The sequence below is a fragment of the Eublepharis macularius genome, chromosome 5 (genome assembly GCF_028583425.1).
Source record: "Eublepharis macularius isolate TG4126 chromosome 5, MPM_Emac_v1.0, whole genome shotgun sequence".
Lineage (NCBI taxonomy): Eukaryota > Metazoa > Chordata > Lepidosauria > Squamata > Eublepharidae > Eublepharis > Eublepharis macularius.
The window spans coordinates 125,484,761-125,602,745 of NC_072794.1; the positions used below are offsets into that span (position 1 = coordinate 125,484,761).

Here is a 117,985-nt window from a genome sequence, read left to right on the forward strand (position 1 = left end):
GTACCCTGAGTAAGATGGTCACCCAAGGGGAGGGCAGTGTCTCCAAACGGAAGCGCCCGATAGGGCACCAGGCCATAGGGGGTCATGGTGAAAGTAGAGCCCACTGGGGGGGCATAGTTGGGCCAAGCAGTGGATGTACCAGGCAGGGACTGGCCCTCAAGACCCTGCCACCCTGGCATGAACTGCCTTTCAAAACCCTGCCTGCCCGCAGGCTGCCCATATTGACTTCCAAAAACCTGATTACCCCACGTCGGTACAGCCCCAAACTCAACCTGACCAAGTGCTGGGCCGTGCCGCATGCCCTGATATGCCATCGGACTTGAGGACATGTGGGCAGGGTCCAGTATCCGGGGACCCCAGGGCCACCCCTCACCATGTTGTGTAGGTGCAAACTTACCATCCCACACTGGGTCAACCGCAACAGCTACGGGTTCAGAGTCAGCCATCCAGCCGGGCTCCACACTCGAGGGTTCAATGCCTAATGCTCCCTCCTTGTGTTGGGTCTCAACAGCATCTGCAGAAACAGAAGGCCCCTCAAGGGCAGAAAGTCGTCTGAGTACCTCAGATTGAAAGGCAGCCGCTGACAACCGCCTGACTGGCCTAGTAGGCTTTGCTGAGCCTCCTGCCCCCGGACCCCCAGATTGCTCCAGTGCTGCATTCATGGCATGAGCCCCTGCAGCCCGTGATTGCTCTAGGGCAGCAATCCGGCTAAGAATGGCCTGGCGATTAGCACTCTCCTCCTCGTCAGAAGACGACACAGCAGGGGGAGGCCTTTTGGGTGGGGGCTTTTTAGCTGGCTGCTTCCCTTTTGAAGGTCCAGACCCCTTTTTTGGTGGCATAGTTATATATGTAATCTGCAAAATTAATAATATCAAGCGTTAAAGTCAGTATACAGCTGGGGCTAAGAGGCCACCCACTGAGTTTATGGCAGCAGTGAGATTTGAACCAGAGAAGTGCTGATTTGCAGCCCAACCACTTAACCACTAGGCTACAGCAGCTACAAGAGCTTGAGCTGCAGTACTGTCAAGCGTTGCCGAGAGCTTGGGCTGCAGTACTGTCAATGTTGCCAATCTCTGCCCAGCAACCGAGCCACTGAAAGTAAAATGGCTGACAATCTCTGCTTGGCAACAGAGCCACAGAAATTAAAATGACTGGCAATCTCTGCCCAGTGACAGAGCCAATGAACTGAACCACCCGCCCCCTATGGGCAAACCAAAACCAGTGCAAGAAGCCACTGACAAACCTGATTGGCTCCTATAGGGCAAAACTTCCCCTACAACAGGGGGGAAATGGCACCACAGCCAAATAGATGAAAGAAAAAAGGGGGGGCGGTGAAGGGTGTGTGTGTGTGTGGTGATAAAACCCCACTAGGCAAAGAGAGGCACCCACCAACCTGACACCAGGCTAGACAAGAAGCACCCACCAGTGCTATGAAAGCCCCACCGCCCTTGAGATGGCCGCTCAACCGCCTAAACGGCGCACCACCCCCACTCCGAAATTGTGGCCGTTAACACACAGCAAGGAGCCTGGCGCTCCCTGCTCCGTTTCCCCGCTGCTACCGCCACCCGCAACCCAACCGCAGGCAGCCCGTTGGGCCGAAGGTTGCCTGACTCGGCGCTGCTTGATGCAGCCCAGTGCGGCCGTGCGCTGCTCAGCGCGACTTGGCCGCCCTTCGCAGCCTGGTGTGGCCGTGCGCTGCTCAGCGCGACTCCGCCGCCCTCTGCCGCCCAGAGCTGTCCTCTGAGCCGCGGCTGCACGGAGGCAGGAGCAGCACCGCTCGACTACCGGCCCGTTTGGAGAGCCGCGGCTGGCCTCGGCACCGCTATGCTCCGCTCCGCTCCGCTCCGCTCATCCCTTCTGCTCCGCTCGTCCACGGCCCGTCGGAGGAGGGAAAAAACCCTCCACTGCAGCCGAGCACGAGGAGGCGAGTGCTAAGCAGAGGGCGAGGCTGCGCGAAGCTATGCGCCAAGCCCCGCCCCCTCCCAAGAGGCCCTACGAGGCCGGGGAAACTGCCGCTTATTCTGCCGCGGCGGCAAATGCGGCCCCCGGCCTCAAGCCTTTGGCTGCCGGCCGGGAGGGGCCGAATTCCCAGTAAATATGTGTGCTGTTGCTGTTACTACTACAGATTAATAGGGCCTATAGGCTCAACTTGCCAAAGATGCTAGCAGTTCTATGAGATGGTTATCATCTGTGAGTTCTCAGAGATCATTATCATCTGATTAGAGGTGAATTTCTGAGTGACCGCTGCCGTGCCGTGCTACAGCAAGTTCCAAAAAGTTATCATTTATACATAAACACTTCCTGTACAGGCTAGCGTGCAGTCAGCAAGCAGGATGAAGGTCTACTCTGCTATTTGGATTTCTTTATATATAGGTAAGGAAATAGTTAAATAGATCTTCTCTATAATGTATTTTATCAGCTGTGACTTCTAAGTTACACATTCAATCTAGTGAACCAAATGATTAAAAGATGTTAACTGAAAATAAGCTGCTGCCACCAGAATCATAAGAGGTGCAATCCAGAATTGTCAGGGGACTGATGTGTTCATGATGTTGTCCAGAAAATACAACTTGTACGAACATTGTGATGTATAACAGGATTTGAGTCCAGTGGCACCTTAGAGACCAATAAGATTTTCAGGGTGTAAGCTTTCGGGAGTCAGAGCTCCTTTCTTCATACAACTTCAGTTGTATAAAACTTTTAATGTATAAAACTCAATCCTATGTTATCTTCCTGAAGAAATCAAGGATATGTATTCTTGTAGAAAGTTGCATATTTTCATATTAAATGGTAACACAGATTAGAATAGATGCTCCTTTGCATTTATGGAATAAGTAGAAATAACATATTGTTTGACAATGTTGTATATATATTTTTTTAACTGTCATAAAAGGATAACTCTTTTCAAGGGCTGTGATTTTCAAATTTTCACTATTGTGGAAATACGATAATGGAAAATACAGATTATATTTAAGGTACATTTAGAGCATAACTGTTCTTGTGATACTATGAAATAAATTCTTTTTGAATAACCGTATCTTAAAGTAATTGACTGTAATTTTTTTTGCCAGAATCAAATCTTTAAAAAGGAATGCTTCCTAGCTTCAGTGGCTTATTTCAAGTCCAGTAGCACCTTAAAGACCAATAAGAGTATAGGCTTTCAGGAGTCAAAGCTCCCTTCGTCAAAGAGCTGTGACTCTCAAAAGCTTATATCCTGGCATCACACACGGAGAGGAGCTTATCAACGCCAGCAAGCAGTACAGTGTCTTAATGGCTGCTTTCACATGGAAGATTTTCCGTTTCATCCACCCCCAGGTATTTGGTTTAATGCTTTTCTTCCTAGTTTGGGGCAAATTGGGCTCCCCCAAACTGCTGTGCATCACTCCACATTATGAATTTCTTCCTTCATGGACCAACATTATTCCTCACAGAAATGTTATGGAACGGGATGGATGCCATTGTTTATTGCCAATTAATTCCATACCATAAAAGAAAAAGAAATACAACTTCAGAACAACACCATTGCAAAACTTCTTTCACAGGGCAAATGGTTGTCTCTTGCTAGAAGTCTGGCTGATAGAAGAGCAAAGTAGTGGTTTGGTGTTGGAATCTTTACCTGTCCCATGCAACAGTTTAGGAGAGAGAGGGAGGGACAGAGGTCCAGCGACAAAACAACAACAAGTAGCCTGGTCGGGGGAATAGGCATTTTGGCCAGCAAAAGATGAAAAGAAAGTGGAATAATGCTATTCCTATACTAGTGCTGTGCATGCACCCCCTGATTTGTTTAAAAGAGTGGGTGCACAATAATGATCACAGCAGTGGGGGGTGTCAACACATGTTAGGTGTGAAAGGGAGAAAATGGATTGCTCTGAGCTGTTTGGAATCTGCATTGCAAGGGCAATTTCATCTACAATCACATCTGCAATACATCCAAACAGGGAAAATCCTCCCCCCTCCCCCCTGCCCTGCCCGTCTAATTCCCAGGCAGTACTGCCATTCAGAGAAAATGTAACTTCAAGACCAGCATCAGACATCATAAATACATTATGTTTTGGGGAAAAATGACGTAACATTTATATGCCCATCTTTTTCCTGAGCTTTGCAGGACCCAAGGTGGGAATTGAGAACAAATGATATTGACATAGGATGCAGTGAGAATGGGGCTGCTGGATAAATTCTGGCTGCCCAGCCTTTTTGTTCAAAAGATTCTGGTATCTAACCTCAAAAATCTTTGCATTGTAGATAATGGCCATGAGTTCTATTCTCAGCAGCATCAAAAATGGGGGGAGAGGAGAAAATCTTCAGCATTGTGTTACGGATGTTATATTTTGTTCAGATGCTGTCTTTTGGTGATTTCCAGCTTTTCACCATGGGAATTGTTGAGTGGGATTGTTCTAAATGTTTTATTAGCACAGGCTTACATATAGCTTTCCAGCAACTGTATTTCCAGCAAAATATTTTAACATTTGTCTTGTTCTTAGGGAGAAAGTAGAATGCACACACTACTTTAGCAGTTTTCATTCCCCTACAGGAAATGGTCAAAACACAAGCTATAACTAGAATTTGGTTTGTAGAGTAGCTATAGTTATTTTTAGGCCATGGTAAAAAGCCACTTTAGGAGGTGGAAACAGCACATAAAGTTATCTGTGGGTAATACTATGTTTAAAAGTTATTAAGCATTTTTACTGCATTTTTCAGTATACAAAGGGTTAGATTCAGTCTAGAGTTTCTGCAGGTGCAAGGATTTCTTTCCATGGAGCACATTTTCCTCCTCCCCCAGTTCCACGGCAGCCTGAAACACCTGCCAAAAACCTCTTCCTGGGGATCTCCTGTCCTCTAGGACCATAATTTTGGGGTTGCATTTTGGGCTGCCACGGGATGGGGAGGAAGTCATGTTTTGCAGGTGGAAATCCTTGCACATAGAGAAATGCTAGTCTAGATTCAACAACCACGAGGGAGGGCAAAGCCCAGGGAAACCCAAACACACTACCAGGTGTATACTATAATTCAATTATATTGTTAACGTGCAAGTGCTCCGTCGTGCCTATAACACAATTCCATACAAGTTATAATATATCCTTGAAGTTTCTACCAGGTAGATATTTTACTGCAAGGTAAGTCCAACAATTAGTCCACAATATTAAGTTCTAATTCCTTTGAGTGAATATGAGGTGGATGTCAATGGAGATCAGTGGGCGTATTCCATGCAGTGGTATGAAGCTCCGGTGATCCGAAGACTCCAGTCAGTAGGCAACGAGCCTGCCAGCTTGTAATTCTGCTCGTTTTAAATGTCTCTTTGTCCTGTCCAATATTTTATGGTATTCTTCCCTAATTAGGTACATCACCTTCACAATAGCCGCTATCCATCCATCTTGCATGTATGGCCCCGTTTGGCTGAATACTATATATAATCCGGATTCAAACCAAAATGTTTTATAAGTCTTATTCATAGAAGATTTCTCTGCTTATGGAGTTTTTAATAAATTTGTGAGGATTCTGATTAAGCACCAAAGTTGCATAGGAGAGTTTGGACAAGACTCAAACTGAGTCAATATGTATCTTGCGTCTTAACCCCCAAAGCGAATTATAAAATTGGTCTGAGAAATTTTTTTTCTCCAGCAGTCTCTTCCAGGTGCAACCTCCTAAACTAGAGGTGGGCACGAACAGGGGGGGGGGAAACCCGAACAGATGTTCGTTGTTCATTGCCATCCACAAACAGGGAATCACAAATATTGACGGACATGACATCTTCACAAACATGTTCGTAGTTGGAGGTTCGTGGGAGCCAGAACGGCCCCCTTGGGACTTCGCTGAACTTGAGCCAGGAAAGGCATGATCCATGTGTCTCCCTTGTTCATGTCATTTTCTCTTCACAGTGACAAAAACTGGACTGTCTGCTGGAAGCTACTTTGAGGGGTTACAAACTGACCTTCTCAATGTCCAATACCCACCAAATTTGCAGGGGACATAGTCCTCACTTTGCTCTGAAGATCCCCCAAGTTTAAGAGATATTGCATCCCGGGAAAGGCAAGATCCATGGGTCTCCCCTTTAATGTCACTTTCTCTTCACAGTGGCAAAAATTGGACTGTCTGCTGGAAGCTATTTGGAGGGGTTACAAAATGACCTTCCCAATGACCAATTCCCACCAAAGTTACAGTGGACATAGTCCTCACTGTCCTCTGAAGACCCCCCAAGTTTTAGTGTGATTGCACCCCAGGAAAGGCATGATCCATGGGTCTCCCCCTTTAATGTCATTTTCTCTTCACAGTGGCAAAAATTGGACTGCCTGCTGGAAGCTACTTTGCGGGGTTACAAGCCAGAAGGAAAGCCAGAAGGAGTTCAGACAGAGTTCAGACAGTCCATGCCTACGTTGCCAGGGGAATTGATTGAAAGGTGCTAGACTGTCTGGTTTTACGAAGGGCTGACGAACGCTATGAAGAGGGCTTGGAACGAACACATGTTCGCCGGGAACGGGACCTCACGAACAGCTTGTTTGTGAACAGCTGATTGGGCTGTTTGTGGCTTTTTTTTGTTCATATTGCTATTCATGCCCCCCTCTATCCTCAACCCTTCCTGCCAAATTCTGGTCTTTACATTTTTTGCTGTAAATATCATTTTTCTACTTCCATTTCAAAGATATTAGGCATGTTAATACATAAAAATATGCATTCATGTGCTCTCTAGATATCATTATCCCACTATATACTGTGTTGGTCAGGCCTCATCTGGTGTATTGTGAGCAGCCCTAGAGGCCTCACTTCAAAAAGGATGTGGACAAATTGGAACAGGAGCAGAGGAGAGCAACCAGGATAATCATTGGCTGGAGGCCAAGCTCTATGAAGAAAGACTGAGGGACCTAGGAATGTTCAGTTTGGAGACAAGAATGTTGATGGGAGACATTATTCTCTTTTAAGTATTTAAAAGGCTGTCATTTGGAGGAGGGAAAGGAGCTGTTCCTGTTGGCAGCAGAGGATAGGACTGGAAACAATGAATTTAAACTACAGGTGGGAAGGTACTGGGCGGAAAAACTTCTTCAAGTTAAGAGTAGTTCAGCAGTGGAATCAGCTGCCTAGGAATGTGGTGGATTCACCTTCATTGGCAGTCTCCAAGGAGTGGCTTGACAAGTACTTGTTGGGGATGCTTTAGGCTATGCCTGCATTGGGCAGGGGGCTGGACTAGATGATCTGTAAGACTCTTCCAACTTTATGATTCATCTGATAGTAATCCTCCACATGTTAGACTTTCCCAATGGAAGAAATTAAGGCTACGTTCAATTATTGGACTGAAATCTGACATATGCTAATACTGTCTTTATATATAAATTGATGTTGAAAGGGACATTTAATTTGTAAGAGCTAACTTGCAAACAGAACAGAAAGTGCTGGCTGATATTTAACATTTAAAATTATTCAAATAGCCACCACATTAGATTGTGTAGGTTTCTGATGTGCACTGGTTCTTTTTACAGATCATTGTACATCATTTCTCCAGGCAGATGAAGAGAAGATAACTACAGAAGGAAGAAGCGCTACAATAACCTGTTTGTATGAGAGAAAATACATGTATTACACAAAATACTGTTGCTGGGGAAGTTCACGAACATCTTGTGATATTTTAGGAGACACAGAGAATGTAAAATTGAATTATAAAGGAAGATTGTTACTCAGCGATAACAGAAGAGGAGTATTTAAGGTGACCATGCGACAGCTAGCAGGAGATGATTCAGGAACTTATTGGTGTGGAATAGACAAACCTTATGCTGATATAATGATTAAAGTGAAATTGATGGTCAATAAAGGTAAGGTACCTTATGGAATTTGTCTGTCGGTCAGTCTTTATTACTGCCCACAAGCCATACAGAAACAGAACAAACAGAAATTAATTAATTAACCTAAAATCATAGCTTAACATACATTGTGACTCATTGTCTTTATCATCATGTAAATAAAAAAGTTTCTTCCTATGGCCATCTCTGGTTACATACAATCTGCATTGTGATTATGAGTCTGAATATAGCTACCTTAATATACAAGTCTGAATATACTAGTTTAATATAGTGATAGTATCAATTTGAGATTACCACAGGCTCAATAAAGTGGAAATTTCCAAAAGCTTCTTAGCAAAGGTATTTCCTACTTTAAAGTGGGTATATTAAGCATACATTCAGGAATACTTGCAAAATAATACTCAGGGCATTTCCTCACAGGTTATATGCCCCAGGTTAAATGCTTTGGGGAAGTTGTTGTTTTTTCCTGCTGTGGTGTATTTGTATACCTCTGGGGTTTTCCCCAGATTTTCTCCAATCTTTCTCAAACCTACTTTGCTGTAAAGTTTTGGAGAAGATTGCAGTAAAGCTGGGTGGCTATTGTGTGGGTGGGAAAATCGGAATTTCAGATTTTCCTACCCACATGGCAGCAATTTCTCTTAATATGGGCCGATTCCAGACGGCCCCCTGCCTCGCGAAACGTCGCGCGTCGTCGCGCGTCGTTGCGCAGAAAACGCGAAATATCGCGTTTTCTCGCGCGAGTTTTGCGCGACGTCGCGCAAAACTCGCGCGAGAAAACGCGATATTTCGCGTTTTCTGCGCGACGACGCGCGACGTTTCGCAAGGCAGGGGGCCGTCTGGAATCGGCCTCTGTCTCTGCAGCAGCCATTTTCTCCCCCTGCCTTCAGAGGGCAGTAGTTTAAATAAAATCAGTACTAGAATATTGTTATACTGATATAATGCTTATATGGTATATAAGTTTTTCTAAATTCCAAGCATTCACTTTTTAAAAAATAAGCCTCTAGCCTCTGAAGTTAAAGGCGAATTGCATATTTCTGCAATGGCAGAGGCTAGAGATTTACTTTTTAAAATAAGAAAGCTTGGAGTTCAAATATTATTCAAGATCTAATATATTATCCAGTATTCAAATACCAGTGTTATGTTGCTATAAAGGTATTCTAATGCTGATATTTTTAAAAAATGGAAAAGTCCTGATAGCCCATGGGAGGGGGATGGCTTAGGCTTGCCACCCCCACCTCCACCTGGTGCCTCCTGGCTCAGCTCACCCCTCCAACAGGGGGAGGCACAGGGGGAGAAGAGTGTACACGTGCTACCATGCTCCCTCATTGCATCAGAAAATGACATTTTCTAGCATGACAGGGAGCTGCATGGTGTGCTGAAGCCCAGTTCAGTAAAGATCACCTCCAAACAGGCAATTTTTAATGAACTGGGCTTCAGCGTGACTCACAGCTCCCGTTGTGCAAGAAAATGACATCATTTTCGACATAATAGGGCAACACGGGAACCGGCACGCTCCTCCCCCTTGCCATACTTCACCCGCCTTCTTCCACTCTGCCCTCATGAAGGCAGAGCAGGCAGTCCCACTGCTGCTGGGTTCTGCACCTACCATGTTTGTGGGGCAGCAACAGCAACTTGCCCACCTGCGTTACAGTGGCTCTGTGCACTCCAGGCTATGACAGGGAGGGCCACCCAGCTGGCAGCTGGCCTATGGCAAAAGCCCTTGGGCTAACCCTACAGCCACAGCAGCAACAGGGAACCCACAAAAGCCTGCCCCTGTATGGAAACAACATCTCTCTCATAGTTTCCTCTTTTGCTGGCTAAACATACATAGGCTCTTCAATCTTTCCTTATTTGACCATCTTTACTCCACTTCTCTGAAGACCCATTCCAATTTGTTTACATCTTTTTAAAAGTGCAGCACACAGAACTGAATAGGAAGTCTGACTAGCATGGAGTAGAGTGGAACCACTATTTCTCATGGTTTGGATACTATTTTTCCATTTATGCAGCTTAAAATTGCATTAGTCTTTTTTGCAGCCACTCAACCTACTGTCTCATCTTTAGTTTTCCAGTCTAACAAAGTCATTTTGAATTTTATTCTTTTCTAATCTTGTCTATCAACCACAATGATCACTTGGAACTTCCATTTCCAGAGACAATAACCCTCTGAATAACAATGCAGGGGAAAACTTATAGGCCTCTTGGGGGCATTCAGCTGGCCCCATATGGACTATCAATCTGATCATTAATTGCTGCTCTTATGTTCTTAATGCAAGCACTGATAAGTTTAATTTCTGTAGCTGTTATCAGTGTAAAATGTGCTAAAACTAGTCATAGCACTAATATTTTGATTGCTCAAGTCTGCAAAGGTAGCAAGTTATATTTAATTGTTGTACGCAGATCCTGAAATACATGGCAGTGTAAGAACCACTCCTTACTCCACCCCCTCCTCTACTTTATTAACTACTACATCCTCTACGCTTGAGATGGCTACAGCTTTTCCAGGCATTTTCAAATCTCATTTAAATGTATCACTCTCTTCCAACTCTTCTGGTCATCCTGGTGTCACAAAAGAGTAAGTATAATTCAAAGGTAAACACACCAACTGCATCATCTGTGGAGAACATCATATAAGTGTAATCCAAATTATTTTGCTTTTAAATTTGCATTTTATTCATACTTTATAATCTTGGGTATGCAATCACAAACAATACTAGAATGAGACAGAGGTATTGTTATCTTTTCATCTAATATTCTTTTATCTCACCCTTCCTCCAAGGAGCTCAGAGCAGCATGCCTGGTTCTCTCCTCCTCTATTTTAGCCTCACAATAATCCTTGATATATCCTCAGGGTAAAAGGGTGGGGGAATTACAGTAAACAATATTTTAAGTACTACTTAGATGAAAATATACTAAATTGGTTTGAATATGTAGCACAGTAAATTCATTTTATATCTATTAACCAGGATTTTAAAGTTACATGTACATCAAATCTACCTCACTTTGGCTCTGTAGAAGCCCAAGATAACTGATTAATTTAAGAATTAATTTGTTTATATAACAGATATATCAGCATATTGGTAGAGGCAAAAACTTAAATTAATACTATTTGTTCTGCAGAGTTAAGAAATAAAAGCCATGTGCCAAACTGTCTGCACTTTGGGATTCATCAGCTGTATATCCATGGAGGGATTGCTTTGGTTGTCTTTACAATAGCTCCAGCAGAATAGCTGTGTTAGTCTTAAAGGTGGACAAATTTATTTCAGTATGAGTCAGAGCTCACTTCCTCATACGAACAGAAGCATACAACTGTATGCTTGGTTAAATCTCCTGTTGGGTATTTCATCTGGAATGTGGTTTTGGAGGAGAGTTTTATGGATACCATGGACAGCCAAGAAGACAAATCAAACATGAAATCTCCCTAAAAGCTAAGATGACTAAACTGAGGCTTTGGTCACATCATGAGAAAACAAGAGTCACTGGAAAAAAGCAATAACATCAGGAAAAGCTGAAGGCAGTAGGAAAAAAGGAAGACCAAACATGAGATGGATTCATTGAATAAAGGAACCCACAGCCTTCAGTTTTCCAGACCTGAATCAATGACAGAATGCTTTGGAGGTTAATTCATATGGTCACCATAAGACTTGATGGCACATAAAACACACACACAAGGATATAAACTTCTATGCATATGAGAAAGTGAGTACTAATTCCTGAAAATTCAGGCTGAAATAGATATTGTGAGTCTTTAATGTGCTAGCCAACTCCTATGTAGTTCCCCCAAAAGCTTACCCTTTAAATTGGCCTTCTCCCATTTTATTTTGCTGGATATGGGAGATCAGTAATTTGTCTCTGCAACTGTCAGGTGCTCAGGATCATCTGTCATATTCAATACCCCCTGCAGCTGGAGTCAGGCAGCCGAAGCTGATACTGGTGGGGTGATTCTGTTATTTGAACTCAGAGTGGGAAACTGAGAACAGGAGATGTTTGTTCCTGTTATAATTAGACATGGGCACGAACAGAAAAAAACCCGAACATGGTGTTCGTTGTTCATTGCCATCCATGAACAATGAACATTGACGAACATGACCTGTTCATGAACGTTTGTTGTTCGTTGGGGCCAGCAGGCTCTCCTCCATCAAGATCCCTACCGCACCACTCCTGGAAACCTTACCTGAGCAGGCAGCAGGAAAGGTACTAGTAATAAATAATAGCTTGGCCCAGAGCCTGGCAGCAGCCCTGGAACTTGAAGAGGTAGATCTCTATCCCACCACACACAAAGAAAATTCAAGCTCCAATGCACCTTCCCTGTCTTTCTCTCAAAATGCCAACAGCAACTGTCTTTCCCTCACTGTCTGCAAAAACCAGAGCTGGGAGCCCCCTCCCCCCTGTTCTTTGCTTCCTTGTAACAAATTTGGAGCTCCACACTTAAAAGGAAGACCTGCCTATCAAGCTAAATTGGCCTTAGATTGGTGTTTCCAGGGCAACAGCAGGAGTTCAGACAGAGTTCAGGCAGTCCCTGCCTCCGGTTGCCAAGGGAATTGATTGCAGGTGCCAGATTGTCTGGCTTGATGAACAGCAACTAGCAGCAACGAACAAGGCTTGCAACGACCACCTGTTCGTTGAATTCGTAGAATTCTGATCAGTGACCTAGAAAGAAACCCCAGTTTGGTCAAGCATACCTACATTTGTACATCATAATACATTGTGATTAGACTGAAGACTTCCTTAACCAGAAAACCAGCTCTGTGCACAAGGGACCACATGAGACTGACATCTGAACACAACCAAGGGTTACACAGGCTTCAAACTAGCTTGCCCTTCTAAGAAAAAGAGCTCTGCAGGCCACTGAGGGCCAAACTACAAGTGACGAATGATACAGGTTGGACACTTGTCAGCTTCCCTCAAGTTTTGATGGGAAATGTAGGCAGCTTGGCAGAATGTTGGACAAGTGACAGTTGAAAAGTCCATCAGACAGCAGTCGGAGAGCCAAGCTGAAAGACCAGGATGCCTGCATTTTCCATCAAAAAGTGTCCAACCTGTGTCATTTGTCACTTGTAGCTTGGCTCTCAGAAGAGAAAGATTTGACACTTGACTTCTTAAACTAGTGGTACTCTCTCCACTGCTTATGAAGAGCCACATTCACAATTACCAATAACCAAAAGAGCCATATGTCTACAGTATGGGGGCTCTGCAGGGGAAAGATGGGTGAAGTGCCTGTCTTCTCTTCAGAGCCTGCTTACTCAAATCTGGCCAGTAGCGGCAGACAGCAAGAAGGCAGAGATGGAAGTAAAAAAACACTTGGGCTTCCAATCTCAGGAACCTGCTCAGGTCAGGCCATGAACATTCTAAAGGGAACTTGCAAGCCAGAGTGTAAAACCACTCCCTCCCCCACCAATGTTGGCAACTTTCCTGGGAGGCTGCTATGGTGGTGGTGGTTTTACTGTCTCTTCTCTGTGGCCAAATCAAAAAGAGTCCAGTTGCACCTTTAAGACTAACCAATTTTATTATAGCATAAGCTTTTGAGAATCAAGTTCTCTTCATCAGATGCCTGATCAGGCATCTGATGAAGAGAACTTGGTTCTCGAAAGCTTATGCTATAATAAAATTGGTTAGTCTTAAAGGTGCAACTGGACTCTTTTTGATTTTGCTACTACAGACTAACATGGCTAACTCCTCTGGATCTATTCTCTGTGGCCAGTTTGCTTTCCTCCTGATAGCTGTCTGGGTGCTGGGAGGAAAGCTCAGAGGCTGGGAAGAAGAGTAAGGGTCGACAGACAGGATGGGCTCTTCTATCCCTGGCATGAGGCTCTGTTTCAAGGTGGCAACCACCTGCCAACCACAAACCTCACTGGGCAATGACCTTGGCTATTTTCCTGAAACATGGTAGGTACCACATTGGGGAACACTGTTCAGAAAAATCACAGATGGCATGTCAAAGAGATACATGTGGCTCTCGAGCTAATGAGTATTGCCGTCTTAAACCAAGGGATCAAAATCCACAGCTTCCCTATGTCCCAGCTGCACAATCTTCTCCCATTCCTGTAAGCTCCCAGCAAAGACAGCGAGAAGCCATTAAGTGAAACTGTACTGCCAGTCTTCAAGCCAGGAGGCTGACCTTCTAAATTCCTGCTCTCACCTCAGGGGCTTGGGCTCATAATTGGCCTATTTCACTGTTCTCAGGTGAACTTAAATCTTTACCAAAGAAATATCTTTTCCCCTGCAACTTTGTTCTTGGAACGACTCAAGCTTCTGTTCCATCTGATCCAACTTAAGCTATTTGCTGCTGGAGCTGACTGACAGCTGTAGGTCTCCAAGCTTTGGTTCAGCACTCTGTTTACAGCCTATCTGTAACATGACACACATGGTTTACTCTTTTGCAATAATGGGTTTCCCCCCAAATTTGAAAGACAGGCCAAAAGAAGCCTTCTTGACCCACACATGTATCTTCAGTAGAGATGGGCACGATCCGCATTACGATCAGAAAAAAACCACGATAATCGCGATTGCACGATCGTGACCCGGCAGATCGTTATCGTCCATGGCCAACGATCCAGCGATCAGGAGGGGCCTGGATCGGGGCGATTGGGCTCGGATCGGGGATCCAGACACTCAGGCGCCAGCAATCTATTCCCCTGGCAACAGAGCCAGCGGAATGCCTGAGCTCTATTTGCCCTCCTTCTGTCGCCCTGGAAACCCGAATGGAAGCCCAGCTTTCCTTGATCAGCAGGGCTTCTTTCCAACCACAGAGCAGCAAAGCACTCACCAGTTGGGAGAAGACAGCCAGGGGAGGGAGGGGGAAGGGGGTGTTCCGTAGCCATGGGCACTCCAATCTCATCCCTGCAAACCCTGATAGGCAGCTCTGACGGCCAAACACAGATGGCCAAACACAAACACAGATGCCGCCGGCATCACCCACCGTTTCTGTATCGCTGGGAACAGCGGGGCGCCCCTCCGCTTTTGCCTCCACGATCTACGGATCGGGAACGGGAGATGCTCAGTGCGGGTCGTTAAATCGGGATCGTCGCCGGCGCCGATCCACGATCAGCTTGATCGTTAATTTTTTTTGGATCGTGCCCATCTCTAATCTTCAGCATTGACAGTGCCAATTAGTAGTCCTGTATTTGATATCAAGTAATTGTTAAAACTGACAGTGTCCAGGGCCAGCCCGCCCATTGAGGCCAGCCCGGCAGCTGCCTCCGGGTGCTAAGGCGCCAGAGGGGCGCCAGCCCGGGGGCAGGGGCACGTGCCACAGAAAGGCCGCCACTGCCACCGGCCATGAGCGCGTCCTGGTGGTGGCAGCATGGGGCAGCTGAGCAGGCAGCCTCCTGTTCAGTTGCTCTGCGGGCCAGGTGCAGCCAGCGGCCAGGATGGCCAGCTGCTCCTGGCCCACAGAGCAACTGAACGGGAGGGCTGGAAGGCCCCCTGCGCACGTACCAGCCCTGTGTGATGATGTCACATGCAGTGACGTCATCACACAGCCCGGCGCGCATGCACACAGAGGCAGCCATTAAGCTGCCTCAGGTCCCGGCGACACTGGAGCCAGCCCTGACAGTGTCAGTTATCTAGCAACAAGTGTTTAAATGGAGATCCTTGTGTACAAGTCACTGTACACATCCCACTACTGCATAGGAGGATGGTCACCTTGGAACGTCCCAACAACCTGGACTGCCCTCCCTGGCAGCCACTTTCTAGTGGTACCCACTACACTTGCTCAATATTCCAGAAGTGCCTACAGCCTCAACAGATCTGGGACGCCTGCTCCGATAGTTGAAGTGACACATGAATACATCATCTAAAAACAAAGTATTCTTTAGAATATTTGGGTTTTTCATATGTGTAACTTATTCAGAATTGAATAGATTAATCAATTAAACCTTGCATGAATTATTAAGAGTCAAATGATGATCCTTGTTTCTAACTTTATTTTTCTACAAAACTATTTGTATGCATTTTATTCTTCCTTTGGTTTTAGAAACTGGAACTGTAATCCATGGAGCAGTCTGCGCTGGGTGGTCCCGATTATTCTCTTGGCTTCTTTGATTGTTATTTGCTGGAATACAGTGCATGATAACTGGTAAGTTTTTTGAGCAGTAAGATGTGTTTCCTTAAATCCTAATACTTAGGCCTTTACAATGTTATATCTTACGAGAAAGCTGACTATATTTCAGTTTTTACAGATGAGAGAATTTAAATCTATTGACATAGTCAATCTACCTGTTGAACAAAGCTGGTATTTGTGGGCCTGTCCTCCAGATCTTCAATTTCAGGGACATCACATTTCCCCAGACATTCAATATATGTCTGTCAGGTTGGACCCAAACCCTGTGTTTTGCCAGCAGGAGGATTCTGCTTTGAAACCAATCCATAGCAACTAGGAAAACGCAATGATAGTAATTCTCCAGTAAGCCAGGCCATTGCAATTGGAGTATCATGTAGAATGTGGTCAAATGAATCACCTGTTGGGTTGTGACCTGCTGTGAATGATGGCTAAATCCTAACTTTTCTCCTCACCCACCCCCTATAGCCTCCAATCGTTGCCTTTTGTTTAGTTCTCGGTTTAATTGAACAAATCACTTCTGTGCAACTCGACTGCACTGTTTTCACTGCTGAAATGGCAAAGTGTAGCAAAGCTTCTTTTATTGGAAGTAAGGAACTGGGGACTCTTTTATCCTCTTCAGTTTTCAACATTCTCCTAAAATTAAAAAAAAGTCATTAGGAACATGTGGAATAAGAAACAAATTTCTTACTCCACAGACAACTTGTGAGGCACCAACTGCAATGAGACAGAACACATAATGCCCTGAAATTATCAAGACACACCAACCAGAGCACTAGGGCAGGATGTAGGTACCAGCAAGAGCTGGCGTTTACCCATCCTCATTTGCATACTGCATTAGACGTTCTAATCAACGGTTAACTTCAAACACTGTCAACGCAAATGTAAAGCAACAGTGAACATTAACTCACCCAGCCACCATGCTCCTCAATATAGACTCTCACTTGGGCATTTCCGTTGATTAGCCCTGTGAGTAGAGCTGATTGAGCCACAGAAGAAACTTTACGTACAAGGTACTTAAATAACCTCACAGAGACAGCCAGGAAAGCTCTTTCATACTCCAGACCAGGATTATAGCTACACCATTCTTTGCTGAGTGATTCCACCATTTCTCCAAATTTCTCCAGCTGTAAACACAGAATGGAGTTCTAAAATGCAGTTTACTAGATGGAGGCATATAGACAACAGACAGTCATAGATAAGATACATAAGCATGTGAAGCTATATTCTAGTGAAGTCAGACCATTGATTTATCAAGGTCATTATTGTCTAATTTCTCTGGCAGCAGCTGTCCGTGGTCCCAGGCGGAGGTCTTTCACAATACCTAAGACCTGACCATTCTAACTAGAGATTCTAGGAATTGAACCAGGGAACCTGGGACTGTCTGCTTGCAAAGCAGATACTCAGTCACAGTAACAGTCCAACCCTCTGTGGCAAACAGCTGAGGATCACATAGATTTCTTATTAACATGTTCTAGAGAAATAGTTTATGGACCAGCTCTTCTTTTGGCATGAAGTTTGGATGAGCAGCCTTGAAATATGGCCTAGGAAGGAGCAAGCCTCTCTCATTCATTTGCCACACCCTCTTTCAGATGCCTGCTCTGGGAAGGGGGATCCAGGATGTCTGAAGTCTTTTAGCTAGAGACTTGCTTATATTTTCACCTTCTGTGTTCTGCAGCTGCTCCTCTCATATTCCCCCATTAAATTATTTGTGTGCATGGCATAAAATCTTTTCTACAATTTTTCATTTGATACTGAGACTCTACCACTAGAGGGAGAAAGGGGTGGGGTGGGAGCCTTTTCTGTATCTTGCACTGGCATGCAAACTGGCTGGCCTAAAACAGTTTCTATAATTAAATCTCTAGGTGGTGGCAGAATCTACAGCAGGGTGTCTGGATCCAAAAGTCAGGATTGCCCACATAACACACACATGCAGTGGATCCAGAAAAATGAAAATTCTAACAGTAGATGTGGAGGTATTAATGGTCCCTCATCTCATTTCATTTATTAGATTTATAGCCCATCCTCCCCCCAAGCAGACTCAGGGTGGGTCACAACAATATTACAATTATACAAATATAATTTACATTAAAACAATAAACCATGTCAATATTAACAGTTTCAAATACAAAGAGGTGTCTGCTATCCATTTCAAGTAGAAGCTGAATAAAATCTCTGTATGAGACTGAGATGGACTGCATAGACTTGGAGTACAGCACTTACGGGGTTTCAGTAGTTAGCATAGTTTAACATTTTATTGAGGAAATTTAATGCTGTCTAATTGTATTCCTCACTCTCATTCATTGTTGGTTATATGTTTTCTACTGTTCTTACTGTGTTTTTTTTTAATTGTGCAATCTGTCTTGAGTCTCAGGGGAAAAGGCTGACTATAAATGAAGTAAATAAACTTTTTATTTTGGGGGGCATGACTGTAATTTTCCACAGTCAAGATTTCTAAGATACTACAGCATAGTCCAGGGCTTACCCTAGGTCAAATTAAACTTGTGCCTCTGACTAGAGCTGATCACCAGAGGGCAGCAGGGCAATTGCAGTATCTAGACTTGTCTGCTCAGACTGTTGTGTCAGAAATAGTTTTCAAGTGAATATGAGAAAGGTTTTGCTTCCCAAAAGTCATTTGAGAGTTTTTGTTCTCACAGTACACACTTCTTTTGTCAAACAGAACTTAACAGGTTATAAAGGAATACAAAAGCCTTCAAAAGTAGAAGTTTTAGTCTAAACATATGCCACTTCCACTTAGATTGTTTGCCCTGGCTTGCACTCTAGTAAGAAGTCAGTTTTCTTCTCACTTCCCCACAGCATTAGGAATCTTCTATGAACCCCCTGGGTTTTTCCTGTCTTTCCTGTGATCATTCCCAAATATGCTTTGCTGTGATATTTTGGGTAAGATCACAGCAAAGTTGGGGTGGGGGGGCTATGTGGACAAGAAAATCTGGATCTTCTAGGTCCCGCCTGCATCAGTGCCATTTTCCCTGCCACAATCTCCTGCAGCGACCACCCCTTCTACTCTTCCACCAAAGGGATTTTTCTTTTAAAAAAATCAGCAGTTACAATGTTAGAATGCTATGATGATATTCAATCAGGTTGTCTAAATTCCCAGCTTTCATTTTAAAGTAGTAAGACTGTAGCTCCTTTCATTGTCTAGATATGCCTTTCCCTTTATATCTCTGCAAAAAAATGGCTAGATACTTAATTTTTTTAAAAGCTGGGAATTCAATGTCTGATCTTAAAAATATCCTGAAAATCCCCCCTCCTATGGTGGGGTGGGAATGGCTGCTGCTGGGGGGCAGGGGCTGGGGCAGAGAAAATGTGGGGAAATCTCCCACATAGAAGCTAAATGTTAATTTGAGAAATGTGCTTTGTAGCTTTTGTTCCACCCAAGAAGGTACTAGTCTCTGAACATCAGCAGAGAAAAAAAATAAATCTTTCTTTTCCAGATCAGTATATTTTTATCTATGGGGTGTTTTGCTTGAGCTGAATTGTCCTTATTTCGGTTATACTATGGGAACATAGGATGGGATGATTTTTATAAGCTGAGGAAAACATTTTATTTTGAAGGATAATGAACTCTTTATCTAGGAGAAATCATTACCTTTCCCTCCACCATCTCTGCAGCGAGCATATGAACATGCTGAGTCAGGTCCTTGTTATATTGATCTCCTATCTCTTGCAGTCGGCTGGCAATAATAACTGGGTCAAAAATGCTTGAAGTATCCCCTGCAGCTTAAAAGAAAGCAAATATACACAGCTATTATCTCCAGCATAGCCCAGACAGCATTAAACCAGGGGTCCCCAACCTTGTGGAGCCTGCAGGCACTTCTGGAGTTTTGAAAAAGATAATGAGCATAACCGCAAAATGACTGCTGAGGAGCTTAGGGCCAATCACACAATGATAGGATGCTTCAAGCCACAGTGGAGACCGTTGATTCCAAATGGGTGCTCCATTCAGACGCAAAGGTAGTATATTCTAGGCTCTTCTGAAGCACCTCCAAGGTTGTAGAAGGAAGATTATTTTCTTTGCAAAATGCATGCTGTTTACAAAATGCATGCTGTTTGGTTTCAGTATCCAAAGAGAGAAGAGGGCTTGCTCCCTGTACAGCCACAGGGAAAGGTTGACAAGCCTAGAGGAATAAGGAAGTCTATGGTCAAGTAGAAGATGTGTGGCAGTGATGAATCTGCATGAGAACAGCATAGTTAGGACGTGACGCAGAACTCCTTTTCCCCTGTTTCATACAAGATCCTTTACATTTTATTCCCAACATGCAAAGCAAGCAAACATCAGCAAACATATCAGCAAGCATTTATGGGTGCTTTTTGACAGATCCCTGCATATTTCGAAATAATTCCAAAGTGGTAACCATGTTAATCTATTGCAGCACAAATAAAAGAGAAATCCAGTGGCACCATAAAGACTAACAAAATTTATATCAAAATAAGATTTCATTGGTCAGACTCCCATCATCAGGTGCATTGAGTATACAGCCATGGAGGATTTTAATACTTAAAATATACAAACAGCAGAAAGATAGGAATGGGGATACATTATAAAGAGAGGCCAGTTAGAAACAACAATCTACCAAAGATAATCAAATCCATTCGTAGTGAATGAAGGCTACTCCCAACTGGTCACTCCCCACTGGAACTGAGCACAGAAGGAAATGACAGATACAGGGGAAAATAAGCACAAAGGTAGGTGAGGTAAAGAGAGGCTACTTTTTAAAAACAAAAAGAAGGGTAAAAAGCATTGTCCTCAGCCAATTAGCCACAGGTCCAAAATGACTGACCCTAATCTGGATAGCCCAGGTGAGTGTGATCTTGTCAGATCTCAGAAGCTAAGCAAGCAGGGTCAGCCTTGGTTAGTAATTGGATGGGAGACCTCCAGCGAAGACCAGGGTTGCAGAGACAGGCAATGGCAAACCACCTCTGTTAGTCTCTTGCCATGAAAACCCTACTAGGGGTCTCCATAAGTCAACTATGACTTGAGGGCACTCTCCGTTACCACCACCACAGTGACTGGCATCCGTCCCTGCAATTCTTCTAAATCATTGAGTTAAATCATTGCTCGTCTATCATCAACTAGATCTCGGCTTGGTTCTGGGCCAAGGATACAAGTGGACAGGAACATTGTTCATACACAGCACAACTCTCTTTTCTGAGTTGGACGAAATATCAAATTTCTGTGGCAAAAAAACAACCTTTCATTGATGGGAACAATTCCAACAGCAAACTACTTGCATCTATTATGGCTGCAAGCTTTTATTTGTCAACTAAAATTTTAGTTGTTAATCAGTAGGGCTAAAGTCACAATTGTTTAATTTTTCTAAGTTGTTTTGCTTCTGATGTTATAGGAAATGGAGGGAAAATGAACTTAATCATAGCAACAATTCTCCAAACCCAGACCTTGAAGCTACCTAGTATTTGTGCACAAGGACCGTCATAGGGAGATCCCCCAAACAACTGCTTCTAGAGCAATTCATTACTGTGAAGTCTTTAATCAATGTCTATCATCAGTATACTGTGATTTATAAGGAAGTTCATAATTCACTTTAAGTCTCTAACAAGGAAACTTTAAACATACCAGTATTTGTTGAAGCAGCTGTTCCAGATGCTGTTTATCAAGAAATCCCAACACATTTCTCAGCTAATAAATTATCTTACCTGCTTCAGTCACATTTGCAGGCTGACTGTCTAGACCGCGACACTCTATTTGTAGCTTTTCCTCTAAGAAATCAGAAAGCAAGACTTCCACAATTTTCTCCGTCTGCTCCTCAAAGGTCATTGAGTTCTTCATGCTAATGTGTCTCTAGTAACTGTCAGTTTTTCAGTAGTTCTGCTGGCAAGATGGGTTGTATATAAGGAATCTCCTGCAGCTTCTCCCTTTCTTGGTCAGAATGGGATTCGATCAACCAGTAGATTTTGAAGGCCAGGCTATATACCTTGCAAGAGGAAGTTGCTTCTTGTTTATGGTCCAGTTACACCCTCAGTACTAGCATTTGCACGTCAGCAATAATAAAATAATTCTTACCAGGAAGTTTTTGTGCGTGCATTTTTTTCCTCTATGAAGAAAATGTTGCTAGGATGAGTCCTTAATAATGCTGGGAACAAAACCAGCTCTAGCACCTTGCTACAAATATTGTTTTGTGCCATGCAGGCAGGATATGTCCCATAAGGTGACTACATACCTATTTTTGCAGTCCTGTTATCACAACTGTATCACCCTTATGTCTGTTTCATAATATGTACATGCTCAATGGTACACATTCATACACATTTTGGAAGGGTTCCGTAAGAACCCTCACCTCCATATTTTGCACCAGCTGAAGTTTCTAAAACATCTTCAAGGGCAGGTCTATGTAGAGCATGTTTCAATAGTGCAATCCAAATCTTACCAAGGCATGTATGACTAAGGAAGGATTAACTTTCTGCAGAAAGGGCTACAACTGGCAAATTAGCCTAAGGTAGGGGAAGAGGTATCATTCTAAACAGCACAGTATTCAGGAGCACCCCTAGACTGCATATCTGCTCCTTCAAGGGAACTGTAACCCTATTCACAACTACAAGTCAGGAAACAGTGAATCTACAAGCCCCCCAAAAGGCATACCAGGAATCATGGCATGCCTGTAGACAAAGAGCCACAGTAGGCTGCAATGAGGAATGACTTTGGTGAAATCACCCCTCCTTGCTCTTGCACTAATGGATAGCTTGGTGTGGAAGCACAAAACATAGGTGGGACAAACTTTGCTCAACACCCTCTTTTCAAAGCAGTCACCCTTGCTGAGCAGCTGTTTGTATACAGTGGTGCTACAACAATCCAGTATTTTAATAGCAAGGGGCTGAAGTTTCTTGACAGAACATATTTTACTGCTGCTTGGAATGTAATGTAATGTTTTGCTGCAGGCTGGTTTCTGACAGACACACAAAAGGGTGTAATAAAGGAAATTACTTGTTCTGCCTTTATGGAATCTTCAATTAGCAAACAAACAAAATATCCCTATTACAAGAACAGTCAAAACATAACAAATGCCCAGCCCTACACAGTACTGTATGGCATTATGCAATGTTAATTTTTCTTAAATGCTAAAGTCAAATGAGATATGAATGTTGGGCAAAGGGAAATGACTATTACAGAGAGCAGAAACTCTCCGAAACACAAAATAACAAAACTGGCAAAAGGCAGGGGAAAAAAAACTGACCAAGAGATATGAAAAGTTGCTTTACTACCAGTATCTTTACAAAGAATAATGAAAGAACTAGAGCCATATGTATGATCCAGCTGAGCCATAAAGGTACTGCCAGACTCTATGTGTAGACTTAGTCTCTCTCTCTCAACAGAGTATGTAAAAGATATATGAACCTGACAGTCTTCCATACTCCCATAGAACTCTTTACAGCATACAACTAAATATGCGAAAAGCATCTTGGGTAAAAGCAGGTATCTTTTCCCCTAGGTCATGCTACAAACAACAGGGGCCACATACATGGTACAACATATGCTCGTCCCTGTCAGTCATACAAGCCAGTATGGGCTGAAGCATCCTGTCCATTGCTGCTGCCCTGGAAAAATACATGTAAGCTTCCTAAATTAGTCACCTGAATAGGCCTTTAGTAATTGTTTCTTGCCTTGAAATAACCTTTTTCATGTAGGAAAGACAGGTTTTAACAGACCCCTGTTGTAGCATAGCAGTGAGAAAAAATGCTACCATATGCTGCTACCATATATTGTAACGGCAACAGTGTAATTGCTGAGAGCTCGCACTGTCTTGGCTTTCTGCAAACTATGCAAAACTGAATTATTCAGAGGGGTTTTTTCACTTGGGTAATAGCGCTGTGCTGTAAAGAAATGGCTCAAAGAGATGCTTTGATAAAGGGACAAAGTCCAAATACTATACTGTTTGCTGGGTACTGTCTGTTGCTGTAGATATGCTCCCACCGGGTAGTTTCCTCGTTCTTTGGTATGTTGTGTCAAATAACTTGTTTTGTTTCAGCAATGTTTCCACTCTGCATTTGAAATTATGATTGTTTTCAAATTTCTGCAATCCCTACCCTTTTGTATTGTTTACTGAATGCCCCAGCTGTTGATTGTATTGACTTACATTGTGTAATCCATCTTGGGTCTCAGTAAGAAAAGCAGACTATAAATAACAAACAAAATAAAAACAAATAAAAGCCACTAAAGAGTGGTAAAATTCACTTTGTTATTTTTGTCACATACCTGCAAATCAGGGGTCATTTTGTAGAAAAACAGCTGCAGGAACTCATTAGCATAAATCATTAGGATATGCCACACCCCTTGATCAGGCCAAAATGGCCGGGATTTGGCTGCTGCCAGACAGGACACTGGCAGTGGCCCGATCAGGGCCGTTTTGGCCCCAATCCAGGCCGAAACAGGCCCCAAATGGCCATTTTGGACACGTGGCCTGGATCTGGTCAATGTTGGGAAGGGGAGGGGTCCCCCGCCAGGCACCGACCCACTCCTGGTTGTTTTGGCCCTGACTCCACCCGAAACGGGCCACAAATAGCCAAAAATAGCCATTTGGGGCCTGTTTGGTCCCAGATCAGGGCCAAAACAGCCTGGACTGAAAATGGGCATTTTGGGCCCGTTTTGGCCTGGATCGGTGCTGGGCGAGGGAGGGGTCCCCTGCCTGGCACCAACCCGATCCAGGCCGTTTCAGTCCTGATCCGGGCCGTTTCAGCCCCAATGGAGGCCTAAATGGCCCCAAATGTCCAAAAGTCAGGTGGGCGGGGCCACCTGACTGTTGGGGGAACTGCCAGAATAGTGTTCCGGCGTGTTCCCCCTGGAAATGAGCCCTGCTGCAAATGCTCATTCTTTACCATGAAGTCATGCCTCAGTGATTTATAGCATACTTCAACTCCCTAAGGATCGTGTCCTGGAAAATGTGCCAATCCTGGTGGCAGCCCTTGAAGTTTATCTAAGTTAAACCTTATACTATAAAAAAATCAATTACCCTAGGCTGATTTCTGGTAAATGGCACTCCCTCTAAATCAAGTTTCATTTCCTTTCCACCAACACTACAGTTGCTACTTCCTTAAGTTCAAAATAGCAAGATAAAAGCAGTTTCCACACAGGGAAGGGCTTGTGTGGTTTCCCTGTTGTTGGTACAGCTGCTGACAGCAACAGTGGAAGTTCTATTCGGTGGGTTTCTCCATAGTTTCCTTGCCCCAGTCCCTGAGCAGCAGCAGTTACTCCCCCTTCTCTTGGGTCTTTTCCCCCTAAAAACCAGCACAAGAATATTATTATACCAATATGGGCACCTGGCTTTCTGAATTCCTAGCTTTCATTTAAAAAGTTTCTTGCCCCTTCTGTTGCTGAGGTATGCCTTTCCCCTTATATCTCTGCAATACAAGGGGCTAGAGACATTTCGTAAATGAAAGCTGAGAATTCAGAAAACCTGAATAAATACAATTTAAATGTATTTATATGTTTTATCTTTGTATGACTATACTGCTATAACCCGCCCTGAGCCCGCTTGCAGGGAAGGCAGGCTAAAAATCAAATAAATAAATAATAATAATAATGGTTCACTTATTGGTATAATGTTACATCTATATAACAATATTCCAGTGCCAATTTAAAAAAAATCAAAAACCCTCCAGGAGGCATGAAAAGGAAAGGGCAGCTGTTGGGAAAGAGGTAGGCTATGTAGGAGGAAAAATCTGAATTTTCTCACTCACACACCAGCCATTCAGGTTTCACGGTGATCTTTCCCAAAACTCTGGAGCAAATCAGATTTGAGAAAGTTCAGAGTAAAGCCAGGGAACCCCCAGGAAGAACACAAATGCATCACAATGCTGCAGGGAAGCAGGGAAAAAACTTGTTCCCCACAAGCATCGAACTCAGGTCAGATAACACTTGTGGAGGTAGCAGAAGATTCCCACAGGAAGCAACCTCCAAAGCTACATTCACTACCGGAAGATATATATATAAAGAATGCAAAAGAACTGCAGGCTCAAGTTTATGCTTGTCCCCATTGCCTGGACAAGGCAAATTTTTGATCACTCCAGTTAATAGCTTATTTTCCATCAAAGTAACAGTAGGCTTTCCAAGTACCCCAATACCATGTTCCTTGGATCTCATCTCCTTCCAATAGATCATTGATTTTTTGCATACACTGTATATTCCCATAGTCATAAATTTGTTCTGTATTATATTAATGGCTGTACACAGTCACGATCAAATCAAAGACTGGAAAGAATTAGGATGTGAGTCCCACCACTGTCCCTAGTACAGTTCTTAGAATTGAGATGAAAGCCTGCAGTGCTTCAGGTTTGTCTTCACTCTGCTTCACTAACATCTGCATCTCTGCATTGTCTGTATCAAGCAGCAGCTCAGTCAGGAAGAGGCAGCCTGCATCATCCTGGGCACCAAGGTAGGCTTTCCAGACTTGGGAACTAGCCTTACTCATAGCAATAGTCTGGATATGGACAACCTGCAGTGCCGCCTGCATGGTATCAGGTTGCACATTTTCTTGCCAAGGAACAGTTTGCTGGCAACCCACTGCCAAATTCAACCACATTCTCTCAAACTGTTCTGCAGTCAAACATCTGCTGGAGATTAAAGTAAGGCCACTGGAGCTGGTGGCAATATAAGGAACTTCTTTCTTTTCTGAAATCAGTGGCTCTGAAAAGAGGAAAGAGAAACCATATTAAGCAATATACATCACTGTCTGTTTAGCACAAACTGTAGTTGTATCTCAGAGCCCAGAAAGCAGTAGGATGAATGCAGCAGACTCATCCATCTAAAGCAGTATTTTTATGCAAAGTTCTAATTTTCATTAATAAAAATTGTACAAAGACAATAGGCAAGTGAATTGTTACCTTCTTCTACCACTGTCGGGGCCTCACAGAGCGAGTCTGCATAGTGAAGCTCAACAACCTGGTTGGCAGTCATGGCTGCCCACTGCTCTTTGCCATATATGACAGCCAAAGAGTTAAAATCAGAGGCCCATGCATTCACAGAGCCTTCAGCCTGATCTTCTAAAAGCCGCAAAGAGTGATCAGATGCAGGGCTACACAAAACCCTTTTTGTCTCTTCTGTACCAGCTTGCAAAAGACGATAGTAGAACAAAGCACGGTCCCGTACCATCATGTCTGTCTCTTCCTCTGGAAGACAGATGTATTTGCTCACAACAAAGAACACAACAGTACTTATTTATCTCTGATCTTAGTGATCCTATGCAAAACAACTGTGTATGCCATAGCACTCTTAAGAGATGTGGCACCTAGTAGCAGAAGCAAATTGTAAAACTGTTCAAGATATTTCATTCTGACGTGGAACGGATGTTTAAAGCTATATCAATGATCAATCCAACTGAAACTTGCAAGATCCCTCAGAGGAGATATATAAAACCATTTAAAACAGTCATCTTAAAAGAAATGCACCTACCAATGCAGTAATGCAGCAATCGACCCAGCATATCCTGACACTCAGCTGGACGTGCCAAGAAGAGCCGCACCAAAGCAGTCAGTAATTCAACCTTCACGACCGAGAATGCCACTGATTTCACATTCTCCACAAAATCTTCTAAGATGTATGGAGCATTGGGAACTCTCTCCCCATGTACCCCCAGTAGCCAGATTAGAGCTTGCTTGCCCTGAAGGATTAAAGCAGATCACAGCACATTCAGGGCCAACTTACTCCATTCACAGCACAACTAAACTACCATGCAGAGAATGGAGGCTGAACAGATGGGTGTGGATTACAACACATACTGTGGCAGATACAGACACTGGTGGCTTCCACACCAATATGGGATTTTGTGGTTTCCCTGTAGCTGATGGGGCAGCAGATAATCGACAGCAGCAATGGGATTTCCACATAATACATTTTCCCACAGTTCCCCTGCACCAACCTCCCGAAGTGGCTAACCCCTCACCCTCCTCTGGGCTACCAGGGCTTTTGCAATTTTTTTTAAAAAAGATCAGCGCTAGAAAAATAATTATATTGACATACATTTGTAACTTGAGTGTAGCAGGTTCTCTGAATTAATCTTTCTTTTTTAAAAGTAAGTTTCTAGCCACTTGCACAGATATGCCTTTTTCCCTTACATCTTTGAAAGGGAAGGAGCTAGAGACTATTTTTTTTAAAAGAATGTGGATAATTCAAAGAACCTGTTACACTGACTGTCACAATGGTATATTGATATGACAGGGATGATTTTTAAAAAAATAAAAGCCCCCCCCCAGTAGCAGAAGGATGAAATGGCTGCACTGGGGACAGGGTCAGGGAAAATGGCTGCCATTACCTGGAAAATCTAAGTTTTCTCACCCATACAACAGACATCCAAGCTTTACTGAAATCTCTTCCAAAACTTTGGAGCAAAGCAAGTTTGAAAAAGATCAGAAAAAAGCCACAGAAACCCCTGTAAGTGCATGAATGTACCACAATGCTGTGGGGAAGCAGGAACAAAACTCACGCTTTCCAAAAGCACTGAACTCAAAAGCAGATAACCATTGCAGAAGCAACCACTGCCTCAACACAGGTCTACTTCACAATTCAATTCCCACTTAATGCAACTCTTCCACAGTGATTTCCTCAAACTTCAACAAGACAAGACAGAGGCACTGTTGACTAGGAAACAGCTGCTCTGGGAGCAGATGTTCAGCCCATTTGGGATGGAGTTGCACTCTCCTTAAAAGACCTGCAGCTTGGCTACGCCTCTGGGCTCAGCACTGTTTTCCCATGTCCAATTTGACAGTGATGGCCAAGAATGCTTTTTACCATCTGAGTCTGGCCTGCCAGCTGCATCCGTTCCTTAATATGAAGGACTTGGCCAGCCATCTTAGTGACTTCTAGATTCATCTATACGGAGCTGTCTTTGAAAAGTGTTCAGAAACTACAGTTAGTCAACAACATTGCTGCCAGCTTGTGCTCAATGGTGGCCATCTGGAACATATTACTCCAGTTTTAAAACAATTCTACTGGTTGCCACTTTACCAGGCCCCTTCAAGATATAAATTTTGACTTTTAAAGCCCTAAATACTCTGAGACCAAGCTCCCTAAAAGAACTTCCTTCTCTCACATGTATTTGGAAAGGTTCAGTCTGGGACCCAATTTGTGTGTTCATGGACGGTTTGGGATATTGGCAACATGAGACAGCACCTTCTCAGTGGAAGCTCAAAGGCCATGGAACGTCCTCTTGAGGGAAACTGCTGATGCCATTTAGGAAATAAGTAAAAATTCTTTCAGTGGTACTTGAACTTTGATTTTTGGTTAGGCAATTATGGATTTGTTTATTTAATTGTTTTATGGTTAGATTTTACCTGCTATGATTCCTTATTATGATTTTATGCGAGACTTGTGGAGGGAATTCTACACCCCCCCCCGTCCCTCTTTCATACCTGTTCATACCTGCTGGATCTGCTATCCCCTACCCCCAATCTTCATGTGTGCTTACTCTTTTACTGCCCAACCATCTTGGTTTCACAGTGGAGTAAATGACCAGTGAAATCTTGCAAGATTGCCCCACAAGGTCTTGGCTGTGGTTGTCTGTGGTTACTTAGACTTAAGAGGCAGTCTTATAAAATCTTGGCACAAACTATTTTATGTTTATCCTCCCCCACCCTTCTCCTGTTTAAGTTGAATTTAACATTATCCTGCCAACCTAGGAGTCCTCCCTGCCTACTGCTACAGGTTTGCAGACTCTTTGATCAGTATCTAGCCCCAACATACAGATTTTTTGATTCACAAACCGGGAACCAGGATTAGAATTAGTTCCCTTACTAAGTCTGAAAAGAGTGGCACAGATTTTTATTTTAAAATGTACTGTTTTAAGCCATATGATTATTACTTCACAGTATTCGATTTAGTTCATAAGGGATCATCCAAGCAGCAGTCATGCCTGCTCTCAGCAACAGAACTATTTAGTCTCTTTTTAACTCCACAGCATGTAACATTTCTATAGATTCCTTTTCTTACCCATCCTCTCTGCTTTCTCTCTTGAGAAATCAACTTGTTGCTTTCAGAGAGCTATGTATGAGAAAGATCTGAATAGACTGAGGAAAACTGCAGCCGGAAAAACAGATTATTCACTGCTGGTGTAAGTCTGTGGATAGAAGCAATCCTGAAAAAAGCTACAACCTACACCAAGCTTTTATCTCAACAGTACTATCCTGCTGAAATATCTCTGACTGTTCCAAATGGATCATTTACAGGGTGGATAAAAACCCGCAATTATTTTAAAAAAATTAAAGTATTTTTTAATTTAAATCTGATTTTGTTTGATAAAATGCTTTTTGAAGAAAAAAACCTCTCTACAGTTTTGTATTTAAGATACACTATAGCCCAAAGGTTTTTCATAATGAAATAAGGAATAAATTTTAATTATGTAGTACGAGACTGTATATTCATGCAATGTTTTAAAATTTTGTGAATGAATTCCATTAATTCATTAAGGTTCAATGTCATGCTCTCCCAGAGGTTTTGGTAAGATTATTTTGGGTAATTTTTATATCTAGAAGACACCATCCCAGATGCTTGGTTTTTCAGTTCTCAAAACTGAATTGGTGTCTGCAGAAATAACATGCCTCTTCTTTACAGTAAAAATGTTGTAAAATAAACAGAGTTGGAAAGAGACCTCAATCCTATTGTTCCTCTGCAAATCTATGTACATAACCCCTTACCTCTTAAGTGCTAAGTTTCAAGAAGTTCAATGAATAAATGATTGTTTGTGGTTGAATAGATCTGAATAAGGAGCAGATGTTAAACGCTAAGTGAGAGGAGGGGCAAGCAATACAAATGAAAGTGAAACTTTTTGTACAGAATACTCCAGTAGTCTTGAATCTTTGTGAGTACAGCCTGGGATTTTTCGTATTATTCTCTCCCTTGAAGAGAAAACCTATAATGGCTGCAGGCCATAAAAGAGACCAAGTTTGGGAATATTTTTGTTTAACCACGATGGTTAACAAACATGGGTTTTTAAGCTAATACAAGAATACATATGCTATGTAATGTTATTGTTTTAGTGGAATAGAACAATTTAAATGGTTATTACTGTTAATGATTATTTTTCTCCTTCCAATAAAGTACAGCAGAAAAGGTGTCCAAATATGAATGATTAACCTATTAAATGGGAGATAGTTCACCTCACAATGATTTTATAATTATCTTTTTCAAATGGTAATTAACCAAACAATTATTAGTTTTCTGCTATAACCATAAAACTAACCTGAGAAGTTACTGCAACCTTCATCTTGGTTGCAATTATTAAGGTTATAACAACCAGCAAGAATGAGCCTTTATATAGACGACCATGATTTAAATAGAGTCTTACTGACTAGTGATTTAAATTGTGATCAAATCAATTTGATTTAAATGAAATCCACCCTGATCACCTATATGCAATGAGAGGGCATAACAAAAAAAATGTACTGTAGTGCTCTCCCACTTTGCTTCCAGAGTCCCAACAGTTTACATAGAAGTGAACTCAAGCCCTAAGGATAGGATAAATTTAAAATTCTTTGCTCAGAAAATTTTGGTTTTATGGCAGCATAATAAGAGGGATCTCTCATACAGAACTCTAGATTCCCTTTTGTACTGCTGGTGCCTGATTAATGAATTAATTGAGCAATCTCATCAATCCCAGCCTCCCCCCCCTCCCCATTACTCCTCCAACCCAACATTTCCTTACCTCACTGTCCTGGATAGCCTCTTCACAACCAGGCAATGCCCGAGCCACACTCCCTGTACACTGTGGACACAACCACACCAGGTCCCGGAACACCTGCACCACTGCTACAATGGAACACAGCACTCAGCATTGCAAACACTTTCAAAGTCACTATCGGAGAGGCTTCACAGATGCTGAGCTAGCCAGGATAACATATGCCTCATTCACATAATTTGTTTAAAGCAAAGGAGTGAGGATTGCTCAATCCAAATGCTGTAGGAATTGCTTCTAATATAAACACATGCAAGTGGGTGTTGAAATCTAATTAATTTGGCATCTGTAGGCACATGAAATTTTAAGATGAAGAATTATTACATGAAAAATGCATAAACTAAAGAATGACTGAAACCACAGCAGTTTTAGCACAGTTGCTTTTAAGAGCCCATTAAATGTGACACTTTGGCTCACCCTTTAAATAAGAAATAGAATCGTTACCTGAAGTTATATGCTCCTGTTTCAGCTCCAAGAGCTCTGTTAGTATTCTGACACATTGCTCTGTGTATGTCCTAGCAATGTTGCCTGGAGAAACCACAAAATGACTCAAATTTTAGTATGACACACAAACTATATACTTAAGTATCAGCACAATCACATTCTACCTAATAATGGAGGTATTTAATAAGCTATGTGAGAATTTGTTCCATCTCTTTTGTATTTAAGTGACTTTCATCTTGCCCTCCTGCAAGGAGCTCAGGGTACTGCCCTCCCCATTTTCATATGTACACTTTTCCACACACCCTCCCCAATTTTATCCTCAAAACAACGAGGTAGGTTAGATTGAGAGATGATGACTGAGCAAGGCAATGGGGATTTATTGCAACATCTAACCACCATAACCACACTGGCTCTCACATAGAATCCTTTTCACTCATCCTACAAACATTTTTTCTTGGGGGAGTTACAAACAAGACCCCTAAATACTTGACTGACTTGATCATAACTTTAAAATGTGACTTTTCCTGTAGCTATGATCAATGTCATCTTTTCTACTTTTTATCTATGTATTAGGACATTTCTATGGCACCTCTTCAGAGTCCTGCTTGAGAAACTAATCCCAAGCATGTGCAGAAATATCTAATGTGACAGTGCCCAGGCTTAATTTTAATCAGTGTTTTAAAAACTGTATGTGATGGCTCCAACAAAAACATTATGAACAGTAGAAAGGCTTAATAAACCATTTTGGACAGTTCAATTTTGAGATACGATCAATCTTTGTGCTTCAAGACTAAAGCCAATTGGTACTGTGGAGCCGATTCACACACCCATACCAGCTAGGAGGGAGTCTTATTCTTTTTCTGTTTCTAAAGATAAAGAATCAGTCCTCAGAATCCTTTGAGGGGAAGCCACTGCTGTCACCCAGTCTAGAAAAAACAATACATTTTCCACATAGACCACATCTTTGACATACCTCTATTTGCACAGAGAAGGCTCTTTCACAGCAATACTGTCAATTCACTTACCAATGGCAAAAATTGCCCCTTGTGCAAGCTCTACTGATACATCAGTGCAGTAGCCTCTCAGCTCCTCTAATATTTGTTGCACATTCTCATCATTCACCAATTTGCATAGCACCTCCATCTTCTGGCACTTGATGTAATGTGGTTCCGAGTATGAGCAGAAGAATTTCTTGTAATGGCTGCTGAAATGGCTGGGAAGGCTGTCTAAGATCTGACGCACATGGCACAGGGCAGTGAAACAAAGTTCCCTACTCTCAGAGGTGCAAGCAGCCAGGAGTGGGCCCTTAACTCTCACCAGCACATCAATCTGCACATGTGGAAAATCTCTGGCCAGGACTAAGAAGAGTTTTGTAGCAGCCATCACCACACTGGGGCTGCTGTTCTTGAGATAGCCATCCAGTAAATTCAAGATGTCAAAGAGTTCTTCTTCACAGCGGGGCTTGTAGCGCAACAGAAAAGTCAACACTTCACTCTGGCCCCACTGATCTAGATCCGGCATCCTGTCAATGAGAGGAAACCAAAATCAATGCAGTGGCTATAACTGCCACATCTTTTATTTAAAATAAACTTGCAAGGCCTCTGTGCTGCTTCTCCAAGTTGCACGTCAATTATTTCACAGGCTCATACATTCGTCAGACCCAAAGACATAAAACAACAAGAAGGCCTGTAAGACAGAAATTGAGACACCTGCAGTGCAATCCAAAAGCATTAACTCAATGGGCTTAGAAGGGTGTAACTCAGCTTAGGACTGCTTTGCTGGTCAATCAACTAGTGTCGGAAAGATGGCTAATTCTTCATAGCACTAGTATTAGCCCTGCTGCCACAGCAGGCAAGATGTTTCATGGGTCCTGAAATCTTTAGATCTGTTTCTGAACTAGACATATACTAATTCTAACAAGGTCTTCTTAGGCATAAGAAAGACACAGGAAAATTCTCTTGTCTTTTAAAATTTTGATTTAAAAAGTGATCTTGGGCTTCTAGGAATCACAAAAACCTTCGCCTGAGTTGGGATAGGAAGAGTAAGCTACATTTTGCCAGACTATTTTAAATAATTTTAAGCAATTTTAATTGTCACAGGATACCTTAATAGTATCTTGAACAATATCAACAATAAGTTTACCTATAATTAATCAAACACTGCCTTATATTACTGCAGAAAGATTACCCAGACTAGGACTTTGATTAATGTCTTGGAAGGGACGAAACTTTATAACTGAAAAAGGAAAATGTTTATCTACATCCCTGGTGAAACAGAAGAGGCTAAACCCTTCAGCTCCAAATCTTTGTTTGCATTACTCCATAGATTTGCATTATATATTTAAGAGTAGGAGACCCTTAGAGGAAGTGCCCAGACAAAACAATCACTGGTTGTTGTGGATTTTCCGGGCTGTACAGCCGTGGTCTTGGCATTGTAGTTCCTGACGTTTCACCAGCAGCTGTGGCTGGCACCTTCAGATGTGTAGCACCAAAATAAAGAGATCTCTCAGTCACCTGCCAACACCTTCTCCACTATGTGACACTGAGAGATCTCTGTCTTTTGGTGCTACACCTCTGAAGATGCCAGCCACAGCTGCTGGTGAAACGTCAGGAACTACAATGCCAAGACCACGGCTATACAGCCCGGAAAATCCACAACAACCATCGTTCTCCGTCCATGAAAGCCTTCAACAATATATAAAACAATCACTGACTGCTACTCTTTGAACTATCTTACCAAAAATAAGTAGAACTACTCCAAAACTCCCCACAATTACATTATCAGCATCAGATGGCTAATTGCAAGGCTTAGTAGATTCAGAACCATACATTTTTATCCGCTGATCTCCAAACATGCATTTTTATCACATTCAAAACAATCTGGACTAGAACTTGCCCATAGTTATCCACAGGCAGTTGAGTCTGCATGCTGTATTTTATTTATTTACTTAATTTATGCCTTTCTCCTCAGTGGGGGCCCAAAGTGGCTTACATCATTTTCCTCTCCTCCATTTTATCCTCACAACAACCCTGTAAGGCCGGTTAGGCTGAGTGTGTGTGACTGGCCCAAGATCACCCAGCAAGCTTCCATGGCATCTTATTTATATTAAATCCATATTTGCTGCCTTTTGATCAGAATGATCCCCAGAGTGGCTTAAAGTAATGATTTGTTCTTCTCTGTTAACATCAGCACAAAACCACAGCAATGGTACAGAACTTCCAAAAAAAGACATGTTCCCAAACAGAATAGTTGATTGGTGCTGCGATATGAATTCACTGAGCAGCTGGTTTCTGCAAACCCACAAACTGAACACAAAGGATGATGATTCCATTTTATGATTGTCTTAGGGAGAAAATACCTGTTAAGAAGATGGTGTGCTATGGGCTTGTTGATGACAACTCCTCCTTCATATGCCAAGATCTCCTCAAGTGCCCTCAGACAATTCACTACCACAATAGGATCTTGATCACGAAGTAAACTATACAGCTCATTAACGAGCATACCATCTATAAAAAGTATGGGAGTTAATGGCTACCTGAACTTCAACTCAATAAACATCTCCCTAGGAGAGGTACTCATGCAGGTAACAGTTATGTTATTTGTATGTGTGAGTATGTGCATGTAACATTATCATCAGAATTCAATCCTCACAATAACATGTGGAATAACATGTAGACTGCCCGAAAAGTATAATTATAAAATGACTGGGAGGAGAGGGAGAGGAGAAGACATTTTACTCAGTAGAATAGTGATAAGGAATTTCCATAACAAATAGATCCATTAAATCTAGTTCTGTTTCAAGGGGATTCAATGGAACATTTATCTCTGTAAAACTATGCAACAGCATCTAAATGAAATGTAAATAACTTTTTTAATACTTATTCTAAAAGGAGTAACAGTGTGTTAGGAAAATTTCTAGACTGGTCAGAAAAAATGCCTATTTACCCACTTCACCATCTCCTTGGAGTTTCTGCATCTTTGCACATCCGAGAACAGCGACTCGCCTTACATAGGAGGCTTTGTCTCGCAGACCATTCAGGATTGGCTGTTGGATATACTCTTGTATGCCAGGCATCCTAGGAATATTATACGCTGTCATAGTTGGAGTCTTTCTAAATTCCCCTTCATGTGTTCTCTGCCGCCCCTCAATCTGGCCATGTAGCACACTGACAACAAAGGCCTCCTTATTGCCATTGCTTTGAAAGTAACTTCTGGCAGATAAACAGGGCACTACCTTCCATTTTATGCAAACTATCTTCAAGCCATTTTTAAAAGGGTTATCTCAAACATTTCTGTAGTCTTCAAACCCTGCCTTCCCCATGCTGTTTTTACACTAGTTTAAACATTTGTACCTGTGGTAGCCACTGACACATTATAAGGTGGTGCTAAATTATTGGCAGCACAATTCCATATGTTGGGGGGTTTAGCAGCAACAGCAGCTTGCACTGTTATAGTTTAAGTAGCACCCAAACCAGAGAATGCTGGGCATCTGGTACTTGAAATAAATCACCCACTCCAACTCAAAATCACTGCTTCACAGAGAACAGTGCAAAGCATACATATGCTTTACTTTGATTTTATGCTGGGTCTAGGTCCCAGAACCAGTGTGAAACCACAGCTTCCACTCTTGCACCACTGATGACACTTCAGTCCAGTCCTATGAATTGTCACACCAGTGCAGTAACTCATGGATCAAGTCATCAGGTGTTAACCAACAAAATCTATACTGGGCTAATGAAACAAGGCCTTTGCTCTTAAGCATCTGAAACAAAGACCAGGGTAAGCAGAACCACTCTACTTCCATATCAAATCATAGCCTTACCTGAGACTGCACATGTTACGCAGGGCCAGGCCTCTAACCATGGGATTGGGGTCTGAACAGTCTTTGCACAGAGTGTTGACAGCTAAAAGAGCTAGATCTGGCTTCAGCGGTGCATACGTACACATGTACAAGTACACTAACTTCTTCTGAACAATATCAACTGTAGCACTAGCTTTAACCATTTCCATAAAGACGCTGGACACATCTACTCCTTGGGTCATATGCCTGTAAAAAAGAAGTAACGTATTTAAAAGATGAATTTCTACTTACGTTTATTTTAAAATGTACCTTAAAATCATAAGAAAGTTAAACAGGTATCATTGCCTTTCTGCTTGCAACATTCTAGAAGAGAAGGTTTACCTGCATTCCACCTTAGTACAACAGTCTAATTACAATCCATGCTATGGTCTCTGCATTAATCCCTTCCACAACAAGGGATAAATTAGATACCTTGCTCCTTCCCTTATTCTTTTAAATTACACAAACCAAAAAATATGTGAAAATCTAATCTACACAGATCTCACAGCTCGACTAATACTGGAAGAGAATTGAGAAAGGATTTGTACAGAGTTTTCTTTCTTTAATCATGGGCTATAACCTTTTCTGTGTGATTAAGGAAATGAAAACATGGAACCAAAGACCATGAGAAGACAGAGGAAGCTGCACAGTACACTCTATTTTTCGTTCTCAGAATTAAGATTTCCCTAGAGGTCCCAGGTAATCACAGACAGCACTTCTGCATTTTATATTTTTAGAAGTCGTCTTTTATGAGAACTAAGAATCTGCTTTCTATAAGGGCCTCTTTGCCTAGCCCGATACTGTACAGCAGCTTCATGGAACATAGATGAGCAAAACCCCTAAGCACTGTGTATCTTGAAATACTATAGCGCACTTTCTTCACATGAAAATGGATAGCTCAATGAAAATGTCAACTGAGGGAGGCAGCAGTGAAAAAGGCAAACTCCATGCTAAGTATTATTATTATTATTATTAGGAAAGGGATTGAAAATAAAACAGCCAATACTGTAATGCTCTTATACAAAGATATGGAGTGCTTTCACTTGTAATACTGTGTATAGTTTTCGTTGTTTTTTAAAATATATATATATATATATATATAAAAGTACAAAAGAGGACAACCAAGATGATTAAGGGTTGAAGCACCTGTCCTATGAGGAAAAGCTGAAGTGTCTAGGACTTTTTGTGTTTATATAAAAAAAGATAATTGAGGGCAGACATGATAAAGTTTTATAAAATAATACATGGGGCAGAGAAAGTTGATAAAGAAAACTTTTTCTCCCTCCCCACCGCAAATACTAGAACTTGAAGGCACTTAATGAAGTTGATGGGCAACACATTCAGGGCAGACAAAAGGAAGTTTTTTATTCAACAAGTGAATAAAATGTGGAAATCACTGTCAGAGTATGAAGTGATGGCCACAAGCACAGATGGCCTTAGAAGAGGACTAGATAAATATATGGAGGATAGGTCTATCAGTGGTTACTAGCCATGGCGACTAAAGAGAAACTTCATGATCAAAGGTAGTAAACCTCTAAATACCAGTGCTAGGAGGCAACATTGAGGGAAAGTCTTGGACTCTATGCTGTTGTTGGCTCTCCAGAATAACTGGCTACCCATTATGTGAGGCAGAGTGCTGGACTAGATGGACCACTGGTTTGATCCAGCAGGGCTCTTCCTATGTACTTTCATCAGAGCTACAAAGAAGTTGATGTGACATACATAATTAATGTGGATCAGATTAACATTTCAGTCTTCTGTTAGGTAACTGTTACGACCCTTTCTTTCTCTTGGGTAGATTTGGTCTTTAAGCCTTTTATTCTTGCCCCCTTTTGGTAGATTGCTGCCACCAGGAATCAAATTCCAGAATAACTTAAATTTCTCCTTTTAGCAATGTACCCAAGGGTCAGGCTTTTTCATGGTACTATGTGGCCTTGAGGAAAGGAATGGGATATAGGAATGACAGATACTCTGGGATATAAAAAAAACCCAAAGTGAACTTTTATTTTTATAAGAAGCATATCGGTTTTATTTTATTTCTAAAACTTGATGGTTTCAAAAGAGTAGTTCTTAATTCTTAACGTTACTTTACTTAAACCCAGTCACACAGATCTTCTCTCAGGTTTCACAAACAGATTGCCTGCTTTTGGAATTAATTTCGCTCTCAATTCCAAGTAAGAACTTTTCTCAGGTGCACACACAGTTTGCCTGCTTTTCCCTGACCGAATGTTCTTTCACAAAAAGTTCAGTTTTCCACATAGGTTATATTTCTCTCAGAACTGCTTAAAAATACTCAAGACTGCACACAGCTTGCCTCTCTTGCCCTGACTGAATCTTTTTTCTCCACTCTCAGTCTAAAACTGATTCACTCCGCCCACACTCAGTCATTAACCAATCATAACACTCACTCATCTCTTTCACCCCCACTCTTCATCTATACCACACCAAGCATTTAAAGACAGACACACATTTACTTAAAATCATTACAGTAACCATTACAGATTGGTTGTCGTGTTAGTCTGTAGCAGCAGTTACTAAATTGCCATAACAAGGTAGATCATTTTTATTCTACCCTTTCTTCAAGAAGCTCCACCATCTTACCCTCACAACAAACTGATGATATAGGGTGTATGTTACTGGCCCAACATCAACCAAAAGCCTTCATTGTTAACTAAGGATTTGAATCCAAGTATCTCTAACCGCTACAGATACTGCTTCTCCACAAGAGAATCAGACATATGCCACTCATTGAGCATGAACCTCTAGCACTTCAAAAACTCAACAACCACCCTCCAATAATGGTGAGATTGTATTATAGCACAAGTAGTCCAGGCCACACACCTGATCACTCGCTGAATAACATTCCTGTAGCGAAGATGGTCATTTTGGACATGAGGGTTAGACAATGCTCTCTTCAGTTCCTTCAAAGTATCCTCTGAACCTAGGTATGGCATCCTGCAAACACTGTAGGTAGCAAACATGGAAGAATTCATGGGCGGGCGTCAATGCATGCATTCCCCCCAGTTCTAGTGCTGGATTTCTTCAGAACAGAGACTCAAAGAAAACAGCCCACATAAACTGAAGAAAAAATATGCAACTGGGAAACTCCCTGCACCCCAATCTCTCCACCATCCAGAATACTGCAAGATCTTACAGAGTGTTAAGCAAGTTTGTTCCATGCCCCGCCCCCTTTATCTGACACTCAACAGGAGTGCCTCCTGGAGGATAATAAGAATGCTCTCTTATCAAGCCTTTGGGGCTTGACATGTATCTTTTAAAATATACAATCATATTTTTCTGTGTAACCGGGGAATTCTAGGAGCGTACAAGAATCCCTATCTTATCCATTGCAAGCCTACTGATAGGCACTCAACTATAAAGCTCAACATCACAGAAATGAATCTAGCAGCCTGTAAGGAACAGCGAGGGGAGGGAATTTGCAAATTTCCCCCAAGCAGAACCGTCCCTCCAGGTTCAAGATGATCTTATGGTAATTGAGCCGACTAGCCTCCCCTGCCCCATTGCTCTCAACATTCGTACCTCATGCAGCTTCAGTCCTCAAGAGGCCACTTTCAGGGGTTCCTGTTGGCTAATTTTCCCTGCATACTTTAGGTATTCCCCCATGCATGCGGGAACCCCTAGTTTTACTGCTTTCCGTAACTGGCACAAGCCACCTGAGTATCATAAAATAAAATAATGATGAATGCCTGAAAAATGTTTACCATTCTCCTAAAACTTAGGACCATGACAGCAGCTTCGCCTATAACTGGGCCTCGCTATAGCCTGCCCAATCCCCAAAAAGTGACTGTAATATAAGGTCTCTGTAGAAGGGCGCTCTGATTCTCGAAAGCTTATACCCTGGAAATCTTGCTGGTTTGTAAGGTGTCTCTGGACTCAAATCCTGCAATACAAAGAGCCCCTGCCCGGGAGCGCCCGAATCCAGGAACGGCAAGAGGACGTTGAGAGAAAAGGCTTCAGAACCCTTAAAAGGCTTCAGGACAAGGAAAGACGACGATTTCGCCACAGACACCCACAACGTGGACTCTTATCTACAGAACCCCGCGAGGCTCCACAAAAGAGGGACGAAGCCGTTGCCATGCAACCCCCTAGGCGGGAGGCTAAAGGTGGAGAGGCGCCCTCAATGCCTTGTTCGTCTTCCACTCGCGACCAGCGACGACCTCCTCCGCCCACTTGTCTCAAGCCAACCGGAAGGTCTTCCTAGGGCTCTAGTTCAACTTCCGGCTCCCTGCCCTTTGTAGAATCCTCCATGTGAGGGGTAAGAGTGGGAAAGGTATCGGAACGCACGTAGAAACTCAAACGTAAGCTGCGGAAGCTACGATTTGAAACAACAAAGTCCCCTAACCACCACCAACAACAACGGTGCCACTTTTTCCCCCTCGTGCACTTTGCAAATTCATTAGGTGCTTGCAACCTACGATGTCTTTTAATAAGGCAGAGAGCCAAGGAGTGTTTAAAACGGAAACCTCAGCTAATGCACAATGCTGCAGTTCGTTCGTTTATTCTCTGGAGTCAGCTGCCACCGATGCGTTAAAGTTATTGTTACACCTGAAACCATCGTTAAAGCATCGGCAAACTTTGTTTCTGAATCGAATTGAGGGGTGCTGGTTGTGACCTACAAAACTTTACAATGCTCGGGACTGGTTTCTTCAGCACTGTATCTACCTCTTTTCCGACTCCTTAATCATATTACTTAATGAGGAATGAGACGCTGCTTTAATTTTTGGCAGTATTACTTGAAAAGGGGAAGGGGCGCGTCTATAAAAAACGGGACAGGGTAAAAGCCGGAACAGGCCGGAACGGGCACTAAAGAAATGCCAGTGCCACAAAAAAGAGGGGGATGTGTTAGAGACACTCCAGAACAATATTTTAGAAATGAAAATTCTGGACTGCCCCGCTTTTATTAACCCGTTCCATGCCAAAAAGCTCCCGGAACCGCACAAAACAGCCCGGAACGGGCACTAAAGAAAGGCCAGTGCCACAAAAAACAGTGGGATGTGTTAGAAACACTCCAGAACAATATTTTAGAAATGAAAACTCTGGACTGGCACCCTTCAATTAACCCTTTCTATGCCAATATGCTCACGGAACAGCACAAAACAGACTGCAGTTTTCTGCAGACTCGGGACTGAAAGCACACCCAGACCATGTTTTTCGCTTCCCTCCACCCCAACAATTATCTGTTGGTAGCCTGGGACTTAGCCTCAGGCGAAGAGGAGTTACCTGGCTGGATGCTCCAAGTAACAATAAAAAAATATGTCCTATTTTTTCAGTTATTTATTTGTTTATTTATTTGGAAAAAAAATTAAGAGATGTCCGATTAATATATATAATAAACCAAAAAAAGGAATCTACTTTAAGGATTGCTTCCCATAGACCAATTCAGTTAGAGGGTCAAAATGAAGGTGAGTGCAAAAATGATGCGAAGGGTGTGGTTGTACAGTGAACAGTGGATTAATGTGAACAAAATCAGTGATGCAAAAATTTGTGACAGCTTGGTTGGAAAGCTGCATGAAGTATTGGTATCTGAAGAGGGTTTTGACTAAAGTGTCAGCAGGTGCCTGGAGAGAAGGTTCAAGCATACAGGAGGGAACAGCAGAGCTGATTTGAAGAGAAGGAGACTGGGTAAGGTTGCAACCTCCGTCCAGATAGAGCCTGGAGTTCTCCTGGAATTACAGCTGATCTCCAGATAAGAGAGATCAACTCCCCTGGAATAGCTGCTTTGGTGGGAGGACTCTATGACATTATATGCCACCGAGGTTCCTTTCCTTCCTAAACCACACCATCCTCTGATATCACCCCTAAATCTGCTGGCACAAACCGCTCTCCCCGGGGGGGCCCCGGCCCGCCGGAGGCGGGGCGGGGGGCGTCGGGGGGAGCGGCACAGCCGCTCCCCCCGGGGGCCCGGCTGTCTTTGTCTTTGTCTTTGAACGGGTTAATAAAAGTGTGCCAGTCCAGAGTTTTCATTTCTAAAATATTGTTCTGGAGTGTCTCTAACACATCCCACTGTTTTTTGTGGCACTGGCATTTCTTTAGTGCCCGTTCTGGGCTGTTTCGTGCTGTTCCGGGAGCTTTTTGGTATGGAACGGGTTAATAAAAGCGGGGCAGTCCAAAGTTTTCATTTCTAAAATATTGTTCTGGAGTGTCTCTAACACATGCCACTGTTTTTTGTGTCGCTGGCGTTTCTTTAGTGCCCGTTCCGGGCTGTTTTGTGCTGTTCCGGGAGCTTTTTGGCATGGAACGGGTCAATAAACGCGGGGCAGTCCAGAGTTTTCATTTCTAAAATATTGTTCTGGAGTGTCTCTAACACATCCCACTGTTTTTTGTGGCACTGGCCTTTCTTTAGTGCCCGTTCCGGGCTGTTTTGTGCTGTTCCGGGAGCTTTTTGGCATGGAACGGGTTAATAAACGCGGGACAGTCCAGAGTTTTCATTTCTAAAATATTGTTCTGGAGTGTCTCTAACACATCCCACTGTTTTTTGTAGCACTGGCCTTTCTTTAGTGCCCATTCCGGGCTGTTTTGTGCTGTTCCGGGAGCTTTTTGGCATGGAACGGGTTAATAAATGTGGGGCAGTCCAGAGTTTTCATTTCTAAAATATTGTTCTCGAGTGTCTCTAACACATCCCACTGTTTTTTGTGGCACTGGCGTTTCTTTAGTGCCCATTCCGGGCTGTTTTGTGCTGTTCCGGGAGCTTTTTGGCATGGAACGGGTTAATAAAAGCGGGGCAGTCCAGAGTTTTCATTTCTAAAATATTGTTCTGGAGTGTCTCTAACACATCCCACTGTTTTTTGTGGCACTGGCCTTTCTTTAGTGCCCGTTCCGGGCTGTTTTGTGCTGTTCCGGGAGCTTTTTGGCATGGAACGGGTTAATAAAAGCGGGGCAGTCCAGAGTTTTCATTTCTAAAATATTGTTCTGGAGTGTCTCTAACACATCCCCCTCTTTTTTGTGGCACTGGCATTTCTTTATTGCCCGTTCCGGCGTGTTCCGGCCCGTTCCGGCTTTTACCCTGTCCTTATAAAAACTCTCTGCTTAGGTAAAAAAACAAGTTAAGGAAGCTGCAAAAAATGCTTTCTACCACCTTTCCCTAGCCTGGAAAATGGCTTCTTGCATTGACATGGCTGACCTGGCCACCTGGATCCATGCTACGATAACATCAAGGCTTGACTATTGTAATGCACTATACATTGGCCTCCCAACTAACTAGAAAACTCCAATTGGTGCAAAATGCTGCAGCTAGACTGTTATCAGGAGCATGAACATCATTCCCATCCTGCAGTCACTCCATTGGCTGCACTTTAGTTACTGTGCTCAGTTCAAAGTATTGATTATCACTGATAAAGCTCTTCGTGGCCTATGGGACTGCTTTCCTCCCTATGCTCCTCTACGGCAGCTTCGCTTTTCGGAATAGGGTCTCCTGCAGGTGCCACCCTGCGCATTTGGCGAAATCGACAGAAGCCCCTATGCGTGCTTTCTCTGTGGTGGCCCCTACCTTGTGGAACAGCCTGGCTGAGGAGGTCAGGAGAGCCCCCACTCTCCTGGTTTTCCGCAAACATGCAAAACCGATTTATTCAAAAAAGCTTTTTACTGATAGGAGTGTATTGGAGGGAGTGGATCTCAGATGATTCGCTAATGAGTCAGGAACCAGAGACCTCACCACTATGTTGCATCAGACTATTAATGTCAACTATTTACCCTATGGCATTGTTTATGGAAATGTTCCTGATATTGACAGTACTAATCTCACAGTGAGTCTCAGTGATAAAGGCGGACTATACATGACACAAAGGAAAATAAATAAATAGGAACTTAAATCTAGTTTTTAACTTCTTTCTTCTCTCCCACGCTCACCAAGGACCTTAAAAAAAATGAGCAACAGCTCAAATAGTTTCGGAAGAGGGGAATAAAAGGCACTATTATGCCAAACCACGGCAACAACAACAAAAAAAACCTCCCGCGTCCCGTGACCGCTCTCGCTGCACACATCGAGGATTCTTATGGGAACCGGAACTGAGAATCGGCTGTCGTTGAGAGAACTGCGCATGCGGACCTAGGGGTTGAACTACTTTGTTCTTTGGCGGGAAGCGCTCTAAAGAATAAACTGAAGAGTCGCTAAGATCTCGCGAGGCTCGAACGGGGACAGGAACAGGCGCCTGTATCAGAAGTTGCCTCGTTTCTTCGTCTTTAGAAGCGAGCGCTAGCGCCAAAAGCCCTCCTTAGCAGCGTCTTTTCTCTGAGGGCCCGTTCCATCCCTTGGCTGCCACAGACCTGCTACCAGCCACAGTAAGCCATTTTGTTCGTTGCGTCCCGGTTGGGGCAGGGGAGAGGGAATCGAAACGGCAAGAGACCAGAAGCAGCCGTCGGCTTGTAAAGCGGGTCTGCTCCGCTTGCCTTCCCTCTTCCAGAATTGAGCCACCCAAGACTCTGCACGTTTACGCAGAAGGATGTGAGTGGGCTGGTCTGTAGGTCCTGGTGTAGTTGATTCAGTTTTACTTCCGAGCAGACATGCAGAAAACCGCGCTGCCCAGCTGCCGTGCTCGGAGAAGAACTTGTAGTAGAGTTGCAACTGACTCAAGGCAAGCCCGTTCACAGGGCGTTCCAGGCAAGAGAGGAGCAGAGGGGTTTGCCGTTGCCTTCCTCCGCGGAGCAGCCCCTTCCTCCCTTGGTGGCCTCTCATCTAAGTACCGATGGGAGCAACCAAGCCCTGGCTCGGGACCAAACGAGGGTATTTGGGCTGCAGTGTTAAGCAAAGGGAGCCAAATCTAATTTTGCATAAGATCCCTGCAGGCTCTTCCGAAGCTGCTCCGCAAGTGCTGCTCTTGCTTTTGCTGCTGCCTGCTCGCCTGCCCAGTCACTTCAGTTCACTCTTATTAATAATAAAAATAATACGATTTAGTAATAATAATTAACAACTACGCTTATATACTGGGGAGCTGGGGTTGAGAGGAATGACTTACCTAGAGCCTCCTGCTGAGCTCATGGGAGTAATAGGATTCCACCCAGCAGAGTGGTGATTTGCAACCCAACCACTTAACCCTGTGCTGCAGCATCTCTCTTGCATCAGATGGGACCTTCTCAGAACTGACCTGACTTTACTCCACAGATCTACTGATGATTCTCAGTCCAAATTGTTTGAAAGTAGTGTGATTTAGTTGAAAGAAGTCCTGGGAAGCAGAGCTCTTACTTTTTAACATTCAAGTGTGGTCTGTGAATCCTAGTGCCAACCTTCTGCCCCTGTTTATCTTGCTCCTGAGGGTGTGATTTTCCCCCCAGCAGTCCTTTAGTTTGGCTGCAAGTGTGTACTCTGACTGCAACTTCGTGTTTTTTTCCACAGGGGGACAAGCATACCTAGTTTTGTCCTTGCTGCTGTGGCTGTCCTGCAACAAGGCTTCCACATGCTAGGTTTCCCCATCATTCCCTGCCCTGACCACCCCACCCCTCCCCTCCCTTCACCTTCAGGGTTTTTCTTTTCTGAAATAAGTAACTAAATATGGTTATATCAATGTTCTAACAGCATGTGTGAAATAGAAAGTTTTTAAAAAATGAAAGCTGGGAATTCAAAGCTGATAATTTAGAGCAGTGTTTTCCAATCTTTTTTCCATGGAGGAACCCCGAAATTAATTTTTCAAATTCCAAGGAATCCCTACCTATAAAAACAATTACAAGCCAATAAAAGTTGATGGTAGGGAACACAATTCAATGGCTACTAAATTATTGTCAAGAAAATTTGTAAAGAGCTGCATGTGTGTGCTCTCTCAATTTCAGCTTACATTATAAGCAAAAAATAAAGATTTTCCTGTCATTTTTGTATTATCTAATCTTTTAAGTATCAAGCTATCAAATCAAAACAAAGTTTTCTTAAATATCAAAATAAAGTTTACATTTGTAATCAATATAAAATTTACTTTCAGTGTGATATTGGGGCTTTATTTTTGCACAAATGTTGAATTCTTGGCCAGTTTCTCTCAGAACCCCTGACAATCTCTTGTGGAACCCCAGTTGAGAATCACTGATTTAGGGTATGGATGTAATATTATTTGGTTGATGATTTTTTTAAAGCTCCGTGCTGGTGGGGGGGGGGAGGCAAAGGCCACTGTAGAGAAAATTGCTGTTGTTTGGGTGGGACCAGAAAAATTACTGCCTGCACAGCAGCCATTCACATTTGGCTGTGATCTTTTCCAAAATGTCAGAGCAAAGCAGGATTTAGGAGAAAAACCAGGGAAACCCTTGGAAGTGCATCAGTGCAAAAGAACCTGCTTCCCAACAGCATCAAACCCATGCAAATATCCTGTGTGGAAATGGCTATTGTCTGTTTAACATTGCAGTTATTTTTATGTAAATAAAACCCACCACATGGAAATTTGGTGCACAGTATCATGCGCCCTGATCTGGATAGCCCAGGCAAGCCCAATTTCATCCGGTCTCAGAAGCTGAGCTGGGTTGACCCTGATTAGTAATTGGATGGGATACCTCCAGCAAAGACTACAGTTACAGAGGCAGGCAATGTTAGTCTCTTGCCATAAAAACCACGTCAGGAGTCACCATAAGTCAGCAATGACTTGATGGTACTCTTCACCATCACCACAGTATCATGCCAACCATGAAATCTAGTCAGCCGCTGTTCATTGAAGTTGTTAGATGCTTCCTAAGTTCCCATGTTGTCCAAGCACTAATCTTTCCCATTAATCGGGTATGGATAGCTGGAGTTTAAGTACAGGAAAGATCTCTGGTAAATCATATTGTAGCAGCTCTCCTCTGTGACTCATAAGCCACATTCTTCTTGCCCTGTTTGGTTAGAAAATGTATATGCTGACTTTCGAGACACATGCTTGAGGCAGCTCACAAAGTAAAAATAATACAATTAAATCATAAAAACAACAGCAAAAGAATTACCAATATTAAACTAGCCATCAAAACAGCATTAGACAACACTCAGCTGCCTAAAATTAAACATTCAGCAGGAAGTCTTTCAGTGTTCCATCTTATCTCCTATTGCTTTTAACATCTATATGAAGTCACTAGGTGAGGTCATCTGGAGATTTGGGCTGGGTTGTCATCAGTATACAGATGGCACTCAGCTCTATCTTGCACTTCCATCTGACCCCAGGGAGCCTGTAGTAACTGTGCACCTGCTCCAGGAAGCAGTTTTGTAATGAAATGACTGCTAATAAACCAAAGCCTAATCGTGACAAGATGGAAGTGCTACTGGTAGGTAGATTTGAGGTATCTCCTTCACTGGATGAGGTTGTGCCTTTGTTGACGGAGCAGAGCCATAGCTTGGTGGTACTGTTGGACCTGAGCCTATTGATGTATAAGCAGGTGGCAAAGGTATCCATGGGTGCCTTTTACCAGTTTTGAGTGGCCAGTCAGCTGTGGCCTTTCCTGGGCAGAAAAGGTCTAGGCACTAGGTGGATGCCCTAGAAACGTTTAGATTACAGTACAGCAATGCATTCTATGTGGGGCTGCCCTTTGGAGTGTTTGGAAACTTTAACTGGTACAGAATGCTGCAGCTAGGATGATGACTGGAGTGAGTTCATCTTCGTTCTTCTGTGCCTCCACACATGGGGACTGTGCAGGCGCAGGCCAGCCGCCGGAGAATTTTCTAGAGCTTCCATGGCTCCGAAGGGGCCGTTTGTCGCGCGCCTCAGCGACCGTTTTCCCGCCTAAACGGTCACGTGATCCTCCAGCGACCAACGGCCCCTTCCCTCAGTTCTCTTCTTGCCGCCGCTTGGAGAGAACGTGAGCTTTGTGCTCTGTGCTTTGTGCTTTGTGCTTGCTTCTACTGATTGATCTTTGGCTTTTTGACTTCGGACTTTGGACCTCGACCATTCTTCGGATCTTGATTTGGACTTGACGTGGACTCGGTATTTACGACTCGGACTGTTTTTGACCCTTCTCTCGCGTGCCCCTGAAGATGGCCTCTACGGCTCTCTTTAAGCATTGCCTGCAATGCCACACTAAGATGGCCAAATCCGATGGCCATGATCTGTGCCTCTTTTGTTTGGGGGAGACCCACAATGTGTCGGCCTGTAGGATCTGCCAGGGTTTCACCAACAAGGCCCGGCAGGATCGCAAGGCCCGACTAAATTCCTCACTGTGGCAGAAGGTCATGTCTGAGGGCGCCCCGTTACCTCCGCCCAAGGCCGGCCCTAGCCCCTCTGCCGGACGGCAATCAAGAGCTGGCTCAGTGGCCTCCGCGAGGTCGGGGTCGAAACTGCATCCCCCGAGTGCCTCGGCGTCGAGAGCGGCCTCTCCGGCGCAGGGTTCGGCACGGCCACCCCGGAGCGCGTCATCTACCAGGTCGGATCTGAGACCGGCTTCGGAACCGAGGATCCTGGTGCCGAGTCCCCGGTCGGAACCGACAGCCGGTTCGATCCCGATCAAGGTGAAGTGGTCGAAGCCGAGGTCCCCTTCGAAATCGAGGAGCGCATCGCTTCCGAGGTCTTCTTCGGAACCAGCCAAAAAGAAGAAGAAGACCAAGCATCGCCGGTCGCCGCGTCCCGCTCCGCAGGAGGAGGTCATTGTGCTCCCGCACACGCCTTCCCCTCATCTGGGTTCCCCCGAGCCAGAGGGGGTCTCCGAACCGGTGCCGGATCCGATGGCGTTCGAGACTGTCCAGGCGGAGTTTTCCTCGGGACCGGAGCCGAGCCCGCGGCCACATCTGAGTCGGCCGTCACCCGCCCGTCGTTCACCGGAACCGGGACCGAGCCCGGTTCCTCATCGGAGTCGACGATCTCCTACCCCTGCTGTCGGTCGCGAGAGGCGTCGGTCCGGGGACAGTGTCCAATCCGTCCGGTCCACTGCGTCCCGACATCGCCAGGCCTCCTACCTTCCCCCGTCGTACCACTGCCAGTGGGAAGGGGCGCCTACGGGTTTCTCCGCATCGGAACCGAGGCCTTCAACATCACGGCAAGCATGGTTTCCACCTCCGGTCCACGGTGAGGGATCCCAGCTCGGTTCCGACGATGGGGAAGTCGAAAGCCTGGGGGACTACCAGTCGGAGTCCTGGTCTGAGCCATCGCCCGCTGATGATGTGGTCCCTGCTACGGGTTCGCCGTATGAAGACCTACGGATTTACTCTGACCAAATGGCACGAATGGCTCAGGCCTTAGAGATGGACATCTCCTCGGCGGCCCCCCAAACCAAGGACAAGCTCCTCAAGAGGATTTACGGGGACAACCCGGCGTACCTCGGTTTCCCCATGCTCGAGGGTATTGAGGAAATCGTGGATAGGGTGTGGAAGGTGCCCTGTGACCAGCCTCCGACATCCAAACGGATCGAGCAGTTGTATAAAATCAAACAGGGCACCTGGCAGGCGTTGGTGAAGCACCCTCCACCTTCCTCTCTTGTCACTGAGGAATTCAACCCAAGGCGGTCGGGCCACACATCTGTGCCGGCCGATAAAGAGAGTCGGAAGCTTGATGCACTTGGCAAGCGCCGGTACACGGTGGCTTCGTTGGGCCTGAGGATCGCCAACTACCAGACCATCATGGCTGGTTACCAGCTCTACCTCTGGGAGAAGTTGGCATCCTATACTCGAGACCTCCCACCTGAGCAGAAGGCTGTGGTCTCCCTGTTGCAGACGGAGGCTGTCAGGCTGTCTAAGCAGCAGATGAATGCTGGGAGCCACGCTGTTCTCGAAATCGACCGACGAGACCCTGAAGAAGAAAAAGGAAGACCGGCAGACGGCGCGATCCTTGGGGCTGGCTCCTGCGGACAAGCCCACCTCCAGGCCACGGTATGCTCCCCGGTCCGGCCCTTACCACTACCAGGGCAGATACCAGCAGCGGCGACCAGGCTACCACCAGTATCCTGCTTACCAACAGCGGTCATACCCTCCTGCACAGCAGCAGAGGAGGCGAAGGCCCTTTAAACCTCGTCCGTCGCAGCCACCGGCCCAGCAGAGAGATCAGCAGGGCCCCGGGAGGCAGTACTGACGGGTCGCGCCAGCCGTATCCCCGAATTTCTTGGACAGACTGGGTCCACTCCTCTCTGAGTGGGAGTCAATAACATCTGACTCATGGGTCTTAACAATTGTTGAAATGGGATACGGGCTGGAGTTCGTTGAGCTGCCTAGGTGCAGTTCACCCCTGACGGCTGTCAATAATACTATGGCCGAGCTGGATGCGGAGATCGTGTCGCTCTTGGCCAAGGGTGCTGTGGAAGAATTGCCCTATGAGGACTCTGTAAGGGGGTTCTTCTCTAGGTTCTTCCTGGTCCCCAAGAAGGATGGAGGCTTACGTCCCATCTTAGATCTGAGGGGCCTTAATGCCTTCCTCAAGGTGACCAAGTTCAAGATGGTTACGTTGGCGGCTGTGATCGCCTTGCTGAAGCAGGGGGATTGGTTTGCGGTCCTTGACTTGAAGGACGCATATTTTCATGTGGGAATACGGGAGGAGCACAGGAAATACCTGAGCTTCGTTTACCGGCAGAGGGTTTTCCGGTATAAGGTGCTCCCCTTCGGACTGTCCACTGCCCCGCGAGTGTTCACGAAATGTGTGGCCCCTGTGGTCTCCTTCCTTCGGGAGGAGGGCTGTACCATCTTTCCGTACCTCGATGACTGGCTCATCGTGGCTGACTCAGAGTCTAGGCTCGTGCAGGACATTGGCTTGGTACTTAGCACTTGTCAACGCCTGGGGCTCTTGGTAAACTTTGAAAAATCCAAACTAGTGCCCTGTTGCAAGGTTTCCTACATTGGTGCACTGTTAGACTCTGTGGAGGGTAAGGCTCTGCTTCCCTTGGAGAGAGCTAGGTCCCTAAGGGGTCTTGTGTCCATGTTTAAAAGGAACCGTTTCCAGTCAGTGCGCACTATCCAGTGCTTATTAGGGCATATGGCAGCGGCCACCTCCGTGGTGCCCTTCGCTAGGCTGCGTATACGCCCTCTCCAGAACTGGTTTGTGCGGAGGTACGATGCTCAGCAGCACCCTCTGTCCCTCAAATTCTCTATCTCGAGGGTCATCCTATCCTCCTTGGACTGGTGGCTGTCTGATGACCATTTGTTTAAAGGGACCCCTTTTGGCTATCAGCATCCTGACGTCACGGTTACCACAGATGCCTCTCTGCTGGGCTGGGGGGCTTATTGTGGTGATGTATGTGTGCAAGATGTCTGGTCTGAGAGGGAAAAGACCCTCCATATCAATGTGCTTGAACTAAGAGCCATACGTTTCGCACTTGTGTCCCTTACAGCACTCTTGAAAAATCGCCAGGTGTTGGTGCAGACGGACAACACGACTGCCATGTACTACGTAAATCAGCAGGGGGGCACAGTGTCCATGGCTCTGTGCCGGGAAGCCATGCTCACTTGGCAGTGGGCAATCAGGAATGGCGTGACAATTCGTGCTATACACGTGGCAGGGTCGGACAATGCCCGCGCGGATGCCCTCAACAGGGTCCTTCTGCTGGACCACGAGTGGGAGCTGAACGTAGAGTGCATTGGGCCGATCTTTCGGATGTGGGGACATCCGGTGATAGACGTGTTCGCCACTGCGGCAACCACCAAGGCCCGCACGTTCTGTTCCAGGGCAGGGAGCGACCCCCTCTCTATTGGGGATGCCTTCCAGTTTACGTGGACGCAGGGCTTGCACTACATGTTTCCTCCGTTCCCATTGATCCCCAGGGTCCTGTGCAAAATAGAGGAGGACAGGACGGACTGCATCCTGGTAGCCCCCTTCTGGCCACGGCAGGTTTGGTTCCCGAAGCTCCTGCTGATGTCCCAACGGACATATGTCAGTTTGCCCCCTCGGCAAGACCTTCTCCTAAACGGGAGCCTAGTCCACCACGATCCCAGGAAGCTGCACCTGACGGCTTGGCGGATCGTTCCTGCCCTGTAGTTTTTACTGACGAGGTACAGAGGGTCCTCCTGAACGCTCGTCGACCATCCGCTAGGCGCGCTTATGCGGCTAAGTGGCGCAGGTTTGAACTTTGGGCACTTGCTAAAGGAGTGGTGCCTGCCAGCAGCCCCCTAGGGGTTGTATTTGGGTACTTGTGCCACCTGCGGGACCTGGGCTTGAAGGTTTCCTCTCTCAAGGTCCACTTGGCAGCTATATCGGCTGCTCACACCCCAGTTGAGGGTGTTACAGTGTTTTCTCACCCACTATCCCGCCAGTTCCTTAAGGGCATGTTCAACCTTTACCCACCTGTGTCGGCGCCAGTGCCTCAGTGGTCACTGTCCCTGGTGCTTTCGCGTCTGATGTTGCCCCCATTTGAACCTATGGCTACGTGCCCCTTGGATGTATTATCTTACAAGGTGGCATTCTTGGTGGCTGCGACATCGGCCAGAAGGGTCAGTGAGCTGTCTGCGCTGCGGTCTGACCCTCCCTTTCTTGTGTTTCATCCCAACATGGTGGTCCTGCGTCCCTGCCTGGGTTTCCTGCCCAAGGTGGTGTCCGCTTTCCACCTCTCACAGGATATTTCCTTGCCTGCATTTTTTCCTCACCCTTCCTCTAAAGGGGAAAAGGCCCTCCATTCCCTAGACTTGAAGAGGGCCATAGCCTATTATCTGGATAGGACAAAGGGATTCCGGTCGAGCCCTCACCTGTTTGTGTGCTTTGGGGCCAAGGACAAGGGTAACAGGGCTTCTTCACAGACCCTGTCGAGGTGGATTGTGACGGCCATTAGCAAGGCCTATTCCCTGGCAGGGTTAGCTTGCCCGCTTCATGTCAGGGCCCATTCTACGCGGTCCCAGGCATCCTCCTCGGCGCTACTCAGGGGTGTGCCCCTGGCTAACATTTGCAAAGCGGCCACATGGTCCTCTGCAGACACCTTTGTCAGGCATTATGCCATAGATGTAAATGCCGAGCAGGATGTGTCGGTGGCCAAGGCTGTCCTACACTCCCTTTTTTCCTGAGGGAGTATTGGAAAGGTTTTCTTGGCGTACCTGCTAGGTACCCTTGAGTGAAAGAGTGTATATATGTATATTTGGGTGTATATATGTGTAAATATTGAGTACTTATGTACCACTACACAGTTTACATAGATGTATATATGCATATCTATTTGTTGTTGTTCTTGTTTGTTCAATAAAATTGTGTTGTACTTCACCCCGCCTTCCTTATTGCGTGAAGCTTGGTACACTCCCATGTGTGGAGGCACAGAAGAACGAAGATGAAAACAGGGTTAACATACCTGTAACTTATGTTCATCAAGTTCTTCTGTGCTGACACACAACCCTCCCTCCTACCCCGCTGTGAATTCCAATGCACGACAATGTGATGGCTGTAACGGAAATTGGTGTTTTTAAGGTGTTATGGCTGAAGTGTATTGGTCAAGCGGCGGCAAAGGAGAACTGAGGGAAGGGGCCGTTGGTCGCTGGAGGATCATGTGACCGTTTAGGCGGGAAAACGGTCGCTGAGGCGCGCGACAAACGGCCCCTTCGGAGCCATGGAAGCTCTAGAAAATTCTCCGGCGGCTGGCCTGCGCCTGCGCAGTCCCCATGTGTGTCAGCACAGAAGAACTCGATGAACATAAGTTACAGGTATGTTAACCCTGTTTTGTAGGGACCACATTGCTCCAGTCTTGGTCCATCTAGACTGGCTCTCAGTTTTTTTCTGGGGGCCATTCAGGGTGCTTGTATTGACTCTTAAAGCTGAATACAGTTTGGGTCCAGCATATTTAAAGTGTACCACCTCCTCCCATACAAACCTAACCAACTGCTGCAGTCATCCTTTAAGGTTCTGCTTTGGGTGCCATAGATTTCTGAAGCTAGCTGGGTGGCAACCTGAGAGAAGGCTGTTGTGCCAAAATTATGGAACTCTCTCCTCAAGGATATTCATGTATCCCCTTCTATCATTATCTTCCACTAGCAGATGAAGATTTTTTTAATTGGTTTTATTATGTATTTTAATTGTTTGTATTGATGTATTTTAAGTGTTTTGGTTGGTTTAATGATGAATTTTATTATGCTTTTTTATTTGTTAGCTGCCTTGATAGCCTTCATTGGGCAGTAAGGTGGGATATAAATGTTGAGAATGAAAAATAAAATGATATTCTCAGGCTATAAGCAGACAATAAAACAACTTTTAAAAAGATGGACTGTCTCACATAGTTAAAATCCTGTGTAAAAGAGAAGTTTTGACCTGGTGCCTAAATGAAAGCTTGGATTCCAAAGGAGAAGTGCCACCACTGAAAAAGCCCTGACTCTGCCACACACCTCACCTGTTTAGGTGGGGCATTGAGGGGAAAAGATACTGTCAACTGTTGGTTTGCTCTTGGGGCTGCTAAAGTGATATCTGTAGAGACAGTTGGTCTCCATCCTGTTATTTCCATACTTAGAATCTGTTCTGACATGAAGCTCAGTGATTCTGCCCCTCATATTTGGAAGACTAATGTCAAAAGTGAGAAACAAGAATCTAGTGGCAATGTAAAGATTAATAGTTTTATTCCAACATAAGCTTTTGTCAGCTATGTGAGGGAATGGAAGTTACCATTATTTTGTACTTTGTTCTTATATTTAATTGTAAAACCTTTGAGCTGCACATATTGATCTGTCAAAATCTGTGACAGATCAAACCTATACAAGTAAGACCATCTGCCTAGTGAGTAGAAATAGCAGAAAGGACAAGTCAGAGAATCAGAAAGAACTGAGAAGAAATCTTTGCTGGAGAAATTAGCTGCAAAAGAAAGTAATGAGATAACCTGTGAAAGAAACCAGGTTGAACTAAAATAAATTACTTTGCTCTAGATCCTACCAGAAGAGGGAACAGTCTAGTCGTGTTTGGGTGGATGCACTCTCTCTTGTTTTTGTCTTGCGTCAAATACTCTTATGGTCTAATGTGTAAACTGCTTAATTTTTTTTTTTGTATTCAGAGACATCTACAGAATCTGGTCCCTATTTTATTAGCTATCTTAGTAAAGAATCAGTCGGTCTGTAACACGTCACTCCACAACATGTTTACTCAAGTCTTAGTTTTATGGGACTTGTTTCCTGGTAAATTGAGTTGGATTGCGTTGACATTGAATTCAATTGGATTTATATCCTTGAAAATATTTGCAATCAGGCTGTAAGAGTATCATAATGTGCTATTACCACAACTTCAGTCTCTTTAATTAGGAATAATTAGTACATTATTATTGATCCTGTAGAGCCCCATGGTGCAGAGTGGTAAGCTGCAGTACTGCAGCCCAAGCTCTGCTAACGATCCTGGTGGCAGCCAGGTTCAGGTAGCTGGCTCAAGGTTGACTCAGCCTTCCAGCCTTCTGAAGTTGGTAAAATGAGTACCCAGTTTCCTTGGGGTAAAGTGTAAATGACTAGGGAAGGCAATGGCAAACCACCCCATAACAAAAAGTCTGCCAAGAAAATGTCATGATGCGACGTCCCTCCGTGGGTCAGTAATGACTCGGTGCTTGCACCTTTACCTTTTTTATTGATCCCGTATGGTTGTCAAAGTGCTATATTATTTTGATCTGCTCCATATCCTTGTTGGCAGCCCATCCCATTCTGAACCACAAGTATCCCAGTCTTTATTTCATGTTAATTTTTTTCTCCAACCTTGTTGTTGTTGGTATTCATATCTTTCTGTTCTTTTTCCAGGAGTCTCAAAGAGCTGGATTAATGAATGGGGCTCTGATTGCAGGCACACCCATTGCAGTGGATTTCTGGAATATAAGAAATGCTGGTCAAGCTCGCTTATTCTTCCTTTCTCACATGCACAGTGACCATACAGTGGGGCTTTCTAGCACCTGGAACCAACCCATCTATTGTTCTCCTATTACTGGTCAACTCTTGCATTTGAAATTGAAGGTAGCTCTAGATTTGTTAAGTTTCCTATCATTTTTCTTATGGGAGCATTTCTCAAACTGAAGTCCTTTGTTGATTTTGCCCATTTGCTGGGTGGCACCTGCAGAAGGCCCTGTTTAGATGAGTGAAGCTGCCATGGCAGAGCATAGGGAAAGAAGCACTCCTGTAGAAACAAGGGACCAAGGCCATAAAGGGTTTTGTATGTGATAGTCAAACCTTGAATTGAGCCCAGTAACGGATGGGCAGCTAATGGAATGACTGCAGAGTGGGAGTAATATTCATGCTCCACCTGGTTCCTGATAACAATTGGGGAGTGACGTTCTGCACTAACTGGAGTCTCCAAGTTCACTTTGAGGGGAGACGTATGTAGGGTGCATTACAGTAGTCAGGTCTTGATGTTACCATGCTGTGGATCCAAGTGGCCAGATCAGCTGTATCAAGGTAGGGAGCCACCTTATGGGCTAGACTGAGTTTGTGGAAAGTATTTTTTACAGCTGCATTAACTTGCTTCCCTAGCAGTAGCACTGGGTTCAGTATAAGCCCTAGGCTCTTAACCAAGTCTGCAAAGATCTACTAAACTCCATCACAAGTGAGGAGCACAGTGTCCTTCAATATCTCTGCCTTCACAACCAGCATCACTTCTGTCGTGTCTGGGTTCAGTTTCAAGTTTTGTTTTTAGCCAGCTTATCACAGCTGTCAGGCAGTGATTTAAAACCTGTACTGCATCACCAGGGGATTTGGATAGAGATATGAAGCTGGGTGTCATCTGCATATTGATTGCATCTAATTGCATAGCTACAAATGATTCTCCTAAAGGCTTTACATAAAAGTTGAATAACCTAAGTGATAAGATTGCGCCCTGTGGAACCCTGTAAGAAAACTCCCACCTTGAAGGTAGCTCAACCTTTTGAAACTGTTTTGTTAGGAATTATTGAAGCCAATTCCAAGACACATCCCTTGATACCCACTTCTGCCTTTAACCATCTCAACAGGATGGGAAGAGGCCTCCATGGGGCACATACAGCTTGCTACACAATTTCAAAGGGGGTAGGTACCAGTGAGGGAGAAAGGGAGGCCTTGCTGATCCTAAAAATATCATGTTGAAATGGGGGTTCCTGAAGTTAGAGAACTGTCTTAGGGGAAGCTGCAGTTGACTATAACACGCATTCATCTTGATTCCAGGTAGCTAAGTGCTGGATCTGTCCCCTTGAAGTGGGAGAGAGCCACGTCCTGCCCATAGATGGGATTGGCAAAGAAACCATGACTGTGACCTTGATAGATGCCAACCATTGTCCTGGATCTGTCATGTTCCTTTTTGAAGGCTACTTTGGGGTCATCCTCTACACAGGTATGAATTCTTTGTTTATGAGAGATGAGCATATCATATTTTAAACTCTTCCTAGTATTTTCCTCAATTTCCCAACTTTACAACAGTAAATCCCCCCCCCCCCATCGCTAAGAAATTAATGACAGGTACATTTTAATTGACTAATTCTAGTCCCTCTGTGATGGCGAACTTTAAAGGTGTAGCTTCTTATAGTGTGATGTAATGGTTACAGCAGGAGGGGGTCCCCAGCATGGTGCCCGTGGGTGCCATGATGCCCACTAACACTTTTCCTGGCACCTGCAAAGTTTTACAAAGTGGACAGGGCCTGGTGGAGGAATTGCCCAGCAAGGTTTCTGCTTGGCTCTTGGAGATCTGATTGACTGCAGTTTTAAAAAAAATTGCTTTGGCTGCCACTACAGTACAAGGATCTTCACTGTGTTACTGAAGGTAAATTGTTTAAAAACATTTTCTTGCATAGAAATAATGTGTTCATTTTAAAATGCATCCTATTAAACAGAGATTCTGTCTGAAATGTTGAAGTTGCTGTAAGAGTTACACATAACCTCACTCCCTGACATTTTATGATTGGCTCTGCCACTTGTAGAAACCATGTTGTGGTTATGAAGACTACCTTGTGTCAGAATTCCAAAGGTGCCTTCAGGTTCAAAAATGTTGAGGACCTCTGCGTCAAAGTGTCAGATTAGGATCTGGGAGACTCGGGTTCGAATCCTCACTTTTCCATGCTAGTTTGCTAAGTGACCTTGAGCCAGTCACACACACCTAACCTACCTTACACAGCTGTTTTGAGGATAAAATGGAGGAGATGAGAATCATGTAAGTTTTTTGGTCTTCAAGGCATGGTAAATAAATAGCTTCCCATTTCAGAAGTACTACATAGTGCTCACTATGGCAGGTTATTGGTATATTATTGTATATTGGCTACAGTTTTGTCTTAGGTGTGGGAGCACAAATTTAAATTCCCTTCATCACCAACACTTGATCATGGGGAAATAACAGTCTTTTAGATAGGCTGACTGCCCAAATGTGTTGCAAGGATAAATGGATTTTGACTGAAATCTTAAGCTTGTACTTCTGTCACCTTCTAAGTGGCAGTTTCCCCTGCCAGTGGGGTAGCTGTGTTAATCTGACAGCCTGTGATATCTTTCTCAACAGGTGATTTTCGTTACAATCCCAACATGCAGCAGGAGCCAGCTTTGAAGAACTCAAAGCTGATCAACATCCTCTACCTGGACACTACCAACTGCCATCCTGAGCTTATCCTACCATCCCGGCCAACTGCCACTGAGCAAATCAAAGAGCTGATCAGGGCGCACCCTTGTCACCTGGTAAAGATTGGTGAGCACTTTAAAAGATTGGCAGAATTTCCAAATGGTAATTGAGGCAGCCTGCTGAGTTTGGAACAGAGTGGGTAGCAGAGCAGTTTCCTGTAACATTCCAAATGAGTAGAGCACAAAAGTGTGAAAATAATCTCATCCAATTTATAAATCTGTGGAATAAGGAGAATCTGCAAAATCTGGCTATGTTTTCAGAATGACGTTTACAGCTACTTTAAAGTATGTGGTTAACTGTCTCTCCAAAAGAAGATGTGGTGTTTCAATTCCTTGAAGCCTTGGTTTCAGAAGTAAAAATTTAGCAACTAAGCTACTGCCATATCCAAGGGCCTGAGACTGATGTATTGATTTATTATTACTTTTCTTTAGAATGATCTATGCAGGCTGAATGAACAGCATCATTCCTTAGCATTTGAAGCACTAAAAGGGTTACTTGTCTTTTCCAGGTACCTACACTTTGGGAAAGGAGTCCCTCTTGGTACAGCTAGCCCAAGAATTCGGCACTTGGGTTGTAGTGAGCCCTAGAAAGCTGGAATTCATAAAGTTACTGGGCCTGGAGAATGTGTTCAGTACTGAGGAAGAGGCTGGTTGGATTCATGTTGTGGATTTTTCAGAAATCTGCCAAGCAAACATGATCAGCTGGAACCAGAGGCATCCAACTATAGCTATCCTCCCCACCAGTCGGCCAGTGAAGATCAATCACCCTGATGCCCACATTGTTCCTTATTCAGACCACTCATCTTTCCAAGAGTTGCTTGAGTTTGTGGCTTGGCTGAAGCCCTGCTCTATAATCCCGGTAGTGAAGACTGCAGAATGTCAGATATATTTCAAGCAGTATTTGAGATCTGAAAATCAGTCACTCGAGTCCAAAGTGCCTGAATCGGTGAAAAGATTCATGCAGCTACCAATCAAGAAGCAGGAAAGGCCTTTGAAAATATTAAAACTAGCTCCCTCTTGCCATTTTCCAAGGGGGGTTTTGTTTGAAGATAGTGAGGATCCAGAGGTTTCCCAGCAAAGCTACCCAGAGCCCCAGAAGAAATCTAAGCTTTATTCTCAAGGAAGGTCTTCTGAGTACTCACTGTGCAGAAGGAAGCGGAAAATAGTGATGGTGAAACCTCAAAACCTCAAGGGCCAGAGTGGGCTTTCTCCAGTGAAGTCTGATGTGCCATCTCCCAAATATCAGTTAAAGGGCAGTATTGCTCATGAGTTCCAAAAACGTCAGACAAGTGTGACATCAAAACACACGCTGCTCTATTTTGAGGGGGTTGTCAGGACTCCTTGTTCCAGTTCAGGTGGTCATGTTCATCTTTCTCATATGGGCTTGAAAGACTGTGTCCCCTCAGCAACATTGCAAACTGTTCAGAATGACATCAGTTACACATGTGGCTCCCCAAAGGATGTGGCTTTCCATCCTACCAGTGCTCCAAAGGGCCTTCCTCAGAACTATGACTTCTCTCCATTGAGCAACTCTAAGCGTTGGTCCCTCCAAACCTTTGACCAGGAAGTGGAAAACTACTTAAAAAGAGGGCGGGCCAAAATGCACAAAGGACGGCAAACTTGCACTCAGGCTAAGGACTCATAGTAGAAGCACAAGAGCTAGCAAAGAGCTTTTGTGGTATGATCTGGGGGTTTTGTGCCCAGTTTCTCTGCCAGAGAGGCCTAGATAAGTAACTTTAGATGCTGTTTTTCATTTACTGAGAGAGGAACCTATTCTCATAATTGGGAATATGGTTTCTCATTATGAAACACAATAAACTTTATTGTCGGTAATATCAAGGCTGCAATTTCGTCATTCTTATAGGTGTATTACTGACCTAGGAAGTTTGAGCAGTCTGGTTCCTCTTCCTATCCCCTCCAGCCCTTCCCACTGCCCCGTGGGGCTGCGTGGCGGAGGAGGAGGCAGAGAAGGCCCTTCCTGCCTCTCAGATGGCCGCCGCCACAGCCATTTGAGGGGCAGGAAGGCCCGGAGGAGACTGCTCCGGCCTTCGTCGCTGCCCTGCAAGCTGCTGCGGGCCCAGAGGAGGCAGCGCAGCAGCGGCAGCTCCAGCCCTCTCTGCCACCCTGTGGGGCTGTGCAGCAGCGGAGGAGGTGGAGAAGGCCCTCCGTGCCCCTCAAATGGCTGCCGTGGTGGCCATTTGATGGGCAGGAATGGCCAGAGGAGGCGGCTCTGGCCCTCCCTGCCGACATGCAAGCTGCTGTGGGCCCGGAGGAGGTGGTGTGGTGGCGGCTGCGGCCCTCCCCACCGACCTGCAGGGCCATGCAGGCCGAGGAGGCAGTTTTGGCTCTGGCCATCTCCACCCAGCCAGGTAAGTGGGGTGGAGGCAGCGGGGGGCTAAGTGGGGGTAGGGGTGCTGGGAGAAAGCTTTACGGAGCATACCAATGTGATTCAGAAACCCAAATCTGAAGCGGCTTGCTGTTTCGGGTTTTGGGTATTCCTGTATTTTTTAAACTCGAAGCGGGAAATCTGAATATTTTCAGGGTGCACACCCCGCTCAGCCGTTCTTAGTATTCCTTTCCTTCTGGATCGTCTTTAGTCCTCATCAGACTGTTTTTGTATGGATTTTTCCCCTTGTTTAATTTGCAGATTTATATTTTTGAATACCTAGGGTATGTCCTGTATTGACAAGAGATTACTAATTTGTCTGTAGGTGCCTGGTTTTGCTGCTTTTCATCATCTGCATATTGGCCAGGCACTTTATTAATAGATGCAGTGATTGATTTAATCTGAGATCTGATGTATCTTAAAGTGTTCATTGAATTTTATTATTTTTTAAAAATTGGGAATCACTTAGACTATCCCATTGAGACGAAAAGGTGACTAACAATACAAACTTCAGCACATGTACTCAGAAGTAGATTCTGTTGATTTCGGTGAGATTTACTCCCTCGTAAGTGTGGTTGGGTTTGCAACCTTGACATCCTAAAACAGAACATTTGGGAAACAATTTGGGGAAGTTGGGTGTTACCTTGTTTAAGGGACTCTACTGCTCTTAGCAGACATAAAATCAACATTGAACGCATCTGCTTTGGATTCTTGGGGGTTTTCCGAACAGTGATTTTAAAAAAAATCTGGGACTTTTCCTTCTAGAGATGTTTTTATTTTAGTATCACAATACTCTGTGTGTGTGTGTGTGTGTGTGTGTGTATAAATCTATATATACATATATGGGGAAGAAGCACAGTACTGGGGGTCCCCAACATGGTGTCCGCAGGCACCACTGCACGTGCCAGTACCTTTCCTGGTGTCTGCCAAGTGTTTTTAGAAAGGGTATGTGACTAGCTCAGCCTTCTTCCAAGCATTCCTTCTGGTTGGCTATTGGATATTTAATTGGCTGTGCAGATTTTTAAAAATACTGCTTTGGCAGAAGCTGCTTCCACAGCACAAGGATCTTCACTGTATGACTGAAGGTAAGCCATAGCAGCTTTTGTGGCTTGCTCTCCCTCCTGCAGCAACCATTTTGTGGCAGCCATTTTGTTGCTGTACCCACCACACTGTGTCAGAGCTCTAAATGGGCCTGCAGGCTCAAAAAGGTTGGGGACCCCTGCTGGACATACATATGGGTAAGGGGGCTGCATTGCTTTTACCAACAAAAAAGTAGATATTAGAGGGAGCAGAAGAGAGGCCTTCCAGGGCTGAAGAGGAGACAGCATGCCCTTGTATCATTAAACATTTTTTTAAAAGGAAATTATGGTGCATTACTAGGATTTGTTACTTTTATTTTTTCAGTGAGCTACATGAGCTCTTCCATAAGATACAGCAGAAAGAACTCAGCTTCTAAAGAAGTTAAAAAAAAAAACTCAACCAAAATGAAACAGTGCAGCCCATGGGTTTGAATTGTGCTGCCTGACACTAGTGATGTCACAGGCATTGTCCAGTAGATACGACACTTGAGCAGTTGGATTTTGGTAGTAACTGCAAGAGCAACAGTTCACTGGTTGGAATAAAAACTGCATTTTTCCCCAGAGCATGTATCAGGAAACTGATATTCCTGCAACAGAAGTGCTACCTTGAGAGGTGTCTGATTTCATTCCCCAAGTGAATAACAATTGTGTATGTATTGAGTTTTAAAAATGATTTAGATCTTTAGCAATAATAAGGTAGCTGCATTTTATGGTAGGCATAATTCCTACTCTTGCTATAAAAGAACTGATTGACATTTTCATCTGTTAAGAATAATGTACATGGATTCACTGTCCAATAGAAACTGCTGTTTCGCACACCTTCAACAGAAGTGCTGTTAACTGTGAAAATGAAAATAGGACAAAGTGTGTGGGGGGGTTTGGTGTCATGCTGTACTTATAATTTTGAAATTGATTGGTAATACCACTGTTCAGCTGATGATCAGAAGATGTTGCATTAGCCTGCACAGAAGAAAGCCCACTCAAGTTCTCAAGGCTTTGAGGTTTTGTCATCATTATTTTCTGCTTCTTCTTGCACAATGTGTACTCATCACACCTTCCCTTAGAGCAAGACAGAGATTACTTCAGAATGGTCTCTGCATCTTGGCAATCTTCAACTAAGACCGCTTGTATAGAAAATCTTTCAGGAGATTTGTGCTATAAGGCTATGACCCTGTCAATACTTAATAGGAATAGGTCTCTTTAGACTCCAAGTAAACATATGTAGGACCTAGTTGGAAAGCAACCCCCCCCCCTCAAACATGACAAATTTTCTCCTGGCATAGGCTGTCTTCAATGTCCTAACAGCATGGAAGCTCAGTAAGTGTAACAACCATGGCTTGGTTCCTGTGCACTCTTCTTTATCCATTGCAAAGATGTACCTCTGCTATGGAACATGTTTTTTTCACACCAGATACTTTTCAGCTCCTCAAAAGGCATTGCATGGGAGGAAGTACCAGAGGAAGTGTGCTGCAATGGAAGGCCATCTCTGCAATGGACAAAGGACAAGTGCAAGTGGAAAGAAGGCATAGAATCCAAACCCTTGTCTTTTGTCTGGTCTCAGGAACAAGGGAGTGGGTATAGGATGCTGCTGCTGAAGAACAATAAATCCTAGCCTTTGGACTGAGTCATGCTATGATAACAAGCCAGTTTTGAGTCCCAGAACTGAACTCTACTGTCACAATGCTCAGCCATAATGTTACTGTTAATGAGGTTTAGTCAAATGGAGTGCAGCCAGGCTTGTTCATTAGCAAATGCAAGGGCTTTCCAAGAGATAGTCAGAGAGAGGTCCACTGGAGGGATTAATTACCTTATTTCCAAGACTACCCAAGGTTTGCTAGCTATCATAGTCCTGATGAGATCATTCCCTAGTTAGTCACCACAAAAGCTGTACAAGTTTCCACCCCATATCCCAGAACAGCAACTACCCTCTTCCTCATTTGCAAAATCATGTATGTGCTTTGTAATGAGAATAAGGTCAGCAAATGCTGGAAGACAGCAACTTGCCTGGCAGTACTTGTGACTGCTTGTTACCCAGCACATGTGCTTCTTTCCCATTACACCACACCCAAGTACGTGTTATCTGTTATGTAATCAGCAATGGCATTAAAGTAATCATTGCTTTTCGAGTGATGGCAGCTTAAATGAAAACCTTGAATGAAATGAAAGCCAGTCTGGTGTGAACCTGTCTAGTTATACTAGGTCACATTTGTAAAATCCTTGGGGGGGGGGCTATTATGTAGGAAAGTTTTCACTCAGTGCTACTGTGGTTCCTTGTCAAGTTCCAGTGGGGCTGTTCCTCCACCCTACGAACAGCTCATTGTGGCCTTGGTACAGTGGGTAGCTGTTGCAAAAACTTGCCTTTTCTATTTAGCCAATTTCAGAGTAAAGCAAATGAAATTTTCTGTGCTGAATACAAAACCACAAACAGGAAAGCTGGGGAGGGGGAGGGGACGAAATACTGCACAGGGTAGGAGGTACTGTAAGCAGTTCTTATGAATCTTACTGCTTGGACTGTTTTGTTTTTGAGTAGGAGACACCTTTGGGGTACCAAATTACTATCCATTTGATTCTTTTGCACCCTGAAGAAAACAGGGTTGACATACCTGTAACTTACGTTCATCGAGTTCTTCTGTGCTGACACACATGGGGACTGCGCAGGCGCAGGCCAGCCGCCGGAGAATTTTCCATAGCTTCTATAGCTCTGAAGGGGCCGTTTGTCGCGCGCCTCAGCGACCGTTTTCCCGCCCAAACGGTCACGTGCTCCTCCAGCGACCAACGGCCCCTTCCCTCAGTTCTCCTTGCCGCCGCTTAACCAATACACATAGCCACCACCTGCATAGACACCAATATTTGTTACAGCCCACACAGCATTGTGCATTGGAGTTCACAGCGGGGTAGGAGGGAGGGTTGTGTGTCAGCACAGAAGAACTCGATGAACATAAGTTACAGGTATGTCAACCCTGTTTTCATCTTCGTTCTTCTGTGCCTCCACACATGGGAGTGTACCAAGCTTCACACAATAAGGAAGGTGGGGTGAAGTCCAACACAATTTTATTGTATCACACAAGAACCATCAACAAGTGTAAACAACATATAACTATACACAAATATACACATATATACAATATACTCCCATATATACACCACTTGTATAAGGATATATTCAATAAATATATATATAAGCATATATACATATAAAACATACAACTACAAAAATTGTAGCATCATAGCGTAGCATCTCAGAACCCCTTAGGAAAAAAGGGAATGCAATACAGCCCTGGCCACAGCCACATCTCGCCCTGTATCCACATCCACAGCATAATGCTTGACAAAGGTGTCAGCCGTGGACCAGGTGGCTGCCCTACAGATGCTAGCCAACGGAACCCCCCGGAGGAGAGCCGAAGAGGCAGCCTGGGACCGTGTGGAATGGGCCCTAACCTGCAGCGGGCAACTCGCCCCAGCCAGGGAATAGGCCTTACTAATTGCCGTTACAATCCACCTGGACAGAGTCTGCGAGGAAGCCCTATTGCCCTTGTCCTTGGCCCCAAAACACACGAACAGGTGAGGACACTTTCGGAAGCCCTTTGTCCTGTCCAGATAGAAAGCCAGCGCCCTCTTCAAATCCAGAGTGTGCAGCGCCTTTTCCCCCTTGGATGAGGGGTGAGGAAAGAATGCAGGAAGCGATATTTCCTGCGACAGATGAAAAGTGGACACTACCTTAGGCAGGAAGCCCAGGCAGGGACGCAATACCACCCTATTGGGATGGAATAAAAGGAAGGGGGGATCAGACCTTAGCGCAGAGAGCTCACTGACCCTCCTGGCAGAGGTTATAGCCACTAGGAATGCCACCTTGTACGATAGCAGGTCCAAGGGGCAGGTCGCCAAAGGCTCGAAGGGAGGCAACATTAGCCGTGCCAGCACCAAAGACAGTGACCATTGTGGTACAGGAGGCGACACTGGTGGGTAGAGGTTGAACATTCCCTTAAGGAACTGGCGGGACTTTGGGTGGGAAAAAACCGTGCTACCATCAACACGAGAGTGGGTAGCAGAGATAGCTGCCAGGTGAACCTTGAGGGAGGTAACCCTTAATCCCTGGTCCCTCAGGAGGCACAAATAGTAAAAAACCAGCCCTAGGGAGCTATCCGTAGGCACCACCCCTTTCTCACGTGCCCAGGTCTCAAACCTCCGCCACTTGGCCTCGTAAGAGCGCCGGGTAGATGGCTTGTGGGCATTCAGGAGGACCTGTTCCACCTGCGTAGAAAAATTCAACGAGGAGGGACGATCCGCCAAGCTGCCAGGTGCAGCTTCCCGGGGTCGTGGTGAAGAATGTCCCCGTTCTTCAAAAGGTCCTGCCAAGGGGGCAGCTTCACATAGGTCCGCTGAGATAGCTGCAGGAGCCGTGGGAACCAGACTTGCCTCGGCCAAAATGGGGCCACTAAGATGCAGTCTGTCCTGTCCTCCTCTATTTTGCACAGGACCTTGGCTATCAAGGGGAAGGGCGGAAACATGTAATGCAACCCCCGGCTCCACGTAAACAGGAAGGCATCCCCAATAGAGAGCGGGTCGCTCCCTGCTCGGGAACAGAATGTCTGGGCTTTGGCGTTCTCCGCCGTAGCGAACACATCTATAATCGGGTGTCCCCACATCTGGAAGATCAGCCCACTGCACCCGTCGTTGAGCTCCCATTCGTGGTCTATCAACCGAACCCTGCTCAGGGCGTCCGCCCGAGCGTTGTCTGACCCAGCCACATGTATGGCTCGCAGAGTGACGCCATTCTTGACTGCCCACTGCCAGGTGAGCGTGGCTTCCCGACAGAGAGTCATGGACGCTGTGCCCCCTTGCTGGTTCACGTAGTACATGGCAGTGGTGTTGTCTGTCTGTACCAACACGTGACGATTTCGCAGCAGAGCTGTAAGGGACACAAGCGCAAAACGAATGGCTCTTAGTTCCAAAACATTGATATGGAGCGCTTTTTCACCTTCAGTCCAGACGTCCTGGACACAGACATCCCCACAGTAAGCCCCCCATCCCAGCAGAGAGGCATCAGTGGTCACCGTGATGTCAGGATGTTGATAACCGAAAGGGAAACCTCCAAACAAATTGCACTCAGACAACCACCAATCCAGCGAGGACAGTACGCTCCTAGGAACGGAGAGCTTGAGGGACGGAGGGTGCTGAAAAGCATCATACCTTCGTACAAACCAGTTCTGGAGAGGCCGCAAATGCAGCCTGGCGAGGGGGATTACAGAAGTGGTAGCAGCCATATGGCCCAGTAAGCACTGGATAGTGCGTACTGGTTGAAAACGGTTCCTCTTAAACATGGACACAAGACCCTTTAGGGACCTAGCCCTCTCCTGAGGGAGCAGAGCCTTACCCTTCACAGAGTCCAGAAGTGCACCAATGTAGGAGACCGTGCGACTGGGGACCAATTTAGATTTTTCCAGATTAACCACGAGGCCCAATCGGTCGCATGTGGTAAGCACCAGATCAATGTCCTGGACTAATCTGGGCTCAGACTCAGCCACGATGAGCCAGTCATCAAGGTACGGGAAGATTGAACAACCCTGCTCCCGAAGGAAGGAGACCACAGGAGCAACACATTTAGTGAACACCCGTGGGGCAGTGGACAGGCCAAAGGGGAGCACCTTGTACTGGAAGACCCTTTGCCGGTAGACGAAGCTCAGGTATTTTCTGTGTTCTTCACGTATCCCCACATGAAAATATGCGTCCTTCAGATCCAGGACCGCAAACCAATCCCCCTTCCTGAGCAGGGCAATCACAGTTGCCAACGTTACCATTTTAAACTTAGTCACCCTCAAATAGGCATTAAGGCCTCGTAAGTCCAGAATGGGACGCAACCCCCCGTCCTTTTTGGGGACTAGGAAGAACCTGGAGAAGAACCCCTTCACAGAGCCTTCATAGGGCACTTCCTCTATAGCCCCCTTGGCCAAGAGCGATGTTATTTCAGTGTCCAGCTCGGCCATAGTGTTATTGACAGCGGTCAGCGGTGAACCGCATCTCGGCAGTTCAATGAATTCCAGCCCGTACCCCTTCTCAACAATAGTTAAGACCCATGAGTCAGATGTTATTGACTCCCACTCCGAGAGGAATGGCCTCAGTCTGTCTGAGAAGTTCGGTGGTACGGCTGGGTTGACCCGTCAGTACTGCCTCCCAGGGCCCTGCTGCTCCTTCTGTTGGGCTGGAGGCTGCGAGGAACGAGGTTTGAACGGCCTACGCCTCCTGGGCTGCTGCTGAGGAGGGTAGTGTCGCTGCTGATAAGCCGGGAACGGTTGGTAACTCGGCCGCTGCTGCTGGTACCTGCCCTGGTAGTGGTAAGGGCCGTACCTGGGAGTGTACCGTGGCTTGTAGGCGGGTTTGTCCGTGGGAGCTAGGCCCAAGGACCGTGCCATCTGCCTGTCCTCTTTCTTTTTCTTTAAGGCCTCATCAGTGGACGCGGAGAACAGTGATTCCCCTTCGAAAGGAAGGCCTTCCACCCGGGACCTCACTTCCTGGGAAAGGGCTGTAGACCGCAGCCATGAGTGGCGTCGGAGGACGATGGCGGAAGTCATCCCACAAGCTGCCGTGTCGGCCGCATGGCTCCCTGCATTTAGCTGCTGTTTCGACAGGCGGACAGCTTCTGTCTGCAGGAGCGACACCACTGCCTTCTGTTCAGGGGGGAGGTTGCCAACATAGGATGCCAACTTTTCCCAGAGATAGAGCTGGTACCCAGCCATAATCGTCTGGTAGTTGGCAATCCTTAGCCCTAGGGATGCGATGGAATACTTCCGTCTACCCAGGGCATCTAGCTTCCTCCCCTCCTTGTCAGGTGGTGCTGAGGGTGCTCCAGAGCGGCGAGACTGGAACTCCTCCGTGACGAGCGATGAAGGCGGAGGGTGTTTCAACAACGACGGCCAGGTGCCCTGTTTAATCTTGTAAAGCTGCTCAATCCTCCTCGAGGTGGCAGGTTGGTCACAGGGCACCTTCCACACCTTCTCGACAATTTCCTCTATCCCCTCAAGCATAGGGAAGCCGATGGTTGCAGGATTGTCCGCATAGACCCTCCTGAGCAGCTTGTCCTTGGTTTGGGGGATGGCTGAGGAGATGTCCATTTCTAAAGCTTGAGCCATCCGAGCCATCTGATCTGCGTAGATTCTCAAATCTTCATATGGAGAACTACTGCTCGGCGCCACGTTGTCGTCCGGTGAAGGCTCGGAACAGGACTTGGAACCGTAATCTCCAACGCTGCCGATGTCCTCCCCTTCGGAACTGTGCGATTCCTCTCCCCGGGCCGGCGGAGGGAACCATGCCTGCCTAGAGGTTGAGGGCCTCGGCTCCGAGTATGCGAAACCAGGAGCCCCTTCCCATTGGCAATGGAAAGCGGGAGGCAGATCCGATGCTTGACGATGACGGGAGGCCAACGAGCGCACGGAACCGACACTCCCCTCCTCGGACCGGCGGCGCTCACGACTGGAAGCAGCTGCTGGTGAGCGGTGACCAGAAGACGACCGATCCCGGCGACTCGGAGGCGGGCCTGGATCAGCTACCGGGGAAGGTGCCGCTGGTACGACCTCGAACGCGCCCGGGTCCGGCACATCCTCCGGAACTGGAGAGCCCAGGTGAGGAGACGGTGTGCGCGGAATCAGTATGACCTCCTCCGTCGGAACCGAGCGTGGAGAGCGATGACGGTGTTTGGTCTTCTTCTTCTTAGCCGGTGGCTCTGAAGAAGATCTCGGTACCGACGCGGCTCTGGAGGACGACGAGCGCGGCTTAGCCACCGGAATCAACCCAGCCGTCGGTTCCGACCGAGGGCTCGGAACCACGATCTTCGGTCCCGAGGCGGCAGCTCTCGGATCCGATGCGGTGGAAGAAGCGCTTCGGGGCGGCCGCGCCGAACCCTGTGCTGGAGAGGTTGTCTTCGACGCCGCGGCACTTGCGGGGCATGCAGACCGAGCAGAGGACACCGAACCCGCCCTCGAGCGCCCTCCGACAGAGGGGCTTGGGCCAGCCTTGGGGGAGGGCAGCGGTGTTGCCGTCGACATGACCGCTTTCCAGAGCGAGGAGTTCAGCCGGGCCTGCCTATCTTGACGGGCTTTATTTGTGAACCCCTGGCAGATCTTACAGGCGGTCACATTATGGGTCTCCCCCAGACAAAAAAGGCACAGGTCGTGGCCATCGGTCTGCGCCATTTTAGTATGGCACTTCAGGCAACGCTTGAAGAGCGCCTTTGAGGCCATCTTCAGGGGCGCGCAAATAAGAGAGGTCAACCAGTCCGAGTCAGAAACCGTTCTTTAATTACCGTCCAAATCAGTATCCAAAAAGCGAAGTCCGAAGTCCAAACCGATGTCCAAAAAACCAGAAGATCAATCACAAGCAATAAGCGCAGAGCAACGAAGCTAACGTTCTCTCCAAGCGGCGGCAAGAAGAGAACTGAGGGAAGGGGCCGTTGGTCGCTGGAGGAGCACGTGACCGTTTGGGCGGGAAAACGGTCGCTGAGGCGCGCGACAAACGGCCCCTTCGGAGCTATAGAAGCTATGGAAAATTCTCCGGCAGCTGGCCTGCGCCTGCGCAGTCCCCATGTGTGGAGGCACAGAAGAACGAAGATGAACCATATAATTATCTATGTATTAGCATGTTCAACAGGCATCAGATATTATGGAAATACACTACTGGGAATAAAGGAATAGTGAGGAAGACGGGGATATTACAGAATTCTTTAGCTCAGTTTGCACTGTAGGACATGCTAGAGAGAAAGCCCCATCAGAACAATTATTGCTTACTTTGAACCTAGAGAACTGTGTCCAAGAGAAGGCTTGTGGCACTTTAATAACTTTTACTTTAATGATACTGCTTATGCAGCCTATTCGGCTCTGAGCAGTGCCACACCAGAATTAGAATTAAAAGGAAAAGTTTTAAATACATAATGTGTATAGTATTAAAAAATAAGTTTTTTCCTTAACCAATTGGGAGAAAAACTTGGCTACTGCTAAAGTAGTACTAAAATCCACCCCTGCTAAGAAGCCTTAAATTATCCTCTATACTTCCTGGTCCTGGATATAAGGCTTGATCCATCTGTCTCTTGCCACGTTTAGAATATTGCATTCAAATAGACAATGTTGAAGAGTGTCTATTTGGCCTGAGCCGCCTTGGCAGAGTCGCTCAGAGTAGGGAACCTTATTTAAGCATCCCAGCAACTCTTCTGATGGAACGGCATTCAGTCTGGCTAACATAAATAATCATCGATAATGGGGAACTGTCAGGAAATCAAAATAAGCTGGAAGAGACTGCAGCAATGTTAGACCCAAGTATGTCGGTGAGCATACTCTACGTGCTCTTATAATAGTACTTCTGTAGTCCAGATTACTCAGACAACCTAAGATCAAAGAAAGCGCTGCTGAAGGCCCTAATTCTTTCAGATTATGAGGGGTAATACCCAAGGCCTGGACACGGTTTTCGATCAGCTTACTCCAAGGGGTTTGGTAAGAATCGGTTTGTAGCAGATGCAAATAGCCATTTGATTCCATAGAGAACAGGGTTTTCATCCAAAACCTAAAAGTTGCAGCTCATACCCATGCTTCAAAGGACCTGAGTCCTAGTTCTGCCCTCAATGATACTCCAGCTACGCAGTTAGGAGCACCAGTGATTTTCCAAAGAAAATGATGGAGGAGGGAGTCAATCGATTCTCCGCAGGCTTTGGCCCACACAAATGCTCCGTATAAAAATTGCGAGCCTACTTTACTGTTAAAAACAGTGATGGCAGCTGGGATGTATTGTCTGCCTTTAGAGTAGAAAAACCAGATTATTGCCTTCATGGTTATAAGTGCTATGGTTTGAGCATTTCTAATGTGGGCTGTCTAAAATGTATTTAAGCAAAAGTAAATCCCAAGATATTTGAATATAGTAATTAATAACAGTTATTTATAATAGTATAAGGTTTTGTGGGCTAGAGCCCACTTATTCAGCTGCCACGTAAGGTTCCTCACTCTACAGGACCTTTTATGATCTAAAAAGACCAATGATGTTGCTGATTTTTTGCTGCTACTCAGGAATGTGAAATAGAAGGAAAGAGACATTAGAACTTACAAACAAATCAAACAGTAACAAGTCATTAGACCAAAGTTTCCCCAACAAGTCAAACAGCAGCTCCCTTGGGCCATTTTAGAGTGGGGGAAAATGGCATGGGGGGCACACAATCCCTTGCACTGCCTGATGCTTAAGTCTGAAAAAACATGCTGGAAACTACAGAAATACTTGTGTCAGCTACCTAAAAAAGCAAATAGCGAACTGTTAAACTTATCATTGAAATATGTCTCATTACCTGAAGTTTTAGAGAGTCATTTAATGCCTTTTTTTTAAAAAAAGACGAGTCATTGCATACTTGAATTTTCAAAAGACCTTTAACAAACCCCTGAAGAGCAAAACACACAAAGAGAAAAGCTCAAGAACATTCCTCTTCTCCTTTAGGCTGGAAACTGTCTTCCTGTGCACCAGGGCAAAGTGCCCCTCTCGATTTCTTTAGAAAGAGCTTGAGAAATACTTTCTGAAGTGGCAGGCCTGGGCATGTGCAGTCCCTGCACAGAAGACCAAAGATGGACCTTCACTTTTGCAGACTGGACAGGTCATCTTATGGACTGAAAATGGATAATACACAGGAAATGGATGGCAGCAGTGTGCCAACAAAGCAGGGAAGTAAAAAGACCTGCATAATGACTGGGGCTGTTTAAGTTAATAAGTTATCTGGAGTCAGGGTAGACACCAAAGTGATCAAGTGGCCTAGAAAGACAGTGTGATAAAGTGGTTAGACTAGGACTGGGGAGAACTGGGTTTAAATCCTCAGGCATGAGCTCAATAATTGACTTCAGGCTCTCTCTCCTTGTAAGGAAAAATTGGAGGAGGACTATTATGCCACACATTCCTGGGCAGGGTAAAATGTGATGCATAGAGGTTAGCTGATAACACTAAATTTTAGATAGCAAGATTCAATGCAAACAAAATCTCTAAAAGGATATCCTCAGATAAGAATAGGCAACAAAATAATAGATGATGGTTCAGTGTAAATTAAGTACAATGGGATGCTTGCTGAGGGAGAAAAAACTCCCAACAAACCTAGTATCAATCTGCCACAAAACACGAACTGGACTTTAGTCAAGCTTCAGTGCAATCTTTAGCAGAGTTGCACTCTTCTAAATCCTTTGAAGTCAATAGGCTAAGAAGGGTATAGTTCTGTTTAGGGTTGTACTACCATTCTCTCAGACTAAGCCCCCATCAAGCGATACTAATACTGTTGTAAGGATTAAAACAATAATGTGTGTGGAGTGCTTTGAACACTGAAAATAAATGTGAAGTAGGTATATTGTGAATGCTACATAAAGAGGCAAATTCACTTGGAGAGGCAAATTTGGAAAAACTAGGAAAGGATTGTAAATAAATAAAGTATAATTCTCTCCTATAAACCCATGAGTTGTTCATATTTTGCTTAATGTGTGCAGTTCATCTCAAGATGGGAAGTAAGCTGTCAAGTATTTGTTTCAGGAGTAGGGATGGGCACGGTCCACATAACGGACCTAATTTCGTCATGAACTTATCCAGTTTGTCCTTCACGAACACGTGGCCCGTGGGCGCGTGTTTTTCTCACGAAACCGCCGAACATTGGGGCTTTCTGTCCATGTGTCCGTTGGCCCGTCATGCCAGGATTCCTGCTCAAACAATTTCCTCGGCAGCGGTGTGGAGCCACCTTCCCCGTTTGGAACACACCAATCTTAGCCCAGGAAACCTTGATTGGCAGCTCTGTCAGCCAAACAGAGATCACCAACCCTTCTGCTTAAAAGACAAAGCGCGCGAAACTCTGCTCCATTTTGCTGGCGCAGGAACATGAGTTAGCTTAGCAATTGCTTGCTGTGGGGAAGGTTTTTTTTTTTGTCAGAGCGCGGCTTGTGCCTTGGGGCTTCAGTTGCAAGAGAGCTTTCTCTTTTCTCCATTCCTGTTTAATTTTTTTCTCCTCGTTTCTATTCTAGAGCACTTTTAAAAAAATCCTTTTACTGCACTATTGGGTTACTCTTATTTCTTTCTGCGTTTTGAGTCCTTGGGTTCTTCTCGGACTTAATCCCGCCCCCCCCCAAATCTCTTCCTTTTTTCTGGGTTACCGGTGGGTTCTATCTGACGCCACCCCACGCACAGACCCACAGTGGGTGCAAGGCAGCTTTGGGCGTTGTCTGCTTGAGTTCTTGCCTTCATTCCCCCACGTTTTTTTTTTGGCTGCTGATGAGATGCAAGGGGAGGAAGACTGCTATTAGGCTCTGTGAAACACCTACTCTCTGATGACCGGCAGCACGTTTTGGGGGGCTCTCTCTGCTTCACTTCTTTCAAAGCCTTTTTAGTGGGTGACTTGGGAGGACATTTCCAGCCTGGCTTTTGAGGTGCAGGGGGAGACTGCTACTGGCCTCTGTGAAACACCTACTCTCTGGTGACTGGCATCTCGCTTGGGGGGGGGGCTCTGCTTCACTTCTTTCAAAGCCTTTCACTCCCTAAATAGTGGGTGACTTGGGGGGATATTTCCAGCCTGGCTTTTGAGGTGCAGGGGGAGACTGCTACTGGCCTCTGTGAAACACCCACCCTAGGACCACTGGCAGCAGGTTTTGGGGGGCTCTGTCCACTTCACTTTTTTCTAAGCCTTTTTCACTCCCTAAATAGTGGATTACTTGGGGGGATATTTTCAGCCTGGCTTTTGAGGTGCAGGGGGAATGCTGCTACTGGCCTCTGTGAAACACCCACTTTAGGACCACTGGCAGCAGGTTTTGGGGGGCTCTGTCTGCTTCACTTCTTTCTAAGCCTTTTTCACTCCCTAAATAGTGGGTGACTTGGGGGGCATTTCCAGCCTGGCTTTTGAGGTGCAGGGGGAAGACTGCTACTGGCCTCGAACCACTGGCAGCAGGTTTTGGGGAGCTCTGTCTGCTTCACTTCTTTCTAAGCCTTTTTCACTCCCTAAATAGTGGATTTGTATTTGTATATTGACAAAACAGTGTAAGGCACATGATGACTGAGCTTTACAAACATATATTATCCTCCTCCCGACGACAAGTCCTGTCCCTGGCACCTTCTAAGTACCTCCTCTTTTTCTTGATATGATTTGTATGCTGACAAAACAGTCTAAGGCACATGATGAGCTTCCTTGATGGACTGCATCATGTTCGGTGAAGTGGGTTTTGTCGGCGACCGTCCTGCTCTTGCGAGCGCAAGGGCCCCTCTGAGGGTCAATCCCCAAAGTCCAGTGAAAAGTAGGACAGTGGCCCAGGTCAGCTTGCTTGATAGCAAGCAAGCTGACACACCACGTCACTAAGGTGGGACTCATTGTCCACTGCCCAAAGAGGCTCCCTCTGAACAGGGTAGCATAAGTTTCCTTCCCTCAAGGTGTGGAAGACATCCTTTCCATCCCTCCCGTGCCTTCCATTCCAGCAAGGGGCCTTTGAATTGCTACATGATCCTGTTGCGGAGTTGGCTTTCACTTAAGTATATCCATTCATTTCCCATCATAGAGAGTTGGTCTCCCTGCCCCCGGGGAGGGCATCTCTTGTTGATGCAGCCCCATGTAGGTGGGTTTTGTGGGCAGCCACCTCTCCTGGACAGGAGCACAAGTCTCTCTCCTTCCCCCAAGGGTGGGTAAGGGTCATTCAGAATAGGCGAGGGGAAGTTGTTGTTTGTCTCTTTGGAAAAATGATAATCGAGGAGCATTACATGAGAACCTTTGGTGGGGAAAGTCGACTGAAGTGAAAAACTGTGGGAAAACCAAGGCCTTTTCTGACTCAAACCGGTTCTCGAACCGGGCCTGGTCCATTAAAAGTTCATGGACCGTGGTCCGTGGAAGCCCACGAACCCCGAACTGGCGGTCCGTAGGCAAATGCAGGTCCGTGCCCATCTCTATTCAGGAGGGGGGGGAAAGGCCTTGTGAACTGGATAATTTATATATTTATCCCTGCCCTGTCCCTTGCCATAGGGAGTCAAAGGAGTTTGCAACATTCCCACCCCTTCATTTTATCCTCCAAACAGCAATTTTGTGAGGTAAGAGGCTGAGAGAAAGTGACTGGCTTAAGGTCACCAAAGTATTTCCATAGTCTCCCAGATCTAGTCTCACATTAACCACTAAACCCAACTGACTCTCAACTAGATGACTTTTAGCAACTTTCTTTCTTTATACAAGGCCTTATAGAAAAAGGGGTGCAAATACGGGCGTGGAAGTCAATTCTAAGATTAAATCACATGGTCAGATGATATTTTTATTTGGTGATTCTGACTGCTTTTTTGTTTTGGCAGCTTGTAATACAGTTTTCTGTTTTATTATTAGATGGTAATATGGTGGTATGTGATTAAGACTATTCTGTAATCAATTGTATTTGGTTTTTAATGTGTGAATTGCCACATGTACTGTCAGTGGGGCTGCTGAAGGAATTTTAACACTCCAAGGGGTGCAGATGTGAGAGGTGACCAGTGCAATCCACACCTATCACTCTCATCCTGACTCCACTGCCAGCTTGGGATCAAGACACCCTTTGGACCTGGATGGTGACAGTGTAGGTCTAGGAGGCAAGGACAGGCACAAGCTGTACCAATCACCTCCTGCACCGTTGCTGGCTAGCAACAAGACAAACCCTAGTAGTGTGTCAGCAGCCTGGGAAATGAACCAGCCCATGGCTTTCAGGCAGGCACATCTCATAATAAATGTTTTAGGACACACACTTCTCCACTACAGGAACTTAACAGTGTCTTCTTACTTCTATTGGTACACATTCCAGAGGAGTAGCCATGTTAGTCTTTTCCAGAAAAAATCAGTCTTGTGGCATTTTAGATCTTATGAGACCTGCAGAGTAAGGATCAACACGTTGTACTTTAAGAAGCGGGCTCTAGCCCACAAAGCCTTATGTTATTATAAATTCATGAAAAATGCATTCATAAGATACAATGTCTCAGAGTGGGCCAAGGACTTGGTATATGAAATCCTTCAGTTCAAAGGTAATAAATAGTAGGCAAAATACAAAACAAAAGCTTCTTGAAGCTTCTTGTTTAAACTCTTTCACAAACCGCCACAGAACACAATGTTTGCAGGTTGTAAAGTTGGAATGGGCTCTCCAAAGTACCCCAGACAATGGTGTTGAGCTAAAAAGACATTATCCTAGACACCTGTGTTGTGGTTGCTTTAGTTCCTAAGAAAACAGTATTGAGGCACCCACATCTCTTCCTCTGTTCTTGAAAGACAAAAGAGCACCATCACCTTTCTCTGAAGAGCACAAAATGTTTCAGTACTGCAACCAAGCCTGGTAAATTATAAAGCCTTTCAGATCCACCTACTTTAGGGAGTAATTATGAGAAGAGCTGTTGGGAATCTACCTGGCTCCTCACTATATTCCCTACTTGTCTGTATTTCCCACTGGTCCACATTTAGCAGCATTATGTAATTGGTATGGCTTTCTACAAATGGGGTTTATTTCAGGGTTGGAGACATGAAATACTGTGGCTGAGTGCTGTAAGCCTCAGTTGGTATTAATCGGCATCCTTGGAGCCCAGGAACGAGGTCAGCCCCACCCGCCAAGCTGTCTATACTGCACTCTTCACATACTTTCTATATGGGAATCTTACCACTTACCACAGCTTGGTCCTTGTACAAGTCAGAACAAATGATACTTCTCCCCAAAATGGTGTTGTATAACTTAGGCATTGTTCAATAATAGTTGTTTACCCTGGCAGGGCTGTGCCATTAGCAGCTGTGGGACCCGTGGATTTCACATTTTTTCTCATCCACACTGGTGCAAGCCATACTGTTTTCATTTCCGTCTGTGAGACAGAAGCCCTGCTGTTATCAGTTACTGATGTTCATCTCCATCCCATGAAAAGTTTCGACTGCTTCCCTCCCTCATCCCCGCCCCCGCCCCCCCAGTACGCTGCTGCTAAAAGCACAGGAACATGCCAGGTCATTTTTTTTTCCTCCCTGTCATTTGACAACCCTGTAAGTACTGGGGTCAGAAATTTAAAAATCTGGCTAGCTTAAATGTTGGTAGTTCATTATTATTATACAAGAACACCAAAGCGCTCAAATAATGTTGTCTGCTTACCTTTACCGACTAATAAAGAGAATCTCTGAGATCATAGCTGAAAGTTTTGTTTTCATTGTATCCCTTATTTGGTGATAGTAAATTGGGGATAGGCAGAGGATTAACAACCTCCCCCTGGGGCTGTTCTCAGGAGCTGGAATATCTCAGAAGTATGTTTCTCAGCAATCTTTGCATCCATCCTGCTTTTCTTAATTTGCATTGGAAGCAAATTTTGAGTAGTTTTACTAGCAGGATGCTAGTAGTTAGGTAACACACAACCCACCCACCCCCTTTTAAAGTGTTTAGCTTTGTTCACAGTTATTATTCCAGTGATCTTTGCATATGGCCCTACAACAGCAAGTGGAGCATTGTTTGTGGCTGCTTCATTGCTGGCTGTTGCTGTCAAACAGCTTCATGTTTTCCTGCTGCTGACAAAAACATTGTGCAACAGGAAGACCTATGCTCCCCCACCTAACAGCAAAGGAAACTGATTTTACAAGATTTCCTATGCATTTTATTCTGAGTTTGGGCTCACATTTAGCTAAGGGTTTTGAAAGCTTTGGGGGAACCACATCTAAACAATAACTCCCATTTTCACTGAACAAATCTTCACTTTAGTGAAAAGTCACTATTGTATATAATGTTGAGAGTAATCTCCTATTGCGTAGAATTGTTTGATTCAACAACTATTTTTCTTTTTAAAAGTGTACAAGTTTTCTTTAATACTTCAGTCCCAGGCAGTAATGTTCCTTAGGCAGCCAACTCTGCATATGTTCCAAAACTTGAAATCTAAAAAGATGTCATACATCTGCAAATAATTACACATTTCTATTTATTACAAAGGTTCTTCACTATATTTTAAGGATACTTAAAAGTGTCATTGATTTCAGAGGAACATGCTTCTAAATAAACATGTTTATTTAAATTTATTATTGCATGCAGCATACATAACTAAAGACACTTTCCCATCAGTTCTTGGTGCTTGTGATCTCCGTATCATCCTCAATCAAAAAGAAGCAGTAAGAAATGTCTATTTAGAGAAAAGTGAAACATTTTATGACAATACCTTCCCAGTGATTTAAGTCTGATTCTTTACTTCTAATTAGATCAGATACCAATTTCAGGTTAGTCTACAATGAAGTCTGTGTAGTCAGTTGTAACTAGTGAAATTATGTTTACCTGATTCATGCAAGCATATCTAATAAAGGAGGGCCATATATGGGCTCTGCCCAGAAAATCCATGGCTATGTGAACATCTGACAAAGGAGATAAGAAGTGTATTTTTCCTTTCATGTGCAGACTCTGTTAATAACAAGGTCACATGCATGAAAGCTTGTAGTTTTCCAGTTGTTTGTGTTGGCAAGCAATGGGGGCAGGGGTTAACTGGAGAAAAAAGAAGAGTGCTTTTTATCATATCTATATGTTACAGAAATGAGGTTGGTGCAGAATGTTCTTTGTCAGGAGAATTAGGAGTGTCACACTAACAGAGTAACGAACAGCAGGAAAAGCAGGTTCCTTCTGACAAATTTTCCTAAAAGAAAAGCAGAAGCCTGTATCAGAGATGTTTTTTTAAAAAAAATAATATCTCCTTGAAATTAATGGAAAAACAGATATCCAATTAACAGGCTTTAGACCGGGCTCTAAACAAGACCTGCCTTTCTTATAACTTCCCTCTTTCACAAGTTTAGAATAGAATAGACAAGTTTTGTTCAGGAAATATGTTTATATTTTAGAATGATTTTGTCAGGATCATTTACAAAGTGTTGGTCCAATCCTATCGTAGCCCTGGCAGGAAAAGGTGGCAATTCTATACATCAAATTATATTACACAACAGGTGATGTGCAACTGATTGAGAGAACCACATCAGATTTCCAAGGTCTTTAATGCAAAGTGTGACCAAATAACATTAATCAGACTTCGTGGGAAGCCTATCAACTTTCATTGAAGTTTACAACCCAACTACAGATAATGAAGAAGAAGAAATTGAAAACTTTTAAGCAAGTATCTAGAAAGAAATTGATCATACACGTAAATAAGGTGCACTGTTAATCATATTTGATTGGAATACAAAGCAGAATCGAATATTGTCAAAAATGTGGACTAGGATTGTGAAGCCACCAATATGTTCAATGCAAGCATACGCTTCAGGCAAATGAACAGACAACTGTATACATGGATGTCACTGGTCAGCCATGACAGAAGTTAAATAGAGTTGGAAGCAGAAAATAGAGAAGCTCTATTATTTCTGCTAAAACAAACATGGTCTGTGGTTCAGACCATGAATTGTTAGTATCAAAAATTAGAATAAAGCTGAAGAAAAACACTAAAACAATTACAATGCCAAAATATAATCAAAGTAACATTCCTGAAGATTTTAAAGACCATGTAGAGAATAGATTTGCATAACTAAGCTAACTGAATATGAACCAGAAAAACTAGGTTGAAACCAGAGATATTATATTATTAACCATTATATTAACTAGAGAGATATTAACCCAGAGAGAGCTGGTATGGTTTAGTGGTTAAAGTGTTGGACTAGGATCTGGAAAAAGCAGGTTTGAATTCCCATTTTGTCATGGAACCTCGGTAGCAGTGCAATCCTAAGAAGAGTTACTCCAGTCTATGTCGATTGATTTCAATGGGCTTAGACTGAGGTGATTCTTCTTAGGATTGCAGTGTAGGTGACCATGGGGCAGTCACACTCTCATCCTAACCTACCTCATAGGATTGTTGTGAGAATAAAATAATAAGCCACCTTGAGTGCCATTTGGGAGAAAGGTGAGATATAAATGAAGTAAATAAATAAAATTATCAAAGAGGAATGTGCTAAGACTATTCCTGTAGCCAAAAGAAATGAAAAGACTTGATGGATGACTGGCGGAACCAGAAACAAAAATAAAAGATGACAGAAATAGAATCAGAATTCTAAATGCAGCTTTTTAGCAACTTGCATGTAGGGACAAAGATAACTATTTATAATAGTGCAAAGAAATAGAAGAGAACAACAAAAAAGGAAGAACAAGAGATCTGTTCCACAACATCCAAGAAATCCCAGGGAAATTCAAACCATGGAGTATTGAAAGATCAACACAAAAATACATTAGCTGATCAGAACAAAATAAAGAAAAGATGGAAACAACACAATGAACTAACTATACAGAAGAGATGAAAGGATGAGAGATTCCTTCAGAGATGAATGTTTTGATAAAGAACCTGGATTTTAGAAAGTGAAGTGAAAGCTGCACTAAAAGCAATTGGGAGAAACAGATAATCAGGAGTAGATGAGTTATCAATAGAGCTATTTCAAGCTACAGAAACTTGAGTCCACCCAAAACCTTAACAAGAATATTCCAAAAAATATGGGAAACAAAACAATAATCCACAGACTGAAAACGTTCAATCTACATTCCAATTTTTAAAAAAAGAGACATCAAAGATTGCAGCAATTATCAGACAATCACATTGATTTCCCATTTTTATTATTTATTTACTTCATTTATATCCATCCTCTCTCCCCAATGGGGACCCAAACAGCTTACATTATTCTCCTCTCCTCCATTTTATTATTTTATTGTTGACAATGAAGAAATTAAAATTGTTAAAGATTTTCTATTCCTTGACTCAAACCTGCAACAAAGAAATCAGGAGAATGAGAACTGGAAGGCCAACCATCCTTAAATGTAAGGAAGAGGAATCCCCTATTATTATGTGTGGATGTGGAACCATCTCGAAATACTTTGCAATTCATATGGAAAAACTGCAGCTTTCTGACATAACACCTACAGAACTGCAAAAGACAATGCAACTTGGAACAGCGTACATATTACACCGATATCTGGTTGAAACTTAGGTCTCTGGTGGAAACTTGTATCAGCTTAGTAAGGTCAATCAATAACATGTGACCTCTGCTTATTGTTGTGTTTTGGATAATTCGAATAATGGTAACAATAAAAACAACTGTGCTTATATACCACTCTTTTAGACAGATTAGCGTTTCATCCAGAGTGGTGAACAAGTTAGTGTTATTATTATCCCCACAATACGGCTGGGGAGCTGGGGCTGAGACGAGTGGCTTACCCAAGGCCACCTACTGAGCTCATGGCAGTAGTGGGATTGGAACCAGTAGAGTGCCGATTCGCAGCCGAACCATCAAACCTGAATTCTCCCTAGAAGCTAAAATCACTAAACCGAGGCTGTTGAACTGAGACTCAGCATGAGACAGATTGACTCAATAAAGGAACCCATGGCCTTCTATTTGCAAAACCTCAGCAAGACTGTTAATGGCAGGACATTTTGGATGTCATTCATAAGCTGGAAATGACTTGACAGCACATAACACACAAGTAATGAATATGGGTTCTATGTTATTGGCTCCTACTTACTGCTATGTTAACAACTTTGCTTAAAAGATTAACAGAATTTCCAGCATTAGACCACTGAATATTCAGCTTGAAAGAGTCAACTGCCTAAGTTCTTAAAACGTGTTGTGCAAGAGTAGAAAGCCAGAAAACTGCTGAACTACAAATTAGCATCTCTGCAACATATCCATGAAGGGTTTTTTTTATCAAAGGAACCCTGAAGAGGAAAAATATGCTGGGGAAATTCTCAGAGACACAGGAATGTTTTGTTGCTCTGGCTGATTGACACTGGAATGTCCAACCCCCCTCCCCTCTGAATTTTTTCCAAGCTAATGGCTTCAATTACTCAGGAAGGCAACATACTCTCAAGTGCCATCGCTCTGTTTAAATCAAAGCTAGCAAATTCTTTAGCATGATGACATAAAGTCAAACAATACAAAGTCAAACAATACTATTGACAGTACCAGGCTAATGCAGTTATGGTAACACAGACTGTAGTTCTGTGTTCTGTGATATAGCTTAGAGGGGTTTGACTGTTACTGCAACACTGTTCAGCTGTTTGTAATGAATTCAAATAATCTGTTCAGAAATATGCCATAATTGTAGCCTCTGAAAAAATAATAAGGGCCAGAGAATCAAATTAAACAAGTATTAGGCAAACATGACAATCAGGGACACTTCAGCTAGATAGGAGTAGAGTCAGTGACAAAACCAGTTCTTCATGCCTGTTACCTGACACATCAAAACTCCTACATGGTCCTCTACTCAAAGTTGAGCCTCTATTCATTTTACTTCACTAGTTGATCAGCAATTGGGAATGGCCCACACCCACTCTCATGGATGATGTATTCCTTTAACTGGACCTTGTTTTCATTTGTGCTCTACAATGCAATATAACACACCTATCTGCCTTGGAATGCTGGGTCTTCTGACCAGCCTTTGTAATAATCCCTCCTCTCACCCTTTAATCATATTATTATGTGTGACAGAATGATCCTGGCTCATCCAGAATGTCTCATGATGATTAAATATCAGGTAGCATTGTATGTTGTGCTTTAAATCTATGGCTAATATAACCCCTTAATCAAAGTCATAATTTTTGAGGGGTTATGATGTTCATAACTGAATATCCTTTATCAACCTATTGCAAGGGTCTTGCACCTTCTTCTGACATCTCCCATGCTAATTGGGACATATGGTTAGACAAGATGGGGCTGATGTAATTTTTAAGTTCTATCTCACTTTCCTAGCCAGTAGGACTTTATAGGTAAAATCTTGGGCCATAGTTCTACCACTGTTCTTTAGTCACTGAAACAGAGTTGCTTTTAAAGTTTATAGAAATATATAACAATTCAGCATTTTGCTGAAATTCACTTCTTTATGACACATGGCAGAGAGAAAGAAACTGGTGCAAGATTCCCTAGCAGCTCCCCCTCCCTTGCAATCCCCACATTCCAGCTGGAGGAGTGGTGCTTGTTAAGGGTTTATCTTTCAGCCATTCTCCCCTGCACAATGTAGTTATCATTGCAGCCTTGGTTACAGTACAAATGCTGAAATAACCCATTCTTTTTCATACAGAGATCTACCACAGAGCTGTTTTTAAGAATCACTTTCTTTGTGCATATACATATAAACATATACAACCCTGAATGTAAGATGACTGCCTCTAAAAGTGTTATACAGAAAATGTTTTTTTTTAATTATTGAACTTAGCTGTAGGTTGTATGCAAATTTAAGATGATGCCTTCCCTTTTTTATGACATACCTGGAAATATATATATATATACTGGGCTTTTTTTCTGGGAAAAGAGGTGGTGGAACTCAGTGGGTTGCCCTTGGAGAAAATGGTCACATGGCTGGTGGCCCCGTCTCTTGATCTCCAGACAGAGGGGAGTTGAGATTGCCCTCCGCACTGCTCAGTGGCGCGGAGGGCAATCTAAACTCCCCTCTGTCTGGAGATCAGGGGGCAGGGCCACCAGCCATGAGACCATTTTCAAGAGGTTCCGGAACTCCGTTCCCCCGTGTTCCCCCTGAAAAAAAGCTCTGTATATATATAATTGAATAAGGCTGCCATTTTTAATTCCTGGAAAGGACTCAGTTTTTACTAGCTGCAAGGCATGAAGACATTCAATATGTGAAAGTATATATTCTAAAATATAAGACACAAAAGAAAACAACAAAATAAGAACAACAAGACAGCTGTTCCACAAAATCCAGGAAATCAAAGAGAAATTCAAACCATGGCTAGGGATGTTGAAAGATCAACATGGAAATACAAGGTCTGATCAGGACAAAATAAAGAAAAGTTTGAAACAATACACTGAAGAACTATACAGAAGAGATGGAAAGATGACAGATTCCTTCAAGGAAGAATCTTTTGACAAAGAACCAGCAATCTTAAAGTCTTTCTACACAAAACATGACACGTGAAGAACACGTATCAGGAGATGCAATGGTAGCTGGGAACGGTAGTTTAAAAAGACAGAACCAGCGGCAGGGCAAAGGCTTTGCAATACACTGGAGCTGTGCGAAGGGACTGTGCAATGCTGGAAGGGAAACTTCAGAGCATTATAATTGTCCAGATCCAAGCCTGGCTCTGGAAGGCAGCTCCAGCCTATTTCCATTCCTAGCTGCACTCTGGTTGTGATCCCACAGTTTTAGACTGAAGAGCCTTATGGGAGGTAAAGATGAAATGAGGGCTCATTTCCAGGGGGAACAAGCCAGAATGGTCTGGCAGTCCCCCCAACAGTCAGGTGGCCCCGCCCACCTGACTTGGATATTTTGGGCTGTTTAGGCCTTGATTGGGGCAGAAACAGCCTGGATCAGGGCCCAAACGGCCCAGAGCCGGGTGGAGGAACCCTCTCCTGCCTGGCACCGACCCAATCCCAGATATTTCGGCCCTGATCCGGGCCAAAAGGGGCCCAAAATGGCTGGGATCAAGTCGGTGCTGGGCAGGGGAGGGTTCCCCTGCTTGGCACTGACCTGGTACCAGCCATATTGGCCCCGATCCGGGCCCAAAATGGCTATTTTCAGCCATTTTGGGCCCATTTCCGCTGGGATCAGGCCTGAAATGGCCAGGATCAAGTCAGTGCCAGCCCCAATCCAGGCCCAACTGGGCCCAGCCTGGATTGGGGCTGTAACAGCCCAGATTGGGTCAGTGCCGGGCGGGGTAACCCTCCCCTAGCCCAGCAGTGACCCGGTTCTGGCCATTTCGACCCTGATCCAGGCCCAAATGGGCCCAAAATGGCAACTTTTGGCCATTTGGGGCCCATTTCCACCGGGATCGGTGCCAAAACAGCCGGGATCAGGTTGGTGCCGGGATCGGGTTGATGATATACAAAATATATGGTGGAGATATCCCAGTTACTCCCTCTCACTGCATCTCTTTGAATGCTAATTCCCTCAACTCACAAGGAGACCCCCCCATTTAGTAACAGAGCGAAAGAAGAAAGACCCTAAATGAAATGGCTTGATGCAATAAACAAAGGCACTGTCTCCAGTTTACAAGATATGCGCAAGGCAATGATTCCATAAACTAGAATGATAGGGCATTTATTTATTTATTTATTGCATTTCTAGACTGCCCTCCCCGTCAGACAGGCTCAGGGTGGTGTAACAGCATAACAATTTTTAACATATAGTTTAAAAACAATAAAAACATTATAAACATTATAAATATAAAGATTTAGTCCAGATTTTGAAGGACATGAAGATAAGATATAGATGGGAAATACCAGAAGGACTGTCCTTCGAATTTGGAGGAGCTAAAAAGCGCATCAGATCTGAATTGGAGATGGAAAAGTTCATTAGGGACAATGTAAAGGACTTACCAACAACAAGATTATGATTATGGAGTGCAAAATAATATCTTGGAATGTAAATGGACTTAACTCGCCTAATAAGAGGAAAAATATCTTCCACTGGCTATTAAAACAAAAATGTGACATTGTATGTTTGCAAGAAACCCATATTAAAAAGCAAGATATAAAGTATTTAAAGTTTGCAAAATTGGGAAGTGAATTTGTGGCTGCTTCAAAAAAAAAGAAAAAAGGTGTGGTGTTGTACATAAAAGAAGAATTACAGCCAAAATTAGTAGTGAGCGATGTGGAAGCCAGATATTTAGCAGTGGAAATTATGTGGAATTTTAAAAAGGTGTTGGTGATTGGAATATATGCACATAATGGAGCAAAAGAAATTTTTTTTGAGGACTTGGGAAAACAACTGGATGAACTATCTTATGATCAGATAATTTTAGCTGGAGACTTCAATGGAGTTACCAATTTGGATGAAGATAAGATATCAGGAACTGCACAAAAGAAAAGAGGATTACTAACAAAGTCTTTTTTTGCAATAAAGGAACAAGAGACTTTAGAAGACGTGTGGAGGAGACAGAACCCCAAAACTAGACAATATACATTTTATTCTGCAAGACATTTTACTTTATCATGAATTGACATGATCTGGGCCTCCAAAGACTTAGCATTATGGACTAAAGATGTGGAAATAATGCCTATGGTAGGCTCAGATCACAACCCAATTATGTGGAGATTTGGGAAAAGAAATAAAAGAAAAGGATGGAGAATAAATGAAGATCTTTTGCATGAAGAAGAAAACATTGAGTTGTTACGAAGAGACGGTGATTCTTTATACAACAGAATATGAATAAGGAAGTTTCGACTAATAAGGTATGGGACACTTATAAAGCAGTGACCAGAGGCATACCAATGGATTTAAATGCAAGAGCTAGAAGGAAAAAAGAGGAGAAGAGGTTAGAGATTATGGAGAAAATAAAAGCCAAAGAGATTCAACTTAAGAAGAGACCCGGAAAAAAGAAGATATACCAGGATATTAAAATCCTACAAGAACATTTGACGGCAATGAATAACAAGGAATTGGAATGGAATCTTAAGAGAATGAACCAGAAGTCGTTTGAGGGTGCAAACAAGCCTGGGAAATATTTGGCGTGGCAACTGAAGAAAAGAAAAGAGTAGAGAATCATAAATAAAATTTGCGAGGAGAATAAGACATATTTGGAGCAGGCAGCCATTAGTAGAGCTTTTTAAAAATTTTATGCAAAACTGTACCAAAAAAAGGAAGTGAATAAAGACTCTATAACGAGGTATTTGGAAAAGATGAAGCTCCCTGCAATTTCTGAAAGCTGGAGAGACAAATTGAATAGGGAAGTGACGGAGGAGGAAATAAAAGAGGCAATTCAGTCAACAAAATTAGGAAAGGCACCAGGTCCGGATGGACTAACAGCTAAATTGTATAAAGTAATGGCTAATGAACTGGCGCCTTTCCTGAAAGAAGTGATTAATGGAGTCATGAGAGATCAGAGGATCCCCGATACTTGGGGAGAAGCTAATATATCATTGATTCCTAAGGAGGGACAGGATTTGACCAATGTTAAAAATTGTAGACCAATTTCGTTGCTGAACAATGATTACAAAATCTTTGCGAAGATTTTGGCTGAGAGAATAAAAGGATGGATGTCTGAATTTATTGCAGAGGAGCAAGCTGGATTTTTGCCAAATAGACAAATCAAAGACAACTTAAGGACAGTTATAAATGCTATTGAATACTATGACAAGCGTTGTGATAGAGAAGTTGGTTTCTTCTTCGCCGACGCTGAAAAAGCATTTGACAACTTGAACTGGGACTTTATGTTTGCCACTATGGAGAAGCTGCAAATGGGAGAAAAGTTCATACGAGCAGTGAAAGAAATTTATAGGGACCAGAGTGCAGCAATTGTGGTGAATGATGATGTGACTAAAAAATTAACAATAGGTAAAGGTACAAGACAGGGTTGCCCTTTGTCACCATTGTTGTTTATTTTGGTTTTGGAAATATTGATGATTCAGATACGGGAAGATGATGCAATCCGAGGAATAAAAATAAAAGAGTTTTCCTACAAGGTCAGAGCATTTGCGGATGATATAATGTTAATTGTGGACGACCCAATTGAGAACATGCCAAAGGTAATGGAGAAAATAAAGGAATTTGGAGATTTGGCAGGATTTTATGTAAATAAAAGGAAGTTAAAGATACTATGTAAGAATATGACTAAACAGAAACAACAGGAACTAATGGAAATAACGGACTGTGAAGTAACAAATAAGGTGAAATATCTTGGTATTGAACTAACTGTGAAAAACATAGACTTATTTAAGAATAACTATGAGAAATTGTGGATACAAATAGAGCGAGACTTGATAAAATGGAATAAGTTGAATTTGTCATGGTTGGGAAGAATTGCAGCAGTTAAGATGAATGTATTGCCAAGAGTGATGTTCTTGTTACAAACAATTCCAATTATCCGAGACTCCAAACAATTTGAAAAATGGCAAAGGAAAATATCGGACTTTGTGTGGGCAGGCAAGAAACCTCGTGTGAAAATGAAAGTACTGCAAGACGCTAAAGAGAGAGGTGGAATGCAGCTGCCCAATCTAAGACTATATCACGAAGCAATATGTTTGGCATGGATAAAAGAATGGATGACGTTGAAAAACCGCAAGTTATTGGCTTTGGAGGGATACAAAAAAACATTTGGATGGCATGCATATTTGTGGTACGATAAAGTAAAAGCAGACTGTATGTTTATACACCACTATATCCGGAGAAGCCTCTTCACAATTTGGAAGAAGTATAAAAATTACCTAGAAGATGGAATTCCTTCTTGGGTGGTTCCGTATGAAGTAATAGATCCGAGAGCTGTTGATAATGAGCAGCAATGTTTAACCTACAAGGAGATAACTCGAGTAGAATTTTCAAAATTGAGAATAAAAACAGAAGAAGAGCTGTCTCCATGTTATGGATGGTTTCAATATAGACAGATCAGAGTTCTTTACAATTCGGACTGTTTGAAAGGAGGAATAAGAATGGAGAATTCAGAATTAGAAGATGTAATTTTTCAAGAAGGTAAAAAGGAAATTTCAAGGATTTATAAAGTACTTTTAAAATGGTTTACAGAAGATGAGACAGTAAAAGTCCAGATGGTGAAGTGGGCTATAAATTTTCACAAAGAAATAACAATGGAGGCGTGGGAATACCTGTGGAAAACGACTTTGAAGATTACAACATGTACAAGTATTAAAGAGAATGTCTACAAAATGATTTATCGTTGGTACTTGACACCAAAGAAAATTGCGTTAGGAAATATTAATATGTCGAATAAATGCTGGAAATGTAAAAAACACGAAGGATCATTATACCACATATGGTGGACTTGTGGGGTAGCGAAGCAATACTGGGGAGATATAATTGAAGTAATTAATGAGGTTTTGCAAACCCAAATAAATAAGAACCCAGAATTGCTGCTACTGAACTTGGGAATGGAAGATGTTCCAATGTAGTATAAAACATTGTTATTTTACATGATTACAGCAGCAAGACTTTTATATGCGCAGAAATGGAAAGTACAAGAAATACCAACTACAGAAGATTGGATCTATAAATTGCTGTACATGGCTGAGATGGACAAAATGACAAGAAAACTTAAATATCTTGATCCAGGACAATTTAATGCAGATTGGGAGAAATTGAAACAATATCTAGAAAAAAAATGGGACGTGAAAGGGGAACTGTGGCAGTTCGAGAATTATTGAAATGTAATAGAAGAAGAAGAGAGAAGTGACTTTACCGGGAAAGGGGGAATATAATTATAGAAATCTAAGCTACCATTGGGGTTATGTAAAAAAAAAAGTAAAAATTATAGAGTATTAAATAATAGATGTTTTACTATGGATATATAAGATATATAAGATTAAGCTAGCTAGATATTATGTACAATATATAGTTTAAGTAAAGAGTATATAATAGATATTTGAGTATAACAGTTACCTTATAGACTTAAAATAAGCTCAGAACAAGAAAAAGTAAAAGATGGGTGTGTAATAGAATATTAGAGTTTAAGTTAATATTAGAATCAGGAGGATTGTGGAAAGTAAAGAGTTTAGATAATCGGAAAGTAAAATGGATGTAATGTTATATTTTTAATATCTTGATTGCTAATATATATGATTATGCTAGCATTATTTTAGGTAGAATATATGGTTTACCTGAGGTATTTAAAGGGAAACTTGTACCACAGAGATATAGAGATATTTTTAGTAGAGATTTAATAAGCTTAGAGAAAAGAGTATTAAGTGTGTGTTTAACAGGGTATATGAGATATTAAGTAATTAAGTAATAAAATAGACTAAGGGTTGGAAAACTGTTGGAAGTCAACTAAAAAGGGGGGAGGAAAGGGAGGGGGTTAGAAATAGACTTACAAGGGGGTAATGAATGTGCTGAATGATATTATAATCTAATCCAATTAAAAAAAAATTAAAAAAACATTATAAACAAACATTAAAACACTATTCCATATACAATAAAAATTTCTCAATTGGCGGATATAAATATTAAAATACAGCATTTTAGGCGCAGGGCTTGGCTCTTACATAATGCCCTGCGTCACACATTCTGAAGATCTTTCATTTATAGGGTTGCCATAGGTCTGAAGTGAATTGATGGCACATAACACACACACATTCAGATTCTGAGTTTAATAATTCATACATCTGATAGAATTTCAAATTAATGGTCACTGTCTACACCAAGGAAAGTAATATGAATTATTTATTTATTACATTTATAGTCCACCCTCCCTGTGAACGGGCTCAGGGCAGATTACAACATACAAATAAATATAAATACAAATAAGTTGCAATAAAAAGGCAATAAAATCATAAAGTTCGCAATCTAAATTCAGCGGCATGAAACAATCTCTACGATCTAACTTCTAATGCTTCAGGATGGGATTCCATTCATCCTTTCCCACAACCCATAAAAGGAGGCAAGGGAGTAAAGATGTGAGATTGATGTTCCAAATCACTACTCATACATGGGAGACAATTGGTCGTATGCCCTCCCCCCCGATAGGAAACTGGCAGGGAGGCTAATTCAGTAGATCTAAGTGCTGGCCTCAACCATACACCAGGGGAAACATCTCTGACTTGCAGGCCTGCTGAAAAGATGCAAGGTCTTGATGGGCCTGAGTCTCCTCTGACAGAGAGTTTCACCAGGTTGGGGCCAGGACCGAAAATGCCCTGGCCCTGGTCGAGGACAGTCAAGCCTCCCTGGAGGAGGGGACCACCAGTAGATGTTTTTCTGCTGATTTAAGCGCTCTCCAGGGTACATACGGGGAGAGGCAGTCCCTCAGGTATGTTGGTCCCAGTCCATTAAAACCAGAATCTTGAACCTGATTCAGAACTCCACAGGGAGGCAGTGTAGCTGCTGTAGAATTGGAGTCATATGTGCCCTGTATGGGATACCAGTCAGGAAACAAGTACCTGCGTTCTGGACCCGCTGCAATTTCCAGGTCAGACCCAAGGGAAGCCCTGCGTAGAGCGAGTTACAGTAGTCCAATCTCAAGGTGATTGCTGCATGGATCACTGTCGCTAGGTCGTGAGCTGAAAGATAGGGGGCAAGCTGCCTCGCCTGCCAAAGATGAAAAAAGGCAGACTGGGCAACTGCCGTGAACTGCACCTCCATTGATAAGGACGAGTCCAGCATCACAAGAAGACTCCTGACTGATGGGACAGGCACAAGTGGTGCCCCCATCAAAAGCCGGGAGTTGGATCCCTGTATCTGCCACCCCACAGCCCAAGTGCAGGACCGCCATATTCGTAGCGTTCAGCTTCAGTCTGCTCTGCCGTACCCGCCTGGACACGGCCTCTAAAGCTCTACGTAGGGCATCGGGAGCAGAGCCAGGCTGGCCGTCCATCAACAGATACAACTGGGTGTCATCCGCCTACTGGTGACAACCCAGTCTGAAACTTTGTACCAACTGGGCGAGGAAGTACATATAAAGATTGAATAATGGGGGAAAGTATCACCTCTTGCGGGACACCGCACACCAATGTTTGTCGAGCTGATAACTTCCCCCCAAGTGCCACCCTCTGTCCCCGACCATAGAGAAAAGAGACAAGCCACTGCAAGGCAGTCCCTCGAATCCCCACATTGGCAAGGTGGTGGGTCAACAGTTCATAGTCGACCATGTTGAACGCTGCTGAGAGATCTAGCAACACCAGCAGCGCCAACCCACCCTGATCCAGCTGCCTACGAAGATCGTCTGTGAGAGCTGTGACCTGAATAGAAGCCGGACTGGAATGGATCCAGGACCAATGCATCTTCCAGGAAAGCCTGCAGCTGCTCCACCACCGCCCGTTCAATCACCTTACCCAGAAGTTCGAGACTTGGCGGTAACTGGCCCGGTCGGTCGGGTCTAAAATTTTTTTTTTAGAAGAAGTTTCACTATGGCTTCCTTTAATGCCCTGGGAAAAACCTCAGAGCTCAATGATAAGTTAATAATTGCCTCCAATTACTCAGCCCTTCTGCGCTGGCCTTAACCAGCCACAAAGGACGGGTCCAAGGAGCAAGTAGTGGGCCTCACTAGCTGCAGGATCCTGTCAACACCCTCCTGGGAGACCAGGCCGAAGTGGTCTAAAGTCAGACCAGAAGACAGCCATGGGGTCTCCAGTTCCCTTACTGTATCAACTGTGGCCGGCAGGTCACGGCGGAGAGACAAGATTTTATCTGCAAAAAAGCTCCCACAAGCCTCACAGCTTATGGTCGAATTCTTAATTTGGCAGTCTCCCTGTAAAAGGGAGACCAAAGACCGAACTACCTGAAACAATTTCACCAACAGTGATGGAGGGAGGTAATCCATCCTCCTAGCCAGCATGCCTTGAGATGGAATGCCTTGGGATGGGATGCAGGTTGGAAGGGCACTGAGCCCTACCATGTCTCCTTGGCCTTCCATTCCACACCCGTATCCCACTGTCATACTTCCCTTGACCCTGGAGCACTGGGATCCCATCTTTATTTTCTCAAAAAGTTTAAAGGCTGTTGTTATAGACAGATTTTCCATATCTCTTACCTACTCCTGAGAGTTCTAGTTATGTGGAAACTTTAGGATAAAACATAGCTTTCTTGCCTATAATGGACCCCCCCCATACTCTCCCCATTGAGGCAGATTTTCCCGCCAAATTTCAGTACATTGTCATGTCTTCTGTGTAGTTCCCATGTATGCCTGCACAGAAGAATACTTGATGAATGGAAGATTTGTATTCACTTACTGTGAAGCTTCCTTTCTTGGTGGTCCAGGAGTGGGGCAGTCCTTACTTTTGGGATATAGCTCCTCCTCTCCAAAGGCAGGGTCAGTCAGCTGATTTTGATCCTGGAAGGGAGGGGCTTGTCCCTGAAATCACCAGTCTGTTCCTGAGCCCTGACTCCTCATCACGATACCAGAAGGGAAAATAATAACTCCCCTCAATTTTTTAAATAGAAAGATCCCTCCCTTGAATCCACTGGGAGGAAGACTATCGTCCTAACTCTTCATCCAATCCTAGAAGCTGCCCTGCAAGAAACTCGGGTGGGCAGGACTGCCCCACTGCTGGACCACCGAGAAACAAAGCTTCACGGTAAGTGAATACAAATCTTCCATTCTCCAGTGGTCCTAGGAGTGGGGCAGTCCTTACTTTTAGGACATACAAGACCAGTGGGTGGGTGGTCTGGCTTCCAGGCCTAGAGGGCGTGTAGTAGGGATGTGCATTTCGGCTTTCCGAATGCCGAAAGAAAGCCGAAAGAAACTTCTTTCGGCTTCTTTCGGGTTATCCGAAACATTTTGGGGAAAGCCGAAACGTTTCGGGTTAGCCGAAACAAAACAAGCCGAAACGTTTCGGCTTGTTTTGGCTTTCTTTCGGCATTCGAGAATCGCCATTTTGTTTTTGCTAGGCGTTTGCCTTAGCAAGTGTCTAGCAAAATCCTGCTGGAAGCTAAGGCTTCCTGCAGGCTCTTCGAAGAGGGGAGGGGGGGAGAAGGAGTGAATCACTCACTCCTTCTATCACCCCCCACCCCTCTTGCAAAGGAGGATAGGGAATCCTGTGCTTTGCCTTGCAAATGCAAGGTGCATTGCATTTGCTAGCATTGCACTTTGCATTTGCAAAGCAGTGGAAGCAGAGATTCCCGCCAAAATTAACAGGTAGGGGAGGGGGAGCAGGAGGAGGGTGACTCTTGGAGTGTGGGTGGGGAAAGGCAGGGGAGGGGGGACTTTAGGAGTCACCAATCCCACTGCTGCATTCTTATGACAGCCAATAGATTTAATTCTTTGGCTGAGGCTGCAGCAGGGGATTTAAATTTGGAGCAAGACTGGTCTGGAACACTTCTGTTGCTGCTGCTGACCGAGAGAGGAGAAGAGAGACTGCACCTGGAGGACATCTGCCTGGAGGATCAACTGTGCTGGACATCCTGAGAGGACACCTGGTAGGCCTTTTTAAAATTTTTGTAAGTTTTTTGATGCTGCACTGTGCTGCTGTGGCCTGCCTCTGCAAAAAGGTGTTTCAGTTAAGTCTTGGCATGGCCTGGGGGACAGGTTGGGCAGACAATGTTTGGGGGTGGGGGTGGGGTTCAGCATTGGTTGTTGTGCTTGCCTTCTTTAATGTTTAATTTCTCATGCTTGAGTGTGGGGTGGGCTTGATCTACTGTTTCACAGGAATTTAAAAGGAGTGTGCCAGCTTTGGGCCTACACAGGCCAGAAGCTCTGCTGGGTGTCTTTGGTGCCTGCCTTCTGGCTGGCTCTCACAGTTATGCTCCACAAATTGGGTTGGTGTGGGGTTGCTTAGCTGTGTCTGGTCCCCTTCTTCCAAGGCTTCCCACCAGGCTCTCAAACAAGTGTGCCAGCCTCTGGCCTACACACAGGCCTGCTGCTATGGCTTTGGGGCCTCTCTCTGCTAGCTGGCCTGGCTCTCACAGTTATGCTCCACAAATTGGGTTGGTGTGGGGTTGCTTAGCTGTGTCTGGTCCCCTTCTTCCAAGGCTTCCCACCAGGCTCTCAAACAAGTGTGCCAGCCTCTGGCCTACGCACAGGCCTGCCGCTCTGGCTTTGGGGCCTCTCTCTGCTAGCTGGCCTGGCTCTCACAGTTATGCTCCACAAACAGGTTGCTGACCGTTCGTGGACCTCTTCTGGACTGGACTGCACTTGGAGGACATCTGCCTGGAGACCTCTGCGTGTGGAGGATCAACTTTGCTGCTGGGCATCTGGAGAGGAGGACTGGTAGGGTTGTTAAAAAAATTGTTTTTTGAACTTATTGCTGCTGCTGTGGCAATCTGCTAGCATATGCTTTAGTTTGGTCTTTATGGCTTGGGCTAGGGGGGGCATTTTATAGTTGGGCAAGAGGACATTGTTTGGGGGTTGGGGGGGTTCAGTATTGATTGCTGTGCTTGCTTTCTTTGATGTTTCCTTTGTTATGCGTGAGTGTGGGGTGGGCTTGATCTACTGTTTCACAGGAATTTAAAAGGAGTGTGCCAGCTTTGGGCCTGCACACAGGCCCGCTCTGCAGGGTGGATGTGTTGTGTTTTACCACAGGTTGGCCCTAGCCTTTCGGGGGGGGGTGCCTTGACTTGACTTGTAGATCGGGGCCTTGACTTTTGGGGGTTGCGTGTGCGGCGTGTGTTATTGACTCTGTTAACATTCCAACTTTCTTGACAGCATCGCGGAGGAGAGGAGGACCAGCTGCAAGACTGCCTGAACATCGCTGGACTGCAGGACTGGTGGTGGTGTGTGAGTCCAGGTTTATATTTGGGTGGGCTTAGGGGTGGGTTCTTGCTAGCTTGGGAGGGGGGAGGCTCATCTTCAGACCACCACATTCACACCCCACACCGACACACCACAGAAACATTGTTCCCGCTAAATAGTGTCTTAGGTAGGTAGGCCAGTTGGTAGGTATTCAGTGGCTAATTGCCCTCAACTTAATCATTAGGGAAACCAAGCCTAGTTTTTTAAAAAAAACTAAATAGGGACTCAGCAGGAAAAGCATTAGTGAGTGAGCGTTAGGTTTGAATTCTATATATATATATAAATTTGGAATAGCTGTCAATAGGCTTCCCATTAGTGCCCCCATAACTAGGGTTCCACTGCCCATCTCTGGCACCTGTGGTGGTGCCAGGCCGGCCCGGGCATACTAGTGTGTGAGTGTCTAAGGCTGTCTGTCACCTGTTATTGGGGTTTAGGGCCAGCTCAATTCCGGAGGAATTCAGCTGTTTGGCAGGCTCAGGTTCCCCGACATAAATAGGGTCGCTTAAAAGGGCACTTGATTGTTCATCTCCAAGTCACAGAGCCACTAGAAGCACAGATTTAGAGCAGGTAAGTTAGGTCTCAAAAACAAAGTTGACCTTTGTTTTCCCAAGGTTTTCTGATTAGTTAGGGTAGATTTCGGGAGGGGAAAGCATGTCAGACAGGAAAGAAGAGAGGGGCCCTGGGGGAAAGGCTAGGGAGAAATTTAGACGGGAGGAGGGGAGGGAGAGGGGGACTGCTGCGGCAGCCCCCCCATCTGAGCAGAGGAGGCCCTCCCCTGCGCTGCTGCCGTTCACCAGCCCGGCTTCTGGTGACAGGAAGAGGGTGCGCAAGGCTCTCTTTCCTGAGGTAGCTGCTGGAGGGCCACCCCCAACCCGGGTGCGTGAGGCTGGGGTTGGCACTGGGCAGGGGCCTGCTGCTGAGGATCCTCCTCCTCCAGTGGTTGCGAGCCAGCTGCTGGAGGAGGGGTAGCATGTGGTGTCTCCTGAGATGGACGTGGGGCATGTGACTTTTCCATCCCTCACGATCACCCCAGGAACCCGGAGGATGTTGGAGGAACTGCCCGTGAGACCCCCCCTGTGGGCTTCTTTTTCCATGCCCAGTTGTGTCCTCCTACTATGTAACCTGAATATGTTCTAAAATTTAGAGTTTGTCCTTTTCAAATAATTTTTTTTAAAGATTCTCTGATGTGTAGTTAATTGTGTAGTGCTTTTGAGTGGGCGACAGTTATTGTGATTTGATGTGATTTGTTGACCTATTGTACTTTGAAAGTGATAAAATATTTTAAAACTTGAATCATTGTGTGTGTGTTCCCTTCTTTGATGTGAGGTTGGTTCCCATCATTGGGAACAATGGGGCAGGCTGGCCAGCCTTCTCTGTAGGTGGTGGTGGGGGGGTCAGGTCAGGTGCTCTTTCCCAGGGACGAGTTGGCACTCAGGACAGGAGTGTTCCCATTGTGGCACCCCTGGGCTATGCGGATTTGCCCTGGGAACGAGAGTTAGGAACTTCCCAAAGGGGGAGGGCTGGCCAGCCTGTTCCTGGGGTTATGGGTGTGGGGCAGCTGGGGGTGGATTTGGGTCTGTGAGGGGCTAATGGGGGGATTTGGGTCTGTGTTTGGCAGATGGGGGGTGGAATTGGGTTTGTATGGGGCTGTAAGGAGTGGACTTTGGGGGATGAGAGCACCTACTTGGGGACTTTATTCTCTGGTAGCCCTTTGTTCCCAATTAGGCCCCGGCTACTGTCTTGGTGAGGGCTTCCATGCCTCTATCAGTTGCTGGCCCTCCTTTGCCATCTTTATCAGAAATTGGCCTAGGGCAGCCAAACTCCAGGTAGGGCCTGGAGTTCAGGTTACAGAGAGTAGTTCCCTGGAGGAAATGGCAGCTTCCAAGGGCAAACTCTTTAGAGGGCAAAAGTTGCCCATGGATTCTAGGGGAAATCCCTACTCAGATTTCCCTTTCCACAAGTCCCACCCCCAAATTGCCAGGAACTTCCAAGGCCAGAGTTTGCAACCCTACAGAGATCCCATTTCCACACTCATAGCCTTGGCATGGTAGGTGTAGCCCCCATGGAACATTTTCAGGTTCCTGATTCCAAGTTCAATGACGCCAATGTAAGACAATCCAGACCATCATCAAAAATGTGTTTTAAACAGCAGCGGCATTGAGCTGTATTTTACTCGTTCACTTGTCTAGTTGTACCCAAACATTTTGCTTATGTTTTTAAAATCAAAGAATTTTAAGTGTGGCACTAAAGACTTTTTTAAATGGTTTTTAAAATATATTTTTATTTTGTAGTAATTAATGTGGCATTGCTCAAGGCCTTTTGGCCAAATGAGCAGTTTCATTAAAGTAAAAGTTGGACAAAGCTGACAGGAAGAAAATGCATTCAAACTGTGGTGTAGGAAGAAAGTTTTAGTTTACATATAACATGGACTCCCAAAAAGGCATGTAAGTGTCTTCTAGACCAAATCAAGCCTGAATTCTCCCTTGAAGATAAAATGATTGTGCTTTGGTCACATCATGAGAAGACAAGACTCACTAGAAAAGACAATAATGCTAGGAAAAATTGAAGGCAGTAGGGAAAAGAAGACCCTAAATGTGGTGGATTGACTTCAGTTTGCAATACATGAACAAGGTTGTTGGGATATTTTGGAGCTCATTAATTCTTAAGTTCACCATAAGTGATTTGAATGCATAAAACATACACACATACACATAAAATATATCTCTTAGTGCATATATTACCCCCCACCCACCCACCCATTTATTAGTTTATCTTATGCCCTGGTTTTCTCCCCCCTGGAAACCTATAGTGGTTTACACACTATTGTTCTCCCTTGCTTTGTTTTAACATCATCATAACAAACAGGATAACAATAGACAGCTGCTCCATGCCCCACATTGGGAGTGACTTCAGCCGCTGATGGCCTTCTTAGTAGTTGAAGGGGGTGGAGGGGAGGGGAGGGAGACAACACACTCCAGCCTACTCTATCTGGGGCCTAGGTAACAAAATGGAAAATGGCGGCAGCAGGAGCTCCTGCCTACTCCACATAGGGCAAGGGCCACCCATTGCTTGGCCTTGGCAAGGAGCCAGTGGTGGGGCAGCACTGATTCTGGGGCCCCGTCCTGCACATTTGTCCAGGGCCCCAGGATCAATAAGACTGCCTCTGAAAAAAACAACTCTATGTGTTACATTGGCTGAGCCAAGAACATCCATCAAGCCTCCAAGGCACAGGATCAGAGTCTCCCAGATTCTAGTCCAACACTCTAGCCATTGCACTACACTGGATATCTTAAAATTGGTTATACCCCACCACCAACTTAACCATTCTTCTCCAAAAGGCACACAACTTGGCTGTGGCTCAAAAATGAGTATGATGCATGGGCCAGTCACTGCAAACTGGTTCTAAGGCTCAGGCCGGGGGGGGGGGCATTGTTCCAATGCTACCCTGGCTTTGGAAGGGTACAGCAAAATAGATGAAATAATCTAGGTTCAGTGCCTCCCTCCTTCTCTGTCTCTCTCTCTCTATAATGTGTGTGAAAACATTGTTAACATTACTACACCATCACTGAAGCCTAGAGGATACTTAGGGTCTGTTCACACATGCATGATCATTTCATGGCACTGCACTGGCATGATGATGTCTCTTCTAGGAAGTGATGTCATCATCACACAAGGCTGGGGAGCAAACATACTTCACAGCAGGCTGATTTGGGCCACAAATGATCCTGCTTCGGCCTGTTTAGGGCCCAAATCAGCCCGCTGCAAAGCACAGGAATACTCTCAGGGCAGCCAGATGACATCAGTGACATTACTGCAGCAGCTCCAGGAGCATACCCCGAAGGCTCATTCCCTGACTTTCCCCCTTCCAGCCAGGTAAGCAGTGACAGGGGGCGAAAGGTGGGAGTGGGGGATCCCCCACCAGAGGAAATGGATCCCTAATTGTGTCTGAGGATCAGTAGAATTCAAAGTGTGAATGGTTCATTAATTCCATAGTGCTTCAATCTTTGAGGGACTGACATGCACGTGATAGTAAACTCCAGATTTCTTGATTGTTAAGGAATGCATGAGGTGGGGGGTGGGAGTAGAGGTGGGAGAAGGGCCCCAGAGGGTAGGGGGGCATTTTGCATGCAAAATGCCACCCCTGGCAAGACATGCCTCCCCCAGCTGTAAGTAGTAAAGAGCACCTACTTGGGGAGGCCATGAAATGCCCCCCCAAGTGGGAGCAGGCTGAGCCTTGGTGGGGGGGTGAGAGGAAAGGTGGGAGAAGGGCCCCTGAGGGTAGGGGGGCATTTTGCATGCAAAATGCCACCCCTGGCAAGACAAGCCTCCCCCAGCTGTAAGTAGTAGAGAAAAGAGCACCTACTTGGGGAGGCCATGAAATGCCCCCCCAAGTGGGAGCAGGCTGAGCCTTGGTGGGGGGTGGGAGTAGAGGTGGGAGAAGGGTCCCAGAGGGTTGGGGGGCATTTTGTTGCAGTAGTTTCCCCCCATTAAGTTTGGTTATGGAGGGAGGGTTGTATGAAGCTGGTAGTTATGATAATCTTGTCTAGTGTGGGCTTCTTTTTCCATGCCCTGCTGTGCCCTCCTACTATGTAACCGGAATATGTTCAAAGATTTAGTTTGTCATTTTCAAAAAAAAATTTTTTTTTTAAAGATTCTCTGATGTGTAGTGAATTGTGTTGTCCTTTTGTGTGGGCAACAGTTATTGTGATTTGATGTGATTTGTTGACCTATTGTACTTTGAAAGTGATAAAATAAAGTTTTTTCAAACTTGAATAATTGTGTGTCTGTGTTCCCTTCTTTGATGTGAGGTTGGTTCCCAGCATTGGGAACAATGGGGCAGGCTAGGCAGCCTTCTCTGTAGGTGGGGGGGGGTGTCAGGGGGTGGTTGTGTGTCAGGTGCTCTTTCCCAGGGATAAGTTGGCACTCAGGAGTGTGCCCACCATTGTGGCACCCCTGGGCTGTGCGGAATTGCCCTGGGAAAGAGAGTTTAGGAGTTCCAAAAGGGGGAGGGCTGGCCAGCCTGTTCCTGGGGTTATGGTGGGTGTGGGGCAGCTGGGGGTGGATTTGGGTCTGTGAGGGGCTAATGGGGGGATTTGGGTCTGTGTTTGGCAGATGGGGGGTGGAATTGGGTTTGTATGGGGCTGTAAGGAGTGGACTTTGGGGGATGAGAGCACCTACTTGGGGAGGCCATGAAATGGCCCCCCCAAGGGGGAGCAGGATAAGCCTTGGTGGGGGGTGGGAGTAGAGGTGGGAGAAGGGCCCCAGAGGGTAGGGGGGCATTTTGCATGCAAAATGCCACCCCTGGCAAGACAAGCCTCCCCCAGCTGTAGTAGAGAAAAGAGCACCTACTTGGGGAGGCCATGAAATGCCCCCCCAAGTGGGAGCAGTCTGAGCCTTGGTGGGGGGTGGGAGGAAGGGTGGGAGAAGGGCCCCAGAGGGTTGGGGGGCATTTTGCATGCAAAATGCCACCCCTGGCAAAGGAAGCCTGCCTCTTCATTTTTTCCCCATAGGAAATAATGAAGAAGATGAGCAGCAGCAGTCTAACAATATGCTGCTCAGTGCTTCTTAATGAGAGGATAGGGGGACCTGGTTTGGGGGGCCATAACATGCCCCCCAAAGTCCAATCGGTCTGAAACTTGGGGGGTTGTTAGAGAGGGGTTAGAGGAAGGTCCCCACCAATTTTGGCTAATTCGGTAGGAAAATGCCTCCCCCAGGCGTCCGGGAAGACGGAGGCATTTTCCCATTGAAAAAGCCGAAAGCCGAAAGCCGAAACAAAGCCTGTTTTGCCTGTTTCCCGAAAGAGATTGTTTCGGGTTTCCTGAAACAAGAATAACGAAACAGAGTGCCTTTGCACACCCCTAGTGTGTAGTAGTACCCTTCTGCTAAAGGTTGTCTCTGGGAAAGACAACTTATCTATCCTTTATTTCTTGATGAGAGAATATACTGATTTCCATGTGACCACCTTGTCGATTGTTTTTAAGACTAAAGGATTTATAGGCTGCCGCGCTTCCGGTTTGGGATTCATGGAGGTCTAACGCAGCTCCATTTGCGGAGCTGACCGGACTGCCGTTTTAAGCGGCCGGCGGGGTGAAAATAGCCCGCGGCCGACTGCTCTCAGGCGGAGAGCAGGCAAAGAACGCTCAAGACCCTAGGGTGAGTTAGATCTCGGACGAGGGGGGGCTCTGCGTAAGGGGTCCCCTCCCGATCCTTGAGGTCCCACCTTGCGACGGGTCGGCTACAATCTCTGCGGCAGTTTTGGGGCCAATTCGGCTGGCATAAGACCTACATACCCAAGCTTCGATTGGGGGAAGAAGTGGAAAGGTGAACTTGAAATCGAAACAGCGATTACAACCCAAGGAAAGTGAAGGGAAGGTAAAGATCACTATCTTCCGATACGGGACAGATTGATAAAAACAGAGAGGAAAAAAAGTAGATTTTTAAACTGCAACAGACTAGTGAAAAGGAGGGGAAGCTTCGGCAGGAGTTGTATTTGAAAAGAGACTAAGTTTAAAGAAGTTATTAAAGAAATCGGGCTATTGTTTTGAATACCTGTGGCTTTGGAGCTGTGAGAAAAAGACACCATCGCGAGATCTGCTGTGGGAAGACGGGAGACAGGAAGTGCGTAATAACAATAGAGCGGCTGGAGAGAAGCGGCCCTTGCTGGAGGGCAGGAAGAAGGGAATCGCCATATTTGAGAGGGGAAGGGTCGCGGCCTCAGCGGAAAAGGAAGTAGGCCATATTGGATTATAAAATCATAGAGAGATCATAGAGAAAAGACGCCCGACATTTTGGACCCTTTAAAATTAACTTATGCAAGAAGACCGGGACATTTGAAATAAAAAAGGTACTAAATTTAACGCCACGGAGCTAAGGAAGAGAGCGGACTCGTGGGAGCGAGCCAAAGCAAGCCCCACGATGTCGAAGAAAGAGTGGCAATCGGCAATAGAAAACCTGGATAAAAAACTTTTGGAGGTGATTAAAGAATTTAAAGACATGAAATTGGAGCTGATCAAAGAGGTTAAACAGACAGTAAAATCGGAGCTGTCAGAAGTAAAATCGGAGCTGTCAGAAGTGAAGAAAGGTATGGAAACAATACAAAGTGAACTACAAGGGACGCAGCAGAGAGTTAAAACAGTAGAAGGAGCGATGGAGAACTTAGCAGATACGCAACAAACAGAGATGAGGCTGATGAGGGGAAGGATGGCGGTTGCGGAAAGTAGACATATGGAGAAGCAGCTGAGATTTCGCGGCCTGCCGGAAATGGAAGGAAAGACAGCGCAAGAGCAGATGACGGAGGTGTTAGCTGAATACCTGGGGAAGGAGGAGGAGGAAGTTGTGGCTATCCTAGATGTGGCATATCGTGTGAACTCGAGAATTGCAACCCAGAGGAAAGTACCAAGAGATGTGATTGTACAATTTACAACAAGAAACATGAAAGAGAAGATTGTGACTAAACAGTTTCAAGATCCATTGGAGATCGATGGCAAGACAATCATTATAATGAAGGAACTACCCAGATCAGTGTTACTAGATCGGAAAAAATATAAAGCGCTAATCCAGATGTTGAAGGACATGAAAATCAGGTACAGATGGGAGCTCCCAGAGGGTTTGTCCTTCGAATTTGGAGGTGCCAAAAAGCGTATCAGATCTGAGCGGGAGATGGAGCGATTTATAAGGGACAATGAAAAAGACTTACCAACAAGATTATGAATATGGAGTGTAAAGTATTATCTTGGAATGTAAATGGACTAAATTCACCGAATAAGAGAAAAAATATTTTTCACTGGCTACTAAAACAAAAATGTGCTATTGTTTGTTTGCAAGAGACTCATATTCGAAAACAGGATGTAAAATATTTAAAACTGGGAAAATTGGGCAAGGACTTTGTAGCGGCCTCAAGTAAGAAAAAAAGAGGAGTGGTGTTGTACGTGAATGAGGAGCTACAACCAAAATTCATAATGAAAGATGTGGAAGCCAGATTTGTTGCAGTGGAATGTACTTGGAACCTAAAGATAGTGTTGGTAGTCGGAATTTACGCACCTAATGGTGCAAAAGAGTGCTTCTTTGAGGATTTGAGGAAGCATTTAGACGATCTTTCATATGATCAGATAATTCTTGCTGGAGACTTCAATGGAGTGACAGATTTGGAACTGGATAAAAAGACTACAATGGCACAAAAGAAAAGAGGACTATTACCAAAGCTCTTTTTTGAGCTGATTCAACAAGAGACTCTTGAAGATGTATGGAGGAGAGAATATCCTAAAAGCAGACAGTTTACTTTTTATTCTGCAAGGCACTCCACATTATCAAGAATTGACATGATCTGGGCCTCAAAAGATTTGGCGTTATGGACTAAAGATGTAGAAATAATGCCGATGGTAGGCTCAGATCATAACCCAATTATGTGGAAATTAGGGAAAAGGAGAAAAAGGAAAGCATGGAGAATAAATGAGGACTTGTTACAGGAAAAAGAGAATATGGAAATATTGAGAAGAGAGACAAAGTTTTTCATACAATACAACGTGAATAAAGAAGTACCAACTGATAAAGTTTGGGATGCTTACAAGGCGGTTATAAAGGGCATACTAATGGACTTAAATGGCAGAGCAAGAAAGAAGAAAGAGGAGAAGAGACAAGAGATTGAGGAGAAAATAAAAGCTAAGGAAATACAGTTAAAAAAGAGACCAGGGAAAAAGAAATTATACCAGGAAATTAAAATATTGCAAGAACAGCTAACAGCAATGAGTAATAAAGAATTGGAGTGGAATCTCAAAAGGCTGAATCAGAAAGCGTTTGAGGGTGCAAATAAACCTGGGAAGTACCTGGCATGGCAACTGAAGAAGAGAAGGGAAAAGAAAACAATAAATAAAATTTGTGAAGATGACAAAACGTATTTGGAACAGACTACCATTAGTAGAGCCTTTTATAAATTCTACGCTAAACTGTACAACAAGAAAGAAGTAAATAAAGACTCAATAGCGTCATATCTGGAGAAAATGACGCTACCAGAAATCTCGGACGCTTGGAGAAATAAACTGAATAGTGAAGTAACGGATGAGGAAATAAGTAAGGCAATACAATCTGCAAATCTAGGAAAGGCGCCAGGGCCAGATGGACTTACAGCTAAATTTTATAAGACTATGGCCAATGAGCTGGCACCATTCCTAAAGGAGGTGATCAATGGAGTTCTAAAGGATCAAAGGATTCCAGACACTTGGTCTGAAGCGAACATATCATTGATCCCAAAAGAGGGCCAAGATTTGACTAATGTGAAAAATTACAGACCTATATCGTTACTCAACAATGACTATAAAATTTTTGCGAAGATACTGGCGGAGAGACTGAAGGGGTGGCTTTCGGAAGTTATAGAGGAGGAGCAAGCAGGCTTTTTGCCAGACAGACAAATAAGAGACAATTTAAGGACAGTGATTGATGCTATTGAATATTATGATAAGCGTTGTGATAAAGAGGTTGGTTTCTTCTTTGTTGACGCTGAAAAGGCATTTGACAATTTAAACTGGGACTTTATGTTTGCCACTATGGAAAAGCTACAATTAGGAGAAAGATTCATCAGAGCAATTAAGGAAATTTACAGAGACCAGACTGCAGCAATTGTGGTGAACGATGAATTGACTAAGAAACTGATTATAAGTAAAGGAACAAGACAAGGTTGCCCGTTGTCTCCACTGTTGTTCATTTTAGTATTGGAGATCCTGATGATACAAATACGACAAGACGAGGAAATTCGAGGAATAAAAATAAAGGACTACTCATACAAGGTCAGAGCATTCGCGGATGATATAATGTTAATCGTAGAGGACCCATTGGAGAACATGCCAAAAGTGATAGATAAGATCAAGGAGTTTGGAGACTTGGCAGGTTTCTATATCAACAAAAAGAAGTCAAAGATACTATGCAAAAATATGACTAAGCAGAAACAACAACTGCTAATGGAAACAACGGACTGTGAAGTAACAAGTAAGGTGAAATATTTGGGAATTGAACTGACTGCAAAGAATATAGATTTATTCAAGAATAATTATGAAAAATTATGGACTCAGATTGAGAGAGACTTGATTAAATGGAATAGGCTCAATCTGTCATGGTTGGGTAGGATTGCAGCAGTTAAAATGAATGTGTTACCAAGAGTGATGTTTTTGCTACAGACAATACCAATCATCAGAGACTCTAAACAATTTGAAAAATGGCAGAGGAAAATATCAGATTTTGTATGGGCAGGCAAGAAGCCTCGAGTGAAGATGAAAGTTTTACAAGATGCAAAGGAAAGAGGCGGAATGCAACTGCCCAACCTGAGACTTTACCATGATGCAATCTGCCTAGTTTGGCTGAAAGAGTGGATGACATTAAAGAACAAGAAACTATTAGCCCTAGAGGGATACAAAAAAATATTCGGATGGCACGCATACCTATGGCACGACAAAGTAAAGGTCAACTCGATGTTCCTGCACCATTTTGTACGGAGAAGTTTATACACAACCTGGAAGAAGTACAGAATTTATCTACAAGAAGGAACTCCTTGGTGGGTGGTTCCATATGAGGTGATAGACCCGAGAGCTGTTGATAATGAACGACAATGTTTAACATACAAAGAAATAACTAAAGTAGAAGCATCTAAACTTAGAATAAAGACGCAAGAGGAACTATCACCTAATTACGATTGGTTCCAGTATAGACAGATCAGAGATTTGTATAACTCGGACTCTGTAAAAGGAGGTATACGAATAGAGAATTTGGAACTAGAGCAGACCCTTCTTAAAGAGGACAAGAAAAGAATATCCAAGGTATACCAAGTACTGCTGAAATGGTATACTGAGGATGAGACAGTTAAAACACAAATGGTGAAATGGGCTATAAACTTTAATAAAGAAATAACAATGGAGGCATGGGAATACTTGTGGAAGACTACAATGAAGACAACGACATGTACAAATATTAAAGAGAACATCTACAAAATGATTTACCGTTGGTACATGACACCAAAGAAGATTGCGCTAGGGAATTTGAACACTTCTAATAAATGCTGGAAATGTAGGAAGCATGAGGGCTCCCTCTATCATATGTGGTGGTCGTGTGAGGTAGCCAGGCAGTACTGGGGGGTAATAATAAGAGAAATGAGTGAAATTTTACAATTTCAAATTAATAAGAACCCAGAACTCCTGCTATTGAACTTGGGAATGGAGGGAATTCCAGCCCATCACAGGACGCTGATATTTTATATGACGGCAGCAGCTAGACTATTGTATGCGCAAAAATGGAAAGTACAGGAAGTGCCAACTATCGAAGATTGGATCTACAAATTGCTGTACATGGCGGAAATGGACAAGATGACAAGAAAACTGAGAAATCTGGACTCAGGGCAGTTTAACACAGACTGGGAGAAGCTGAAACAATATTTGGAGAAGAAATGGGAGGTGGGAGGAAAACTGTGGCAGTTTGAGAACTATTGAAGTATAATAAAATGTAGAGGGGGTGACTTTACCGGGGGGAGAAGAGATAAATGTGAATTTATAAGCAGTTAGATTAACAGATTGACATATATATAGATATATATAGGTTAATAAATAGAATATTGATAGAAAATAATTAACTATAAGGATTAAATATAAGGATTGAGTAACCAACAATATTTTCTTTCTTTGATAAGATTTGTATAAGGCACCAAACTGAATGTCTGAAGGTATAGACGAGTCAAATTGATTGATTATGTGATGAGAGTTATATAGAATTACCATAAAAAGACAGAATGAGTAATATATAGAGAATAAGTCAAATTGTTTGATTTAAATGTGTAAGATTTTTATGGTTTATGATATATAGGTTTAGGATATATAGAAATATTTAAAAATGGAAAATGGGATAAATTGTTTATCTAAGATGGAAACAAAGACTTACAGTTTGGGTATATAATAAGAAAAAATAGTTAAGGATGTACTGCTTAGTATAATGGAGAATATATATTTGTTTTAGATAGAGGAATTTAATAGAAGTAAGGGAAAAGGGACAAAGGGTTGGAAAACTGTTGGAAGTCAACAAAAGGGGGGGAAAGGGAGGGGGTTAGAAATGAAAAATTTGGGGAAAATTGAATGTAAATGTAAAAATAATGGATTCTAACCCAATAAAATTTTTTCAAAAAAAAAAAAGGATTTATAGGCTGCCTGTGTCGCTGTTTCCCTTAGTGAGTGCGCCCTGACATCTATGGGCATCTCCAGACCTCTGGCTTGACATGCCAGAATTATGTACCCTCTGCTTTACCTACTTAGCCAAGAAAAGGACACTCTGGGTCCCAAGAAGGACCTCTTGCAAACACACAACTAGCTTCTCAGACTTCTGAAGCACTGTTTAGTCCTGCCCAAGTGGAATCTCACATCTCTACATATATCAAGGTAGTGAGATTTATTTATTTATTGTCTTCCCATGCTTTGGATTAGATTAGGAGGAGGGAAGTACTATCTCTCCTGCCCTATGAAATGAAGTTCACCTTTGGAAGAAAGTTTTTTTTGTTCATAATTTGCTCTACCATCTTGGAGGAAAGGGCATGGCTCTCTATCTACTGCTAGGCTGCCATTCTGACACTTGTCTAGCTGATTTTATTCTCATCTGAAGGATGGCTTTAAAGGTCAGTTCTTGTAGGAGACATGGGGTCATAGGCTCAAGGCATCTTTTGTATAATGCTCTCAATACCAGATTAAGATTTCATGTGGGGAAAAAACCTGCGAATCCTTGGAAGATTCTACAATGAGGTCCCCTTTTAGAATCAATTGCCATGAAGGTGATATATAAGGGAACGTCCCTTCCTAGAACCCCTAATTGTTGGGATGGTCACTACCTGTTGTCTAAAGGTGTTGGTATTAAGACTTTTCTTCAACCCCTCTTGAAGAAAGGATAGTAACTCCCCAATTAGCCCCAAAAGATTACATGATTTTATCCATGCACTCTTCTGGGAACTTGGCAGGAATTTTTATAGACTCTGTGGAACTCTTCCTGGAGGCTAGCATAGTACCAATCATGCCTTCTGTTTAGTCCAATCCTATTAGCTGTTTGTGTTTGACCTCCACACTGTGAGGCTTGTCAGAAATGGTCAGGGGTGTCGTATTGATCCCTGCATCAATGGGCCCTCCTGCAGTGGAGGTGCCAGGGATCCATGCTTGAAAGATTCTTCAGGTGTTGAGACCATGTCTTTTGAGACCTGAAGGTTGCTATTAGCATCACTTCTGCACTTTACTGTGTGATCTTCTGAACAGCTCTGTGCAATAGCTGTACTGGGAAAGACATACAGGATGTGTGAAGGCAGCTTGCTGCTCACATCATCTATCCCTATGGTTTGAGGGATTCTTCTCCTTGCGCCTTGTTGAAAACTGTGGTAGACCAGTTGGGGAATCTCTCTGGATAGCATCAATTCTGCTTGGTTCATTACTCTCTGGCTTAGCCAGTCTGCCTTAGAGTTGTCCTCTGTATAAACATATAGTTACCTGTGGGAAGATTCTGAGATTCCACCGTACAGTGTCTGATGGCCGCAAGTTCCAAAAGGTTTATCCTGTTGATCATTTGTCCTTCAGCCAGATGACCTATGCCATTCTTCCTTGGGTGTGGGATCCCCATCCCCAAAGATATGTCCATGGTCATCACTGTTCTCTCTGGTTCCTTGAGTAGGACACCACCGTGGGACTGAATAAGATACAGCCACTGGTTGTTTTTCTGTTTGAGGATCTCTGGCAATTCAACTATCTTGGACCTCTTGTGATCTAACGCCCCAATGGCAACATGTTGCCAGGGACCCCCCTCCTCCTGTTATGGGGCCTGCCATGGACTATGTCAGTTTCCTGTGTTGCTGTTTTAAAGATCCACCAAAGACTCTGTTTTGGGGCAGCATTGCCCATGCCTGTATCCTGTTCTCTCTGCTGCAATGGACTGTGCCATCTATGTCTGTTTCCTGCTTCCTTGGGCACCTACCTCACCTGGGCCCAGAGCCATGCTGCCAGCAGCACAGTGCCAGCCGGAGGGAGTCTCCACGAGCCTGGCCTGGCACCCCCTGGTCAGTTCCCGTGGAGAGGCCCTTGCAGGACAGTCACCGAGTCTGCCCTTGCCACTGGGCAGCCTGCTAGCAAGCCTAAGCCGTGCCAAGGAAGAAGCCATGTTCCCAAGCAGTAAAGAGCCAGCCTGGACCGTTTACTTCAAGGCTGACCGTTTACTTCAAGGCAGGCCAGCCTCGCCCTGCTATGCATATCTCGGAAGCCGCCCCGGAATGGAAGCTGTGATGACCATGGACGTGCCGGCTGTCCAGGACACTTAATGGACACATCTCAATACCACCGCCGCATTCCAGAGCTGATGCCATAAAGACAATGCCAGCTTCCTGGCAGATCCAATCAACCCGCCCGGCACTCCCCTCCCCTCCTCTGTCCCCTCTTCCCAAAGTGTCACAATCATACAATTAGACACTAAAGTGGTCCATTAAGGATAGTTATAGAGCCATTAAGCCTTTGTTCCCCTTTTGAGAACCACAGGTAAAGGCACCAGCCCCAGGGTACATTTTGGGGTATTTAAGCAGGCTTCCCTTGCCATGAGCTGCACGTACCATTCCTACCCTGAACCTCCGCCATCTCTCTGCGTGTCTAGTGCAGGCCTTAGATACCATCATGCTTCGCTGCTACATCTTTCTTCCACGCCGTGACCAGGTGACTATACCCAGTTCCGTTGATCTCAAGTGGGTCCTCCTGCTAATGCAAACGGCTCTATTTTTCCTACTCTTTATTTCCTAGTATCTTGTATGTACCTTGTTTGTGTGTGTTATTATAGGCATACGCAACACTATTAGTAAAACGCGTTTTATCTTTATTAGTCTCGCCTCTTTATTGCACAAGTAATCTGGAAGAGGGACTCTGGTATAGATCCGCAATAGTTAAAACCCAGACTGCAAGCTAATTTCCCCACAAAACAGCAGTTCTGGTAACAAACAAGCATTTCTGAAGTGCACAGATCAAGATGTCATTTGGATATGGGAAAGGAGCCACTCTCCGTGGCCTAGCCATGCTATCAGTGATACTAGGATTCTGATGAACACCATAGGTGGCGTTTTCAGCTCAAAGGAAAGGGCCCAATGTTGGAAGTGCCTCTGAGAGATCGATGGAAGCCAGACAATCTCCCTTCTGAATGGCAGTCATGACAAATTTTAGCCTTTCCATTCCGACGTTCTTGTTCCTAGGCGTCTACTTTATTTGACCAAATTCCTTTGGATCTAGGAGGAAAGGGACCAGGTGGCACAGAACTGAATTCCACTGATCACAGTATCCGACACCCGCCTGTTTCTTATTATTAACTGCCAAGGGTTTGCCAAACATTGTAAGCATCCCCCAAACACCATTGCGCCTGCAGCCTTGGTGTAGACACATTGAGTACCCTTCTTTAGCCTTTTAGTATTCTGATCGGATTTGCTGAGGACGAAGTTACTACCCTCCTCTCGATGTTTGGTCTGTTTTCCTTTATTTAGAGTTTCTCCAGACAAGTTGATATTTTTGAAAGGAACTGTGGTAACTTTGGCTTTGGGGCAAATGGTCCACGTTCCAATTTCTAAGCTAAGTGTTGTGCCTGATTGCCTGAAAACCATGGTCCTTGTTGACCACAGCAAAGTATATTGTCGGGGCTATTTTCTTAGTTTTGCTCTTTGGCAGGAGTTTACTGCTCACTGCAGCCAGGTCTGAGACATGAGAGAATGTGACTCTAGGAAGGAGTGGAGCTGTCACCAATGCTTTGAAGGATGTTGTGGAAACTTCCAATTTTCTGCACATAGCCAGTTTAAACCACGTGATGCTGGAATCCTAGGTAGTCCGTCCTTGTCAACGGGCAGCACAGGATTAGATGGCAGGTTGGTTACCAGATCATCCACCAATGGCAGCTTGATCCTCTCAGTAACCCCTGGAACTAATGTATAAGATTTGGGGGGGGGGGGGGGAAGGAAATAAGAGTAGTTAGTTTTGACCAAGTTTCCCTCTTAGACTTCTACAAGTATGAGAGACTACGGGAAGGGAATCCCTGATGGGATTATTCTTGATTCTAGGGAGGATTCTCTCCAACCCCTTAGTCCTTAAGGGAGAAGACTCCAGGATCCTCATCACCTTAGGGAGCTTTCTAGGATACGGCTCCTGAGGAAGACCTGATAGGGAATTTTCCCTTCTTTTAACAGCTCCCCTTTCTTCTTGGCTGAGGGAGAAAGCTGATAGCTCAGGGTCCTCAGGTTGAAGGCTTAACCGAGATATGTGCTCTTAATGGCCCTTGCCTCCTCTTTAATCCAGGGAGGGGGCACCCCTTTACCTAGCTGGAGTCAGACCCCCATACTGGAATGCCTCACTTGCCCATCTGAGAGTCTAATTGCTAGACTATTTATTGGTGTGCCTTCAGGACCTCTTTGAATTCCTTATTTCCATCCTGGGCCATGCCAGTTCATTTGTTAAATTGTAACTATGGCTGCGACTATGTAAATGGAAAGGCTTGGTGTCCTTCTAGCCTATGTCCCATCCCAAGATATGCCGGTGTTGGAGCTAGGAAAAAATCCCCTTCGACACTGATGTTGTGCAATGCCAGGTCCATAAACAATAAGACCAGAACGCTGTGTGACATCTTCACAGCAGCTAATGTGGACCTGGTATGCATGACTGAGACTTGGGTGAGAGAGGGCGAAAGAGTCACCCTGGGTGAGCTGACCCCCCCCCCCCCGGGATACTCGATCCTTCATCAATCGCAAACAGGAGGTCGGGGGGGAGGGGTGGCAATTCTCATCCGGGAGGGATTCTCCTTCAGGCTGCTTCCCATCCCGAAGATCTCTGACATCAATTGTGTGGGCCTGGTGTGGAGTGCCAAGGGAAGTTTGGCTGTCTGTCTGGTGTTCCAGCTGCCTAGCGCACCAGCTGATGTCCTGCCACACCTGTTGGAGGTGGTTGCGGGGTGGGCCTTGGTGTACCCCAGGCTGATAGTGCTGGGGGACTTCAACGTCCATGCTAATGATCTTCCTTTTATTATCCTGGACAAGCCAGGCAACTTGCCCCCTATCTATCGTCCCGCGGCCGTGACTTGACTTATGCTCTTTGAGGCCTGGGAGATAGTTAGGCCTGCTTTTGCTGAATTCTGCCATTCAGGCCCTTGGACATTTCTTTCACTGGCCTGTTGAAAGACCTAGAAGGGGCTGAGGCCTGGAAGTTTGGAAAATCTAGGCTGCAGGCTTACACTCTGAGGCCTGTGAGGTGGCTAGGCCTGCCTTTGCTGACATTCTGCCAACAGAAATTTTCCCGCCAAAAGGAGAAACGAAAGGGAAAGCACACCTCACAAGTCCTGGCTGAAAGGAAAGAGAACCAAAGAGGGCTCCCTTTTATTTAGGGTGAGCTGGCTCTGAGGCTTCTGCTACTCTTTTCTCCTCCCTCCTTCCTTTCACGGCCCCCATTTCCCACAGGATCAGTCTTACCGCGGTTCAGTTGGGGCTGCTGGGGTTGGAGCTGGTCCTCTGCTGCTGCTGGATGCTGCTCCTTCCAAGCCTGAGGGAGTTCCTGATAATATTGGTCTCTACAACAGGCTACCGCGGACTCAAACACCGCACCCTCTCGCCGTCTGTGGGAGGGGGTTCCTCCCAACCCAAAGGTGGGGAACCTCAGTGGACTTTTGCGGTTGTGGCCATGGAACCTAGGAGCAACCTAGGGCTGTCGGCTCTAAGGCTCGCCATCACTCTGAGCAAAATAGGGGTGGAGTAGGCAATACAGCCTTTCCTTTCCCCTGAGAGCTCCACACTGCCTGTGGCCTTGGCCTCCCTGAGTACTGGGATTACAGGCATGCGCTGCCATGCCCAGCTCATCTCTGGCAGTTTCTTCTTCATTGGGATCGCTGCGCTCTGCAGAGCGTTGCTGAAGACATCCTGCTTAGATGGCAGGGCCAGAAAGACTGGTGATTCCAGGGACAAGCCCCTCCCCTCCGGGATCAAAATCAGCTGACTGACCCTGCCTTCGGAGAGGAGCTATATCCCAAAAGTAAGGACTGCCCCACTCCTAGGACCACGGGAGAACAAGTTTCAGGTAGGTGTAACCCTGTTTTGGCTTTTTAATCCAGTCCAGGAACTTGATAGGGAAATCAGAAGCCCTCTTCCTTTTTGTTGGAAATGGCACTAGAGACTGTATAATGTTAAAAAAAATAACTTCATTTAACAGGCAGGGATTGAGTAAGTATAGTCAGAGGATTGAAATGAAGAGGTACAAATTTTGTTGGTATTATAGAATACACTTCTTATAACAGGCAAAATAGTATCCTTGGAGCTTATTTTAATATATTCTTGGTTCATAACAGTGAGATGTGTTTTACTTAGTAATTTAGGTACAGCAACAATGTTTCTTCAGGAACTTTCTATGATAGTTCAGGTTTTCTGGAGTTAGTCACTTTCTTTGTGTACCTAACTCGCTCCTTTCTTGAAACTAGATGGTATTTCTATCTCCTGAGTAGTCTAAAACCATTTCCCCTTCACAACAGACCCAGAGTCCTCCTCAGGGCAAAACCCTCTTTGAAACTGGGCTGGAATTAATCTTCTCCTCAGAAGATATAACGCTTCTTTTTGGCTAGAAAGGGAGTCTCAACCCATTACCCAATCACTCTCACAAAAACACACTCCGTTTTCTGATGTCTGTGAATTTTCCTCAGGACAGTAATACTACAATTAAGGCAAAGGAGTCTTCTTCCTTCACTCTAAAGGTGAACCAGTTTGGTGTAGTGGTTAAGAGTGCAGGACTGTAATCTGGAGAGCCAGGTTTGATTCTCCACTCCTCCACTTTAAGCCAGCTGAGTGACCTTGGGCTAGTCACGGCTCTCTGGAGTTCTCTCAGTCCCACCCACTTAACAGTATGTTTTGTTGTGGGGACAATAATGACATACTTTGTAAACTGCTCTGAGTGGGCATTAAGTTGTCCTGAAGGGCAGTATATAAATCAAATATTATTATTATATTATTAACCTGTCTAACTTTTCTTGTCAGATTCCCTGACTCCAAATCCTGCCAGAAAACCAACTGACTGCTTTCAGACTGGTACTAACTGACCAATCAGAGAAGAGGGAGTAGCCTGTTACTCAAGCTCTCCGTTCTAGGGAATAGTTAAGCCTTCCCCTCCCAGCGCCGATTTTGCTGGATTTCAGAAACCTGCTGTTAATGCAGTTTGTCACACCCTGTTTTCAATAGCTTAGTATATGCAATTACAAATGCTTTCATAGTGTGATTTTTTCCCGTCAGGTTTCACACTTGTAACAGTTGTATGGAAGATTTAAATTCAGTTGCTGTACCAGTAGTGATAGGCAGACAGCAATCTATTTGGGAATAAGCTCTATTAACCTCAGTTTACTTCTGAATGAATCTACAGAGCATTTATCTGCAAGAATGGCTTTATATATACTTAGAACTAGAAAGGAGTAGAAATATAAGTATTTTCTTGAGTTCATCCCTGCACTCAATTATATCTAAAACAGAACCTTTAGACCTATCTCTATGGAGAAATGTAGGATCCTAATGCATCTCACAAGCAAGGGCCTACATTAAAAATCATGATGGACAAGCATGGAAACAGAAAACATAAGACATTTAATTTCTTGCTCCCCCTTCATCTCTGTCATGTCTAAAACTAGTCTGTGAAGTGGGTCTCAGCCATTTCCATGTCTGATTTCACCTGGAGTCCCTGGAAATCTATAAAGGAGCGCTCTGCTGAGAACCATGGCCCACAGAGGACTACAGGGAAATAGGAAGTTAGTGTCTAGAACAGGTTCAGAACTGCTTTCCAGTATAATGGGCACTCACATTTCCAGCCTGTGGAATCAGTTCATGGTTACCCATACCCACAACTGCTGGAAACTGGTCTTAGTATCTTTCAAGTTGTACATGTGAAGTAAAAGGAACCTTGATCCCTATGGCTGTTTACATAAATGTGGCTGTTGTTTCTAATGAAGTGATTTCTTCAAAGCCTATACAGGTTCATGGATTTAGCAATTGCTTTTTAGTGTAAACTAACATTTTAGCTAGCTTTTAGCAGAGATTATTAATTTCAGGAAGACAAGTTCACTACAGAATGGGGAGGGCTGGTTTACTTAAACTCACTTGTCATACTATGTATCCTATCCCTGTTCAGTTTTGGGTTGTTATGGCTCAATCTTTAGCCCCATTTGTAACATTGGAATAACTTGGTCATCCACTCAGGTGATCTTATCGGGTCAATACACTGATAATAGAGGGGGTAATGTAGCAGTAAGTGGGGTTTGTGTAACCATTTACTGCTCTCTGTTCAGCTTACTGAGTAATTACCTAGATCTTTGTAGGAATTTGCTTTATAGAAAAAAATGAGCTTTATGTAAATAAAGCCAGAGGTTCAATGCTACAGTACTACAAAATGATTAACATTGACTATACTAGTCATAATTATTTGTGATATCCTCTTAAAGTCATTAGTCTTCAAAGTGATTACTGGAAAATGAGAATTGATTAGATTGTGACTCATGCACCCCCACGCCCTCCAAAAGCTTGAATTTACAATTACAATGTTGTAATTGTGACCAGGAAGTGGCAAGAGGTCATTTCTTAAAAGAAAATCTGAGTCTTAAACACGTTTTCTAAAGGCCAGCTTTGCAGTTGCACGGATATTATTTTGTAAGGAGTGAAGTGTGACAAACTCTAGAGGAACATTAAGTGTGGATTTCTGTTCCCTTCGCAGGACCTGAGGCCTTGGGCGGCAAACCAGCAGAATTTTCTCTTCGTCCACCAGGCAGCATTAAAAAAAAAAATTACCGGCTTTCGGTTCCATTGGCTGACCGGCTTAAGAATCGAACGGGCGTGAAAGCAGGACCTACACTGTGCAGGCCAGCGGAGCGGCGGTAACGATGGGCAAAAGAAAAAGAGGTAAGGAGCGCTTGCTGCCGCCGGACCAAAAAGGAGGCAAGGGCCATCGTATGCGTTCTCGCTAGCATCACATACTGCATGGGAGCCACACAAGGGGAGGGCTGCATTCCTAAACACGCTGCAAGTTCCACTGAACTGAACGCGCCTTTTTGCCAAGAGGCCGTGCACGGGACACGAAGACCCGATATTGGAGTTTGGCGATGCCTTTAAAATTCTGTCTACCACGGTAGGCCTCCCTCTCGCTTCCTCCCTCAAGGCTCCGGGCGGAGTCGTGTTTTGCCTTTCCATAGGCTCCAGGGGGTCTTCAGCAGCCGCCCGTTCAGTTCTTGGGTGCTGAAAGGTTCCCTGTTAGG

General features: G+C 44.4%; 4 protein-coding genes across 8 annotated transcripts; 2 read left to right on the top strand and 2 right to left on the bottom strand.

Moving 5' to 3' along the window:
• Nucleotides 1–1,453: 1,453 nt before the first annotated feature.
• On the top strand, nucleotides 1,454–15,868 carry LOC129330405 (uncharacterized). The gene is made up of 3 exons (XM_054980434.1): nucleotides 1,454–1,682; nucleotides 7,470–7,804; nucleotides 15,683–15,868. Exons 1-3 carry the CDS (start codon nucleotides 1,454–1,456, stop codon nucleotides 15,866–15,868), a joined length of 750 nt encoding a protein of 249 aa, XP_054836409.1.
• Nucleotides 15,698–21,854, bottom strand: BCL2L15 (BCL2 like 15). The gene is made up of 4 exons (XM_054981012.1): nucleotides 21,523–21,854; nucleotides 19,457–19,587; nucleotides 16,758–16,973; nucleotides 15,698–16,482 (listed from the first exon to the last, which is right to left on the bottom strand). Exons 1-4 carry the CDS (start codon nucleotides 21,653–21,655, stop codon nucleotides 16,465–16,467), a joined length of 498 nt encoding a protein of 165 aa, XP_054836987.1. The 5' UTR covers nucleotides 21,656–21,854; the 3' UTR covers nucleotides 15,698–16,464.
• A 979-nt stretch (nucleotides 21,855–22,833) lies between these two features.
• AP4B1 (adaptor related protein complex 4 subunit beta 1) lies at nucleotides 22,834–40,997 on the bottom strand. Of its 5 annotated transcripts, none has more exons than XM_054980902.1 (11): nucleotides 40,683–40,997; nucleotides 39,667–39,789; nucleotides 36,808–37,032; nucleotides 35,931–36,061; nucleotides 35,344–35,491; nucleotides 33,011–33,507; nucleotides 31,986–32,069; nucleotides 31,512–31,615; nucleotides 27,269–27,476; nucleotides 26,701–26,985; nucleotides 22,834–26,503 (listed from the first exon to the last, which is right to left on the bottom strand). In XM_054980902.1, the coding sequence occupies exons 2-11, from the start codon at nucleotides 39,777–39,779 to the stop codon at nucleotides 26,079–26,081; spliced, it is 2,220 nt and encodes a 739-aa protein (XP_054836877.1). In that variant the 5' UTR covers nucleotides 39,780–39,789; nucleotides 40,683–40,997; the 3' UTR covers nucleotides 22,834–26,078. The 5 variants fall into 5 exon arrangements, with proteins under 5 accessions (XP_054836877.1, XP_054836875.1, XP_054836876.1 ...); XM_054980900.1 differs by having other exon boundaries at nucleotides 39,667–40,499; XM_054980901.1 differs by having other exon boundaries at nucleotides 40,548–40,997.
• A 3,972-nt stretch (nucleotides 40,998–44,969) lies between these two features.
• Nucleotides 44,970–61,144, top strand: DCLRE1B (DNA cross-link repair 1B). Its single transcript, XM_054980961.1, has 5 exons — nucleotides 44,970–45,123; nucleotides 56,369–56,578; nucleotides 57,758–57,923; nucleotides 59,076–59,258; nucleotides 59,701–61,144. The coding sequence occupies exons 2-5, from the start codon at nucleotides 56,390–56,392 to the stop codon at nucleotides 60,834–60,836; spliced, it is 1,674 nt and encodes a 557-aa protein (XP_054836936.1). The 5' UTR covers nucleotides 44,970–45,123; nucleotides 56,369–56,389; the 3' UTR covers nucleotides 60,837–61,144.
• Nucleotides 61,145–117,985: the final 56,841 nt, after the last annotated feature.

Bases quoted from the DNA above. Each gene is read 5' to 3' on its own strand.
- BCL2L15 (XM_054981012.1), bottom strand. From the start codon at position 21,655: ATGAAGAACTCAATGACCTTTGAGGAGCAGACGGAGAAAATTGTGGAA. The intron at 19,588-21,522 runs GTAAGATAATTT...CTTTCTTTTAAG, and splicing joins TGCAAATGTGACTGAAGCAG to CTGCAGGGGATACTTCAAGC. The intron at 16,974-19,456 runs GTAATGATTTCT...CTGTGTTTACAG, and splicing joins CAGAGATGGTGGAGGGAAAG to CTGGAGAAATTTGGAGAAAT.
- LOC129330405 (XM_054980434.1), top strand. From the start codon at position 1,454: ATGGCCGCTCAACCGCCTAAACGGCGCACCACCCCCACTCCGAAATTG. The intron at 1,683-7,469 runs GTGTGGCCGTGC...TTCTTTTTACAG, and splicing joins TGGCCGCCCTTCGCAGCCTG to ATCATTGTACATCATTTCTC. The intron at 7,805-15,682 runs GTACCTTATGGA...TGAATTATTAAG, and splicing joins TGATGGTCAATAAAGGTAAG to AGTCAAATGATGATCCTTGT.
- AP4B1 (XM_054980900.1), bottom strand. From the start codon at position 39,818: ATGAATTCTTCCATGTTTGCTACCTACAGTGTTTGCAGGATGCCATAC. The intron at 31,616-31,985 runs GTAACGATTCTA...GTTCCATTGTAG, and splicing joins ACAGGAGCATATAACTTCAG to CAGTGGTGCAGGTGTTCCGG. The intron at 27,477-31,511 runs GTAAGGAAATGT...TTAATCCTTCAG, and splicing joins AGGCTATCCAGGACAGTGAG to GGCAAGCAAGCTCTAATCTG.
- DCLRE1B (XM_054980961.1), top strand. From the start codon at position 56,390: ATGAATGGGGCTCTGATTGCAGGCACACCCATTGCAGTGGATTTCTGG. The intron at 57,924-59,075 runs GTATGAATTCTT...CTTTCTCAACAG, and splicing joins TGGGGTCATCCTCTACACAG to GTGATTTTCGTTACAATCCC. The intron at 59,259-59,700 runs GTGAGCACTTTA...TGTCTTTTCCAG, and splicing joins TTGTCACCTGGTAAAGATTG to GTACCTACACTTTGGGAAAG.